General features: G+C 40.7%; 1 protein-coding gene across 1 annotated transcript; it reads right to left on the bottom strand.

Moving 5' to 3' along the window:
* Positions 1–20090: 20090 nt before the first annotated feature.
* On the bottom strand, positions 20091–98651 carry pcdh1a (protocadherin 1a). The gene is made up of 5 exons (XM_040181593.2): positions 98024–98651; positions 89948–90762; positions 87137–89323; positions 40637–40856; positions 20091–23989 (listed from the first exon to the last, which is right to left on the bottom strand). The coding sequence occupies exons 2-5, from the start codon at positions 90740–90742 to the stop codon at positions 23619–23621; spliced, it is 3573 nt and encodes a 1190-aa protein (XP_040037527.1). The 5' UTR covers positions 90743–90762; positions 98024–98651; the 3' UTR covers positions 20091–23618.
* Positions 98652–144179: the final 45528 nt, after the last annotated feature.

A 144179-nucleotide genomic window follows, 5' to 3' on the forward strand; every position in this document is an offset into this window, starting at 1 on the left:
CCGATGAATAAACTCTACAAGTAAGTCTCAATTAATCAATCAATTTTTACTTCAAACTAAATCAAATGACAGCAAATAAGCCATATATACCATATAATATGTAAGGAAAACCAGTGGTTGTCTCTAATGTCTGTGTAAAACGAAAGAAAGAAAACATTTCACAATGCACGGATTCAAAGAGTACATCAGACAGGTATCTGGGCTTGCTCACGGTCCTCCAGTTGCAACAGGTGATTGAAGTAATTGTCCCTCGCCAAGCAAGACTGATACAAAAAAGTGTATTAGTTTAAGGACAATCATCAAATATCACAATGTTTTTCACAAAATACTATTGAAAATGCAACAATATTGTGAGATTGACAATTGATGCCAATAATCGTAATCACAAAGCAATCATAATCATACATGTGGTAACAAATAACAGGTAACTTATATAGGACTTTACTGTGATGTTACAAACATCAAAACTAAGTCAACACATTAGAATATCCCACATTTCTTTAGCTAGTTTAACTTCCAAAAGAGCAATGAGGGGTTAACAGTAAAGTTGTAGGAAAGAAAACCAAAACAATTAGATGTTTCTAAACTCTGACGGGAGGTGAATTCTGGTGATCACAAGATCTATTATGCTTTGAAAGAAATTATTATTGGCCACTTTATTGTCCAGCTGACCATGAGTGCGGTCCAACGTCTCACGTGTCCTGAGTACTGAGCGGTCGGGTTACCGGGCACCAAAACCAATCAGCAGACTATCACAGAGAGAACGAGCGGAAATGCCTTCCTCACTTGGGATTGTCTCTGGTCTCAAATTAAATCTAAATAGTTTTGAGGGAATCCAATAAAAGTGGTTAAGTGAATGATGTAGTCTTTATTTGCAAAAAGAAACCATTTGGGAATCCTTATAGCCGAACCAATCATTATCAGTGAATAAAACATTAACAGGTTTCCCCATTTTAAAGCGGTAGCTTTAATAAACCCGAGTAATAAAAAAGAGCAATACAGTATCACGCTACCTGTTGATCAATAGTTATTTTCTTATACAGGAGCACCCAAGTGCCGTTTCTTGGAGACAGCTAATTAGGAAACACCATCACTGATTGACCGGCCGCTTGTATTGCTGGCGGTTTTAAAAGCATCGTTTTTAAATTGTCGGTTAAGCACCGGTATCGAAAAAAACCCCAAATGATACCATTCCTTACATTGTCACTGACATGAGCTTAAGAAAGGTTTCATGGCCACTTTCAAAATAAAAACTCTTTTTGCCTTTTTCCGTTTCACACATTGTAAATCTTGCATGACGGTCTTTAGGTTTAACCTTATTCCATCCAGACACTTATAACATCACAGCTCCTTCTCCATATACTGCAGCTGGCAATGACTCATTTCAACCCACTTTCCTGCTTTTTAAACTACACATTATCTTTTCCCCTTTTGCTTTAATTCACAGTCTGCCTTCTCCTTCACTACAAAGTTAGGCCAACAATGCAGTTTAGCTTGCAGACATTTATCAAGCACTGCTGTCCAGCTCTCAGCTATACATGAGGCAATAAGCCCCAGGTTCCAGGTTTCTAAACAATACAGTCCCAACGCAATATCCTCAGGAATTGCATTTTCTAGTGACTCTATCACTCCCTCTCTCACATCGGATACACGACCGAAAACACAACGTTTCCACTGCATCGAATATGTCTGAAGCTCATTAATAAAACCGGGCAGAAAACGACCGTAGCCCTGCACGTCTACTGCAATGCCCTTGAAACCAGTCACAAACCACTGACTGCAGCACCAGAAATACATTCTGACCACAGGACCAGAAGTAAACAGCTGACTACACAACTGGAAACAAACAAGCAGCTATGAGACCAGAAATAAACGACTGACCCACGGAGCTGGAACTAAACTGGTGATCACAGGAGAGTAGATAGATGACCAATTATCATGCGGTGAACAGGCAAAGCTCCAAGGGGTTTGACATCCGCGGGCTGTGTGCATATCCCCTTCAACGAGCCGGTGCCCTTTCGGCAGCCTTTTAAAAGACTTGGTTGCTGTGAATTTGGTGTCTACACTGACTGTCCCTGAGGGGACGGGCCACCAGTTCTTCCTAAAGGTTACGTTCTGTCACTTCAGGGGAGATGGTCAGCCGTTTGAGGATTACAATCCACTAGTTGTTGTTGTTTGTGTGTGTGTGTGCGTGGAAGACCAATAAGAGGGTTGGATAGGCAGAAAAGTGAGAATAAAAGGCAATACATATGACGTTATAATATGCCTAATCCTTTGGAAATGCAATCAATATGTTTCTGGGCTGACTACTGAAAGAATACTGAAAAAAAGTGAACAAATAGAGAGGTTCTGAATAGATTCATGACAGACGCTTACACTTTGCTACCATCTAATATTGATCCCCACTGAGCGCACGGCAACAGACACAACAGATTAAATGTTCAAAAACCAGAAGAGGCGGAGGATCTTGGGAACGTTATCCACCTTAAAATAACTTTTAAATAACAACGTTTAACATTTAAATATAATGTTACAATGTGGCACTGTCAAGCTCATTATAGGATAATGAGCAAAACCAGCAGACTTTAAACAGCGCGGTGTGTTATTCATGAGATCGGTAAGCACTCGCAAATTCATTTTGGCAATGACATGCAATAAATGATTGCTGCCGCCAAATAAACGTAAAGTTTCATGCCGAGATAATATGGCGTGAGGGTGATGAAACAATTATTTGGATTTGCTCAAGTTAAGAGTTGGCTCCGACCATCGAGCAGAGTCAACACGCTGCCTGAAGAACATCTGCGGCTCTTTCGCACAAGATCGCACCGTCGCCTGAAACTAAACACCCTCTGAGAGAAGGAAGACAGAAAAAAAACTAAAAGGAAGTGAAACATTTCCCTTCTGGAAGACAGTGAACCAAAACCAATTATTCTTTCACCTCAAGGCCTTTATAAAAGGTTGACGGGTTGTGTGAGACCGGTGATTAGTTTGGAGTGTCACACGATTGGGCCGTGAACTCTGCACTTAACTATTACAAGGAGTAATGGAAAGAAAGCTAATACGCAACAGAAAAACTCCCTAACAAGCTTCTTTACTTAAATAAGTTTCAAACCATCAGGCACGATACGCCTTCAAGAAGTACGTACTACTATATTAGTTTAAAACAAATCTGTGATTTCTACATTAGATTGACACCAAAACTGACATTGGAAGATACGGAAGATTATACCATGAATTACTAAAGATTCAACTAATTATACTTAATATTTCATTACAAATCATGGCTTGTAAATTATAATAAGCCAAGACTATCTTCCACCAACAGATTGTAAAGCCCCCAGGCATTCTACACATAGCTCTTGTTTAACATTTCATTTGCTGTGAGATTTCCTCTGTTCTCACAGATGACTTGATGCGTCATGCCATTGCATTTGCCGGTGAATCTTGAATCTTAATGAATGAACACATTCCGATACTTTGACCTATTTATGCTCTTTGTTTTTCCCTCCTTTCACTCTGTGGAACAAGAGGCAATCTAGCCTTTTAAATATTTTGCATATTTTAAAGAGAATTACTTTTTATTTACCTTTGTTTAGTCTTTATTGGTCTCTCATTTTGATGTTTGTTTTTTTCATATCTCTTCTACTTCAAGACAAACATGCATATTTCATGGCCCCTGTCTGCCTTCAGTTTTTGTGCAGCCTATTCCCTTTTTGTGGTTCTTTACAGCGGCTCCTGATGCTGGTAAGTATTTAGTGCCACACATTCCTCTTGCAACCCATTTTCCAATCCAACGTGATCTCCAAAACCTGTTCGTAAAAATGTACACGAAAATCTTGAACATACAAATTCGTAGCAATACATACGAACTGGCGGTGGTTAACCACGCCCCTTGAGTGAACAACATGGCGGAGCGGACCATGTTGGATTCTTGAGTGAACGTCTCTCCGCCATGTTGGATTTTTTGAGGGGGTTAGGGTTAGTATTGTATTCTTACAATTTAACATTGATTTCTCGTTAAAAATGCAATCATAACACGTTTATTTTACATCGTTAGACTTCACGAAGTGTGTTTACGGGGTACAGGTCCCCATTCACTTTGAATAGGGTCATCAGTTGCAGTCCGTATTTATTTCGTATGTATCACTGTTTTTCGTATACATTTTTACGAACAGGTTTTGGGGATCAGGCTGCTCCAATCATCAAGTTTTTTTCTTTTCCAATCTCTACCTGGTGCGAACTGGTTAACATCAGTCTGAAAACTTGTTTTTTCTCTTGTAATTTCACTCGACAAACTAACTGTTTATTGACTGGTCTCTCTCCTCATGGTGCAGTGCCACCGTAGTTGTTTGAGAGGCATAAGGTACTGGCTTGCACCCATTGCCACCCAGGTGCCACAGTGTGTAAATGTAATGATCGAGTTCAGATCTGTTGTGAGCTGCAGGGTTTGGCGCTGGTTACCCAAACTGTCGCATAATCAAAACTTCTTCTTCTCCTGCTTTTCAACGGGCAAGACGCTATTTGCTCTCTCGTCCCTTTGGCAACGCAGCAGCTAAAGAAAGACCCATTGAAAAAAATGAAGAGAAGGGTGTGCAGTATGTGCTCTCGTGTGCTGGCCTTCTCCAGATTAGTCCAGTTGCCCGAGGCATGTGATTGATACACTTATTAATGCTTTTGGGCAGTTTTCACATATTCCCATTTAAGTGAAAAATTCAGTTTGAGATGAAACATTGAATTCTATAACATTGTATGCACATTTGTAATTGAATTGGCTTGGGCTCTAACAATATATCTAAATTTCAAGTGGGCACTTGAGAGGAAAAAGTGAAAATCTCACCCTGACCTCCAATGTCGAGAGCCTTTATTGGTTATTGCAGAGTAGTAGATATCGTAAACGCCCAGCTTAAGCTGTTAATGGAAATGAGGCCGAGAGAAGGGAGAAACTGCTAATGTATTTTAGACATCTGAAGACATCCATGTGTATGCTGAATACATCTTAGACGAATGCAAACTGTGTTAATTCCCTTTGGACCTGTACTGCTGGCTTATTAGATTAGTGCTTAAATGTCATGTTTGTCTGCTTTCGATATGTAAAATGGAAAGTATTAAAATGTATCCTTTAAGGCTACAAAGGGGGTGCTCAACCAGCGCTCCCCGGCTAGCAGAGTTTGTTACAGAATTCGAGGCTGATATGATCTAATACGGATTGCTACGGGTCCACATGGCATTGAGCGCGTGGGTGGTCTGCATTAAACTAAGTGAATATTTGGTGCTACAGTCAGCCTAGAGAGTATTTGGACAACGAAATACTGTTTGATATTCGGCTCCATTGTCTCCCTACTTCATATGTTCAACAAGATGATGCTAATGAGGTTAGTTGGTTTTAATTTTCACTGTATCTTCAGCTTCGTATTAATATTCAATGAAACGTTTGGTCTTCTTTTTTTTCTCCTCTTTTTTATTCCAGTGTTAACAGTCATTATGCGCACGCGGTGGCTAGAGGTACAAGTGCCTCTCAATGAACAAGGGGGTTTATTGTGAACAGAGGCCAGCAGCACTGAAGCACCGTTCACCTGTTCAGCCCCGACAGCCAACTCGTCTCTGCTCCGTCCTGCCAAGCTACACCACAACCAGCTGGTGGCAATCTTCAATTACAACACCTGAGCCGCATTAACTCGTCAGCCTCAGCGCCGAAAGCCGGCAGGTGCACGAGGGGAGCGGCGCGGAGGGCTCGCTGGTACCTTTGGACAAGAGTTGGCTCGTGTCAAAGGAAATAAAAGATGTTTTATTAATTTGCTGCAGTGTGGATTTCGCTTCCCTTTATGTGGAAATTGTAATTTGGTGAATCTGCGAGGAGCTGCAGGTGCGTGTGCGGGGATCATGTTTTCGCTGAAATGAACGTTATTGTGTTTTTTTCATTACCTTGGAATGAGCTGTTTATATCTAGAGCAACCACGTATTACATAGTAACATAGCGAAAAAGGAAAAGATGAGTTCCCATTAGAAATAAGTGAAAAGCAACACACTTGGTTTGACAGGCGGGTAACTGCGCAAGATTTCTGACTGGTTATCTGACGAGTTATTTTTGACATGATTAAATGTAGCCAGCCACAGTGTGAGGAATAGATGTTTCCTTTTTTTTAAGCCTTCTTCTCATTCTCAAAAAGTCATTTTTTCTTGAAGAAATTACAACAAACCAAAAGTCAAGGCGCTCAAGGCCTTTCGCATCATGACCTGTCCTCTGTGTCAGAGGCCGCGTGTTAAATTGTTTGAATTCATTTCTAAAACCTCCCAGCCACCGGCTCTATTTAGAGAACAATTTACTCAGGTGGAGGTATTAACTCTGAAATGTATTTTCTGACGTTTTCATCAAGAAACCAAGCAAGTGCTCAATTTGAGAATTCAAAAGACTGGCTTCTACTTGTTAGGCAGATTTGTCACGGGGGAAAAAAATTGTTATTCTCCTTTTGGTAATTTAATTTTGACAATCTACAGTTGACTTTGTCTAACTATGGCCTCAGTTACTAATTTTAAAGCAACCCAGTCTCACAGCAAAACGTGTAATAGCTACGTTGTGGACCAACGTGGTATTCTCACACTTTCTCCCCAAAATCGTGACAATACTACGTTTTATTTTGGCCCATTCATTTACATTGCCTTGCAACTACGTCACTAGAAACTAATAAACGGAAGGTCTTCTACTTTCTCTGATAGAAGATTATGAAAATATAACGCATAAGTTTCGCTATAAATGCCATCGAAATGCATACAAATGCTGATGCTTTCTTAAAATATTGTGTTTTTCGCAGATAATAGACCGACAGTCCACCGTTTTCTTTTTTTTTAGCTGAGGGAAAGTTGATAGTCACGTAACCTAGTTGCAAATGAAACATTGTATTGTCACGCTTTCTCCCCAAAAGCGTGAGAATACCACGTTGGTCCAACGTAGCTATTACACGTTTTGCTGTGAGACTGGGTTGTTTTAAAGATAGATGTTCTGAAACTGACGTCTAACGAACTCTGCGTGCACCTTAAATTGTTCTGGGATCGACAATCACACTTGACCTGACTCCGTTCAAGAGCTTGCTGCTCGCTTACAAAAGGTCTGTCAGAAGAATAGCTCGTAGCTAAATTCAGCAATGACAAAGAGTGCTCAGCTGGTAGGTAATGGATAGTTAAACGAGTGACGCAAAGCCCTCAAACAAGCTGGGAGAACTTTGCATTGACTTCTTTCAATGCAGGTCCATACACACACTATGTTTTTTCCCTCCACTTTTTATAATGTGCAAGAGCAACCGACGACCTGGATTAAATTAATGATGATGTTGCATATGAAAAGAAGTGTACTTCTCAAAAGTACTTATTCACTTAGAGCAAATGTCCTGTAATGATGATTCACTTACATTTACTTCATCAATTTTAATACTGCAATAACAACGTCAGTTAATCAAAGTAAAAATGTCGGACGGTAATATAAATTGCTGAGTGTGATCAAAATTAAAGACTTGTAGCCATCATTCGTTCCACTTCTATTTCTGATATTAATCATTCATATAGGAATGGCCTTGAATGGATGAGCAAAATAACTGCCCGGTGTTTTGCTCCGCGGTACTTGAAATTGTAGTGTGCACGCAAGGATGCAGATTTGGATTGATCCCTGAGGCATTTTTCTCCGCCTGTGAAAAAACCATGACATTGTCTGGAACAATGTTTTTCTTTTGCGAGAGCAAGCTTGAAAAAGCATCGGAGTAACAAGGCATTGTCTGATCCGTGTTGCATTTGTATTCACCTAACTAAAAGACATGGATTTTGAAGTCATTTATCGGTGTGGCAACTGTAGTGCAAGCTTTTAGAAGCATTGCTCCCAGGTGCATGTTGTATTATGTAGAGAGCAGATACATTCTGAAGAAATATTGCGGTTTGAAACTATTTAATTGGAGACTGCATTTCCAGACAGCCATCCCTACCGCTGGTTTTATTCTAATTGCCAGCAGCAAACGCACTTAATGAAGCGAGTGGTGAAGAGTGTGGGTAAAAGAGTGAAAGTGACCAGGTTTCCACGGCAACAGCAGCGGTATCCGAGTAGTGTTTTCATCTTAAGGAAAAGGCTACAGGAGAGCAGTGTTTCTCTGCAGTGCTTTCCGGAGCTATATTACAACCCACATCTGTTCAGTTATAAAATATATTGTTGGAAATGCTGCAAAATGTAGCTGATAAATGTATTTAAACCTGTAGAGCAAGGCCTCTGCTACCCACCAGAGGAACAATTTCCCCATTTGACCCCCAGGATTTGACTTGTGAAGGCCGCACATGGTTGGGCACTGAACCATAATAGTGCACCACCTTTTAAGTAACTCAGCAGGGGGACAGCTTTGAAGGCTTTCTGTCTTGAGATCTGAACAATGAAACATGCAAGTATTTATTTTTTGCCCTGCTTCTCTTATATAGGTATATAGTTCATCCATGGAAGTTCTCCATTTGCACAACATTAACCTCAGATGCCCACAATGGATCATGATTACCCACGCGGTAAAGTTAGGCAATCTAACCCAAATGCTGCAGCAAAAGTATCAGGTTTTGGGAGTCTTTGGTGCTCTCCACCCTCAAGTCATGTTCAGGTTTGGTTATTTTCAAATATCATTTATAGGGAAATCGCTCTCTTTCTTATTGCCAATGGTCTGCATCTGTGTGTGTGTCATGTGTTCCAAGTAGGACAAACTATGCCCAGCAGGGAAATGGACAGAGAGGCCGAGCGTAGCCGATGTGTTGCATTAGACTAACGGTCAGTAATGGATGAAATAAAGCAAAACCTTAGCTGAAGAGAGAGTCTCAAAATCCCCAATGATTCAAGGAAGGCTTCTTCACTGTAGAAACATTTTGACCTGGCGTGATCCACAATTTATGACTATACACAGAGCTGTCAAGTCCAAGGGGAGCAGACGATCAAAGTTGAAATGAGACAGGGTCTAGCCAGTATTGGGAAAATATTTGGGGCAATATTTAGCATGATGTTTTTGTTCTCAAATAAACTGCTCTGAGCTTTCCAAGATAAACGTCAGAATTCTGGCACAAATAAAGTTTAATACAGTTAATCTGTGTTAATTTGGCCACCTATTCCTAATATAATTTTAGTCTCTATGAGGATGGGTATTAGTTTTGCGTTGATTTCTTTTCGCCGTAGTCCCCCTTTAGTCAACAAAAGAATATTTGTATTGCAACTGTATGTGTCTAAACTTTGGCCATAAATCATTCGACGCGCTGGCACGATGGTACGACAGTTCCAGTGGCTGCTGACCTCCTGAAGAGATCCCACAGATTCCACAGCTCACTATTTGTCCATCTTTCACGTTATCATTTAGATTTTGTGGCATATTTTGGCCTGGTCTTTAATGAATATGCTTCATCATGCGAGTTTCTGATCTTCAGAAACAAGCTCAAACATTACCACGGCCGATGCCAATCTACTGTATTATACTGTACAAGAGAAACATGATCTGCAAAACTGAATTATAAGGCAGGCTACTCATGAAAAATGTATTGATTCAATTTAACATCTTGAATTCATCATCTTCCCGGCCTCATCTTTATTGGGTTGTCAATTACAGCATGGTCTTGGGTCTCTCGCCCCAATTCTATGTGACTACCCTGAATAGCAAAACACTTCTATGAGTCAAAATGTAGATAATAACCATAATACTGAGACAGCAGATCCCTCAAGTAAGAGGATCTCCAGTACAACATAGACACATTAATAATTGATAAATGGGAAGCCGACCTACACGGCAATTCTGTGAAGCCCTGTCCCTGCCACAGGAGAAATTTCCAGCAGCAAATAAGTCTTGCAGATGCCAGTTGTGTCATCTTTCACTACAACAGTGAAGTGAAATGCTGTGCAGGTCTAATGGAGTAATAAATTAGAAAACGGAAGCCCCTTTCCCGGTGTTACAATTCATTGGAGAGCACAAATGCTGTAATACATTAGTAACAAGTTCACCAGTGTGACTGAGTTAACAAAATGTCTCACAATTTTAATCATTAAAAAAAATCTGACAATCTGACAACGTTGGTATTATATAAGTTTAGTCTTCATGCGAGTAGTCCAACAAATGGCACAACAATATACCACGTTTGATTTCACCTCTTGCTCTTTTAACCGTGGCACTCAAGAGGATAGAGAAGAGCATTCCCAGTCCAACCAGTACCACCTCCTGGGGTCAGCATGCAGGAGCTACGACCGCTTAAGATGAATGAATGCACAGCATGCTAGCTGCCCCACGTCCAGGTTATCCATCCATCCATCCATTGTCAAACCGCTTATCCTGCACACAGGGTCGCTGGGGGGGTGGAGTCCATCCCAGCCAACTTCGGGCGATAGACAGGGTACACCCTGGATTAGTCGCCAGCCAATCGCAGGGCCAACACAGAGACATACAACCATTCACACATCTACGGGCAATTTAAAGTCCCCAATTAACCTGATCCCCAGAACATGTCTTTGGACTGTGGGAGGAAGCCGGAGAACCCGGAGAGAACCCACGCAGACACGGGGAGAACATGCAGACTCCACACAGAAAGGCCACTGGGCGGAATCAAACCCAGGACCTTCTTGCTGTGAGGCAACAGTGCTAACCACCACGCCACCGTGCCGCCCACGTCCAGGTTATGTCTCGGCTTATACCAGTTATTCATTATTGTCGCTTCCTCTGCCTCCCTGGGAAGCAGGGTGGGCTGTACGGTATAAAAGCGCATTAGCGTCTCTCCAAGCTCTTGAAATTCATGAACCTGTGTTGTTTCAAGTGAGAGAAGAAAAAAAATGTAATTATGCGAGTCAACCTTTTTGTTTTGAATGACCATTATTAGTGTGAGTAGACAAATAAGACTGAAGGAAGAAGTGGATGATGAATAAAGTTGTCAGAAACAGAGCTAGACTGTAGCAAATAACTTTGGACCGACTATGTGGAAAGAAGGTTAATCGAGAAAAAATGTACAGTAACTAATAAAAGCAAACAAATATAAAACTAAAAGCTAAGGGACCCATATGGCAAATTAATTGCTGGCACATAACCGTCCTGGATGCCTCCTTTTTGAAGATGAAAAAAACAAATATTTGTACTGTCTGTTTGTCAGTGGACGCTTTTATTTTTGTTTTATGGTGCTGATGATTGCCAGATTTTTTGATTGTGTTGTAGTTCTTATTTGCGGGGGAAAATACATTTTTCCAATTCCAAGCATCAATATTTGAATTCTTCATATTCTTTTTGTGAGGTGAGAAATTAGATTATTTTTCTCTCCGTATTTCTGTTGCCGCAGTTACCCAAATACGGCAAGTTGTTCAAGAAAGTCATTTCGTATCCATGAAGGATTCCCACTTACCTGAAGAACCTTGTGTAGGTTCACGAGGATCACGAGGAGAGAACCATTACAGAGCCAGCTGGAAGTCTTTACTGAGGAGAACTAGATAGGTGCATGGTCACTTATTACAATTGAAGGCATTGGTGAGTCTGTTATGTACTGCATAACTAGCTTGCTGGTGCGGGGAAAGACAAAGCTGGAGAATGAGTGAAGTGGCAGCGAAAAATATGAATATTTATCAACTGGTGGATTATTTATACGCCAACTGTCGCCAAGTCCTAAATCCTCCATGAACTGGTTTATTATCTTAGCGGACAGCTATTTCCTGCTAGTTGTTGCTGATCTGTCTATTGTTGGTTTAAGAAATGTGTTCAAATCTCCTCCAATGATGATTCTAAAATGGAGCATTTAAATAAGTATGTGAATTAAATGGCGTTGTGTATGTTAGGTCCAAAAAATATTTGCAGCGTTGTGAATTGGTGTGTTAAAGACAAAAAATATGTCGTCTGGGTCTGCGTTTGGTGTAATTCCAGTGTTTGTTATCAATGGTTCTAAAGGCTTAAAGTGTGAGGCATCTTGCAGGGCTACATTTATTTAAATAGATAACTAATTATATATCGTTTAGCATTGGGGAAAATCGCATGTATATTCTACATTAGGACTGTAATTAGGAAAATGATTGTGGATTTTTGGGATGAAGCGTCCTAGGGCTTGTTATGTTGTGCGTGTGCGTGTGCGTGCGCGTGCGTGCGTGAGGTTTCAAATATCTTAATTTAATATTCTGTCACCATTCATCATAATAGCAGCTGAGAGCTGGAGAACGATGAACAGCAAAAAACAAAAAAGGTAACATACAGCAAACTGCGCATGAACATAGAGAGGAATTTGAAGGGTTGCTGGTTACATTGGAGTTTGCATTGTCACGGTCAATGAGTGGGTAGCATAGCGTGGAGGAGGAGGCAGGCTGTGGTATCGGGGTCACAGTAAAGCTGTCCTTAAATGTATCAATTGTGCACAATTTAATTTGATGATTGGTTGTTCAATCAGCTTACTTCCTTAATGGATTACAGAGCTTTATATTGATTGTTTGTTTCACGTGGGAGCTAAGTTGATACTTAGTTAATTCCTTTTCTTTACATTGTTCAGTTTGGCATTATGTGAAAAACAAATCCAAGACGTTACTGACACATTTAAGGAAACCGACGTTAGTTCTGGTTGTCAGTAGATAAGCTTTAATTTGTCTTCTTTTGTTTGTTTAGGATGAACAAAGCATGCGAAGGGGTTAAAGGACCAGTTTCAATCATTCACTATTTGTTGTAGCAAAGTGACAGAAATACATGATTTCCTCTAGTAGGCCTTAAAAGTATTGGCGACTTATTGGAAAATTGAAATGCTCTAATTGTTGTCAAATGTTGAATCAGTAATGGGTCAAAAAATGTTCAATCTCAATGCTTAATCTGTTTGATTTTTCGTGATGGACTAGTTCTTGCAATACTCCATATCTTGTCCTGTCGATTCATCTAATGAGCCAAAGGGTTTGGTCACGTTTGCACTTTGGTGTGAATGATGCTTCTAGTCAATAGTCTGTCCAAATACTCTGTTAAATATAACGTGTGTGTCAGGATTCCACCCTCATCCCGTTCAACATCGCCTCCCACTCAATTCCATTCTCCTCCCTCTCATTCAATCACCCGGTCACCTGACTACTAATCACCTTCACCTGAGCCTAATCACCAGCACTCCTTTATAACCCAACATGCATCACTCACCCGTTGTCTGATCTCGTCATTCCATGACTACAGACTCTTCGAGCTCACTTCCGTGTCTTCCCAGATACCCTCCTGAGCTTCCTGAAACTCCATGCGTCATCATCAGCTGTTCACCACCTCCATCGGCGTCTTCATCCGTCACAGAGCAAGCAGGACTCCTCGCCTTTCAGCTAAGATTCTCCATTCACCCCGTGTCTTACAACCTACTTTCCTCTCGACGTCTGCAACAATAAAGCTGCATTTGAAACTCACCCCTCTGTTCCGTGTTTCAATACCTGACAGAAGATCAGACCGCAATATGCAACGCTCTACGGATGCACGAGAGGATCCACCGCTACCAATTCCCCCGGCTTCAGCTCCTCTGGCAGCGGAGTCCCTCCCGCGTACACCCGCAGCTTTGTTCTCTGCCTCTTCGAGTCCCATGGCCCGGCCCGCGCCCTACTCCGGTGAGGCGGAGGATTGCAGTGGGTTTCTCTTACAAACATCTCTATACTTCACCATGAATGAACATCAATTCAGTGGCGATCCTGCTCGGGTGGCCTTCCTCATATCACTGTTGTCCGGCCCCGCTCTTCAATGGGCTCAAGCCTTGTGGCAATCCGATTCTCCGGTAATTAAATCTCTCCCTGATTTTCTCCGTCACTTTAAAGAGGTGTTTGGCCAAACAGTGGCTTCATTATCTGTTCACGATCAATTGTTCCAACTTCAACAAGGGAATTCTTCCGTGAACGCCTACGCTCTTCGCTTCCGCACCCTCGCCGCAGCTAGTGGATGGAACGAGCCCGCGTTAATCACCGCATTCCGCCAGGGGTTAAACCCGACGGTTCGTCAGCTGATTGTGGTGTATGATGATGTCATGGGCATCGAAAATCTCATCCAGAAAACCATTCGAGTTGCACAACTACTCACTGCTTGCGATCGGCCCACACACATGAGACCTTCCCCGCTGCCGGCAACAGACTCCTCCCCGGCCTCTCCTCCGGCTCCAATTCCTATGGAAGTCGACGCCTCTCATCTCTCCCCTTCTGAGCGCCTTCGACGAATGCAACAACATCTATGTCTATACTGTGCTTCTGACCAGCATATGCTCAGCAACTGCCCCGTTCGACCTCCGCGCCTAGCAGTGAGTTCAATTACTGTAGCCCCTCCAGTAGAACATCTAGTGAAAACACGAGTACATCTCCTAACCCATAAACTGTGTTTTCCAGCGCAAGCCCTCATCGATTCAGGCTCCGCGGGGAACTTCATCTCCTTCACCTGCCTTCAGAAGATGAATCTCAGCAGAAAACGACTAGATCACGATCTCTCTATTAACACCATCCAAGGCAAACCGCTAGGCCGAGGTCGTATCCGTTACTGCTCCCCCGTAATCACTCTTCAACTAGGATGTCTGCATTTCGAGAAAATTTCCTTTATGGTGCTGGAGGAGTCTACCGCTGAACTCATCCTGGGACGACCCTGGTTGATCCAACATCAACCCGTACTCTGCTGGAAAACCGGCGAAATCCTCCGATGGGGTAATGACTGTCACCACTCCTGTTTGAAGTCTGTTAAGAAAATCTCTTCTTCCTCTTCCTCGCCAGACGACTCCGAGGCCGCGGTTCCTGTGTTATCTGCAGTTGAAACCGGCTCCCAGACCCACGTCCAATGTGAAATTCCAGTGGAGTACCGGACGTTCCAGGACGTCTTCAGTAAAGCACTGGCAACCAAGTTACCACCTCATCGGCCAGGGGACTGTGCAATTGACCTGCTACCCGGAGCTACACTTCCTAAGGGCCGAATATATCCTTTGTCCATCCCGGAACAAAGGGCCATGGAGGAGTATGTGGCAGAGGCATTACAGCAAGAGTTCATACGTCCATCCATCTCCCCGGCCGCCTCAAGCTTTTTCTTCGTGGCTAAGAAGGACGGGGGCTTGCGGCCCTGCATTGACTATCGTCACCTGAATTCACAAACCATCAAATTCCGCTATCCCCTTCCTCTGGTCCCTGCCGCTTTGGAACAGCTACGTGGCGCCCGCCTCTTTTCCAAGCTAGACTTGAGAAGTGCCTACAATCTGATACGAATCCGTCATGGCGATGAATGGAAGACTGCCTTCGTGACCCCCTCAGGCCACTACGAGTATCAGGTAATGCCGTTCGGCTTATCCAACGCTCCTGCTGTTTTCCAGAGCTACATGAACGAAGTTCTCCGGCCCTTCCTCAACCGGTTTGTCATTGTGTACATCGACGACATACTAATCTATTCTTCTTCCAGATCTGAGCATCATAATCATGTCCTTCAAGTACTACGAAAGCTACGAGAACACCAACTATACCTCAAATTGGAGAAGTGCGAGTTCCACACTTCAACCGTCCAGTTCCTGGGATACATCATCAGCCAAGAGGGAATCCAAATGGACCCGAGGAAGGTAGACGCCATTCAGGACTGGCCCATGCCAGCCACCATTAAAGAACTCCAGCGCTTCCTAGGATTTGCAAATTTCTACAGACGTTTCATCCAAAACTACAGTCACCTCAGCTCTCCCCTCACATCTGCTCTGAAGGGCCGGCCCAAGACCCTGTCCTTGACACCCGCAGCCATGGAAGCATTCCAACAACTAAAGGACTCTTTCTCCTCTGCACCTGTTTTAGCTCATCCCAACCCAGAACTTCCGTTCATCGTGGAAGTTGATGCTTCATCTACTGGTGTAGGAGCAGTACTGTCTCAGCGGCAGGGCGAACCTCCCATACTCCATCCATGCGCCTTCTTCTCCAGGAAACTTGCCCCGGCGGAGCAGAATTATGATATTGGAAACCGTGAGCTACTCGCCATCAAGCTAGCCCTTGAGGAATGGAGACACTGGCTGGAGGGGGCTAATCACCAGTTTGAGGTAATTACTGACCACAGAAACCTTGAATACCTTCGTGAAACTAAAAGACTGAATCCAAGACAAGCCCGCTGGGCTCTCTTCTTCACCCGCTTCGACTTCATGGTATCATATCGCCCTGGAAGTAAGAATTGCAGGGCAGATGCCCTCTCCCGAATCCATCATGCTTCCTCGGACGAGGCCGAACCGGTTCCTATCCTCCCTCCAGCTCTCTTCATTAGTCCGATCATCTGGGACCTTGACGACCAGATCAATCAGGAAAACCTTCTCCATCCTGCTCCGCCGGGAGGGCCAGACGGGAGCAAATTCGTCCCTGAACACCTGAGAACCCCCCTTCTGGACTCGGCCCACTCTGTTCCGGGCACTGGACATCCGGGTAGCAAGCGGACCCTCTCACTCCTCCGTCAACGGTACTGGTGGCCCACCATCTCGGAGGACGTCGCAAGGTTCGTCAAAGGATGTTCAGTCTGTGCCATCGTCAATACCCCGAGGAGACTGCCTGAGGGAAAATTATTGCCTCTACCGATTCCGCGTCGTCCATGGTCCCACATCGGAATCGACTTCATGACCGACCTTCCTCCTTCTGATGGTTTCACGTGTGTACTAGTAGTGGTGGATCGTTTCTCAAAGGGCTGCAAGTTAATCCCGCTAGCTGGCCTCCCTACTGCACTCGTGACCGCAGAAGCCCTCTTCCATAATGTCTTCCGGAACTTCGGAATTCCAGAGGACATAGTCTCGGACAGGGGACCCCAGTTCATCTCCAGAGTCTGGCGTGCCTTCTTCCGGCTCCTCGGGGTAACTGTCAGCCTTTCATCAGGATACCATCCACAGACTAATGGCCAAACTGAACGCAAGATCCAAGAGATTGGTCGATATCTGCGGACCTACTGCCACCAGTACCAGGACAGCTGGAACCAATACCTCCCCTGGGCGGAATATGCCCAAAATTCCCTGCGACAGTCCACCACCGGGCTCACCCCATTTCAATGCATACTAGGATACCAGCCACCTCTCTTCCCCTGGTCGGGTGAGCCCTCGGAGGTTCCAGCTGTCGACTTCTGGTTCCATCAGAGCGAGGGGGTATGGGACTCGGCTCACGTTCAACTCCAACAGGCAGTCAGAAGGCACAAAACACAAGCTGACCGTCGAAGACTAAAAACTCCTATTTATCAACCAGGACAGAAGGTTTGGCTCTCTACTAGAAATATTCGACTCAGACTGCCCTGTCGTAAGCTGAATCCTCGGTTCATTGGACCATTCCCCATCGAGAGGCAGTTGAACGAAGTCACCTACAGACTCAAGCTACCCCGACAGTATCGTATATCTCCCTCATTTCATGTTTCGCTGTTAAAACCCTTCATTGAACCGGTCTCCCCTTGTCCCTCAGATGACCCCTCGGTGGATGTACCTCCTCCTCCGGTGCCTGTGGAGGATGAACCCATCTATGGGATCCGGACCATCTTGGACTCTCGGCGGCGAGGTCCCCGACTGGAGTACCTCATCGACTGGGAGGATTACGGACCTGAGGAACGATGCTGGGTACTTCGTGATGACGTCCTAGATCCGACGCTCCTCTCTCTGTTTCACGAGGAACATCCGGATCGTCCTGCACCCAGAGGTCGGGGTAGACCTCGTCGCCGACAACATCCTTCGCAGGCGTCAAGAGCCGCCTCGGGAGGAGGGGGTACTGTCAGGATTCCACCCTCATCCCGTTCAACATCGCCTCCCACTCAATTCCATTCTCCTCCCTCTCATTCAATCACCCGGTCACCTGACTACTAATCACCTTCACCTGAGCCTAATCACCAGCACTCCTTTATAACCCAACATGCATCACTCACCCGTTGTCTGATCTCGTCATTCCATGACTACAGACTCTTCGAGCTCACTTCCGTGTCTTCCCAGATACCCTCCTGAGCTTCCTGAAACTCCATGCGTCATCATCAGCTGTTCACCACCTCCATCGGCGTCTTCATCCGTCACAGAGCAAGCAGGACTCCTCGCCTTTCAGCTAAGATTCTCCATTCACCCCGTGTCTTACAACCTACTTTCCTCTCGACGTCTGCAACAATAAAGCTGCATTTGAAACTCACCCCTCTGTTCCGTGTTTCAATACCTGACAGTGTGTGTGTGTGCTCACGTAGACATATGTGTTGCCGTTTAGAGATGCCTCCCCTTTTGCAGTGGCTGTACTGCTTGTCGTATCGTTCAAGAGGTGAGCTGAGGTGCTCCACCCTGATGCTTTATCATCTCACAGGGAGGTGGGCTTGGATGGTCAATGGCATTGGTTGTGTATATGAGATTGTGGTAGGAATCTACCACGGTCTCTGTTTAAGGTTTGGTTTTGAACTTGTGACGCAGCCGTTCTTTCTGTTAAGCCGAACTCAAATTTCTACGTCACTTGAGCTAATATGGATCTGAATGTGATTTGCATTTGTTGAGTATTCACTTTGTGTCAAGGATTCTAACAATCCAATTAACTGTGATGAGCCCTTTTTGTAAAAAAACATTTTTATGCCACTGTTCACTGAGAAAAGGCAAAACAATTATTGACTTCACAGAAATCTTTATGTGACAAAGACATACATTGAGTAGGCTGGGTGCCATGTTGTAGAGGCAGCGCAAGGCATTTTCAAGGGCCTCAGTGCTGAATATCCCAAACTTTTGAATTATCTCTTCCTGCATGGATACAGCGATAGCAGTTGGTGACAGCTGGTGGATTGAACACTTTCCTCCTGACTGAAAAATCCGGCATCTGGAGGATTGCCCTGAAATTTTGTACATTGACATTCATGGGGGCCAGAGGATGGTCCTTGGGGTCATTGACGATCGACTGACATCTTCCTCCGGTGTCACCAGGAGGTTGAAAATCTTTCATCCTCATTTTTGCAAAGATATTCACCGTCTTTTTGAACCCTGTTGATCCTCTGACTTTCAATTATTTACTATCATGACATCAAAATTAAATTTTTATCAGTTTGTAGGTTCACGACCATTTAAGGGAAACACTGATGTTTTGAGTGTACAGAAATGACACATTGTAGTACTGCATTTAATTCAGCCTTTGCTTGTCTAACACTGGAAATCATATGGCAAAATCTAACAAATGATTTGACATGATGCCCTCTCTTCTTGCACTACTACTCGTTATCTTCACCCTGAATCTTAGAAGTAACCATGTGATGTAACTATTCAGAGTAATGTCCATCTGTTTGACTTTAATCTTATATTAATATTATACATATATCAAGTCAAAAAAAGGTTGGCCGTTTTGATTATCCTGAAGGACAAGGTCATTTTTTACAGTTTTTATACTCCAAGGATTAAAAAAACTGCAATGTGGCATAATGCGCTATATTCTTTCTGATCGTTTGAGAGAATAAACTGTTGACCAAAGAGTGACTCGAGACCTGTTCTTGGATACTTTTTGTGTGAGAGGAATGGAATTGCTTAATCACTTGTGTTACATTAGTGTAGTTCACACTTTATTGAATAATATACTATCAGTGCAACAATGATTAAGTCAATTAAGTCCACAGCTCATGGGCTAATGATTAAACATCGAAGAAATGCATAAAGCGTGAACATCAGACATAGAAAGAGTGCCGCTTTCACTGACTAATTCCAACCGTGGATCATTTTCCATTAAATGAATTATCTATTCTTCCTTTTTTTTTTAAATGCTCATATCAAAATTAAACAAGGCAGCAGTCTTGTAAGCTCGGCACTAAATGTGTAGCGATGGGAAGCTCATCAATGCTTTAAACAACTGGTCTTTATTAAGCAAAGTGCACAACGGGGGCTTTGTACTCAGGGCACATTGTTTTTATGACTGAAGTAGCGCACGCAGGTCCTGCGACTCTCCTACTTCAAGCTGTGGGACGCTTCCCTCTCAGCATTCTGGGGCTTCCTGACTTAGAAATGAGTCACCGGGTTCCCACGTGACAAGGATACTAGTTCTCCTTAATGAGCTCGGGTCACATTATAGACAATGTAGCTCCAAAGCTGCAAAAGCTCTTCTACAAATAAAATAGCTAATTCCTTGTTTAAAACTCAAAAGCAAGGAATAATGATGACATGAAAAGAAAACACTGACAGCATTCACTTTTTCCCTGAAGTGATTTTATTACAAAGTTCATGAGGACTTACAGTATTACAAGAGAATTTGTCAACATGCGAAAACAGAACAAAGCAGAACACAGGAGTTTAACAAACTGGTAAGATAAGACGATCCACTGTTCACGATAAACATAAGAACTGATTAAGTCCTCAGGAGGTGGGAGCCGGTGAATGACTACAGTGCAGGCATAGAACGGCCACATTCACACTGACTCAGCAAAGGTCAATCCATCCAAGGCAAGATGTGCACATCTCAAGAAAACATGTTACAATTTCTATATGCCATCGGCTTTTCTCAGAACTTTTAGAAAGCTTCACTTGTATGTACATAAAACTGTACAAAAACAGGGCCTCACAAGCATTTTATCCTATATAAATATACCAACAATTAGGATAACAAGTAGATTCTCTTTCATGTAAAGACATATTTTCAAGGCAATTGTCTTTGTTCTAGATAAACTGTGAGAATGGGGTAAATGTTCAGTTAATTTCAGTTCCTTTAGAGAGAGGGCCTTTTTGAATATGAACCAGCACTGACATTTCAGAAAGTAAAAGAAAAGAAAAAGGAGTAAACCATTTTTTTTTTACCAATTAATCTTTGGAATTCATGCTAAAATCACCATCTGCTTTACAGCAGACTCAGAGTTGTGGAAATCTATGTACATTACATCACCAAAAGATTTTTTTTTTGCACAACCAGCCAAAGATTCATTGATTAGTAAGAAAAAAAATCCCTTGCCATTTTAAGAACAGATATTTGTCCATCTGTTCACAGAAATGATCACCATACAATACACACTACAAAGAGGCAAAAGATACTCAAGTGAATTCAACACTAAATCAATGTTAAGTACAAATTAAACATTATTCCACAAACTTTTGAGTGTATTTAGGTGCTTCATGATGTCCACATACTATAATCAAGGAGAACCATTCTGTGTTTATAAGTAAACACAGTTCAGTCACTATGAGTTCAAAAGAAAGGTCAAACCCGGTGATAAAGAGTTCCAGGGGTGTTTTTCGCTGGAGTGAAGGAGTCCATCTCAAGTAAAAAAGCGGGGGAAAATAGGCGCAGGCTTATATCAAATCACACTCTTGTCATTCTGTTCGGAGCAACAACAGATGATCACGACTTATCTGCTGAGAGTTACCCCATTTATATCACGTATTGGTGATCAAAGAGACAAATCCGAAGATGTCAGATTCACTGAAGCGATAAGTGTGCTGCGGCTGCAATCAGGCCAGATTTAACCCCAGAGAGGAATCTGGATGCAAAGCATTTGTGAATTTGAATCGAGTCAAAGTATTTAATTAGATAAAGTTGTGATTGAGGCTGTGTGACATTGGCTTTATTACTCATTGCGATCTTTCTCACTCGTCATTAATTCCAGGTCAGCGATCCTATCCACTACTTTGAGTTTGCGATGCGGCCATTCAGAGGTCTGAGAAGGTTGCTCGGAGAGGCGCATGGGGCTTTCACCTCAGTGTATCATGGATGTTGTTTGAAGGCAGAATAATCGCCCACCTTATTTAATCATGGCCATGTGCAGTAATTTCCATATGTTTTCAGTTTAATTATTTTAAACATGGTTTCCAAAGGCAGGATGATGAGCTAAGTGCTGATAAAAATACCCTCTTTTAACTGATTGTAGCTTTGCGGGTGGATTTGCATTATCTGGTGGACGCCTTGTCCTGGGGGTTTGCTCACACATGCCCTAGCTCAAGACTCATTACTCACCCTAATTAGGAAATGTCCATTCAAGGCTCTTCCACTCTTACTCAGACACACAATCTCACTATTGAAATACTCTGCAGGGGTGAAAGGTATCTATACGAATCTAATCAAATGAATGTTCAAATCAAAGACAGCGGCCAGCTCCGCGATGTTCTAAGGCGGGCTGCTGTTGTCATCATTAACACCCAATTACCCACCGAAACACGGTGTCCTTCAGACATATCCTTCAGATTCACTCGGAAATACTTTGTAAAGATAAATGAAGCCCATGGTTATGCCCTAATTTTGGATTCTCTATTCAATAGCCAAAAGAGAAAAAATGGCAAATAATTTATTAAGCATGTTGTCCTCAATAGCGGTAAATCGTAATCGGCAGGAGTTTCAGTCCGACTATGTTAACCTATGGTTAAGCCCAACAATAGTTTTGCATTTGGGTTAGATATTAATGCCGAAAACAAAATCAAATATTTATTCCAAATATAAACAACTCCCCAATCGTCTTAAAATGTATCCACCCAATACAGCTTCAAAGTTCACTGTCCACTCAATTGAAAGGTTAAATCTAGTGCACTGCCCCTTTTAAAAAAAGAAAGAAAAAAAAAGTGCACTAAATACGGAGCACTCGTGTAGAACATGGACGTGATATTCTACCTCCACGCATGCTCAATATCGCCTGTGGTTCTCCTCATTTAAGTGCCCTTTCATTTAAATACCTCTTCATGCATTCATTAGCTATAGATCATGAGGGGAGCGGACTATGAGCTTTAAGGAAATTTGAGAGCCCGTCTGATTGTCTCGACAGAGAGGAGCTTTTTAAACCGCTCCACTGGCGTGATTACGTCAATGGAGGTTTTGCATGAGAAAGCCAATAAGAAATTGCCCAGCGAGGGCTCCGCGTTTGGTCACTGACACTTTGGGGTACTGTGGCCAGGTCAACCGTTTTCGTGATGAACCATAGGTCACGGTGTTGAGACTCAGTGGAGCATAATGTCAGTTTAAACGTTGGCACATAGCTTCCTCCACCAGTGGCAGAGCTCCACACGGAGCGGAGGTAAATGACATTCTACTATGATTAGGGGTCAAAGGTGTGTGTGTGTGTGTGTGTGTGTGTGTGAAGAGCGGATAAATGTCTTCCATGATAGCTATGGCTCCACTTATTGAGATGGTTTGGATCAAGTTTAAACAGCAGCAGCAAAGAAAAGCTCAAATATGTAAAGATTCAGAGGCCTGTTTTTTCAGCTAATGCCGGACAAAAATATATGTAGAACACACCATTGAAATGTATTTACAGCACTGTACATTAAGATAGACCGTTTCATTTGATCGGTAGTCAAAAGTGCCAAGCCTTTTGATAGGGCCTGACTAGCTGTCTATTCAATTATATCTAATAATGGCACAAGAGCACTGATCACAACTTTCATATTCAAGAGATCACTTCACAGAATGGGACTGGCTAACTACAACGATAATTAGTCAATACTAAAGTAGCAATTACCATTTGCATTTCCTTTTGATCTGTTAGAATCCTATCCTTCAGGATTTTGTATAAATAAATGAGTGAGTGCATCAATTAACTTTGTGGAATTCTTAATAAATATGCTAATAAATTAATAATTTAAAGGAGGAAATGACAAAAATCAAGTGTTCATGCCAGTGTTTGAATGACTCACAGCCTTTTGCTACCTACAAAACGACTATTGGCTTTAGCATGTGGACAGCCTGTTTCTCCTCCTGAAGTGGGTGTATTTTTCCTTCATTCAGATACGGATACTCCTCACAGGTAGATTTCTCTTTTTGGAGTGTGAGCAGAAGGGGAGGCGGGTGGGAACTCGGAGGCGACGCTCAGGGGCATCTCCTCCAAGGGGCAGTCCTGACCGGCGTCGTGACCGCTGTTGGAATAGGCACTGCGGGAGGGCGGAAGGCGCGGCCGGTGCTCGTCGCCGCCCGGCCTGGCGCTCCCGTTGGCCAGGCGTCCCAGGCTCCCTCTCTCCTGGTAAGGCACGAAGGTGGAGAGTTTCGGGGGGTTCCTGGTCTTGCGTACGGGGGAGGGATGCCCGGGCATCCAGCAGGCGTCTGAGTGGCCCAATTCGCTGCACTCGGTCGTACAGTTTCCGGTCATTGCCACATCAGGGAGGGAGCGGATATCTGTGGGCACGAGAGAGAGAGAGAGAGCAAACAACCCTGTCAGAGAGACCTTCGCAGTGATCAACGTCAACGTAAAAAAAAGAAAGAAAAAATGTTGTATCAAAACGCATTTGTGAACAGAAATTGTGTCATCCGAACCATGCCTAAACCCACCAACCCCCCCCCCCCCCCCCCCCTTCCTTGATGTCTTTGCAGCTGTTGCTAAGCAGTCAGCAGCAGTTGCTATGTAGCTGTTGCTATGCACTGTGTAATGAGCACTACTGTGCGTGGAGTCCACTAGGTGATGTGATGCATTTGGGAGATGCTCATGCTCTGTCTATGTCATTTAAAAGTATCCAACAGCACTTTGTCTGGTGTGTTTGTGATGTTCAACACAGTAAATGCATTGATTTCTAAAATGTGCAGACATTTAAAAAAATGCTACAGACACACATAGTCTAGGCAAACAGTGTTTGGATTGAAGGGTGGTTGCTGCATCCCTTTGGGCAAAACCATTGTTGAATGAGCTATTGATTGACAGTGCTGAATTTAGTTCCCTGCCCTTGATTATCATCCATTTTTTATTCTACTGTCTCTAATTAAATAAATGGGTCCACGACCCAGTGACCTCATTTAAATGTACAAGCTGTGAAAGCTCCAAAATGAGTTTCCCGTCAATGATCACTCACGAGTACGACATGGTTTCGGAAAGCAAAACTGCTGTGAAGAATCCCTGTATTTGTTTACCAGAAATGTGCAGCTGGCAGCTAATAGACTTGTTAAGCAGCCCACCTGTTGACAAGCTAAACACACATCCCAGATTTAATGGAAATACCACTCAATTTATCTTAGTTATCCCTTCAGACTGAGACTGGGACACACAAATCAATGTCTGTGAAGAGAGGAGCAGACGACTTAGATCTGTGAGTCTTAGATGTCAGACGCCGTGTAGACTTCTGATTGCCGTGATGAATGTATTACTGTAAAGCCCAGACGCTGTCCGCGACGCGAAAAAGAACACGTCCATCACAGACTTCTTGTTCTCTGGCCACGGGAGAAAGTGCTAAAGAGAGTAGATGTATTCACAGGGAAAGCTGAGGGCACGGTGCTGCATACACAATGGGCAGAAAGATGTTGCGGCATGCAAATGATGCACCCACAAGAGATGACGTATCACAGACACTAGTGGGAGTTCACAACTAGTGGAGCGAATGGCACCTTGACAGTAAGCCTATGAGACATATCACCGTCGATACTGTACTCAGTATGACCAGTGGCTGTAGTTAATTATGCCACAAAATGTCAAACCTCCCAACGCATCTCACCAAGACTTCAATCGATCAAAGGAGTCCGACCGCTTGTGTGAGGGTAGGATTTCAGATTTTGGAACTCCTTAATAAAAAGTAGTAGAAGGTATTTATTCTCATTTCCTTTCCTATTTATGTCTGGAATGTTAATTTATTATGGGTAATCCATATACAATTGTCCTATTGTTTATGAAAGAATGCATAGCTCAATCCATTGTCACTGTCAATCCCATTGTTGCAATAATCCCCAAATGCTAGATGTTTAGGGTTAATACATTTACTAGTTGAGCGACGTTCTGCCTTAATCTTGCTTAATTATGTCATGATGCTTAAGTGGCTAATTCTTCTCTCTGTTTACAAGACTAATGTCAATGATTCTTTTCAAATGAACGAATGACACTTTTATGCCTGATTAACAGAGAAGAAACCAAATTCAGAGCTTGAATTAAAGACAAAGCAAGAGTGTGCCTGTGTGCGCTGCCTCATGCATGATGATTGGTGTTTCATTTTCTCGGCTACGCTAAGAGCGATGTCTGTATGCATCACTGCAGCAAAGTGGACTCTTGATACAAAAGATGTTCAGGAAGAGAGTTGGGGGAGAGGGTTGAGGAGTACGCTCCCAAGCACAAGCACAGTCGTGCAGGCATCTACTCCAAAAGGATTTCACACTTGATTAAAACCTCTCCACAGCTTCCAGGTGGTTTATGCCACACCAAGCGCCTCAGTGCAAAAGCCTGCGTGGCTCCACCACTAAAAATCGGTGTTCCAGGGAAGAGAAAAAAGGTGTGTTTACACATGTTTCCTCACACGTAACGTGTCACAGCTGGGTACATTTCTTACTTTTATAAATAAGACATTGCCAGTGTATTTATGCATATGCATTGAGTGGATAGCAGTTACATACATAAAGGTTAACATTGGTCGCATCCTCATGGACTGTCAGGTTGGTAATTGACTAATTGGCTGTGTTTTTATAAAATATCCTTTGGATGTAATGTAATAAAATGCATTAAAGAGAAAGCATTGAATGCAAATTGATGCCAGGCACTACCGACAGGGATTAAAGCACGTTCTGAACCCTGCTCATCATCATCAGGGGCCAGAAAATTAGCAATGACAGGTAAAAACACCAGCTTGCCAAAGTCTGCCATATTTTCGCGACAGGGCAAAAGCGCATATTGCACGTCATCAACAGAGAACATAGATGCTCGGATGTCAGCTATTTTAGTGGGCCATTAGCCTGCCTGTTAGTGTTTCATCAGAAGGGTATATGGTTTAATTTATAAATTAGCGCTCACATGATGTCTGTTGTGAATAGGCAAGCTAACAAATGAGTACCTTCAAGAGCAACTTGTCGTGTTGGGAGTAATTGTTCCTTCATGCCGTCATTAGTGTTCTACAGTGCTTGTAATTTCCAGTCACACCAGTAAATTCACAAAAAGATAATAGTGATAATGATGAAATGCTAGTCCCATGGCATGGGATAGAGTGTACCATTTGTAAAAGTGCATGTTTTTACATTGCTCGCGGTAGAAATCAATACTGATGAATGATACTTTTGTGTCTGCCTTTTGCTGTGGCTGTTAGCCATCTGTAGCTGTAGTGCCCACTTACAATGTGTCCGGATACCGTCTGGTCTGCACATCAAAACACACTCCCACATTGAGTTGAAACAGCCATTGTTTGAATATTTGCTTGGACACGAGGAAGCAAGATGAGTCAACACCGGGGTTAAAGGAGCAGCGAGAGGCACAGTGGGAAAATTGGTATTTTCTCACCCACACACCTGTTCTCTACCTATACCTGAAATAAATCTGTTCACGGTCTGGAACAGGCCCTTTAGAACGTATAGTTGTGAATGTCTTGGATGGAGAACCGAGGGGTGGACAAAGGAGGACAGATGCGGAAACCACGGCGCTATTATGCCAGCGGCGGGAACAGGCTGACTGGATATAAAGAGCTTGTGATTTGGTTCTGAAGACTAGTAACATTTATGTCCTCCCGCGCTGCAGAATTTCTTTCCTTTAGACGTGGAGATAGATTGCACCTGTAGCTTTCTCATTTTATATTGGGTCAGACCCCTGCGTTCACTTGAAGCAATATTATGAAAAAAAAGGCAAGGTGTTGAAAGAAAAAAAAAAACACCCAGTGAATTCAACCCACTACCACCTTCAGTAGCACGTCCACGACTCGCGTTGAACCTTTTTAAAGCAACTTTACTGCAGTAGCACAACATCCACTACAGAGTGGGGGTGCACACAGCGCTTACCCCCCCCCCCAAGCTGACAGATACATGCGAGGGGAGGGTTTGCATGCCGCTTGCATCAGGGTGCCAGTGGGAGGTGTTGAGTGTCTGAGGCAGGCTCCCTCATCGTCTGATCCCCTGCCCACGGGCATGGGGGGAAGCTGCCTCTTCCTGAGATTTCACACTGCTCCTCTCTGTTTGATTGCAAATGCCGTCTCTCCCCACCGGCTGCTTTCCAGCGTGCGCGCCACACCGCTATGATCGATGGCGAACAAATATATGAGAGACCCACAGCTCATAGAGGGATAACGTGGGAAAAACAGCTACTATCGTTTGGGAGTGCTTCAGTGTTATTAATGGTATATTGACGGGCCCCTGCAAACATTTTATGTGGTAAGTGACTAAAATGTTCCGAGAAACAAAGGGCAAAAATAGGAAAAAAATCCAACGTCTGAGCAGACATTAGCGTCTGGTGCTCACTATGAGTGCAATAACTGAAATGTGAGTGCATTCGCTGGTTGTCGCACTCTGTGAAGAGAAACAACTAGAAACCAGGGTTTTTGTATTGCATTTCTTTAGCTACGACATGTCAGGTCTTGTTATTCAAGTGTTCACAACAGTTTCTCACAGTAAGCAGAAGCTACCCAAACAATAAGTATATTTTTGTTTCCCTCCAGAGGGAAGCATTTTTAACAGAAGGGGGAAACTTTGCTACGAGCGCACATAGTGTTGACGTGCACATTTCCTGGCTCATTGTAATGGAATGCAAAAGAACAATAGCAGATCTTGTAACCACGGACGTGCTCGTTCCCATTTCGCCAGCAAGTTCAGAACGCTTGGCCTGGAGGATTTGTCACCTTTGTCACCTATGCAGAAAGTGCAGAAAAGGCTGTACTTTACTATTTAGTTATTCTATAGATTATTAGTACGCATTTCATTAACGCTTTACGTGCACAAACCGCTTTTGTCGACGGATTTATTGGAAGAGTATCAACATAATAAAAGACAGGTAAATACTTTGCATAACACAGCCGTGAAGGTTTTGTATTTCACAGTTTAAATGGCTGACATTAGAGCATCTATGTGTGTTCGTCAGATTAATCAGTTCTTCAGTCCGCAGAAGGGGATGCCGGTATGACGGTTTGTATTGTTAAGCGTAAGGCCCGTGTCTCCTTCTACAGACCCGGTGAGGTCTGAATCCTGGCAATTTTCTTAGCAGGCAAGCCGCTTACCGACAAAGGCTGATGAGCGGACATGTCGACCGGTGGAACGTCAGCAGAGGCCGATGTAGATGGTTCAGCGGGTGACGGCTCACCTCCTGTCTGCTCCCTCACCGTCCACCATTTTTGTCTTTTTTGCAGTTCCTTTATTCGAAGACTGCCTTTTGTATCGCTGCATTCGACAAAAGCTTTTGCACCTGCTCACAGATCGCGTTATGCACCACCTCCTCGGATTGAGAAGTTGATATGCGGTGTGATATGTCAACCAACTCTAAGGCTTTGTCAAACTGTGACGTACACGAGGCATCTCCAGATAAAATGGAATCCAAACATTGGTTGGGGGAGACTGGGAGGAAACGGTTCTAAATGATGATGTGTGGAGAACAGCTTCATGCCTCTGCCTCCAACAATATGTTTGGCGTGCTGGCCAATTACTGGCTGGAAATTGCATTCTGAACTTTGACAACCCAATATTGATCTGCCTCAGCTGCCAATGCAAAGCCCCCCCCAACCACCCCCCCCCCAAAAAAATAAAAACAAATAACAAAATGATTTATCACAAACATAGGAGATTCAAGTCCATCCAGTTCCCGCCTTCTTGAGTATTCTTCAATTAACGTAGTCACTTTCTGTGATCACCATGTCTCTGAGGCATCATAAACGTACTCCTGATGTCATATAATCTGCTCATAGCGGAGGTTATGATTACCTAAATATTCATAATGATTTCTGGCAATAATTGCAACACGTTAGACAGCATTATGATTACCTATTAGGCCAGAGATCACCATTCCTGATAGCTCCTAGGGACGGATTCATTTTGCAAGCATAACAGTGTATTATAATTCCCATAGTTCTGATGTATTATAGTGGGATTATAAATTACTCTAAATTGTCAAGTAAAGTGAAAAGAATAATGAAATTAATGACACTGTATTGAACAATGAGTAATTATGATAACATAATGCATTAGAACAGAGATTGTTTTAAATGTGCTTAACAGTGTACTGTGATTCATTTTAATGTATACATGTGCTAATTTATGCAACCATACAATGTTATAATAAATAAAGCCTTAATGCAATGTTAGTTTTTTTCTTCTGCAGCCATGTTAACAAATACATAGAACGTTCATCCCCAGATAATCTATATATTGCATTGAAACATCGCACAACCTACAGCGCAGTACGTCTTCAACACAGACCTACTGTCACTCAAGTCAATGTTGCCTTTAGACGAAACGATGCCTACATCATTTCGCCCGAGTCTTTTATTTGAGCAGTCAGCTTTGATAAAGAACAGCAGTACTCGATATGCTGTATCCCATTTCATATTCATGCACAGGGCTTCAGGGAGGGCAGAGTGGGATTTTTGAGTTTGAAAGACATTAGTTGGGCACCATTGCTTATATTTATAAATGTGCAATTGTTCTTAAGGCAAATGCAGGTATTTTTCTGCTGTTCATTTAAATCTTTACTGCAGGCAGCTCTACAGTTTAAGTAAGGTGTAAAAATACACAAGGATGCTGATTGGGATTAAAGTACAGACCCACTACTCTATACACGTGTTAAGTGTGATAAATTAATAATCGTTGTTCTACCACAACAACGCTTAAGAATGAATAATATGGGATATACTGCATATACACTTTAGCTGTGTAAAAGGTTACCACATTCTATAATCGTATCATATGTGATAACCTGCTTGTATAATTACATTTACGCCACTTTGCTCCCTCTTCTCTTTCCTTCACCCCCGAAATAGGAAACCACACATTTCCCATTCAGTTTTCTGTGCAATCTAATTAGAAAAGCTCAAAGAAAAAATGGAGACGAAGCCCCGTGGCAGGGGGTTGTTACTGGACGCTCAGTGGGCTGATGTTCTTTATTTCTTTTTCATGTCTTTTTCATTTTCAAGTGTAACACCATTACAAATTCTGCACAGGTCAAGGAAGCTTAACTCGGTTAAAAAATGTTAAGAATACAATACGTTCTAGCCGAACGTCGTGATTGACTCTGCTTCGCTCAGTTTAGTGAGTGGAAGCAGAAGTTGGGTTTCCGGAGCAGATTAGCTTATAAACGTGCTTTATTTGGCTTGTTAATTGGCAACATTGCGAGGTGGCAAGTGAAGATGGAACTGAAAGAAAAAAAAAGCATACCAAAAAATACTTTTTGTGAAATTCATGACGGATTTAATGAAAAACTAGTTATAATAATTGGACAGAGCATTTTACTGCGCAACCCTTCTCTTATTACTGGGTGACATTTACATGAAGAGTCACTTGTCTATTCCTGTCTCCAACCAAAACGTTCTTTCTTCTCCTCATGTCAATGTCTCTTTCTTGGTCCCTGTCTTTAAAGCTTCTCTTCCTGCTTTCCCATCTGCACTCTGTGGCCATTGCTCGCACAGTGGCAGCGCTGCATGGCCTCATACCAGCAGTTACGGGACGCGTCATTTTGAAACGGCAGAAAAATAAACAATCAGTTTTACTGTTAAAATGTCAATTGCATTTAAACGGTTTATTTGATTGAATTGAATTTTCCTAGAAACATTTCACTTTTAAAGGTTAATTTTATATGTGTTTCGCAATGTGTTTTATCTCATTTTCATTTAGCTACCACATAAAAACCTGCCTGTAAGGACATAGAATTTAACACACTACCAGTTAACTATCCTGAATGTTAGTAGTTATTGTAAACAGGTGAGAAATGTCCTAATATGTTAACTTTGACTGTTTCTATTTCCATTCACGCCAATAATCTGGGTACAACTCATCTTTATTAAACCCAAATTTTTTTTAGCAATATGAAAAGTCTTGCTTTTATGTGATCTACAGCGCTAATTACCAGAGACAGATTTTTTCCGGCGCAGGCCTCTTGGAGTTAATTCCGATGCACCACTTTGATGCTCAGTATTTTTCATTCATTGATCTCATTGACATGTAAAACGGATGACTTCCATGATCCATTTGTTGTTGTTTTCCTTTCCTCTTTTGATCAAGATATTATCTCTCTGCTAATTCCGCCTTTGATTTTCAAAGTCCGTGTGCAATGTGAGACATAGATGGTTAACTAGGGAGAGCTAACGTATGCCGATAATAGAGAAATAGAAATGAAATGAAGAGAACACTGTGTGTAGTGTCATCCTCAACATTAAATGTCCTGAGACAGGACAACTTATCCTTTGATTATTCATCACATCCTCAAACCAGAAACCAGGTGGTCTGCCTCAGGTTGTTATCAGAGTGAAAAATTGGATCTTTAGAATCATGTAAGCTGTTGTTAAATAACAATCCTGAAGAGGCAGAGCTTTATTTTACCGTTTACTGTAAACTAGAGAGTCACTGCATGACTGACAATTATGTGGGAAAGTCAAAACACTAAAGCAGTCGGCCAGCCAGCCCTGAACCAACAAGTCTCTGAACAAAACATCCATGCGTTTGGAGCGGGACAACTCCAATTTCATAACATGATGAAATAGGAAAATGTCCTTTTGTGTCGTGGGGCAAAAGCACAGCGGCAATTTCCCGATGCTGCTCCACCCGTCTTATACCTTCTGCCAGGCGATAGCTTCTCCGACAAAGGCTTTGATTAAGGCAAAGGAGGGACAAAAAAAACCCAAACTGAATCAAGAACATGATTGAATATGAAATATTTTAACTAAAGCTGCGAATTTCTGTCCTTTTTTCATATGGATTTAAAGAGAAACCCAAAACACACAAGGCAGCAGGGGGGTGATCATATCGGCTTTTAATGTCAGCATGTTTCCAGCCTCCCCTGTTGTTCCTAACTGATCCATTGCGTTCAGCTGAATGTGTTTGATTGACTTTTACAAGCTTCGACATGACGAAGACGGGTCAATGTTTCGTGTCCTTTGATGTTGTTAAGCCCCTTTAACAGAAATACGCATTAACAGAGTCGACCTAATGTTTAGTGAGAGTAAATGTTGGGAAGAGGTGAAAACCCATATATATATATATATATATATATATATATATATATATATATATATATAAGGAAGACCACAGCTGCACTGTCTTGTGCATTGAACGGACATTAACATGGGAATATGAATGTTTCATCACATTAAAATACCATAAACATGAAAATAATGAAAATGTAAAAGACCAATGGCTAAACTGGGTCAAGTAAACGGGGCAGCAGCCTGGTTCTGCCTCTGACCCTGGTTGTGCATGGCTGAAATGTGGAGACTTCTCAATGAGATTTTTTTAATAACGTTGGGCATATCTGCTGTGCCTTCATGCCACGTGAATGTGGCTTGTGGCGAGCTATCAAGTGCAAGGGAGCCGTAGCAATAACAACAATAAAGTGAGAAAGGATCATGAGGACAAAAAAGAGACAGCGAGCAAATGCACAACAAGAGTAAACATTGCTGTCGCTTTTTATTTTTTATTAAAGTGGCTGCACTCGCCATCTGTTTTTTCAGTGCCTGCGGTGGCTGCGTGTTTGATGGGTACCTCATCTCCAGGCTAGATACTGTTTCAAAGCAGACAGCTCATCAAGATGAGTGACAAGTGTTGGGACCTTGCAACATGACCATCTGAGAGGGAGGTAGCCACAGGGAAAGTGAACAAAATCCTATAATTGCTTTAAATAAAATGAAACCTTTGGTCTGAGGAATTGCATTACCATCCACGTTTGTCTGTTATAGCGCCGTAGTTTGGAACAGGCACAAATCTTGTCACTATCTAACAATTTACGCTTTACAGCACTCTCTAATTAGAGAATGACAGAAACAAGCTGCATCGTCATGCTAAATTCTACCAAAGATACTTTCATCCTGGGAATAGTGGAGGAGGAATTGCATGTGCCAGAAAGAGACTTTTAAAATGATTTCTGAAAGGCAAATGTGTGTTTGTATTGTGTATTGTGATTTATTTCACATTAAATTCAAAACATTTCAAATTGCTCGCCCATGGGGTTGAGCAAGAAAAATTAAATTTCTCTTTAGCTTAAGGCATTTAAAATATTGATATACCATGTTAACACAAAACTGCAAAGAATGAATCCATACTGACATCAACCCTGCTGGTAATGTAGAGGCAACTTGTTCAGTCCTCCTTGGGTTTGTAAGGTCCTTGAACTGCAGCAAAGTCTGGCATATCCTCAAATTACTATGAAACACCTTTAAGTGAGAGCGACTCTGCAACTACAAAGAAGGAAACGCATGTCAGACCCATATAGTACGACTCTAGTCCCTCAAGTGCCATCCATCATTGAAGGGCAGAGCACCAGTTAGAGGGAGGTTCGGCGGCTCTCGGTCCCCATCACACTATGATGCAGGGACGATCCCCCGGGGGCCTTTGTCTGATGCCGGCTTGAGCTGCTCCACCAACTGAGGTTGAAGTGCATCGGGCCCCTAGCCGGCATCCCCTCAACGATCGGCAGCGCTCCACCTGCTTTTACGGATCACATCTGGGGTCAGACTGGGTAAGACCCAGCGAGAGCAGCCGAGCTCGGCTGCCACTTTCGATTGCTGCCTACATAATTATCTTTTAGAAGTTTCAACTCAGGGTCCCTTGGAACTGTCGGTGGACAGTCAGCTAAAAGGAACGTCTCTTATAGCCACTGGCTCAACCAGGCTAATTAAGATTTTTTTTTTTTTTCCTCCATATGACTGTACGAACTTGTACTTTCAAGCCCGCATTTACAGGCGCACACATTAACACCCCCAAACCTGCTGCTTCAGCACGCTGTTGCCCAGACTCACTGGCGTAGCAAGAGCAGGAAGCGTGCTATCCAATTTTTTGCCTAAGTACAGAGAGCCATCCACTTTTTGTTAGAGTAATACATGAGCACATCTAAAGCTTAGGGATACTGGCTTAGGCACACTGGCTCACTCATTCATTTTACAGGCTTAGTGCTAAAACCGGTCATTTTCAGAGGCCGCATGGTGTTGAAAGCACTATTTATGGAACTCAATGTGTGCTTATATGCGTTTCTGCACATGATTCAGAACATTCATCGCTTTTTTTCATACATGTAATATAGTCTACATTTGGATAAGGGCTGAGTGGTTTGTAGCCTACACATCTCTATTAAAAGGAAGAGGACTCTGGGGTGAGACACTTGTGGTTATTACATTTAAATAAACGTTTTTTGTAATTATTTGAACCTCAATGTCTTTTTTTTTCACTATTGTTTCTTCTATTGTCTTAAAAGTTAAAAATAACTTAATCAATTCCGACACATATTAAGACTGTAAGAACAGCTTAAATCAGGTTATGACAAAAACATGCCATAATGACAACACCTCCCAGTCAGCTTGGCACTGAATAAACTACAGAGAAATCCCTTTTATTTATAAAATAAGGTATGAAAAGGAGTACAAGCAGGCGATTCATTGGAATAATGGGACTCACATGTGGCTGCAATCTCTGCCAGAGAATAATATGTCAGTTCACTCAGACCTATTATGCCAATTACAAACTTTGCTACAGTTAATGATCAGAGCTGTGCTACTATGTCCTTTCTCTCCCATGGCCCCTGTTCAAAGGTCGGGGCTGTCTGCAATCATTTGACGAAAACTATAATGCTGCCAAAGTTTGAGAAGAGTGTGTGGGTCTCATTGTTAGTGGCCGCACGAGCGAAAGCACATTTTCAAATTGGGCGAAAGGAAAATCTAGACACATTCAAAACTGTGACGTGTTGACACATCGTCAGTTCCATTTTGGATTCAGCCGCATTCTCCCATAGAGTCATTTGTTAAAGGGCTGTAGTTAACCATTGTCCATGGTGTCATGGAGTTTAATTCTGCTCCAGTTATATGCAGTTATATGCTTCCAGTGACCTATTTGCTCCGAAATAAAAATTGTGGGGTAAGCGGGGGGTGGGGGGGGGTTAACAAATAGCGGCGGCTGACGTGGGCAGAGTATAATGGGAGTGCTAAAATACGTTTCGCGGTCATAAGTGTATTACTCATGACAACTTGCCTCGGCCGTCCACTCGTAGGATTTCTCTTTTCTCCCAAAGAAGCTTCAACAAAAACTGCCAGTCCCATGACTTGTACCTACTCGGGTGTTGGTTGTTGTTGCAGCAGTGGCTTGCATAGGCCGCCGTGCTGGTACAGGCTGAAATGGGACGCTTCGCTCCACAGTAAAACAGGCGGGGACTCACACAGGCACAATGACATCTGTCGGATGAAACCCACACCCTTGCTTCAGGACCACTGGCACCCGGGCAGAGGCCCAAAGTGACACTCGCAGGACAAACACGCGTGCTGACGATCAGCCTCTCTGCCTGCACATCTTTCTTTGATCGACCTGTTTCCCTTTCGTTATACACATCTGAGCCTCACACATTTTAAAGCAGTGATGGCTAAACATGTATGATACTGATATGGCGAGCAGTGACAGTATAGGGAAATCATGATGGGAGTTGAAAAAGAACAAATATATATGCCGCCATATGAGATCTAAGACAGGAAAATCAGACACGATTACTAAAGAACCTCATTATCATAGAAACAGCATTTACTCTATTTTATCTCTGCCCTTTCAATAGCCCATATGGCAGTGAGTCCGCACAGAGGAAGACACTGGGCTATCGGCCACATTAAAATGCCTCCATCTGTAGTCAATTGCGTTATTGTTATGTGTGTTGGTCTTAAATCCACCTGTGTCCTATCGGTGCTAACCGTCATATCACAACCAAGATGCCTGCTCACCGATCCCCGGAAGAGCGATTTTTGTATTGGTTGCACAGGAAATGATGAGATTGGCGGTCAAAGTTGTGGCGTAAGAGGGAGGAGGCCTATCGAGGCTCCCGGATGACTAATGCACACGCTACCTGGGCAGCAGGAGGTTAAATAATTTCAGTACATGTGTGTGCTGGGGCTCAAATTACACACAATGTCAGAGGTTGGGGTATATGGGGTCAACTAAAGGATTAAAGATCATACATACAATGAATGTTAAGTCATCTTGAGTGACTGTTATTTTCATTTTTATACTGTGTTCTTCCTGTGATGCAATCGGTAATAAACAGGATGAATCCACTGTGTGAAATGCAATTAGAGTGGTCTCCGGTAACGTAGTGAAAAATAAATATGTGAAATTTGCAATTGCCACAAAAATGTCTTAGAAAAACCTACCATAATAATATATTATAGCTATAACTAAAAAGAATAATAAATAAACTATTTATTATTCAAACTTCAAAACGAGGTAGAGGAAAGCTCCCGATACCGGGTATATCCCTTTAATTTAACCCATACTCAACATCTGATTAGCAGTGCCTGCTACACAGTGGGGGGACGAGTGGACAGAGACCAGTACTCGTTCCTCCACTGATTTCACTGTGGAGGACAAATTGAGCATCTTGACAGCGAGCAGGCGCATAAGATGAACTGTTTTCATGATGTCTACTGCAATCAATTTGGCAGGAAATAAAGAGCTCGGTGATTATGATGAGAGTCTATTAAAGTAAAATAGCACTGTAATCAAAGTGATTTAGATACTTGGGTTGTGAGGGTACACCCTTGAATGCAAACAAATACATGCATGCATGCAGGTGCGTCCCACGCAACCGACGGATAAACATTTGCGCCGAGATTAACGAACAGTCGAGCGACATGCACGCTACATGCACGGAACAAATTAGTGTAAAATACATATGGGGAAACTGAAATGGAGTGCACTCTAACGCAGCCTGAAGACAAGAATAAAAAAAATGAATAAAAAAAACAGGAGCAGCTGCTCAGGCGTATATTTGAAATATTTTTGCTGTATGAATAGTACAATCGTATGAATCTTCATTCCAAAGCCAAAAAAACACACAAGGGAATATTATGATGTCTCCGGCAGTGAAGAAGAGAACATACACTGCCCTTCCTCTCTGTCACCCGATCCAATCCAAACAAGGCTTCACTTTGCAAGCATCTTCAAAGGACAGAAAAAACATATGCGGCATATATTCATCTATGTTAATCTATCAATAAACTATCGCTGGCATCAAAATCGGGATGCCACCCATTGGTCTGTAGACTGCGGTTTTGAAGCCTCAAGTTAAGCAATCAAGCGTTTCGCCATCCTGGATTTCGGGTTTCTTGCCACCATTGAGAGTTGCTGACCATGTTTTTACTGCAGAGGAGTGATGAAGAAATGGCATATATGGTTCTTGTTGTGCTTATTGAGGTAATCAATCAAGAGAGAATGAGACTAATTGTTAGATAAATTCTCTGAAACCATCAAAACAGGACATTTGATGTTTGGAAACAGGAGACAGAGTTGACACACATACAAGTCACGCGCCAAGCCCACTCAGAGGTTTTCATCTTCGAAGTAGTAATGGAGGAGGGAGGGATGGGGGGGGGTGCTTTGGGCAAAACTCAGGTGCTGGTAGTCGACCTCGGGTGTAGACGATCATCTTTGGCACGACAAGATTATAAACATCGACGCACAAACATCTTGATTACAAGATGACCCAGAACACCGTGTGCCTCTATGCGGAAGAGCACAGACTCTCTGCCGTATACTAAGGTAGAACATTATTTGCAGTTTTTCCAACAGTAATGTTTTCATCTATTTCCATACAATTGGTCTTCTTTTTGCAGGTTGGTTTAAAGAGATAGAGCTCAAGTTCAAGACACTTGGACTGAAGTGTGCCGCCTGGTTTTGAGTGGATGAACTGCACGTACTGAGATGCAGTCGCACTGGAATGCCCACCAAGCGCCGGCCAACAGAAGATGAATAGAGTAAAGGTGTGACCTGCACCATCATTTTCAAAAGCTGATCCAAACTTGTTCACGAACAACATCATCACTCACAATGTGGATTACCCACTCTAAAAGTTCCACCTAAACGACAAAACACACATCTGTGTTAATACTTACGGGGCCCAGTGATGCAAAGGCTGACTGTCTCTGGGTTCATACACTGCGTTTTATCCAACTTTAATGGAGTGACACATCACGCTCACCTCCCCATTTTTAGGCTGTCAGTCATCTCTACTGCAATGAACAAAGCCTTGCACCAGCATAACCTGTCACTCTGTCACTCAAATGTTTAAAAAAAAGACTAATTCACCATTCAGGTGGAGCTGGGGAGAAATTCCTCCGTCTCGTTTGATTTTCTGTCTAATCTTTCATTTTATGTGGTCTCTTTGTTGTCTCCCTAAAGTGGGAATCTCATTTTAATTAGGTCTGTCCTTGGTTAGCAGTTCATCTTGGCATCTCCCTGTCCTATGTGCTCATCCTGTGGGCTTTGCCTCCTTGTCAGACACTCGTAGTCCCCCCCCCCCCCCCCCCGCCCCCTCGCTGCCACAATCTAACATCTCCCCCATCTAATGCCATCTTTTCATTCCTTAACTGCTCCATCTCCACTCTCAATCTGGCTCACTCGCTGCCGACAACAAAGAGCGCCTTGTATGACATAAACTTTCTGCAGATGGGAGAAAATCAGCTACAACAACAAAAGAAACACTAAAAATATACAATAACCAATAGTGCACTGTTGCGCTGTTGGGATATGGACAGTAAACAGCTGGCCTGTATACGGGTGACTAATGCTGTCTATTAACCGGGAGGCTAAACAATCTCTGACCTCCATAGAGCCGGAGGGAAATGCGCTATGGGATGCAGGACTTATCCCGTCCTGCATCCCCCTCAACCCCCGTCCACCTTCCCTCTCCCCCTCATTTCCCAGAATAATGGCGTGACTAATTGACATAAATAAAGAAACAATAGACATTTTAAATACAGATGAATTAGCTAGCTAATGAGATCCAACACGATTGTCTCGTAAAGAGGCGATGCGTCACAACGTAGCTACACTCCTACACTAATAATAGAACTTTGTCATCTGCTGTTTTGGTGTGACGGTGACACATTTTAGCCTTTGATCCTTCAACGCTTCGCAAACCGAGAGTGCTTGGGATCGAAATAGTTTCTTTTCCTTGCTTGGAAAAAAAAAAAATCTCGCCCTGCTCTCAGGATGTGCACCCACATTGACAAAAGGTACACCTGTGTCTTTTTCACTGACACGGTGACAAAGTGACTGTCAATGCTGATCAAGAGCACCATCAAGTCTTTGCTGATACATGCCCCGTTTTGCACGGGGGGCCGTAAAGGTCTTTGCCTTGAAGAGCTGTGGGCACGAAACGCAAAAAAAAACACAGAAGCTCTTAAAATCATCACAGACTAATGAAATACAAATATGAGGAGAAAGCCGAGCTCGTCGGCACGTTAAAGTTTCTAATCCAGAGAGCAACGAAAAGCTACCACAATGATGCAAATGCACCATGTGAATCACTAGTCATAGTGTCTCACAATGGATTATGTTTGGCGGCTTAAGGTGGAAAAATTTTATTGGCTGTGTTTTTTTTCCGTCTTTTTTATGGAGAATAGCCATTGCTGTTTAGTATGTGGATTGATTACTGCGGCTGGTAATGACGGCCCCTGCTCCACTACAGTAAGCTGCAGTGTAACATGGGTCCAGCTCGCGGCAAAGAAATGCTTAGAGTAAACACAGTGTTGTCTGCACAGATGTCATGGTTCAGATTTATTTAGAGGGCAAATGCTCCATTAGTTGGGCTTTTTAATTAGCACACTTGTGAGAAAGGGTCATTAAGGATGTCTGACAGTGGACCTGACGATGAGGAGGATGGAAGCGCTGCTAACTCCAGCCCGCCTGCAAACGCACGGGTCTGCTTAAAAACCAATAACATTTCACACAGTCGTCGACAAACAAGCTACTCAACGTCACGGGTGCCACAGCCTTTCCACGATAAAATGGCCACAAAGCAACAACAACAAATCTCCCACAAACGTCGCCATTGCAATATAGAAAGACCCACAAAAAGAGCCCATTAGCGTAATTTACATTTAAATGCATATTCATAGACAATGCGACAGACCGGAGGGGGGATTGTCAGCCTACCGTTTTCAGGGTGCTCGGTCTCTCCAATGCTGCCATCTGGAGTGGTCCTCTCGTAGTGGTCCTCGGGCAGGGTCAGGGGTCCAATGCGAGGACCAGACGAGGACTTACTGCTGGGAGTCTCCGATTCCTCCAAGCCGCTGTCATAGTAGCTGTGCTGAGAGGCATCCTGCAGGTCCTGCACGGGGTTGGCGGTGGAGAAGGTCACTCGCCGATGGGGGTGCTTAAAAAACACAGCGAGAGCCAATGAATATCTTTGACACAAGGAAAGTATATTTTCAGCTACACACCTCGTTCAGTTTGATGCTTGCCTGGAGACAATAAGCAGGTAGTATGATCACACCCTCAACTCAGAGAGCTACCATTAAAGACTACTGTCTCAGTTGTGCTGGCCTCATAAAGTTCACTCTTCAAAAGTTGGAAAAATTGTATAAAATATTAAACACTCTTAAATATTAAACAGGTTTTTTTTTGCACTATTATTCTGCAGATTATATAAGATAGAAATATATGAACAGAGAGAGGTTACGGATTTTAATAATGAGAGTGCAAATTGGCACCCTCAGTGAATTCAGAATATTTATTTGGCTTGTATAGATTGTTTCTGTTACCAAATAGAATCCTAGCATGCAAATACTATCTTCAAGATAAAATAGCATAGCTTTAAACTCAAGGTACAGATTGTGAAGAATATGTCTTGTCCTTCACAACAAGAGCTCAAAATGGAGCACTGTATATATACACAGAAGAACAATGAGGAAAACTATTATATGGTGTCAAAGAGATTTAACGTGAACATAATTGTTGTTGCTGCTACCATTATTAGTCAGACAAAAGTTTCATTTTCCTAAATCTTCCACCTCTAAATTAATTCTGATGATAACGATTGGTACCCTAATCAGTGGCCCCAGTGAGCTACTTCCTATTTCCATATTTAAATATGGATTTTTGACTGTGTAAAAAGCAAGATAATATGTCTGCAGAAATTAAATTTAAGAAAGCACTCCAGAGAAGATCTAAATAAGATTAACAGAACTACGGAAACAGAGCTTTGGAAATGCAGTTTGTGAGAGAGACTTTTTTGCCAGCTTTGGAATACACCCTCAGATCGGCATCCACTGTTATTTTGATGAGATATAATGAAAGAATGAAAGCATACATGAAGGAATAAAAATACTGATGAAATCCAGAATTCGATAGATTGAAGAGGAGCAAAGCGGCAAATAATAAATCCTTCAACATCACACCCTTTATCAAATTGAATGGCTTGTAAATACAGTTAGGAAACCATTAAATTTCCTCTTCCAGAGATCAGTTTACTAATGGATACTTGCCACCGATCCAAAACAGAAAGATGACTCCTTGCGGTGCACGTGAAGGCGCACTCCCCCCCGTCCCTCCTCCCCTGCACACGAGCACCTCTCGTAAAAGTCAGTAAAGCACCGATACAGCAGAATGGGACTGCTTCTGCTGCACGAGTCAGCCCGGATCAATACCACGGCTCTGTGCTTTCTACCATTCAAACACTTTTCTGGCAAACAAATCCATGCTGGAAATCATTCAAACCATCAGCCTTTTAGTACACACCAGATATTGAGAAATGCTTTTAGGGATTAGGTAAGTGCGATCAACACCGTGTTCACTGTTAGTGCCTTCAAAATGTCTCCAGAAACCTGTTCATCTCCACATCGTCTCAAACAGTCACATTTGCCTCACTTCATAGATGCATCTCTTGGTCTTTCATCTATATAACTATTGTTTGAGATCTAGGATGCACAATATTTATTTCTCTCCCAGCCGTGCTACTACATCAATAAAACATACAAAGTATGCAGTATGAAGTCAGACTTGGACTTTTCTGTTATTGCCAACATTTAATAGAAACTAAACAAAAATATAAGAACAGAAGGACTTTTTAGTTCTTTGTGTAATTTGTGTGCTTGGTGCACAAATTAAAATAAAGGACGACAACGAAAAGTTCTGGAGAATATTAAAAATCACCTTTCACGTTTTATTTCCCATTAAACAAATCTCGGTGATAGGTGAATCTATACAGGGTGTGTAAAAAAGAACACAGTTTATTCTTACCCATTAATAATATATATATAACACTGATTATTCCTATTCTTATTCAAATTCAAATGCAAGAGTACAAAGTGCGAAAGTAGACCACATTTAACAGGACGTGTGTATAGGGACCTCATCTCTTACACCAGACAATAATGAATTATTCTGCTATTGTTTCTGTGTTACTTTCACATCCTTCCTATTAACTCATTTGGCATAGTATATTTCAACGGCGCATTCTTAAAATATGACTGTAGATTGCTGAGGCTTCACGGTGATTTCAATGTAAGGGGGGTATTTAGTTGTTTAAATATGGATTCTTCCTTAAACTTCTCCTCAAGGCATCACTCCAGAGATCAGCATGTTTCCTGGGTACGATAACTAGCTAGGGCTGCAGAGATGGGGAAATAGATTCTCCTTTTAGTCAGAGCACAAATCCTTTGCCAGGCCTTGGGGGCTGCAGGGATGCGGCAAGACGGAAGCATGGAAGGGAGCGGCTGAGCAGGAGTGGGGAGTTGGTCAGGCAGACACGAGCGGCGCTTTGGCTGGAGGGGACAAGCAGAAGGATTAGATTCTGGGAGACTGGAGGCGGGAGATGGAGATTGTTTGGGAATCGTGGTGGGAGTAAGAAGCTGTGGGGCTGAGAATGAATGAGGGGACGTTTACGATGACATCTAAATTCATAGCCCCTTTTAGATTGGGATAAAATGGCCTCATTTATGTGCCTTAGATTACAATCCCGACGCAGATTGAAAGATAAAGCAAGATTCTGTCTTTACAAGGCAACCAGGACACATTTCAAAGTAGCAATAAACAGTAATCATCCACTCGCTACCTAGACTTCCTTCAGCTCTTTTGTTTCTGTCAGCTGGCCAGAAATATTGTATACAACCTACTGCCTCGGAATAATTCCAAGCAAATTATGAATACAGTTGAATATTTCTACCGCTGATATTCCAGAAAGACAAAGCTAAGCTACCAGTAATGTCATTATTTCTCAAATTCAATGACAAGGTAAAGTATTTTATTTCAGAAGTTTAAGTCTAAAATCGAAAGCGATCACATACAAAGATTTGTGCCATGAATGACATCAATTCCCTTTTGTACAATGGTGAATCAGCTGTCTTGAAATACATATATATAGTGAAAATGACAACAGCAGCTGCAGTGTGTCCGCCTCTTTGCCTAAAGCTATTCAGAGCCATAAATCTAACAATTATCTACACATCATCTACCCGTCACCTTAAAGCTGAGATTGTGCTCCTTTACTGTCTTGAACACAATGCACATGACAAAAGAGAGCACTGCTTTCCCAAACTGAACAACTTTCTTTCCCGAGTGCAACCTCAGTGTTACGCAACAGCTGTATTTTAAAAACACAGGTCAGTAGCTCAGCCAGTCGACTTGGAATGAGGTGCTACGTTTGAATCACACCTATGAACAGTTTGCACACAAAGATCTTAAAAGTGCTCATAGACAAGAAGAAAACATAAACCTATTAATATTCTTTTATTGCTGATAACAATCAGGAACATTTTTTGGTAGATTAAGGAAAGCATCCACTATACAAAGAAAGCAATGTGTTTATTATGATTGAAATGCTCTTTTTTATGTGGACAATGCAACATGTAATGGCCTAAAAATGTCGTCTTCTCTGAATCCTCAGGTGGCAACATGTCATATTAATAAGCACAGAAAACATACATCCTTTAGGCACTCCTTGGCGCAGCAAAGAGAAAGTAAATTAAACTTTTTTGATGCGCCTGTGTTTGCCGTTGTTATGTAAGCTGAGCGTAGTCATTGTTAATTAATTGAAGAACTATTGCAGCAAAACAACAAACGCTAGAAGAAAAGAACATTTGACTTAACACCACTACCTTCTCTCCCTCTCATCATCCAAGTGAGTTGGACAAGCCAACAGAAAATATGGCCACAAACATAGAGTGGGGAGAATTATAAAGGCCGCACTTTAGTTATAGCCGAATTTTAAACTTCTTAACTACATCAGCGGGTGGCTATAAATCAGATCTTGAAAGAAGGGAACACTTCAGCACAATATGACTACACTTGAAAAAACAAAACGAGGCGGCATAGAAGCAGTTAAGTGTAAATGATGATGTGTGTGAGTTCAATCATGACCTTAAAGCTGGAGGTTGGAGATGTGGAGACGGAGAGCGCATATCTCATTTTTGGCTGAGACATCAAAATAAATATTACATTTATCAAATCAGATTCAAACCACATTCACGGCCGGTTGGATCTCTGATTTAGAAATTGCCCTTTACACCACCTGCAATTTCACACATACAGTAACAGTGACGTCACATGCAGAAAAGCCATCAGACCCGTTAGCTGGCTGCGACCGCTGCAAAAAAAAATATATCAACCACCTCTGTCACTAATGTTGTCTGGTGTGATGGAGGACTTCTGCACTGAGACTAGATATTGCTATGGTGTGAAGAGTGAGAGGATGCATCTCCATTATTCACTCAGCCTGCGGCTTCCTGTTTAGTGTCTGTATTGGAGAAATGCAGCACCAGCTTGTGAACGCGCTCACGCCTATGTCATTTCTACAGCAACTGACGCAGATGGGCTATTGTTAATGGTTATATCTAATCACCTTCAAATAACAGTGGGGGCAGTCTGTCCTAAAGATTGGATTGGAAATAAAAAATTTTTTTAAAAACAATGCATTTGCCTACAGCTTTAATGAAGGGACTAAAAAAAGGGGATTCCTGGGCCACATAGCTGAGCCTGAGCAACAAGGAGCATCAATATTGCCAAAGCTGATTTGCACCACTGAACGCTGATGGGACGGCAGACCCCAGTGCCGATGTTCTCTCACATAGCACCAAGTCCCCCGGTCCACTGTGAAAGCCGCAGAGCTACCTGACACCACTCTGCCGTCAGGCGCTTTGTCATCCAGCCAAGTCTCGCTGATTGCTAGTGCACAGGGCTGCTGGTACTTATGCAGATGGGAAAAAGCTTTCCCATCGTGTCTGCCACATTTTGAACAGGCTTCCAGCGGAGTCGCAGGTTAGTTAGATTTAGTGTTTGAAACTCTATCTCATGCTTCCAAGTTTGCCTCTATGTTTTGATGGACCTGTATGGGACGATTTGGTGATGAAGCTGGCGACTGAATTGTCTGTGCTTTAACTACCTTGTAGAGAATATTCCCCTGCGTACTGTATTTCATATTAAGTGGCTGCTGGATGGTGGTTACATATGGGTGGACTACTAGACAATCCATATAGTGCAGTGGCAGCAGGATATAACAGAATATGAACATAACACCAATGCACATTGAATATAGATGCAGGTCATATAACTCAATTAGTGTTTTTATTATTATCATTATTATAGTCTAGTAGTACTCTAGTCATTATTCTACAAAAGCAACTCAATTTGATTAAGAATTTTAATGATAGTTTATCCTTAGACATCGAACCTGAGATTTATAGCTCCATGTAGCATTAAATCATTGAGGCCTCTAAATATTAAGCCAAAGTGATTGATTCATAACATTTTCATTGAATCTCCATTAATTCTGCTTTGCTAAAACATGTCAGAATCACAGACAAACATTTTCCTATGAATTTATCAGTAAGACATTTTCTTTTTATTCAATCCAGATATCTATTCAATTATTGAGACGAATCAAAACATTCATTGGATTGGTGTAGGTTAGGAAAAAAATAGGTGTGCTAATTGTAGCATTCTAAATGTGTCCCTTCATGTTTCATTGCTGTGAAGAGATAATCATTTATTTGCAAAAGCTTCAACCAACAAGTACCCCAACACCACATTTAAAAACAATAGCATATAACCTTCCATTTCCAATTGATACATGTGACACTGTGATCACTGACACATGAATATTCAGAATTTCAGTTGGAGGAGGAAAAGTACAACAAATGCCTGGGTTGCATGCCTTTAAAGAAAACAAATGAGTGGAAATAATATCCAGCTAAACGGTCATCGCTTTGCTGTAGGGTGCCGTATCTATTCTTAATGAAAGTGGTTGAACTTCATAGGATATCCATACTTTTCATAGAAAGACAGACGGAGGGAGTCAAATCTGTAAGGTCATGAGCAGGAGCTTCATATCCATTTAGTTTGGCTTCTTCTGACCCTTTGTGAAGCAACAGCCATAGTATACTCTACTGGAATACCCTTAACTTTTCAAGCTGCAAGAAAACCTATGTGGCCCCTGTTCATCAATCCTGAGGTATATCGTATGTGTACTAGAGCTGGAAGCCAGACTTTTCCTATTGAATCAGCTATGTGTCCTTCAGATATTATGAAATGGGTTTTCTGGCCATGTTAAAGGAAACGGCTGATGTCTCAGTGCCCCTGTGATATGAAAAATTCAATTTAAAAGGATGAGAAAAAGAATGGTGCACGGCCTATTTCCATTCCCCCACATTGAGAGATATGAGAATGATGTTCTGTTGTGTGGAGGAAATGATGCCAATCGTACTGCAGAAAAATTCCTTCATAATTCAATTCAATTTTCCTCTAAATCCCAATGGCAAGCTGCTCTGCCAAAGAGAGGCGAAATGACAGAGACAAAAAGGTAGGGCTGGAGGCCGAGGTGGAAGAAGAGCGACTGAAGATTGAGCCTGAAACAATGGAGAAATAGAGACAGAGTCGCAAAGGTAGGAGAAGGAGACATCTATACAAAGTGGAGGGGATGTGGAATACTGATTCACTTGGATTACTGTGCCATTTTAAGCACAGCTAACTGACATTCTTTACCTCACTGCATCATGTGACAAAAGTGAGAAGAACACTTTTTAAAAATCCAACAGCACAAACAGCTTTTTTCGTGAGGAGCTGTTATTGCTGGTAGACTACTGTGTAGTACGAACGTTGTCTGTAGAATCAGATACAAAATGTTCACGTAAAAACTCTTTGATAGCCTGCGAGAGTTGGAAAGTGTGGGATGTAGATTATCCATTCAGTTCCTATCTGTGAGTACATCCTGGCTCCGGCGTTTTGGGCGTGTATGCAGGAATCAATGAGCTGCTGCCTCTGAAGGCAGAGAAAAAATGAGCTGCACCAACAAATATGACAATGAAGAAGTGCACCTCTCAGTGTACCCAGCAAGCATAAAACCATAAAAACTGAAACTGTAGCAACGGAAATGCACATGGAACTGTTTTTATTTTTCATTCCACCTCTATGTCTTCCATTCTCATCCCATCTACTGCTCTCCCTTCTCTCCCCCTTTCTCTACTGGCACACACACACCCACACACACACACGCACACAGTTGTTTTTGTAGGTGCAATAGCTCCAAGGCAAGCAGCGTGGAATTGGAGTCTTCAAAGAGTCTTGGATTATCAAAGAGACACAGCTACCAGAAAACTAGGGGACACGCTGGAGAGGGGGAGGGAGGAACATAAGCGAGAGGCGGGGAGGGGGGAAAGAGTGCAGAGGAGTCAGCATGGGTTTGGGTGGAGGATGAAGTGATCAGACAGGGGAAGGGGTGGGGTTTTGGGGGGCAGATAAAGACCAGAAGTCCCTTTGTTCGCGTACTGTAAGTGGAGAGAAAAAAAAAAGATTCCAGAGTGAATGCATTAAAAAACAATCAGATAGACCCTAATGGTCTTGATAGGCAAGACTGAATTCGCATCCTTCACTGTCGATGCCGCCGCCTGTTCTATACTTGTTCCTTTTTTTTCCCCAAATGGAGGATTTCATTTCAATGGGAGCACTGGCCTTGAAATACCATAATGTTGTCACAGTAAAATCAAGTATTACTGCAGCAAGAGCCACCATGTGTGAATATAGCTGCCACATCTAATGACAAATCTGACTTTTCACGCCATTCCATATGACAGGACGAGGGAGTGCTGGTGTGAATGCATCACCCTTTCGACAAAAAGCCCTCCGTCAGCCCCCGTCTGTCCCACAATGAGCTATGGATGTCACTTTTTTTTCTATTACAAGAAGACCACTCACTACAGGACACATTTCAAGTCAGTGTATCAAACGGATTCTGGTCGGTTCGCTGCTGTCGGCTGCGGGGCATCATCCTCCAATGACCCTGGCGGTGCCATTGCCACGGCTACCACAAAGCCTCCACCCTCACTGACCTGGCTCCAACAAAATGACTCATGATGAGAGGGGGAAAAATGCTCCTAACACACAATGTCAAAAACAAATCAAAGTCCAAAAAGTAATTTTCCTCTCACTGTGCAGCTCTTTTTGAAAAATGTGCTTGTTGTGAAAGATGGGTACTTGTGCGAACCAAAGTGTTCCTGCTGCCTTCATCTCTTTGGTAATTTGGGGAAATGCCGTGACATATTTTATTACAACCGAGACGTTTGAGTATGTGAGAGTTGTGTCCGCGTGGCACAAATAGTTGAACTCTCATTTCCTTCTGTTTGCACAGACTACGTGCAGATGTTCTGTATTTAAATAAGTAAATGCACTTGTGTATACGATTATAACCCAGAAACCCCAGACCACATAAACATAATAGAATCTTATCACCTTCTACCGAGCTATAGTTCCCTGATATCATGTGTTGTTGATGGAACATGCAATAGGATAAAATATCTGCCATGCCAGCAATATTATTTCAACAATACTTAAATCACCTAATTATTAAGTAATCATGTCTATATGCTCCAGTCAAATTAAAATTAAACTGTCACTGAACATTTTTTTATTTAGGTCGATGTGGGTGAAATATTTATGTTGTAGAGTTAAAATACATAGTGATCCAAAGATGATTAATAATACGCAATATTATTAATCTTTGTTTTTTTTCTGCCATAATGCAAGAAGAGGACGGCATGAGGGAACACAAATTAAATATTCTTTGGTGTCATGAGAGACTTAAAGGGGGGGCTTTGGGGAAGCCAGAGAAAGGATCAGTGGTGGAACTTAATTGGTAAGGGCAAAGGATTAAACATTTGATTGGTTTAGGGTTTAGATGGTGATGTCTTTCTACCGACACTCTCATTGTCTTAAACTCTGAGGAATATATCTATTAATATGAGCTCATATGGTGAAAAGAAATTCAGGGGTTTGTGGGCAATGGGCTACTAGACACTGTGGGAAGTAATGAACACTTCTAACAAGGCGTACGTTGGAGGAACAGAGGACACGATGTGAAGAGAAAAAGAAGAAAATGGAGTCAGAGGAGCCTTGGACAGCTATTCTCTGCCGCAATGTAAAGAAAATGACAATAAGGAAAAGAAGATGGTGAAGTTAGAAAATGTTGGATGAAATACAAGGATGGAAAGAAGATAGCCAGCTAAATAAGTGAAAACAACAGGAGAGGAAAACTCCATAATGATGTCTGGGCGAGGCAAAGCAAGACAATATTATTTCTATAGCACATTTCAACAACAAGGCATTTCAAAGTGCTTAAGATAAAAGCATTAAAAACATACAAACATAAAGCAAGGAGATTTATAAACAGTTAAGAACATTGATTAAAACATAAAAAGACAAACAGTCATTAAAAAGATGAAAAAAGACGTTAAAAATTAAGATTAATATGACCAATTTAATTGGTGGTTAGAATTCGGGCCTGAAAAGACTGAGGATGTCCTCCTTGCAAGAGGCCGACCTTATGACCATTGAATGTAACATAGTTTTAATAAAGTTGTATAATATCAACTAAATAAACAGTTAATGGCTGTTGAATTCCAAATGTATTATTCATCAAAATCTGGTTTTACATAACACAATAGCAATTAATGAAATATTTAATATTTTAATATATAATGATTCTTTTACAATTATCTGATTGATTCAGGTCGACTCATTCAAATGTAAGTTTCATCAGCTCGCTCTTTGAGAGATTAAGCTGCATAAAACTCAGTTCAATTTAGTTGCTCCTTAGACCCCGACATTAGCGCCACCTCGGAGGCCAAAGTATATTTGCAGCCCCGCAACCGCAACAACAGTTGCATTTAGAGAAGGGTTGTGAATTAAAGTGACTACATTGTACCTTGGAGCTGTGCCAGCACGATGCAGGGAAATAAAAAAGTAGGAGAGACTAGGAAGTAAACAGATGAGTAGAACTGTTATTTTACCTTATAGAACATATGATCTTCATGATCCCTTAACAATCGGCCTGCACATTTGAAACCCCACCAACATAGCAGGAGTTGTCTTTATATCATGCCGTTAAGAGAAGCGGTCTCCAACCAAAACTATGGGTTCACATCATGACTTATGGACGACAGTGTGACAGTGATTTTAATACATCAGGAACAAGGGTTTCAACTTAAAACATAATACGGTCTGACCTCAGCAGGATATTTTAGGTGGGATATTTTTGCACTGTGTGACTCTTCTCCCTCTGAAACCGTAAATATCTTAAGCTCCGGCAATAAGAAACAGTCGCAGCTTCACTAGTGTTGAGGTTGCTTTTTTTAAAGAGGAGTGAATGGAGCTGATTTAATTGGTTATGATAGCAGACCCCTCTTACCGTGACAATGATACTGTATGTAATATGTCCTAATCTGGCTGCAGGTTAAAAAGACTATTCTGGCCAAACAAAATGATCTAACATTGCTGACATGAGCCGGCATCTGGACTAGAAGTTTGAAGTTTGTGATTTAGTGTGCCAAAAGCAAGAGAAATCAAGTTTTGCATAAACGTCTGGAATTGGCCGATAGTTTGTCAGATCACATCTGGTCATGCTCCATAATGCTGCTGAGCAGACGCTTTGGCAGCTTTGCAAATTGCAATATCTATCTGTGTTTGGCCTTTATGGGTTTCTGAGACCTCCAACTACATTTTCGATCTAAATAAAGTCCCTGGGGCACGTTTCCAATTCAATCTCCAGCAGCTGCACAACGAGACACAACTGAATTAAAGGCAAGCAGAATTTAGAGGCAAAACTTGAACAGAAAGTATTGAAGTATTGAAGTCAATAAGACTGACTTAGCACATTCTGATGGCAATCAGAGGTCAAGCAGACTGAAATGGTTGTATGCCATTGAATAAATATAATGTCCTACCTGACAGTCTGTTTTTTCTCATATTCTTCCCACCATTGTCTGACATGGATTATGGCTGACATTTGCAGGGTACAAAACATTTTCCGTTGTTTTAGGATCCAACCACTTCAAGTTATTTGAAAGCAATCGACATTTACGGAGCACAAGTTGCACTTTCACCACATCTTAATGGTTGTCTGTGGGCCAGTATACTCTTTGGCAGTTGTACTCAAGTCAGCAAAGAGTGGGAAACTCAATGGATCAATGTTTACATATTGTATCAACTGAATGTCGTAGCACTGAATAGATTTTTTCACAGCAGATTACAGATTGTCAATTAGCTTTTCCTTTCCCAGAGGTCTCCTTTCTCCATATCCTGCAGCGTACTATAAAAGAAGCCTCTACCAAAACGTCTCTCTGAAACAGCCGTTAATAATGCCAGAAGGGAAAGATAGACAGAAAAAATGGGGATAATGGGGGGGAAGTAAAGAATCAGACATGAGAAAAATTAATCCTCAATATCCACTGCCTGCTGGGTACCTTATTGCCTCTCAAACTTTTCATCCTCAGAGTTAATATCTCTATTGCGGTAGAATCTGGCAGAGACGCATGCATATACTTCCATTTGTTTGAACTGGAACATAATTGGATTGGGGAGAAGGATGAAAATGCCTTCAACCATACTTAAAACTTTTTTTTCTTCTCCCTTTTAATATGTGCACCGGAGATGCAGCGTTTCAGCGCAAGTGTGCGCATGTATATGATGCTATTAATAGCACCTCTCGTGGTCGCGCTTGTCTCAATTTGTTACCCTGCATCTGAGATGTCCCGATTGGCAATACATTCCCAGAGCTGCGCGATTTGGGGGGAGTGTGTCTGCATCTCATTCTTGCACTTAACGTAATCCTTTCCATGCAACTGAATTGGGAGCCCTCCTGCTCCTCCATTTTATCAAGGAACTGAAGAACCACGCTTGATTAGATTCATGGTGACCTTTTTCATCTCTGACTGCACGCGCCCAGTCACTGCCGAGCCGAGATGTTGCCTCAACATTGATCTTTCCGCGGGCCCCGTGGATTGAGAAGAGCTAGACGCAGTTAAACGAGGCAGAAAAGGCACGCATTAAAAAATCATCAGATGAAGACATTACTCTGTTTGAGTGAGCTGCTCTGTGTTATGAGGCCTTCAGGAGTTAGCATGTTTTCTGCAATCCACAGAGTGCATCTCAATCTCCCACACGTCTCCTTGCCTGTGCACATGTAATCCTACTGCCTTTCTCATTCCCAGATCCTGCCTCCTATTTGCTTCCGCATCCCACGATACTGCTTTCCTCGTTTCGGCAGTGGCGCTCCGCAACTGAGCAATGACCTCGCGGGCTTCAAACTAAAGATGACTTACAAGTTCCAAAACGTAAATAGTAGTAGCCATGCTGGTGAAGCCAATACTTTGGGGGTCTGCTCTCATGTATTTGCAGCACATATCACGTGGAAGTGTCTCCATTCTAACGAGCATTGAGACGGGGAGGTTGACTTTTCTGCATCAATGCAGCGACAGAACATAACTGGGAGTTTGGTTTTATTTCAGCACAGTGCGAGAGAATCTAGTGTGTTTTGCTGTCACTTACTGTCACTCTTGTTTTTGTCTCCTGCTTTCCTTTGATCTCTGGGTGTGCGTGAGAACGGATGGCTGGCAACGAAAACACTCGGCAGCCTGCTGACTTGTTGCTCTCCCTAATGGTATTTGCTGATAAAAATAAATAAATTAATAAAGATTGCACTGCAGACTGAAATTTTACCGTGGCATTCTGTCGGGAGATGCGCTGGCTTAAACCAAGTAATGGTAGAGGAGCTATGATTAAGGAAACGTCTGCTTGTTGCTTAGCTAATTCATGCAGTGTAAAATGCAAAAGGGAAGCGTTGTTTCTTCAAGTCTCTGTTATGGCACACTTATAATTAGGCTTGGGTGATGTGACAAGGTTTGTCAACAATTATTTCATTAGTGTATATAATAAGCAGACAAATGCACCTGTTTGCCAATATGCACGCATGACACCAACTCCATCCAATTAGGGCAGCCGGACTCCAGTTGATGTCTGATTTTGAAGTTGAGACGGTCTGTAATATTTTCTATTTAATGATATAGAAAATTGAGTGTGTGATACACGGACATACATCAATAATCATTCTGAACTTACATTGCTTTAAAGGGGATTCACGGTCACATCATCGGGCCGGTTAAGTGTCACACCCCCCTAAAAACCTCCGTTTGAGACATCAAAAACTGCCTTGACTATCTTAATATAACGTTGAGATTTCTCATTTTGAAATGCCTGTCAGAGTCCCTTTGCAACACTAATAATACTCTGGGGGAATAAACTAGACACTGTTGATATAGATATGATATGATATTGATGACAGATTTGATTAATCTATTGATGAAATCTTAGCATGAGTGCTCCACAATGGGCTTTAGACAGAAGCCCAAAGCAGAATATCTAGAATAAATACTCTATTGAAAAATCCTTTCAGAGCTCATTTAAGTCATATCTGACATATTTATGGCTCATCATGTCATAACGTAGCCATCAGAGTACAAGCACCATGAACCATTTAAATACTGTGGGCCATACTGTCATCTCCTGTTAGAAACATATGTCTGATGCATAAGAAGAGGCAGGATACGTTCATAGCGTAGTCGAGAATCTCGAGCTCCAGCTGGGAATTTATTGGCAGGAGGATTTTATGGAGGTAGACACATTAAGCTAAATGAAAAGAATTGACAGCTTGATATCAGTGTGAATGCACGAGGGTCAGCGATACTGGAAGAAAAGAGAAATACAACAAAAATGGGCCTCAGCTACATACAGGACATTACAATATTCTTTAAAAGGTGTACAGGTTAATGATTGGACCCAAGAAATCCATAATGATCCTTTGTGTGCACCTTAACAGAGTTGCCTGGCAACAGAACTCAAGCTCTGCAGTAGTGAATCTAAGTGTCAAACCAAATACATTTGTAATCAAAAGGGAACAGATTAAATTTCAGACAGAGCCTCATGGTACAAGATTTCAACAGCTGAGGTGGGCAAAGACCACTCCGACTCATACCTGAACATGCTGGAATGAGGACAAAATAAGCACAGCTAATTAACTGTGTCGTTTTAAAGTGGGCCGTCTTAATGGACGCCGTTATTAATCCGCCTTCAAAAGGATATCGATGAAATATCACGTAACGCGGATAAATCATGATAGCGAATGGATCAGTGTCCCACCTTTTTCCTCTAAATTATTGATTGATTCATACGCAGAGCTGCTTCTGCTTGAAAGCACATTTCCTCTTCGTACCTGACCACTAAAAAGCCTCTTGATCATCAAAAATGGGTTCATGAGAAAACAATACTTCTGATACTTTATATATAAATGACAAAACATGTGAGAAACACTAGCTACCTCCCCCGAGGTCCGCTCCTCTCGATTTAAAACCCCCCAACACACACACACACACAAACATACACATAAATGCAAATGTTTTATAAGCAGGCTGCTTATTTTCTGCTAAACAATGCTAAGCATTTACACAAAGGGACTCAAATGAGCCTCTGATTGAAGATAGAATCAGTGCCCAAGCGACCCATCACAGAGCCTCTCAATCCCACAAATGTATGATTAATACATCAAACACCAGTTCCCCTTCTCCACTTGTCAATGAACACAAACACACACACACACACACACACACACACACACACAGTGTACGGACACACATGCGCATACACCACCGTTCACACGCAGACAGAATGTATTCAAATGCTTTTAGGACTGCGCATGAACATGCAGCCCCCCCATCATGGTTAATACATCAAACAGCATTTGCTTCCTGGATTCCTGAAGCTTAGACAGACATGATTCTGACAGCCCGCGATTCTTCGCTGGCTGCCTTCCCCTCTAGCTTCCACACTTTCTCGATTCCCCATTAAGTCTGTTTGGGTGGTTACAGAACATGCTCCCAAAATAGATTCACTTACATATTACCTTTGCTTTTTGTAAGCGTGTATAATGTCATGTTAGAAAGCTGTCAAAAAATAAATAAATAACATGACACTGCTGAGGAGCTTTGGAGGCTTGGGAGATGTTACAATAATAACCGCGAGCCCTCATCAACTAATTTTTTATTTTAGAAGATTTCCATATTATTCTGACATCAGCAGGTATTTATAAAGACATACATACAAGGGTTGCTTTTGTTGCACAGGTTGCTGGATATTAGAACGTGGATAACAGATCAGATCAAATGCATTCAAATCTAACCTTTACAATTCAAATGTTTCATTTTGTTTCCGTTTTTTTTTTGGCTTACTGTAACATCAATGAGCAGGTGGTCTATTGGATCATGGTCCCGACACTCATTATCTTTAGCATATTGTGCTATGTAATTACCATGAGAGGCCTGTATCCTTACAATGAAGTCCAGCATAGATCTCCATTTGATTGCATGCTGCTTTCAGCGTGATATTGATTTGAACACAAAGGAAGTATTACTCCTAATATATCTTTGCTTATGTTATCGACGAACCAATCGTTTTTTTAGAAGTTTTCAGCATCGAATAAATAAACATGCAACATGTGGTTCCTTCCAATCACCATCTGTTTTCATCTCCCTGTGTAAGAACTGTGTATTATCCCCAACAAAATGGCAGGCCTAACATCTTCGAAAGCCTTGCAAACATGCAGCGTATTTACCTTATTCAAATACAATCCATACCATCTGTGAATCTTCTTTTTATATCAAACTGCTTTAGCTTTTGGGGCACCAAAGGCTGATGCAGCACTAATGTTTTCCACTTTACTTTTTAGGTTTTAAGTAGTGACGTTAAGGCACTTAAGATTTCTTTATGATTCTGAATTGTATCCAACGAGTATAACTCGTGGATAAATATAAAACATCTAAATAAAAAGAGGTCGTGTGTGTTATGGATAGCTTACTGGGCTGCTGATAGTGTAGCTTAAGTGCAGGGAGACTCACATGTGGTCCGCTATACTGCAAATCCTCAAAAAGAGGATAAAGAGGTTTTAAAATCCCATTTACAGCAGAGGAACAGCATCCCGCAGATAAATACAGATCATGGTATTTGACCCTGTCCGTCGGCACATTGAAAGGATGCACTATGGAGTCACAAACCAGGCTTTGCTACAAATATACAGGGCAACACTTTGATAACTCGAAATAATAACATCAGTTTGTGAGACCGACCGGGGGCAAGTCCACTGTGACTCCTGAGTCAATTCCCCCTGAATTATTTGACCTTTCGTTTCATCTGTTAAATGAAAGAACATGCTTGATTTAAACTCTCGGACTTGTGTTAAAAGAAGTTACAATTGAAAGCTGTTTGTGAAATACGTTGTAAGTACCAAAGATCGATAGGCTTCCTGAAAGCCAGTATTCCACATGTGTTCCCACATGACATTCCAAAACAACCTTAAACGTCAATACTGATCACCATCTGCTAGACCTTTTTCTACCTGCTACCTGAAAAGAATTAACCTTAGATTACAGAAATCCAACAGCAGCAGGAGCATGCTCCTCTATTTATATATGTGTTGTTATTTCTGCTAACTAACAACAGAAGGCATTCCTCAGGTAATATGAAACCTGTGACGTTGACTGGTCACTGTGTCACACTAAACAACTAAAGTGAACGGTACAAAAATATTTTTTTGCCCAGTATAATAATATTGTAATTAATACTTTAATACTTTGTTTAATATTAGCACAATAAACTATTCAGCATGTATTTCCATTTACATCCACAGATGGCAAAAAGTGTATTGTTGTTAATTAATTTGTTCAGTTCTTTTTAAAAGACAATACTCTCCAACTGATGACAAAAATAAATGGATATGGTATTGGGGTTTAACGTTGAGTTTGTGTTTTATCAGCATTAAAGTTTCATTGACCGGAAATATATTTTTGTTCCCACAATCTGATGGGAAGAAAGGCCGGGGCTCCTGACTGTCTGTCTGGTCTGTCTACCCATTCACAATGCACATTAATTGATCTGATTTTGACCCAACAGCAGGAAATAATGCATGTCATAATCAGGATTTTTGAAAAATAAAATGATGTGGCCTGAGAACAAGGCATAATTCTAGAAGATATGTCCACTGTATGTATTGTATGAAAGAAAACAGATCCCAGTAGTGGCTTCGGTAGATTCATAGTGTCGAGATTCACATTTGCATGCCATGGGGTGATTAAATAATTAAATTGGGACGGCTAAATGTCATACAGAAGCTGAAATCTTGTGTTTATTCATTTTTTATGAGACGGGCAGCAAAGAAAATGAAACTAACATTGTAACTCTTGTTTCTAGATGGACTTTTACATTAAGAGATACATCTGCAGCAAATGAATCATATCTAACTACAAACCACACAGAAAAAAACAATGCAACCAGCAGAAAGAAATAGACATTTAAGAAGAATACATTCTATTTTAAGGGAAGTTGCTTCAGAAACATTTTCAAACTTGCTTTAAAATTGTCCCCGGCAGTAAGGAGTTCTACATACAGTATATATCTGGTGATTATGACGATTCCCAGAGTAACTTGGCCGGTAACCCTGAGAGGTTTTACCGTGTCACTGAGCACACAGCGCAGTTATATGGACATTTCTGGATACAGTGAGTTTGGTATTGCAAAGTCAACGAAGATGTCGTGCTTAATGTCTTGAGAAAATGGGAATAATGAGGTATATTGGTTAGCCATCCGAAGCCTTTATAGGATTAAATCCGCTGACTACTGATCGTCTTAAGAATGCCCATCCTTGCATTTAACGTAAAAAGATGAATTGTTTCTGTTACTGAAGTCTAAATTGACTTAACTCAGGTTTTGCAACATTGTTCAATGAGTCTGAATTACAGTGCTATGTGCCATCAAGATATTTTAGACTGCAAAAAGCCTGTCAACAGTTTTCTTGGCAATTAAGCAACATTTTTTTTGAAGCTAAACGTATTAACAACCAGTGGGATTTCAAACAGTGTGCATGATCAGGCTTTGGCTGATAGCTGTGTTATCTGATGGAGATAATGAACGACCACTTCAGAAATGCAGTCGCGTTTTCTTCCTTTTAGACATTAAAGGCATCTAAGAAAAGAAAATAGCTCCATTTCCCTCGTGGCATTTTAGTGACATTTTAATGTGAAGCGTCTCTATGGAGAGAAATGTTATGATTTTTATAATATATATATATATAATGAAAAAAAATATTCCATACGCCTGATAACCAACTCAAATCATCCATCAGATTGATCGCAGGAGCCAAAATCCGGCTCACCACCCAGGATCAATAAGAGGAAATTAAATGTGGCTTCTTTATCTAATCTCCATAGCGCTCCTCTCATAATTAAAGCGTGTCTTTTACGTTGCGCTGGTGGCTGACGCTGCTCGTGTGCTTATGGAAGCAGGGGCGGGTAAGGTTAAGTTTTACAGTAAATACAGCCGTGGCCTGGCTTTTCGTGGGCGTTAGAGGTGGTTTGTCATGCTTTTTCCCTTTCCAAAACTGAAAGAGAGCAGACCTGGATGACTCATTGGTACTATACAGTAGTAGGTTCCTGCTTTATTTATGAGAGCTGGTGGTTTTCTCCTCCCGTGTCTCCTAGGCCCAGTGATTCATGAATGGACTAGACAGCCTGAGACTGCAATTGTGGAGGTGCATTGGGAGCAGTGGATATTGAGGATTAATTTCTTTTGTGTCAGACTGTTATTCCCAACCCCCATCTTATCCATCTCTCTCCTGCTCTCTATCTACAGTGACTTTCCCATTTCTTAGTTTAATACCGTGAAGCACAATTATTGGTCCAATGTCGGACAAGTTGTCTGAGTGTTACAGCAGAGCAACCCTAGAATATACTGTAATTTATAATTTCGTTGCTGTTATTGATTAAGACGCCACTGGTCAAATTTAAGCTTGTTTTTCCTGTAAGAACCGCTTCATTACCTGCATTGCGGACTGGGGCATTATTCTGCCCAGTGTTGCATTGAAGGTTCAAAGAGAAAATCAAAATGACTATTTGCCAGGCAGCTATGCTCATCCACGTCCTGGAAGTAACAGTTTGGTATTTTTACTGCAAACCGGTGACGAAAGAGGGGAATGGCCACTTGTTTGATTGGCTTACATGATAAGATTCATGCCACATCTTGTCACAGTTGGAATTAGATTACAACACTTTATTAATCCCCAGTGGGAAACTCATTGGCCAGCAAAAAATTGAGAGTCATACACACAACAATAGAGACAGTCGACAGAGAACAGACCAGAAACACATTACAAGGAACAAACAAAACCAGAAGATGCCTCAGAAATGCATCAGAAAGATGCTAAACCTAAAGGTGTTCATTAAAAACAATCAAACTGCTGCTGGAATAAAAGAGCTTGTGAGTCGTTCAGTGGAACACTGAGGCGCCCGAGTCACTCATTGAATGAGCTTCTGAGTCCATTAAAAACACTGTTGTCCTTCAAAAGAAATTATTGTTTTTAACTTGGCCCTTGTTCTCATTTCTTTAGTGACCTCTAGTGAGTCCGGGGGGGAAGGCCAATCACTGAACCAGCCTGTCTGATCAGCTTATTGATCCTGTTTTTGTCTTGGGTAGTACTGCCCCCCGCCCATAGCAGAGCCCAGCATAGAAGAGGACACTAGCTAAGATCCCCTTATAGAAAACATGAAGTGGACTGGACAATTTCTATCTGTTGACCTGCAATTTTCTTCCTTCGCAAATCAATAACCCTTTGGTTTTAAGACATTTTCATTACACTGGCTGACAAAGGATTCAACCTCCCGTCAGTAGGCCAGGTCATTGCCTCGGGTAAGTTGACCAACCAGGGCAGTGTCATCTGAGAACTTTCGGATGTTACAGGACACCTGCTGCTGTACAGAGCGAGAATAAAAAGGGGGGTAAAACACTTCCCTGTGGTGCTCCAGTTTTTGTTACAATAGTGTCCGAAATTGTTCTATTCAGCCCGACAAACTGGTCGAGACAAAAGATAATCTAAGACCCAAGCAATAGTTGTATTGTGCAGTTTAAAAGTCCTCAGATTGTTGGGTGAAAGATGTGGTTGAATTGTAATGAAAGCACTCAAAAAGTCAAAAAAATGATCCTAACAGAGCTGGCAGGGGTTTAAAGATGACTCACGGGTAGACAGTTGGCTTGAAATGTAGCCTGTGTCTCCAGTTTCAGTGACACAGTAGGTATCCAGAGGAATCGTTGAAATAGATGAATATGTCCTGGTTTCAACAGTGTGTGTCCCCAGATATTTAGTTTTGGCAGATAGTTAAATATTCGTTTCTATGTAATGTTTCTTCTGCATCCTGACCCACAAAAATCAAACCATAAAACAAACTGCTATACCCCCATGTGAGGTTATTTCTGTAGCTGTTGATGGTTTCTCAGCTGCTGACACGCCAGTCAATCACAACGGAAATAGTATGAACCGTTCGCACCACATTGATGCAAAAGCAAACTCCTGCTGTCTGAGAGGAGAGTCGGCTGACATTTTGCATTTCACCTCACCAAAGACAACTTGTTCTACGAAACCTCGTGGTAGAATTCCTCTATCTTTGGTTCATAATAAAATTATGAGTATGAATAAAGAGAATTTGAACATATTTGTATGTCAAATGTGTGTTTGTTTGTAGGTAAATCTGTCATAAAGAATAGTGACCATTCATTGATAACTTTGGCCTGCCAACAAAGTTCGCCACCTTTACCGAACCAGTGTTGCCACCTCCTCAGCAAGGAAAGACGCTGAAGGATCCCCGCGCACTTCATTTTCAGTCTTGACGCCACGTGTGGGTCGTCTCTCTGATCTGACGGAGAGTTTCCTGTCATTCGTCGAGGACAGTAACTGCAGAACAATACGTGCCTTTGCACCAGAAACCACAAGTCTCAGATGAAACCCGAAAAGGTCACAAGATTTGTTGCTAGCCACTTATGACAGAAAAAATTGCCTAGAGGGTTTGGAAAGTCGCTGTACCGAACTATGAAGGAGCCTGCGGATGAACATGTTTTTCGCTCATAATTTCCATTTAGTGGTGTTCCATACCTGTGAGATCTAGAAGGACAAAAAGAAACAAATTTGCATCTACTACAAAAGAAGCAAGCATTGCAGCCTTCTAAAGACTGATGACACTGTTTTCTACTGGCCGACTCACTGCTTTTATTAGATAGATTGCTGTCCGATCAATGTGTTAATTTGATTTATAAAGAACAAGATGTATGGAACTTACTAGGTGTTGTGCACAGTTAATCTTTGATAAATGGGAAAACAGATGTAGATCAACGGACATCCTTACATTCTAATCCTATTTTGTGTTGTCATCTGTTCTCTCGTAGTCTAGAGTCGTTGTCAGGTCTGGCCGTTTTGGCTCAAGATCACAGATCTCAAATTTCTTTCAATTCATTTTTAGAAAGTAAAAAAAAAATCTTAAGATCTTCTTGAGAAAACAGTTAGTTCAGATATTCTCACACACCTCTCTGGCTTTGGTAATAAGCTACTGGCTTACAGGACGCAGGAGAAAACCTGACAATCGTTAGATGAACAATCCTGCTCACAGAATTAGAAAACACAAGACAGAACCCGCAATGCAATGTTACTTAAAAACGTTGTGACCAAAAATGATTATTATGGTTGTTTATAACTATACAGCAGTTATTAGCACTGTCAGACTGTCTCTAGACAACCAATATAATATGTGTTTACTAGCACATTTAATATTTTGGAGAGGATGGAGAGAGATCTAATTAAGGTCAAGTCAAAGCTTGTGACTTGGTTACCAGTAACACCTCCACATTACCAGCGTTGTAGATCCCAGAGCCCAGATGCAGATATGGAAAGAAATGTAACTACTGCAGCTCTGTCAGATTATCCAAGTATCTTTTAAAAAAGGCTTTTTTTTTATTGAAGAAAGATAATTCCCACCGGAAAGAATAAGAGTGGCTTTCCTCACTTTACAGTCAAACCTAACTACACAGCCAGGAGGGTTATGATGAGAACATAACCAACAGGACTCGGATAGCCCGGAGCCAACAGTGGGTTTATCAGAGGATAAATATTAGAAAAAAGAGATGGAATAATTCCATGTAGCTTGATGGCAGCTAAAAAACATGACCCAACCACTCATTCTCATTATGATATCACTCTACAGCCAAGCAAATAATAATTCAGAAATTTCCTTTCCTCATCTATGTCCCATTCGCTTGCCCTGGTGCTCCGTCACTCAATGTCTGCGGCCTGCTGAGTGTAAGAGCATGTCTGACACATTTCCATTAGTTGGGAGACTATTCAATTACCATAGCTCAAGATATTTAAACCTTGCCAATTACTGAACATCTCCCCTTTAAATTATGCATACACAGAGCTGATAAGGCTGTGTGTAGTGATTTCTCCTTTTGACACGTTGCAGTGTGTTCTGTCAGACTGGCTCCTTCTTCAGAGGGACAGACTGAAAGTTACATATTTGTGTAATTTACACACCCATTGAGTGGGATTTTACAGTCATACTGTAGCTTGTTGGTGGCCTTAAAGGGCTTCTTTCTGTGTGAAAAATTCTAGGATGGTCAAATTTCAATATACAGTCCACGTTTTTGGGGAGGCAAAACTGCTGATTTTGCAGTTGACCTTGAGATCACAAAATTGCTAACGCTTGGTAGTTTTCAAGTAATAATCATTGGCTCTAATTTTCTTGATGCTGAATCCAGTCGACAAATTGTGTGTGCTCTCCAAGAGCCTTCCCGTTCGTATCCTAGCAACCTCCCTCCATCTCAAACAATACAATGACATTCACACATCCTCCTACTCAGCGATCCCCCACACCTCTGCATGGCCTCTGTCTGTCCGCCTGACCACATCCCCAGCTGAGCAGCTACATCCAACTACACTCCTTCTTCACCTTCACCCCAACCTACTCGCTGTGGCCTTTGATTTCCTTTACAATAAATAATAAAACAAACCTTCAATGGTCTTTTTTTTTTTTCTGCAAATAAACCGTGTAGTGCTGCATTTATATGTTGTGTTGTCCACTTTGACACATACAGTGTAGTCATAAAAGCTGCTCGGTACCATTCACTGCTCCCACTTGAAGCAGATCTGCTTTCAAAAAGTAATTCCATCTATTCATACTTGAGAAGAAATGCAATTGCTGTCTCAAAATCACATGATGAAAAATGGCCTGAAAAATACTGTTTAATTGCAGAATTTACTCACTGAAATGAGTTAATGGGAGAATATATTGTGTGTGCTGTGGTAATGATGGACAAAATGAAACCATTTAATGGTATGGCTCAACTTTGTAGAGGATGCAGACAATGCATTTGATCAAGAGGTTTAATTTTTCCATCATTGTCTAACAAATGTATTGTTTATATAGGCACACTATAAGTCTTCCGATGTCATGAATGAAAAGTATAAATTACAATTCCATTTAGGACAAACATATCGCTGATATGTCTGAATATTAAAATATGATACAATATTTGAATATATGGCATTTTATCAGGTGTGCTCTTTAAAAAACTGTTTGAAAAATAAAAAATATGAACAACTTCAGTAACTGGTCTAATTATTGTACCACAAATTATATATTTAACAGAGACCATTTCATTTTAATCCAAAAAGCACTTCAATACATGCAATCAATAATTGGTACTCTGTGAAAATCTTAATTAGATTATGTATATTTGTCCACACAAAGGGGGTTGATACAGCTTCGACTCAGGCACTCAGAGTTTGGCAAGATGAAAAAAAAAGAAATGTTTGCTCGTTAGTCTTTAAGATACAAAAAACAGTGTATCATTTTGTCGGACTATGAAGTTAACCATGTTTGTTTGTAATACAAATTTATGTGTCAATTAACATGCAAGCCGCATTTGTCACGGTGTGGGTTTTATTTTGTAGGTTACTGCCTCTCGTGTCCCTGGGTTAACTTCACTTCCTGCCCTGTTGTATTTTCCCTTGTGATTGTGATTGTCTTCCGTGTCCCTGATTGTTTCCTCCTGTGTCCAATCACCTGCACCTTCTCAGTGAATTTAAACCATGTGTTTCCCGTGTCTCTTTACAGGTTGATTGCTAGGTCGGATGATAGAATGGTTAGTCTCTTTAAAGAGTTTAGTAATTAAATAAAGATATCTCTGTGGTAAATCTGCGTTGGAGTCATCCTGTCTCCGGTCCTGGACTTCCTCGTGACAGTATTGGTAAAATAATAAATTGAAGCTAAACGCTTCTTCTTTCAATAAAGTTTATATGTGCCATTATTGCAACAGCAGCAGTGTACGGCCAATCAGAAGTAAGCATCACGTACAAATGAGTCCCTACTGAATCAGGCATGTATGAAAATGTTCAATGCGTCGCTGCCACATTGCTGTCGTAGAGTCAAAAAGAAAAGAAAATGAAAGGGAGATCACTTTTTGGGTAATTCTTTCTTGTTCCATTTGTTTCTGTGTGATCTCTACATCTCGTGAAGCTCTGGGTGCAGTTTAAGCTTGACCTAACTGCTGAAAACATTACAGGCCCTTTATTATCAGAGAAAAAGACTAGCCCGAGGACGTTCTGGAATGAATCCTGACTTGCTCACGGAAGGGGAACAATTAGAAATCTGCTACAGGATTCTTTCCAACAAGGACGCGCTTGATTGCTAAACTGTGAAAAACTCCAGGGCATCACCACCTCAGCTCGGATCTCATCCCGGAAAAAATGACAGACTAACGGACCATTTTGACGGGCGTGGAAGAGAAAAAAGGAACTTTTGCATTATGTTAAATACCGTCACAAAAGCCCTGAATAGCATTGTTTTATATACTCTTTTTACAATATTATAGTTTTTATTGGAATCTCAAGATAACAGCAAATGTCATCCAGATAAACATTAGAGGTGTCAAGTTGTATGCAGTCGGGTTGTGGCATATTATTAAATACATGTCAAATCTAAACAGTACGTGGAAAGCGCATTTTCTTTCCTCAACCTATTCAATCATCACTATTGTGACTGGCAGGAGAAAAACACCTTGAAAGGTGGGAGACAGAGGAAGTGGACGAACACAGGCGAAGAATCATGGCGCGCTCGTTTTGTCATCCGGCTCTTCACTGGACATTTTGATAAACAAAGTAAGGCCTCACTGCAAACCCATAAATCATCTCGAATGAGTGGAGAAGATTAAGGGCTTTCATTGAACTGCGTCTCCAAGAAAGCAGAAGAATAGATACCAACGGCAGTGGTATTCTCTTGTGAAACCCTCATGTCTGTCCCAGGAACTCTGCTATGCGTTATTACTTGTGAAATGAGGGAAATTAATTCAATTATATTCAAGTCGCAAGGCTAATTGTTTGCGTCAATGACTGTTTCCAACAGTGAGGCAGACAAGCTGAAAGACACAAACAAGCTCCCAACTGGAGGTTTAAATGTGCATATTCCCAGAGTCAAGCAAATTGTAAATGGCTCCAATATATTTAAACCGTAATCCCAAATGAAATATCCCAGACCATGTTATCACAATCAGACATCTTGAACACCTGCGCAGCAAGTTGACATTTGGCTTTACAAGATATAAACGCACCGAAAATGGAAAAGGAACAGTTATTATTATTATTATTATAACCTCAGCTTTTTCCCTTACAACTTTCCGTTTGCCACACTGAGCCAAGGGCACGGCTCTCAGGGGGAAACTTTCCTCAGTTAGAGGTGGCTTGTCAGTGAAGCGTCGCAAGTGTCACAAGTACCACAAAACTTTGGCCGGATACAATATTACCACAATAGGGGCAGGTTTGGGGTACAAAGCAAAAGTCATGATACTCGACAAATAATAAGCCGTAAGCTGCAGAACTTTACATGGCGCAGGGATCAGAAACATGTTAAATACACGGAGAACACGCGATCAAAGGCCCGGGCTTTATAGAGCGCTACAGTCAACTGTAAAGGCTTATCACACACTCGCAGCACTTTGATTTTAGACATATGCTTATCAAGCTAACACAGAAATGCTATTCAAGGCATGAACTCTTTCTGAAGCAGTTTTGGGTTAGGGCTTTCTCAAACAGCCCCTGCAAGGTTGAGTTTTCTGATATATTGTGTTCAACCTTATCCATCTCTCCAGACTGTCTGCTACCCAGTTAACAAGGTGTAAAATAGTCAAAGGAAGCGCACAACTGAGAGAGGATATAAGAAGCTCCCTGTCAGATAAAAAAATATGCCGGGATGAGTGGGTCTCCTTCACACAGAGAGCATCACCTGTATGAAATTGGGTAATGTGTTTTTTTTATTTATTTATTTGGATTTACCACAAAACCCCAAAGTAGATTACTTTCTTTATTTCAAGGATTTCTAGCCTCAGCAAGCCACACAGAGAGAGCGGCCTTTGTGTTCTCCCGGAGGTGGTGGAACCTTTCAATAGCTTTTTGGAATCATCAAAGCGCTGATTGAAACTGCCTTTGGTGGGGAACTTTTAACTTGGACCTTGATGACTGGTGACACCTTCAAGCGGTCAGTATATATATATATATATATATATATATATATATATATATATATATTGTTCAGGCTGAGTACTGGGGGGTTTGTTGTGTTTTAAATGTTGTTTTCATTCTATCTACATGTTTTATGCCTTGTAGCTTTAGGGGTATGCAGCGCACAGGGAGACAGCGACCATTCCTCTCTTTTACTTCTAAATAATTAAAGCGGTAGCGGTCGGGAACAACAACATGGGAACAATCATTTAAAATACACCTTATTTTGAGGTAATACGGTACGGTAGTTTTGTAAACATAGAGAGAGAGTTTTTCACAGTGCCGTGCTCTGCATAACGTGCCCCCACAGACACAAGCATCCATGCGATGATGATTGTGCGGTCATGCCAGGTGCCAGGTGTCGGCCCGCTCTGGCACCTGAGCTACCCCCCGCCCCAAAAACAAGTGCATCATCGCTAATGAAAATAAACTGTTGACTGCCAGCATTCAATGCATTAACAAAGGTGGGTTTCAAATAAAAAATGTGATATGCCGCCTTGGAACTCATGTTTTTAGTAGCGAACAATAAGTCAACAGGGCTTCCGACTCCCCACTCCATTACCACAGTAAGTCAGTACGTGACGGTTGGCGAGCACTGCTTTTAAAGGGGAGGAAGGCACCAGTGAAAAGACTATTTTTCTTGCGCCTCGACTTGTGAAATGAGTGCCCATGGTCCTTTTGACCATGCCTGTTAAGCCTGAACCCTAGGAGGTAAAATAATATACATCAATTTGCACTGTAGATTTCCACCTTCAAGTGAAGGGGCCACATTATCCTACTTTTGCCTCCGCATGCTGAAGCCACACCTGCAGAATTAGTATGTTAAGGCTGAAGTCTGTTTCTTTTCCTTTTTGATTAATGGTTTAGCTAATGAAGTTGTAATTTGATCCTGGCCCGGTGCGAAGCCTCTGAAATGTAACAACGAATCACTTTTTTAATAAAGCGTCATTAATAGGACAAAAGTCAAGTAAGAATATAAATGTATATATCAGTCTGTGAATATTGGGTTATTACATATGATGATTTTCATCGATGCTAAGGGACACTTCTACTGTGCAGTTTATACAATGTAGACAGTTGCCTAAACATGCTGCAGCAGATGGGTGTGGTGACGGGGGGGGGGGGGGGGGGGGGGTAGGGGTAGTTTGGCTCGGCTGCAGAGGCGGCAGGGTGGGGGAGCGTTCAGGGGGCGACGCCAGGTGGAGGTGTAATTGGCCTCAGCTGCACCAGGTCAGGGTAATTGTGTTTCTCCCCTTTAAAAACACAGTAGTGGCAAACATTCATCAACCGCAAGGAGTGTGTGTTTGCCTCTTTAACCCCATAACAATCCATTGGTTACCAGACTTGTTTAAATGGAAAAGAAAAGCATGCTACTTTGATAGTGAATATACACTATTTATACTGACTAATGCTGTATTATATGTTCTACTGGACAGTGCTCAACTATTGCCAAATATGCAATGAGCCAAAAATACTGTCTCAATATTATTAACAAATTGATCATCTAATGTTGTGGATATTTCTTTGCACACTGAATCCCTAAACTATCTCTGAAACACCCGCTTTGCATGTCGTTTCAGTTCAGTTAACATCATGAATACATCTTTTTTTTTCAACTCCTTAGTAAAACTGTTTTGTGGTAAAATCTCTTTCCTCTTGTGAGTCTCAAATTTGGTAATAGTCATACTATGCTAATCACGTTAACCACATGCTAGAGACACACATGCATGAAAGTATAGGCTTAAAATATCAGAACCCACATTTGGCAATGGGAGACACATTTCTCTAAACATAATGGAAGTAATCACAAATGTGTCTCTCTGTACACAACAGCGTCTGCAGCTGCAGTGGCTGCATATTGTTTGAACTAAAGTGATAGCTGGACAATCGTCCTACTGTAGAATAGCCTGGAGCTCAAACCGTGCAACCATGGGCATGTGGATGTGCTAGGAAAAAGAAGACCAACTACAGCTGTGCCACCAAACCCCTCAACATCTGTAGCCCGACACTCAAGCCTCAACTGCGCAGTTTTGTTGCTTTCTGCTGTACACGTTTTCCCAGAGCCTGGATAGTTTTTTGAATGCATGAACAATAAACAAATAATTCAAACAAATGAAATAACATGATGAAAAATGAATGGTTTGGACAGTGTAATCTATTGATCATTGGTCTGTGACGCATGAAGAGGATGCTACACATGCATATTTTAGAGAAATAACAATGGTATGATATGCGGTTTCAAGCTCAAATGTAAAGCACAACTGTGAGAAAGACTTCAAAGGGGGAAAAAAAGGAATGTTTTCTCCATTCCGGGTCCCGGTGTAACTCTAATTAGATTGAACCACAGATAACCTACACTAACAAAGGGGATGGTAGAGTTAGAAATAAAAATGGACAAATCAAGCTGCTGAAACTTTTACAAAGGAAAAAACATTCCAAAACACAGAACCTAGCTCAATCTACCTTGCATTATGTTATTTTTTTTGAAGCCACACTGGGTGCGCCTAAGGGTATGTTCTAAAAAGATTTGCATCCAAAGCATGAGCCAGATGTGTGCAAACCCATGACAACCGTGAATAAATAAATGTGCAGCTGCGTTACAAAAACTGTCCCCCCCAAAGAATGTGGACGAATGTTTCATGTTTGCATCTTCTTGGGTTGAATTAAAAGTTCAAATTAGTGCACTCAACTGCTTGTTACATACATACGTACATTAACAAACCAGTGTTGGATTATATTTTAAATTTTACAATGAAAGTGTATGGTTTATTAATCTGCCCGGCTGTGTGATATCAACTACGCTACAACGGCACAAATCCTGACCCGTGACACATGATCAGTTTAATAGCCCGCAAAGGCAACCGGTTATTCTGACCTCAACACAGCAGATCCCCTTCTTGGGCAAATAATTAATTTTATCACACAATGACATGGGTCACCCTTGAGGGCTTGATTATAACAAGAGAACAATATAAGAAAATGTGCGGTTCAGTGGAGCTCTCAAACGGGATTGCTTCTTCATATCTCGTCAAATTTCAGATGACGTTTCGTATGACTGCAAACCAAAAACAACCCCTCCCTGTATGAGCCGCTGCAGCCACTGAGGGTCATTACGCCGGGAACTGAATTCCACACAGCGATGCTCCGAGTCCTCGCTCTAAGTGCTTTGTTTGTACTGACACTTAGCAAAAGGAAGAGGGGAGAAATCCGTTTTATAATATATGTTGTTTGCAGGATTTTTTGGAGTATATTATGCAAATAGTGTATAAATATGTAAAGAAAACATAAGAATAGGGGGAAGGCATTGAGGGCAGCCTTGTTTTCTATTAATCCTTACTTCTAACTGATTGACAGTATTTATTTGTGTTTGTATAATTCATCACGGATTCCATTACCCGTGGCGAGCTGTTCTCTTAACGCAGCTGCCCAAAGGAAATGGTGTGGCAAACATGCACATTTTGCTTTTATTTCACTCTTTACTCCAATCAGTATGTCATTGACCATATGTTGAATAATATAATGTAGCCTACTATTTGTTATTCCAATTACATTCGGTACGCAGTATTTTTTTAGCTGTGCCTGATGGATTTGCACTCATATAATGTGTGCAGTGCACTGCTGCTTTACAGACTTTACAGACAGAATTTGCATTATAATGATTTAGAACACCAATGCATTTTTAATGCTCATAAACAAGTGTGCATGGTGGCTTTTTTCACGGAATATGTTTACTCCACCATTTAACTGTGTGTATGGCCAAGACATGTCTTGCAACTCCTTGGTAGGAATTGCCCTCGCTTTTGTATGAGACTAATCATTATGAAACTGTGTCTTGGCCAAAACCCCAAGATATTTAACTAGAATTTGAGGTGAGCAAGTGTTACATCTCTACCGAGCTATGGAGCAAGAGTGATATACAAGAGAAGCATATAATTAATAGTGTGTCTCAACACTTTTTTAAGGCCTTTTCTTTTATACTGATTGGAAAAAAAACTTGGGAGTTATGTTTTTCACGCTCAATATCTCAGAATCCAATGACTTTTTTTTTCTTTTCTTTTTTTCACAAAACTTGGAAGTGATGCATGTCGACGCTGTATTTCAGCATTTTTAATATGTGGAAAGATTGGCCCATGGGGGTGCTATGCTTTCCATTTGGTTATCCATATATTAATAACCTGTCACTGAAGTACGTTTTTAAAGATTGCACAAAGAAGGAGACAGCATGCATGATGCATTCATCCTGTTATTAATGTGTGTGCCTCGTCATACATTAATATTTAGAACTAATTTCATGTTGAGAAATGCAAAAACAAATTTTCTAGCCAGTCACACCATATTATTACAGCAAATGGTCTTGTAGCCCAATAAAAATAATGAACATGTAAGGTACCTCTCCTAATGAAAAGTATAACATTTTTTTTTTTTTTTTTTTCTTCAGCCTGATAACAATTAAAAATGCATACCTAACAACCCGATACCTCAAACAACAAAATTTGGCAACTTAAATTAGACAATGCATCCACAATAAATGCATGATAGTCGCACAACTCTCTTAAAAGGCTTAGGGGCACCCTAATTCCTTATCTTATCAGGTTGCAGTCCAATACACACGAGAATAGCAGCGAGGACAAAAGGAAGCCAAGCAATTAATTGTCTTCTCTGCTTGGCATCTCATTTCAACACCCCAGAAGGTCTATTACAGGAGCAAGAGAGTCATTAAACCTCAACAATAATCACTGCTGAGCTATGCCTCCTTCGTACTACTTCAGTGTCTCCTGCTTATTGGCAGCCGGCTATGACAATTCCACTCAAAACCAATAAAATGATGATACATGCGGGGCAATTCAACACGTTTGAATGCCATGTTAGTTGCATCAGTGACTTAAAACAAGTAATATTATTGCCCGGTTGAATCGTTCTATTAAACAGACCAAAGAATCCACTACAATGACTTCATAATATGTGGCACCAGTACCTCTTCAGATACAAAACCTCCGATACTCTGGAGCCATCAGAGCAGGAAAGACTATAGGAGATGGAAATTGCGGGAGGCAGAGGTGGAAAGTAAAGTGAAAAATGTAGGACCGGGCACAAAAAAGGCTAAAAAACAGCTTCTCGGGTTAAAATGAAGAAGATAGAGGTTGAGGGCGCTCTACACAGAAAGTGGTGAGCGAATGGGCATAAGAGTGAGGGTGAGAATGGAGTTCAAGAGGCACAAAACTGTCAGTTGGGAAGGAGGAGATGGTTCATTTGTTACTGTCGAATCAGTTTGTTTCTCCTTCTTCATAACTGCAAGGATGAGATCGGGCCCATGGCCGAGCTCCCATAGCTCCCTCAGTTTTCTTCAGCCAACCGCCCATCACAATCCATCCTGCAAGCTCTGCCAGCACCTGCCCTCCCTCCCATCGCTGGAGATGAGTGCTACCCCCGTGCTACAGTGCACTCCGTACACAGATAATTTCATCCGCCTGCGTGGGCATGCTCACTGAGCTTAATTGAATGTATGGCCCGCTAACAGCAGCAACCTATGGCCTCAAGTAAAATCATCTTTCCAAAAGGCATGTCTGAATGATATTAGCATTTCTTTCGGAAGCCAAAATGAATACAGCACATTCCGAAGGAATTGTCATTTTACCAAGTTAGATGGAAGATTTAATGTTTAATTTTCCCGGAATTTTGTAGGAATCCGGAGCAGCTTCTTATTGCTCCGTTTGACCACGGCCCCCCTCTTTTTTTCTCTATGTGAACCTCCTGCAATGAAGCAGAAGCAGCATGCTGATATGGCACTCCTGCATGCATCACAGGCAGAATTCAACAAACTTTCATTGGCTTGGACTGTCTACCCCAAACCAGAGCCCTGTAATGAGTACTGTGGCGGTGCTTCGCTCAGTTGGAGGTTGAAAAACACTTTCTTTTGGCTCAGGAAGCACGGTGTGGTTGGTATTCATATTGTTCAGTCCCCGGTGGGTAATGTGTCTACGAATCCTTCATCAGGTGTAATTAACCTGAATTGTCCGCGGTGTGTAGGTAAGTCGGCAATTACTGCTCCTAAATGCGAGAGGCTTCTGCTGCTCGTGCAGTTATTTGACGAGCAATTCATTCTTTTCTTTGGCTTCAAATAGTTCTAGTTAAACTGGGCTTTTGACTGCAGGGCTATTCATTGAGAGTTTGTTTCCTGCTGCATTTAATCTCCTCAATCTCTCCAATTTATATTTTCCACTCAAACAACATTTATATGCCTAATAGCAATTTTGAAAAAAGAAAATGACTCTAAGAACTACTGAATGACAGTCCCAAAGGTAGGTATTTTATGGAATATTAACTATTTTGAGGCATTTGCTCAGGTGATTGTGAATAAGATTATAGGTATTAATAATATTCTGTGTGATCAATACAGTGAGCAACAATGTGGTCCTTAGTGAATAAAGTACACGCTGCTTACAGTCTAGCTATACGATGCATCCAATATTTATGAATCCGTTTTGGTTTTCAACTGATCAAGAAATATATCCCTGACTTTCTGAGCTTCTTCACAAACTGTAACTACACCTAGACACCAGATACAAGTTGAGGCTACAGCGACACTTTCCCTGCTAACAATCATTGTGAGCAGCTACAGGAACACCTCCTGGTGCTTCCTCTGGTATAAACACATGGGATTGACACATTTATTTTTAAAGCCGAAAAGCTGTGGCAGAGGAGCAACTCTGGTTGTTGTTACATGTCACACCTCTGTCATCTTTTGACCTGTATCAAAATGTTGCGTGAGCGAAGGTTTCTACATAATGATAGTTGTCTTGCACCATTACAAAATGTTAAATCTTGACTTTCCACTAATAAATTCAATTCCTACATTTTGACGCAACCGTTCAGATTAAAAAAGTTAAGCACATCAAACTTAATGAAATGATTTACTCTTTTCTTCCTGCGAGTTAATGTCATGGCCACTTTGCAGTTGTCTGAGCCACATTCATTGGGCAACTGACAATGCATTTCAAAACCTTTTTCATAATACTAAGTGCTCATCTTTTTTAATGAAATGCTGGTATAAAGTCAAACTTGTCAACACAATTTTCACAGAGCATGTCTCATTATTCTTACTTCTTACTTTGATTGCCAATGCAAGCCACATTATTAATCTATTTATTTGAACGTTACAAGATACATTCACTGTTAAATGCCTTTGTTAATGTGAGAAATACAACGTTGCAGATACATAATAATTTCAATGTATATTTAAATTTCTTTAAGGGAAGTATTTGTCTCCAAATGGCACTATAACAGAAACGGCTGTAAAAAGAAGGTTATAAAATAATACAAAATTCAGAGTAAGAACATGTGTGATCTGAAAAGTAAACACAACCCAAGGCAACTTTGTGTGCACGAAAATGGGATTTACAATGGATGCAATTCACAGGATTATGTTTTTATCTTGCTCTGTAACCATTCAGAGGCAACCTTTACATAATACAATAGTTATACAATACAAAAGTTAAATATATAATTGTTTTCTAATCTGCTGTCATGCCATGGAAAACTAAAGCAATAGAAGTGCATGGCGTGCACAACCAGTTGTAATGTCTTGTATGTGGAAAGTACAGAAGTAGAATTAAAGTAATCTATTTCATTTGCATGTATTTATCCATCAATGCCCCTCAAAATATTAAGTAAAAGCAATAAAATAAAAAAATCATCTTTATGAGGTGAGGCTGTAGAAAGAAATGATTATACTTGTTAGTATTAAATAAGGTTAAAAAACATGGAATCCAGGAAATTAATCATAATCCCACATTAGTTTGTCAAAAGAAGACCCTTTTCTGTAAAGCTAATTAAAAAACATTCATTAAGAAATGTTTCCAAAACTGTGTGTGGGTAAACGTTTAGTTTAACGAGAGTGGTTGTGACACTTTGGATTGCTTCAAACCTACACATTTGCAGCTATCAACAATGCTTATTAAACGCCATGAAAATGTTTTCCGAAACAACCAAATGGTTTGTGGGGATGTAAGAGCCCCACAGAAATACCTCCAGAAATGGCAATTTATGACCAAGTCAGGGATTCACCTTTGACTCGATTTTAGGATTTAGAATTTCAAACTCGCTGTGAAAAATGTGTCTGCCACTGGAAGATTTGGGTCAGACTCATCAAACGTAATAAGAAGTGCTCTGATCACATCACAGGCCGTACGCCGAATCCTCTCAGCTGTATGCAATTGTTCCAATCGAAAGAAGGGGGATAGAGCTGCCATTTACCGAGGAGCGTGTCCAAGCAGCAACGAAAGACTGAGCAAAATCTCAGCTGGGATCTGTTTTAGCTCAATAACACTTACCCAATTCATATTTCTTGTAGTCATTTGCGTCATGCGCCGGCTTGCTCACTTGCAGGACGCGATCAAAATGGCTGTAACCGTACGTTGCTAAACTTAAGCATGATTAACACTGACATATGGCAATTATAATTAATGTCTGATGCTATTTTATTATGTAGCAAAAAGGTCTGACACCATGGCTCTGAATGACAAATCAAATGAGTTTTACACCATCTGTAACTGTGCACCTCTGTGGCTGACTGTCCTTAAAGGTGTCTGTGGGCCAAAGCACTACCCTAATGGACCTTAATGGGTTTTACGGTGCACTGCAGGCTCCTAATGGGGTAGTATGTCTGATGGGGATGCTGCACTCTGGCCCTCCTGGGCCCTGTCTAGGTTCCTAATGTGACCTGAAGTGAAGAATACATAATGTATCACTGTCTATCTGAGTCAGAGGTTAATACCCAGAGTTAAAGAAAGTGGAGCATTTTGGGGGGTGAAAACCAGGATGTGTGAGGTTGTGCGAACGTGCAAGAGCAAAACACACAAAAAGAGAAGCCCAGGAGTCAAAGCAGCGGCAGAAAAAAAAATAGCATGGCATATTATTGAGGGACACTTTGGTGCTAAGCTGCTTATTGATAAAAGCACTAATCTGCCTGGCAGAAGGTAAGGAGGCTGGGTTGTGTGGTGATATAATATCTCAGCTAAAGGCAATGCCATCAGACAGCTGAGCTGCCACACAGCTTTACCTAAAAGAGTTACTTGTTTTATTTTATATTTTACATTTAAGGCGCAATCTGACCATGTGCACATGCGCCTGGCCAAATATGAGCGTGTGGCCCGCTGGCTTTTCGTCTGCTATTTCATCTGATTTGATTTGATCGATAGGGAGAGACCATCACTTTTCAACATGTATATAGATCACTACTTTAATTATTTTTTCCTCTACATCAAAGAGCAAGTCAGCATTGCAAGTCAGGCATTTGGATGACATCAAGACGTTTGGCAGTCAGCGGCGAGGAGCACAGAAAGTTCAATCACAGTTGCCATTCATCAGGAAGACTTGTGTTATGGGTCCTTTGCTCTTAAATCAATACGTTGTTAAGTTAATAAAATATGTTCAATGCATAATCACTGCATTAAAGCTGATGGGATGAAAAAGTATTTATGAAGAGTGCCATTAGCTAAAAATGTTGGCATGGAGTGTTGGGGCAAGCTTCTCACAGCCAGTAGTGTTGTTGGCCACAAAACACAACGGGGACGATTACCTTGTGTTAGGTTGCATTTTGAAGCCGCTTTGCGGCCAGAAAAATGTACTCTTTTATTCTTCCTTGCTATCGTTTTATGAGAAGAAACCAATCTTCAAAAAAGCACAGGTGACGTTTGTCATTTAAAGCCGCCGCTGACCGGTGCTTTAGTTTGTTAGTGATCTCTCTCTATCCATCATTCAAAAACCGTGAGTGAACTAACAGAGTGGGGGGATCTCTAACTGTCACTGATTCATTCAATAAACGTGTGTTAATTAATCAAGTTTTTAATTGGGAGTTTCGTTATTTGAATGAAGTAGTTTATAAAAAAATGGTGTAAAAAGTTGAATTGTATCTATAAACATTTCATATCTTCTGCTGCGCAACACATTTGCAGGTTGTGGAAATGCATTATTAACCAGCTTTCTTATGTTGTGTTAATTGTGATCACATTCTAGCATTACTGTAAACAACAGCTGATCACATATCTATGAGTTTTAGTTACTTTAACTTTTAGTTGCATGCAAACTATGAAAGTTAAACCAACAACCAAGCGTTATGGAAACTGAAATGCTCTGTTAGTGACACTCGATATCTTGCTGTTGAAATATTCATCGTCCCGACATTACCAAACACCTTCTGACATACAAAGGCAATCTGTTCACAACAGGCAAACTGGAACACACACATTAAAATGTTTGACACATTTTACATTGTAACTAATTCCCTGGACCATAATCATCAACAAAAGCCCAGTGGCATCACACTTTGCTTGTTGTACTTGTAAACAAGGAAAATTGCATTCTGCCTTTTTAGGGCGAACAATGTGTTGAAAGTTACAGATTTCCCTTTTTTGCAATGAACCGCGCGAGAAGCCTCACCAGGCATAAAGACATAAACGTTAATAATGCTTCTTAAACTGAGCACCGTACACCCCCCGACTTCGTTGTGCATGGTCTTTGCCCGTTATCTTCACCCGCCAGTCCTGCCACGCCGTGGCCAATCTCAAAAAGTCAGATCCAATCATTCAATCTAGAATGAGGTGCAACAGATCAATCCTGATGTCCAAGTTCAAAGGATGGTTCTCTCATTAGGGCAAGCCTGTTAATTGAAGTAATTTGTCTCTCTGCTGTCTCTCTCGCCTTAACCATGTTGATCAACCTCAAGTTGGAGGCTTTTTCATTGGGACCATTCTGAATCAATACGTCCTCTGTTACCTTGTTTTAGTGGGGAATCTGGCGTCTGCTTCTGCAAATGCAGAATGAAGTCACATCGCCACATATTATTTTGTTTAAGATATTTTCTATCCATGTTATATCCTTTACTTTAGTTCAATGTCCTACAAATAAAATAAGACTAATAACAAATAACAACTGCTGATACAATATTGCTGTTGCTTGCCCGTTCACGTTGCCTTTGTGCCTTAAACAGATTTATAGTAATATGGAGTGAAGTGCTGTTTATTTAAACAACTGTAATAAACTAAATAAATACTAAGTGACGATATACAGCATACAGGCCCTTTATTCCAGTCCAGTCCAATTATGTCATTTATTGACTTACAATATTAATTCAACGGTTATTTAAATTCAAGCTAAATACATTTGCAATACCTCAATCATTGGAAATATCTTTATTTTGGAATTAGAAACCCAATTTAGACTTCTAAGCCTTTTAAATAAACACCATCCTGCCTGATAGGCACTTGTGGGGGTGAATATATGTAAACCTGAGTGAGTCCAACTTCACAAAACGATCTGGATGAATTCTGAGTTTGAGTGAAGTCAATTTTCAATCTCCCTCCACTACCTGGAACCCAAGAAGTCTGGCACTCCAACTCGCTTGCTGGTGTAAAAACCAGAAATCTGTATGTTAATGAGAATCCCAAACATGGAATAGGATTTAATGTGTTCCATTACGAAAACTTAAAAGAAACTCAGTTGGGACAGCTGATTGGCCTCTGAATAATTAGGATGTACACTGATATCTAGGCGCTCCGGCATATAAGTGAACATGAAACAAGACGGCCTCAAAAGGGGACATGGAGGGTGGTGAGAAATTGTGAATATGCTGAGTATGCAGGACGCCTGTGCACTCAAGAGTTTCCACATAAGCCTTGATTATTGAGCTGTGCCATCGTTTATTTTGTTCAGAGCCAGATTGCACAGCTGACATCCGTCTACTGTAACTCAAGGTAACACACACACCCCCTCTCTACCCATGCAAGATACTTCAAAGCATGTCTGGGGATGTTATTTGAATATTTTTGGCCTCAATCTCCACCTGCCTACCGCAGTTTTTAATAGCAATGAGCAGACACACTAAAGAAGATGTGAAGGGGTGGAGTTTAGGGATTTTAGGCTCCAGCCCACCAGATTCGTGCAGCCAAAGCAGTTGAAATGAGGGAATAATCATGGCAGATAAACTTGTTTAACATTTTAATGTGGTCATTGGCTTTGACATTGGTCGCTTCATGCCTGTTGTCGTGTGGACTCATGTGTACATTGTGCAGAACCAAAGAAAGACAATTATTTTAGATTTACACAATCTTTTCCAGGCTTCCTCAATCCAAATACACCCATCGTCTTTTTTTTTTTTCTTCATTCAATTTAGAGGAATGTTTCTTTTCCAGGGGTAGAAATGTGGCAAGCGGCTCCAGCAGTCGAGCCAGGGACAGACCCTGAGAAAAATGCTCAATACATGTTTTTGTAGACTCCTGTAAGGTCACAACTATAGTTTACCAACTGGGAGATTACAATAGGTTTCAAAAATATCTGGGCTACTAACCCCAAGCTTTGCGCTACTACTCTCTTTACCTTGCTATTGATCTTAAAATGTATCTCAATGTGACCGCTTAAAGTTAACACAACTTTGACTCAATACATCTTCTCTGTTTAGCTGTTAGCTCAGATAACCTCAATATTCAATAACTAGCCACTGGTGTTGATCTTTGTATTAAGCTATCTATCTACAAAGGGAGTTTAAGACTGTGCAGCATGCTTACAGATGTCTGTAATACACAACTCTTCAGTGTGAAAGTTTGTATGAATATATCTACGTGCAGAGTTTCCCACATCATTTAGGGGCGTATAAAGAATATTTTATTATGCCTTGAGTTAATTGTTGTCTCAAGGGGAAGTTGCCAGTTCAGTGTTCCTGTTCAGCCATCCTAAACAAAATGAAATTAGAAGCACGCAGTATTCAAAGCCAATGCTTCAGCAGAAAATAATGAAACGTCTCTGGAGTTTTGGGATTAATTTTCTTATGGGAACAAAAAAGCGGCGATGGGAGTAGCTCAGTGTAATTCAACAGTGTAATGCAGGGCTGTTGGTGTTTTCTTTTTCCCTCAGACAACATGTGAATAACACTCTAAGCACTGAGGTCTTGTTCAGACAAATGCACAAAACGTTCTACTTTGCACTTTAATCCTATATTATATAACTTGTAGTCTGTTACCAGCAACTCAATACATACAGTACTTACCTGTCATTTTAATTTTTATCATTTTACAAACTTTATTACCTACGTATATCTTATTTTGAATACAATCTCTGCTCAGCACGTGCACATGCATCATCCTTTTTACTTTCCAGGTTTCATTCTTGTCTCAATGAATTTAAGATTTTTCCTTTCAGTCCTCCTTTTGCACGAAGTTCACCTGCACCGTAGATAACCTGACCCCTATCATCTGTCTACCGGGCTGCTTCTCACCATCTATAAGTCCCTGTATTTGTGGAGGTCTGCTAACTGCCAAGCACGGTTACCTGACAACAATCCTGCAACGTTTCCTGGTACGCAAAAGGCAGTTGTGATGGTGCCTACTGATTTCTACTTTAACATTGGTTTATGCAATTCACGTGTCAGTTACTTGAACAGTGACAGTTGGATCTGGCCAAACTGTGAACCTGGCAACGTTTATCCTACCACGTCTTGTGCTTTCTCCAATAGTGCAAGATTCCCAATTAAAAAGTACTCAAACCCATGAAAGCTTCCTCCTGAGAATCTGTTCTTGTCATCTTCTTGACTATGTTTGATCCAGCAATGCCGTGGCTCCATCAAGTATGGATCAAAGTACCATACATTCATTACTGGCTTCTGCTGTTAAAACAGCATCTCGGTGTTTGTTTCCATGTCAGAAACTTTCCCTTATCAAAGCCAAAAATAATCATTTTCTTCCAACAATATTTCTAGTTGCTCTTTGGTATAAAGATATTATGGTTTTCCTAGCACATATAGTAACTTAATTGTAAAATCACATTTTTATTTTCAAATGAATTACATTATATATGAAATTAACAATATCCTATAATGACAGCAACAATCATGGAGTATATGTGTGCATATATTCCAGGAATATTACTTTCCTGTATCCTCAAAGATAGAACGGTTGGACAAAGACGAGTGAATAGTGCTGTTAAGATGTGAAATGGAAGCAGTATTGGTGAATAAACAAAGTATTTTCCAACCAATGCAGTGTACAACACATTGTATTAAATCACATTTTTTACTCCAAGAAACATTGAGGAAATTATTCCAGCATCTAAAAATGCTTTTTAACCAGGTCTCCCTCCAGTCTTCCTTTTTGCGGTAATCAGACAGGGCAAATATGTGGTGCACAGAGAGCCGTGTGTGTGTGGGGGTGGGGGTGTCTCTATATATCTCTGTGACGTGGTTCTTTGATCCTGGAAGGCAGATTAGAAACTGAGATAGGAAAACATCAAGAAAAATAAGTCAGCTGTGCCGCTTGCCCTCCCACCTGTTCCCCAAAATGTAGATGGCCTATTTTTGGGGTGATTTCTAGGTTTCTCTGGCCTTGAGTACAGGTTTGAGACAATAATGTGTTGGAGAACAATTACATATAGTGCCTGTGGCCTCGTCTGCGATACACCTCTACTGAGTTCAAACTGCAGTTTTGGGCTAAATTGGGCTAATCCCAGCTCAAAGGGATGCCTAAAGTTCACAAAGCGTGGGCTCTGCTTAACAAAGAAGCAGGTTAATTAAGACTCACAGTGACTCACACTTCCCACTTTGCTGCTTTAAGAATCCACTTGGCTTTAAGTGACTGCAGACAGAAATAGAGATGAAGGAGCCCACAGGGGGACAACACTCATCCAATTTGATAATGGAAATTTATATAAAAGGATGAGTTTACGGCTTTTAAGGGTGTCGCTATCGCAGGTTAATAAAGAATGCTCCATGTTTCATACCACTGTGGATGGGATCGGACTGTGGACATAATCTGTTATGAGTCGTTTATGCATTATCTTTAGTACAAGTCGTCATTGATTTCCTTGTATTTTGGACACACACACAGTTTGCAAGTGGTCCAGACCTGTCGTAGGAGTCACCGATACTGTTATCCAAGTTTTTGTTCAATGGATTGTATGCTAAATCACTTTAAAGCATGTTTTTTCGCTATTATCATATCGCCATCATCCTGTTTTACAAGGAGATCAATTTGAAATTACAATATAATCCTACGGTTATTCATACAGCATTACCAACATTCATTTGATCTCGCTATTGATGCTATTGTATAAAAATACCATATTTCTGTGAGCATTATAGAATATGTTACCCCATTTTGCAGTCATCGAGATGATTTTCATAGAAAAACATTCATTTTATTTTTAAATGAAGCCGCTAACTTGCAGTCACTCGTCCTTAACGGCACTAGTTAATGGTCTGCAATAATGGACATACAGCATGTACCAAACAAGGAAACCAAGTTTCCTTTGTATGGTATTATTGATAATGTACAAATGTCACAAGCGCACGCTCATCTAAGCTCAGGTATCTTTCATCATGTTTATGCTGGTCATTTACATCATTTTCTGAGTGTTTGCCGAATCAGATGTGGCAAAAGGCCTCTGTACTGCTAAGATGGAACCCTACAGATGGCGACGGCTTAGTTTGCGTCTCGCAGCTTACAGTACATGAGTTTAAATAGAGCTAACTGGGTCTGTCGTGTCTTGTGATTGCGATTGTGATGGTCCAATTACAATAGATAAAGGTTGACTTTCTCTGCTGTTTAGATAGACAGTGCAGGTAGACATTGCTCTGAATCACATCGCACCTTTTAAGATGAGAATACGTAACTGTTCTTGCATGAAATCCACGGTGTTTGGCTCAACGGTTCTCATTAAGCGACGTGTGAAAAAAGGTGTCAGCTCTTGGACCCAAAAGGGCTAATTATCAGCTCTAATGGCTAATGTGAGTCACTGGTTTCTCTAGCAACCATCATGCAAGATCACACATCTAAAGGTGACGAACACGGAAAGGGGGGAGGGCGGGGGGGTAAAACTACTCGGATAGTTTTTGTTAAGACACGCACACCCTCTTTCTTGACTTAAAAATGTAGGGTTTGTCATGTCACTTGTAGATACAACTATGCAACATCAGCACCTAACGAAAACTTTGGATGAGTAACGGAAAGTACATGATTGTAAATGTAATGTGTTAGGCCTGAATCGGGATTGAAATCTAAAGTACTATTTGAAATGCCTACTTAAATTGTTTAAACTACACATGCTCAGGCTCTGCATTATTCATACATATATTCCCAGATTGATAATCATTCATTTGAACTATCCGTACTTTCCTGTATGTAAAGGCTTTATAGCTAAATTGTGACAAATACCTGAGAGAGTTACAACTTCACAAGACCCTGAGGAACATTCCTAATGTCCCACCTTAAATTATAATATTACCCGAACAGGTGTAAGTGCTATGAAAGGAACTCTAAGGATCCCAGTTCAGCACCAGGAAGGTACAACATCCATGCAGACATCCCAAACACTTTGTGTAAATCTAGAAAAACATTTTGGGTTTGTTTGTTGATCCATCTGCATTTGTTACGGTATTTTCCCTATGCTGAAGAACAGTTGTATTCATATCTGACATAGTATAAAATCAACCGTTTTAAAATCTTGTATTTCAAACATTTAACAACAGGAGTCTGTCTGTATCAGCCTCCCACACACCGACTAGTTTTCACTCTGATGGAGTTCAGTGTACGATACTGAATTCCATTGGATCTACACACATACAGTACATAACAGCCATTGTTTACAGTTGTAGTTACGGATTGTGGATGCCATCTTCTGTTGCTGGTATTTTCAGGGTTTTTTTTTTTTTTTTTGGAAGAAGCATTCTAGAAAATTTTTTTTTTTTATTTTCTTTTTTTGAGACATAATGGTGCCCCCGCCCCCCACTGCCTCCCTAACTATCTTTAGAGGCATTGTGTCTGTTGCAATATACTACTTCCCTGGAAACCCCTGACATTCCAGGAATTCTGTGCCAAAGTGGGTTAATCTAAAGCAATTAAAATCTGAAAACGTATCTATAAAGTCTTGGGAGAAAATAAAATGTTTCTGAATTGATAGCACATCTAGTTCATATTGTACAAATCAAAACAAATAATACCTTGCCCATATGGCTGGCACGTACTTAGATAATGCTGTGATTAAATTAGGACATTTCAAACATCTGTTTGGGATTTGGCACCGTTAAAAACCCATTCTTGAGCAAACAGTATTTAAATACTCTGCTAATTAGCCAAGCTGTTTTCAATGCTAGAAGTTATAGATTTATATGTTTCCTTGAAATGAAAACCCCCTAAATAATTGATAAATGTATGTATTTGTGCACTAGATTGTTTTGAGAGTAAAGATGATACAGCAATCAGGACTACATGAGGTATATAAACAAATGTTATATATATATATATATATAATATGGGCACTTCCAGCACCCACCTTGAGTAAGTAGTTATCCCGGCCTTCTGTGCGTCCTTGGGTATGTTGGTCTTTAAGTGCTTTTTGTCTCATTGCTATCTTACGGCAGCAGAAAACCCTTCAGTTTTTGACCAGAAACCTGGTAGAATGAAGCAGCAAATGGTAAAGCTATTTGAAGAAAGGCTTTAAATGGTAAATCACAACGGAAGTTGCAACACACATAACATTTGATTTCTTGCATTCTGGTGATTTTCGAAGCACTAATTGATAGTGTAAATGTTGTTATTAGGGGAAAAACTAAATTATCTGCACCACAATAGGAGGCTTTTCCATTATATATTTATTTTTAGCTAAATGTGTCATGATCAACACGAGACATCAAAGGGCTGTATAAAATTGTAAGCTATGATTTACTTTTCAAATGCTAAAAGAACATTTGAACCCTGCAGAGTGTTCTTTTTACTTTGGCATTTCTAATCATTCTGTTTAAAATCAGTAATTCTTGCAGCTAAAGATTAGGCTACACAAATTGTATTAGTAGTCTACTATTTGTAGAATTAAATTCCAGTGGTGGCTGAGGAGCATTGTTTCTGACACCTGTGATCCAAACATTTCAAATGAATTCAGAACGTTGTTGACTCCTGAAGTAAAACGTTGGCTATTATATACAAATTATTATGATTAAGTGAAGTTGAAGAAACCGTAAACCATTATGGAGCACTTTATGTCCAACTTAATAAGCAATTGTCTGATTCCTACTTCATTAAACAAACCACAGTTCACTCACCCACGCATGTTGTGTGTGTGGCTACGAAGTTACTCTATGGGTTTAGAAAAGCACTAATAACACAATCTAATTCTTATCTGTACCATGAAAAATAAGTAATTTAAAGAAGTTGAGATGGAAAGTACTCAAACTAAGTTTGACGCACAAAGCTAAACACTGTACCACATTCCCAATGAAAAGCCATTGTCAAAAACACCACAGTTAATTAGGAAGGGGCACCACTGTACATCTGTCACATAACCTGGCAGTTACTTTAATTATATATTTTGGACAATCTGTTCTTCCTGATGTGAGCGGGGATGCAATACATGGGACAACATCTGCTGAGGTATGTCACATGAGCTTTGACATCTGTCCATGTTTTTACGTAGCCTGTCAATCACTGGAATCATGCCTCATACGCATTTATGTTACCATATCGAGAAATCCAAAACACTTTCAAGTGCTTAGAGCGTACATCTGCAGCGCAGTAACAATTAACTCTCTTTTACTGAGCAGTAGAACTACATCCAAACACAGAGATTGGCACTACACACAAATACCCAGATGCACCCAGTGGCTGGCAGTCATTTTGGTCCCTTATGTTGTCCATCAAGGAGACCGAAGTGGCTGTTTTCTAAAATGACTCCACCCAAAAAGGCTTGTGATCACCTAAACTGTCAGCAAGCATCTGCTGAAACTACCAACTAACCAACTGTGATCGTAGCTCTGAAGATGTCTCCAGAGAAAATGTGTCACCCACACGTGTTTCAGAACTCAGCGGCATGTTTTCCACTTGTATTTTTGCTAACTTATGTGTGTCAAACGTGGAGAATGTCAAACTGTTTTGTATTCATGACACTCTGATTTAACATAATGGAAGTGTCTTGAGAACCAATGACAACTCACCTCGAATAATATCAAGTTAATATTGCATTATTAAAGCATTTTTGTGTGATTTGAATATATATCTGTTTATGTTTTGTAGACGTACTGAATTTGTAAGATAAGTAATATAGTGGGGGATTCTTTTGAGTAACGCCATTCTGTTTTTGCGTCCTGAATGTTTTTTTGTTTTTTTGCTCGAGTACAGCGGATGTTCAGAAAAACGGGGATGCATTTAATAGCAGCTGTAATAAACTGCTGGGTTAGAATCTTTTTATTTGAGGATAAAAGCATTCTGCGCACACGGACAAATACACGTCTAGACGTGTCTAGTCCAAGACGTACAGTCAGACCCTTGCAGATGACACAGAAACCTAGAGACACAATAGCTTTCTATCCCTAGACTCTACAATTTTACATTTGTAATCCCCTCTGAGTCTATTTAAATATGTGTTTCCATGGCAATTGGGGCCTTGCCAATGTTGCACGGATAATAGAAGATAAGAGCATAAGGAGCAGGGAGATAAGAGCAAGTGACCGGAAACACCAGAGCACCAGAGGTCAGGCGGAGGAGCAGAGGTAAGTCATTGAGAACTCTACTTCACAGCCCAGGAAGAAAAAATAAAATACACAAGGCCATCTAAGTTCTCTAGTAGTGGAACGTTTGCACATTAACTCTGAGGTAACATTTTTGGATGTACTAAATTAAACACGCAAGAGAAGTAACATGTCAAAACGAAGATAGTATGACAGGATAGAAATGTCTCAATTGATATTGTGATTATCTTTGTCATTACAAACCACTTCGATGCTTTTCAAGGCAGAGTATCCAATTTGCGTTTCCTTAATCTGCCATTGCATTTACTATGTACTTTTCAAAATGTCAAAAATGATGTTATGATCTATTAAGTAGATCATGGCACTCTTCTAACAGACCATTAAGACAGATGTTACATGTAATTGGATATGACTTTACCTGTTTGTTGCTGTACTTCAGTTGGCTGGTCTTGTAGCTGTAATCTGAATACTGGTCTGAGCCGGTAGAGTTGTCATCTCCTCCCGTTCCTACAAAGGTGTTGGCAGCGGGAAGGTCCTGGACAGCTTGATGCTTCTGTGAGGCTGAAGGGGACTGGGCCTGCAGCTGGATGGAGGGTAAGGGGGAGTTGGAGCGGTAGTGCCTGCCTATATCTGGGCTTCCTGGTGAGTATGTTAAGGGCAGGTGTATTCTGGGGCTATCATTGACTCCATCGAGGTTGAACTTTAGACTCTTTTGAAGGCTGACTTCTTCATCTTCCCCGAGTGGTTTTGGGGACTTTTGGGGTTTTCCTTTCCTTCCTCGTTTGCCTTTGGTGTTCTTTGGCACCTGTTTGGGCGCATACAAGTCCTTCGTCTCCTTCTTGCCCGCCTGATACCCACTCTTAGTTTCTCTGTGGATGCGGTGTCGAACAAATACCACCACCAAGATTAACATGACAACTCCTGCAACACCTGCGAGGCTTCCAAACAAAATGTTACTGCGCTGTGCAGCAAAACCATTGTCAGGATCACCAGCAATATCCCTGTCCAGCGGAGTGTAGAGACTGTGACCTACTAGGGCCTCCACTAAGCTGACATTTGAAATGGTTTCATTGACATAAATGTGCACCAGGGCAGTTGCATGACGTGCAGGCTTCCCCCTATCGCTCACTCGCACCACAAGACGATGTAGTCCGCCATGTTTTCGGGTCATCTCTTTTGCAAGAGTAATCTCCCCACTGGAAGGGGAAATGCGAAATAACTGGTAAGGGTTTCCGCCAGCGATGCTGAAGACCAGCTCTGCATTAGGCCCACTGTCCAGGTCTTCAGCTTCCACTATCTCAACGTGGCTATCTGGGGAAGCTAAAGGTGACAAGCGCCTGAACGACGAATTGGAGGGTTTGGTGACCACAGGGTTGTTGTCGTTTTCATCCAGCACATTGATGGTAACGCCCACACACGAAGAGCGAGGGGGCTCTCCTCCATCCACTGCTTTCAGACGGAAAGTATAGCTGCTTTCTTTCTCCCTGTCGAATGAGATGCTTGATAGAATGGTGCCCGTTCCGTTTTGAACAACAAACTTCCCTCCATCGGGCTCTACAGAGAGGTGAATATGGGCGTTCTCGGCTTTGTCCAAATCTAGCACTGTCACCATGCCAACTGGACTAAGAGGAGGCATGTTTTCCAAAACTGAAAAGCTATAGCCACTGAGCATGAACTTGGGGTCATTGTCATTACGGTCGAGGACTTTTATCACAACAGTTGCTGTTCCTTTGTGAACAGGTGACCCTTTATCTGCTGCGGTGACACGGAATTCATAGCGCTCTTTGTGCTCTCGGTCAAGCGGGCTTCTTGCTCTTACTTCGCCCGTATTTGGGTCAATCGCAAACAGACCTTTGATGGACGAGTCTGCCACAATATTATAGAGGAGTTCCGCGTTCGTGCCGCTGTCAGCATCCGAGGCTATAACATCCAAAACCCTCTCCCCTGGTTGGTTTTCTTCGGCAAAATCTACCTCAAACAAAGTTGGGGAGAATATTGGAGAGTTGTCGTTTACATCAGTCACCTGCACTTTCAGAGAATTTGTACTAGACAACGCTGGATTTCCCGAATCCACAGCCACAATCTCTACTCGATAATCCCTAATCCTTTCGTAGTCGAGGGGAGTGGTGGTCTGTAGAAAATACTTCCTCTTGTTGTCACTGGACGAGTCGCTGGCAGGGCGGAGCTGGAAAGGCACATCTCCTGCGACGACACATGTTACTACAGCATTCTCTCCCTCATCCTTGTCGGACACTTGCACCAAAGCAACAGCTGTTCCAACTGGCATGTCCTCTGAAATGTTGGCCACTCCTTCACTGTGTGTCACAAGACCAATCCCACGGATCTCTACAGCTGGAGCGTTGTCATTTTGGTCTGTCACCTCTATGGTTACAAATGTCTTGGAGCTTTTAGGTTGAGGACCCTTGTCCCTCGCCACGACGTAGAAGGACAAGCTGTTAATTTCCTCCCTGTCCAGAGAACCTTTGACATAGATAATGCCAGTGGACCGATCGATTCGTAAGAGTTTCGGCACTGGGTCTACTGCTTGGTGAAGGGTGTACTCAATTTCTCCGTTAGGGCCCATGTCAGAGTCATTTGCTTTCACCTAAAATGAAAGGAATTCAATGGTTAAACCCTTTAATTAAAAGAAAGGTAAATCAGGCCTTTCTCATTAACCTTTACCTTTGCCTCACTTCTTTTATTACCGAAAAAGGGCTATAGAAAAGGTTCTTCAGCGATAAACACAGTGAGGACCTTACTCCAACACTACAATATATGGTTGTATATATTTAATTGTATTTCTGCAAGTACAACAATGAAACAACAAAATATAAAAGCAGCTTAATTGCCTGCACGGGCATTATATAAATGATGCCCCAATGCTTTATTTCTTCTGTAAAAAGGCAGATTAAAGAAATGTTCTAGTTAAAACAAATTACAAAGAAAAACAAATTATATTGATAATGAAGATATGTGAGTTGACAAGTGTGGCTCAAGCTCCCATGGGCTCTGCATTATAGGTTGCATTTTAAAAACTTTAAATTGTAAGGCTAGTTTTGAATCCTAACGGCAAAATAAAAATATCTACTTCTAGATTTTCACATAACCCAGAAACTATTTTTATTTTAACATTTTGAAAAATTAGCTTAGCTTTTTTGATTTTGTCTGTTTCTTATCTAGTTCACTTCACACTAAAATTGTATTTTTTATAAGACATAATCAATCTTACCTGCAATACCGAGTGCCCCACTGGACTGTTTTCCAACACCTCCGCATCATACGTGGACCTTTCAAACTTAGGAGAGTTGTCATTGGCGTCGGTGACCACCACTCTTAGCAGAGCACTGCTGTAACGCTGTGGGTTTCCTCCATCAACTGCCTTGATGGTGAGGTCATAGGAATCCTTTAACTCACGATCTAGGTTGCCCAGGACAATGAGCTGTGGGAGCTTACCGCCCCTGTCCTCAGCCACCTGTAAACCGAATAGGGTTGCTGCGTCGGGCCCTGCGGTCAAAGCGTAATCCGCCACTCCATTCCTTTCAGAGTCCCTGTCTGTAGCTAATGGTATGGCGAATAGCGCACCCATGATCGTATTCTCGGGGACAGAGATGGTGAGCACAGAAGAGGGAAATTGTGGAGTGTTGTCATTGATGTCTTGTACCTCAATGCGTCCTTCGATGAGTCGTGGGCTCTGGTTTTGTATCAGGTCTGTCACAGATACTTCAAATTCCAGGTAGCAGGGCTTACCCTTGCCAACGGATCGACAGTCCCGCAGGGTCTCTCTGTCTATGGGAATCTCTGTCGTGAAAATGTCCCCCGTCTTTCCATCGACGCGAAGGTATGGGTCACCCACCTCTAGCTTGTAGAGGTGACCAGAGTCTGGCAGGCCCTGGTCTGCTGCCAGGCTACCAATGAGAGTGTTGGGAGGCTGCTCCTCCTGGACCCGATACAGGATACTGCCTTCAGCAGAGCTACAGTGCAGCACCAGGACCCAGAACAGCACTACTTGTAACGTCAGTTCCATGAGGTCATCAGAAGATCTGCCTGCAAAATAGCAGAGTATTTGTGTAAATACGTTGTTTCTTTTTTAAATCCTATGTAAAGATTTAGCTCATTAAATGCCTGACAGCTGCACCAAGCCCCACAGGCAACCACTTTTAACTCTTATTAAAAAGAACAAACTCACATCAACAAGTCACACTGGAGGGATAGGTGGATGATTAAAAACAAACTGTCTCATGGAATACATCCTTGAAATTAATGTTTTTTTGTTAATAAGCGGCAGGTCTAGGAGCACAATATATTTATTAGACCAGAATAATGACAGAGGAAAGAGAGGCATTTGCAAGTGCAATCACAACTATTTCCCAGCCTGGATTGTTTTCTGTCCCAGAGCTTCAATATCTTCAATAAATGTCTCAGCCTTCCAAATTTGATGTAGGAATTATGGTAGGAACAAGAAATTACATCTTGTGAGCTTAGACACAAAACAAATTTGTGGGGCAGTGTGGATTCCATTGTTTTACCGGCATTATCAAGTAAACGTGTAGTACAAAATCAGATTGCCTGAGAGACTCATTATTTTGGTATTATACTACTAGACATTGAGTTGTAAAGCAAAGTAGCTCAAACGTAACCTGTACAGAGCACAATCTCCAACATAAATCATTACAAAACCTGCCAAGAAAGTGTCCTTGGTAAGACTGATCTATTTCATTAATGGAGAGGCCTCAAACATTGAGATGGAAAATGCAATGTTGCCATTATTAACATATGGAGCTTGGAACAATGCGCAATACAGACATTTCTTTCCATGTTCAATTGCCAGTGGCTACCTCAAACACTGTAATCATCATGTTTGATTCTGAACCTTTCAAATCTGTAATTATGACCCATTACTTTAGAGTCTGCTTTGATTTGTATTCCCTGTGGCAAAAAAAAAAATTCCTTTTCTCATGCAACAATGGTTTTTGACTACAATTATTTCCTTAGTCAGTGTGTGTGTGTGTGTGCTTCTATAGAGTACAATTAGTAATTGAATGAGAGCAGACGTTCAGGTTAAGTATCAAGGTCCAGTACTTTGGAAAGTTATTGATGGCGGTATTATACCTGTTGTGTGTGTGTGTGTATGGTACTTGTATGTGAGTATCTAAAATATGTACATCCACATTTTTTGTTAAGTTGAAATTTATTTAAAGCATTGTGCTACTTGATAGAAGAACTTTGATAGAAAAACCGAGTACAGGTAGTGGATCTAATCTCGGCTGGTACCCTGAGGGACCCTGAGGGGAAAATAAGGGAGATCAGTGTAGCCTTAGTTTGTGCGCTTGCGAGAAAGACGAACACGGTCAATTGTGTTATACTAAGCCAAAATCCCCAAATTCTGCAACTGTTCACAAGAACCACTGTTCCATAGAAGAGCAAGGCAAGTGTGTATTAAGCAAGACAGCAGAACACAAATATACAGAAATCCAATGAGAAATCCAATTCCTTTTGAATACATTAAGGTTGGAAGTGCAGGTTATTGATGCACTAATTGCTCAGTTATTGATGTGTCCCTTTTTACATTTGCAGGGGGAGCCTCAAGTCAATGTAGCGTGAACAGTGAGCGTGCATTTTGTGTGTCTGTGTATAAGGGGCAAAAGAGAATACATAATCAGCAGATAAGTTGGAAAATGTATTTGTTATACCTACAGCTTAGAGAGCTTGTAAAAAGGTATGATGGATAACGACAATTGATTTCTTCAATCGTCATTTAATTGTCACTTACAAAATAAGTCATTATACAAACAGGTCCAGAATGTCCTTTTCTTAGTCTCTTCAAAAAAATATAAAATCAGGGATGAATTTCAATTTTCCAAAACGACGCATTTCCAAATTAAAATCACAATCAATGTCATAAGATTATTTGGCTGTAACTGTCCCAATGCCATGACAGCCACTTCTTGGGGGAACGGGCATGCTTTGATAGTGACATGATTGTTATGGTTGATGACACTCGTGACTTAATGTCTTCCAGTTGGCCTCGTGCCTGTCTTCCAGATGGCACCATGCCTGGCAGCAACAGCAAATTAGTGTTCTTTTTTCTTTGTTTACACTGACATTAAAATTCATTTTAATTGTGAAACATGCATTCTGCCATCACTCAGTGAGAGCCTGTTATCGGTAGAATATTATTGACACCACGCCTTCGGGCTTTTATCTCACAATTCACGGCTATACCACAAATAGTTTATAAAAAGCTTGACAGCAAAGTTTTTTTCCTTTCATTCTCCCCATTACTCAAAACATTATGAGGTGGGATAAGATGGGAAACAAATGCTAATATTTAGTTCACTGCTGGGTGAGCGGGGGTCTCACCATAGTGCACTGAGAAGCATAGCGGATAAATTACAACTGCTGAACACAAGTAGGCGTGACATTTCCTGCATCTCAGCGCTTTTCCTTTGAAGACAATTGGTTATCGTCTGCCACCCCAGATGGTGTGGTAGACCCAGAAGATACACGCTGATTCAGGCAGATCCCGAAACGTAACTCAGCACAAAATCAAAGAGAAGGACAAAGAGTTTATTCAGGAATCAGTAATCAGGTGTTCTTCCGCGCATTCTTCCAGATGTGTCTGTCCCGTTACTGTTCTGGTTGACCATTAACCACTGCTTTATTAAGGACAAACGTTTTCAATTAGAATGCCAGTTATTGCCAGATGCTAGAACGGGATGAGCCATCAAAACACTGGAGAAAGCGAAATCCTTTTTGTCTACTACACTCATATCCGTCAACACCATAGGACTGTGGCAGCATAGTGGTGTTGAACTAAGAAAATCCCTGCAGGAAACTCTCTCTTCATCAGTGTCACCCATCATAACTAGAACGAACTGCAGCTATTTTGCGGTAGCAATTCCAAAGGACAACTTAGAGCTGGCTAATGTTTAGGTGAGTGACCACTGCTGTAAAACAAGTTGTATGAGTGCAGTTCACACTGGACATTCCTACATCAGAGCTATTAGGCCTAAATACGGCCTTAAAAGCCCATACCGTAATTTCCTTAAGTGCCATGTGCTGCACAATGACTCCTGCACATATAGAACAACCAACAAATCCATTGGGCTAGACACCTATGAGCAACACATATTCTGAAGGGATATCTTTCCAAATACAATCGAGGCATTTACGCTTTTACCTCTACCAGTGAAGCAGCATTCAACACATTGCCTCAGGCTGTGATCCTGCAATGGTCCAGCTGGTTCCAACACAGATAAATACCAAAGGCAGTGTGTACCACAGTACCTTCAAAGGGTGGACCTTAAAAGACGGTTTAAAAACCGCCTGATGAGTTTCCCATTTGCACCTATTAAGATGTTTCCTTTGCAAAAAAAGAATGGAGTCAAGGCAAACTGCTGTGCGATTGGGTTGTGGGACAAAGCCTGTCACAGTAGCAAAAAAAACCTTCCTGGCAAAAAGCCAGCCTATTGAGACTGTCAGGGGTGCAAGGAGGACTAAGTGTAAGAGTGGACTAGATAGTCTATGTTTCATGACTCATCCTCAACATCATGATCACCCCCCTAGATCCACAAGCTCCAGAAAAAAACCTGCCAATTAGCTTCATTGATAAGAGTGGCTCCCAGAGAGCAGGTAAAGTGATTCTCAATCGTCTGCATGGTATCAATTGGGAGTCTTTTCTCACTTTTTGATGTTACACAGGAATGTCTCTAATACATAACTATGACTGAGGCTAAATCAAATATATTTAGACACAATTCTATATTTTCTTTGTATATTTGGTGTCTTTCTAACAGCAATGTTTAATTTAGTTTAATTTGCAAACGTGTCTCTACAACAAATACACATTTCTGATGGAAAAATGTGCATGAGTATACTTTCTTTGTGTATAAAACCATAACCTTTTAATAATGAAAGAAAATATGATTTGATTTGGTCAAAAAAAAAGAACAGAGCAAAAAGAATTCACAATGAGAATATTGGAATAGTTGCAATAACTTCAAAAGGAAACAAGAGGAGATCTGGATTTCACTTGCGGATACAGGAATAAGGCTGTATCTCTTCATGCAGTTGCTCTGATCTCTCCCTTCCCTCATAGATCCAACCATTTCCTCCAGTGGCATTTGGAATGACAATGAAATCCCACATTCCACCTATACCAACTGCCTCAAATCCCTCACCGCTCCCTAAAGGCTCAGTGCTGCTACTCTGCTCCTCACACAGGACAAGAGGAGAGACTTCTCTGGAAGCTGAACATCAGTCAAAGTGCAAGGTCTGTTTGAGTCTCACATCCACTGACCCCACTGCTGAAGAGAACATTTCCACTTCTACATGTCGACAATCATGCTGTGCTCGTTCCCTAGAAGGATCTGGTTGAGCCCAAGGGTGCTGATCCCAGCAAAAAGGATAGGATCTAATAAAGTAGTAACAATCAAGCTCGCAAATCCTACTACTCCACCACCTGAAATTTGTTTGCATGTTGGCCAATGGAAAATTAGGAAATATATGCAACTTGCATTGAGATTACAATCATTTTTCTTTCGGCTTGACATCAAAAAGACATCATCTTAAAACTGCTTTTGATGTGTTATGCCAAACACCTTTTGCACCACAGGGAGCTGTCAAACTGTCTTTGGGAAAGTTGAAATTTCATATTTGGGAGGAGAGAATAATTTGAGGTTAACAATCAACTATACGCTAAGTGTTGTTTTCATTTTAAAGGAAAAAGGTGGTTGGTCAAAACCCCAATTATTTAGAGTTTTGATCAGATAGTTGACAGTGATGTGTTGTCTGCACCTGGAGATCCTGTTTTGAAATGATATCAATTACTAATGTTAATGCTTATGAGGGAAAATATAGGGTGATAAATTTAGAACGGATGGTATAAGCCCTGTGTTGGAGATACTTGTGATAATTACAGGTAAAGCAATACCAAAGACCAAAATATTCTGAGTCTGTAATGTATGTTACAATCACCCTGTATTCAATAATTTATCTAAAGTCAATTGAATATGTATAACTACTTCCTCCCATGTGACAAGAACATTTCAAATTGTATTTAAAAGCCGTCTTAGTTCCAGATGTTAAAGGAGATCAAAAGTGTCTTTCTTTTTCTTTTCTTTTTTAATAAAAGATGCTAACAGTATTTTGTTTGAAAACGTAAAAAGATCAAGGTGCATAGAACATTTGAACGTTACCATAATTCCTAAAAGAAAATATGTGGGGAAAAAAATATAATTGTGCTGCAGAGCATGTGCGCCTGTCCTGGTTACCATGGAGACAGACTATCTACTGACTGAGTCAACACAGTGACTGACTGACACTTGCTCTTTGAGTTGACCACTCCACAGGTCCAACAAAGACGACTCTTATGTAGCATCAACTGAGGTGTAATTGTTACATGATATAGTTGTTAATTGTTAATAATAAGATGTCAAAGGCCTGCGGTTGTGTCCGGGATCAAAGACATTCCTGTTGATCGCAAGGATCGTAGGAATGAAGATGATGATCCAGCACCAAAAGTCTGCTTGTTTCTCGGCAAAGCTTGCACTTTCACCTATTTCTCTCCACAGATCAAGCTCATGAATGTCTGCCACAAGATATGATCTCCACGGCATCGCTAGTGTGAGGAAAGATATAGCGGATGATGTAATGATTTTCTCAACGGAGGTGATTTGATATATTGGCTGATTCTGCGCCTTTAGTGGGTGGAACAGGTGAAACCCATTACCCTCCCACCAGCATGATTTATGATGGGGTTAGTATCACAGCGTCGGCCTCCCTACAGCTGGTCAAGCAATAGAATTTACTCATTTTAGTTACAGTGAACCCTGCCTGTTGGTAATTAGAGAGCATCAGCCATTTGGTAAGAAACCCTTGCAAAGAGCAGTCGCGAAAGTCAACAAGAGGCGGCAATCACACATTGTTAGACGGGCGATATCTTCATCGTAACAGGACGCAAACTTTACAGTCTGTTGTTGTGTTTAAAGTGAGATTTCCAAATAGCTGTTCTGGTCATGTCAGAAACCCCCACTTGAGCTATTCCAATGATGCTGGGTGGCAAACAGAAAGCCTTCGATTATGTGACACAATGCGAACTATTCAGCATTCAGAAAAGAGCAGAGGACACGTGTAAAGTTCATCATTGATCGTTATGGCAAGTCAGTCAAATTATGAAAGTGATAAAATAGGGGGAATTCAATGAAACAGCTTTTCCTCTTATTTGTTCTCCTTCCTTTTGATTGATAGATACTAAGATTGATTGATCAATAAATGGGCAGATAAACAGATAGATAGATTAATAACCGAAGAGGAATTATTGGCAGAACTAATCACCAAATCTGTCTTTTTCCAAACTCCTGACTAAAGTGCTTCATAATCCGCCGGTCACGTTCCTCGGCTTTGTCTTTTGGGTGGACCGCAGTAAATGTGAGGACTTTGACCGACGTCGCTTCGTAGGGCAGACTATTAAAATGTGCCCGGTGGTCGGTGGAGTGGAGAGAAAAAACACCCCAGACTCTCGCTAGAGGAGGGGGGGGGGGGGGGGGGATTACCAGTGCGGATGCACTGATCAAAGGTTTTTCTTAGAGGAGGGAGGGAGGGGTGGTGGGGGGTGCTCCTGCAATTATTTAGGTGATTCTTCCCACTGAACTGACGAATAGTTCTTAACGTTCTGACGTTCAATACGTCAGAACATTCTTTTGCGCGGAAAGACAAAAAAACGTCACTCTTATGTAAACCGCACCAAATAAAGATCCACTAATGAGGGCAATTAGTGAGATATTTGCTGCTAGTATGAAAGAAATGGCGAGGAAATGATGCTATACGAATGGATCACGTTTTCCGCTTCACGTGATCATAATGGTGTTATAAAATGCAATTAGCCGATCGCCCCTGTAGGCCTCGTCAGATTGAAGCGCGTCCCCTTCATATATTTTAGATGCACGCTTAATAATGACTCAACGAAGGCGAAGACTCAACTCGGGATGTGTTTCTAGTCGCGATGCATCGCATTATCAATAACGGGGCGCGTCATCCGCGGGGTTCGACATGTGTGCCAATTTCATCCCCGCGCGTCCGCTCAACCTGTAACACGTCGGCGCGTCCACCGTGAAGCGCATCGCGGCCAACTTGTTGTCGGCTTAAAAAGAAACAAGTCAACAGGACCCCGAGCGGCGTTATTAGTACGCCACTTCCAAGTCTGACATGTTTTTGGGGTTTTTTCCGGGGAGAAAGTTCCCGACACAAATCACCCGACAACATCAACTTTCCCCATGCGAATTGGTCTTTGCATTCATCCCGGTACCTGCTATGTGTCAGCCGGGGGGATCCCAGAGGCAGGTGTCTAACCCTCAAACCCCCGTCACAGTGGTCGGCGTCAAAATAACTTCACCCCTCCGCGAAAATCCGAATCAGAGCATTCGCAACTCTCCGCTTGGAAGAAGAAAAACAAAATTCAAAACCAGATGTCGGTGCCCGTCGTGGTCCTTCGCTATCGCCGAGCAGATGTTTTTGTGTCCGCGGGATAAAAAAGGAGAAGTTTTAGTGCTTCTTGTTTCTTTTTATGATGGAGCCAGAGAACGAAGAGTCTCATTCCACAGGGAGAGCCGACTGTGTGCCATTCGTGAAATCCTCAACAACTCATCCCCGCCGAGCTACGTACTCCTCCGCGCGTCCCTTTTGCTCCCAAGTTTGTCGCGCGCTCCCCGTGATGTCAGCGGGCTAGAAAACGCACTGTTACGGGCGCGCGGGATGTCTGAGCGACGGCAACGTGGATGTTTTATTCTTGCGACGTAAAAAAACTGCAAAGCCAACCGGTTCCTGAATTCAGGAGCCCATCTGAAGCGTTTCCAGAGAGCAAGTGGTGAAATGCCGTGGGTAGGTTAGATTCTCACCCCCCTCTCTCTCTCTCTCTCCCCTGCTCTCTCCCTCCCTCTCTCTCTCTCTCTAATCATCGGAGCGTGGGAGGAGGTGGGGCTCTCATCCACCGCAGCACACAGCAACTTCACACTCAACATCACATTATGCCTGGGCTGCCCACCAGGAAATTGTGTGATTCCAAACACTTTGAGATCTCATCAAACTGGGTCGCCTCAGATGGGTGGGAGATGCACCTTACAGAAGGAGCCGGCCGCGCACACATTGCGCGTGTTGCGCTCCGGCTGCAACGTGACAGCTGCTTCTGTTGATACAAAATGCACTCGATTGTACACGTTGCCAAATTGGTATGTAACAGGTAGGCCGCACGGACAGTTTACTTGTTGATATGTATTCCATGTAGCAAAAAATATAGAAAAATGAATGGCCTAAAATGGAAGCTGGTTGGACACTGCTTATGCATCTGGCGCCACCCTCAGGCGCTATAATAAGGGAAGGGAAGTAAGACTACCAGCTGAGGATGTTTGGAGGAACTCAATGATAACTTTGCTCAATTTTGGGGTATTTCATATTACCATTGTGCATTTCTTTTCAGTGTAGAAAATGAACTGTGCTTTGGTTTTTATTGCGATAATATAGCTGTGTCGAACATCATCTGTTAAATGTGCAGCAGTGTAAATAAAATGAACACAGTGCTCCAGGCTTTAAATCAGCAAGGCTCAGCAGGGAGCGAGATCCATCCCACGCCACAGTTGTTCCCTTCTTTTCTTCCACAACACTGATGTTAGTGATCATAGCTACTTAAGCATAAGCAATGGACCAGGGGCAATGAGTCAACTGCAGTTTTTTATTTATTTTTTTGTCACAAAGGAAAGCCTTAAGCAATCGCCTCCGGAGAAAACTTGATTGCCTATCTTCCCCAGCCATTCTAAGGCAAGAGTTTATCAGAGTGTTTCCAGTCTGTGATCCTTTACTCCTCCCCCATCGCTCATTAGCTACAAACACACAGCTGTTGGGTTACCTCTCCAGGGCTCCCATTAAGGGCTGCCACTCAGGCTCGCAGTGTCCCTGAGCCAATCATATTAGAGCTCCCGCCCACGCACTGCCACCACCACTCCGCTTTTCACTAGCCTCACTAATAACGTTTAAGTATTTTCGTGGCCGGGCCACAAGAACAATGTGAGAGGAACGGAAGATCACATTTCTACACGAACAGTATCAGACAAGGTCATATGATCAGTTAGTGAGTCAACAGTGAGTGACCATCATTTGAGGAAACTCATTTTATTTGCAATTTTCATTGCCCTGTTTTGGGGATTGCACATTTGAACATTTCAAATGTGGCACATTTCAGCTTAACAGAAAGTGAAGTTTGATGATCATTAATCATCTTTTTAGGGAGGCTGTGTTTCAGGATAATACACTTAAACAGACTCTGCTTTTCTAACTTGAAGCTATGTGGCAAACATGTCGTTCATTTTTTGGAAATGCGTGCTTTTCTTAAATCAAACTGCAGAGACACGTCTAAAGCAGCGCATTGTTTGTGCTTCATTCGTCGGTTAAAAGAGCGCACGCCTGATTGACTCCAACTCAATTTTTCCTTTTGGCCGTATTTGAATAAAGGGGTAAATTGGGAACACGGCAAGGGTAATCGGTGGATCAGATCAAAGGAGGAGAATGTCATCAAACTCTCTCAAAAGAGTCTGCCCTGCATGCAGGATCTCGCCAGAATTTGTCAGGCCAGTGCCCTGAATATTACAGCCTCATTCTTGGCTGAGGAGCAGATTTTTCCAATTCCGATTGAGTCATATAAACACATTCAACAACCACCCATTAAGCGTTTGATACGTTTTCCTAAAGTAAATGAGTAAATAAAAATAACCATCTCCATTTACGTCAATTGATGCTGAGAACTTTGAAGCTCGGCATGCTTGGATACTCTATGTTCTCATTCTAAGATCGTGGTTTGTCAGCTATTGCTGCACACAACAACACAGCGAGTGTATCCCATCTGCATGCGTTGACATCTATTCTATTATCACACCGCAGCTGGAGCACCTTTCCTCCCCAACCAAAAAGCGGGTGTACACACAGTGAAGGCTGATTATGACGTCAAAGAGAATAGACGCAAAGATACACACATAAACAGTATTTAACATAATTAGGAATACATCTAAAGCAGGGGTGCCTGCCCAATAGGTCGATAGCGATGGAACGGTCAATAGCCAAAGCAGTGCCACCTGCCATTGGAAAAAGAAATCACGTCAGTCCTCAATAAAATGAAATGCGGCAGTCCACAATGTACACTTTATAGTTCAAATCCACAGCGAGTGGAAAAAATGGTCAAAAAGCCTGCTGCTGCAATACTCTCCTTGGGCACTAATGTCGGTGAAAGCCGGTGTTTTGGCCTTTGACAGCTGATTAAAAACACTTGCTGTGACATCACAGGGTGTGGCCCGGCGTAACACGGCATTTAAGCCCACCGGCAAGCAAACAGTGCAGCTGCACGTATCTGTCATATGTGATATGCCGTGGATTCCCTCTTTAGCAACCTGGGTGCGGGATATAGAATAACATCCAAAGGTATGAACAGAAACAGACACTCCGTTAGAAAACATGTTGCATTTGAAGGAGTACAAAAATCCACTGTCCAAATATCCTACGTGGAGCAGGAGCAGTTACAGATGGGTCGAGCGAGGATAGAAGGAACTGCTCAGCACGGAGGCAAAGCCCATCCACCCTGTCAGCAGTTTATGAAGCCAAATTGGCCCTGATGTATACTTTAAATCTGATTAGTGAATTGTTTTCATCAGCGCAAAATTAGGTTTCCATTTACTTGGGAATCTATACAAATTGAAAATAATATCTAATCATATAAAATGTCTGAATGCAGGCAGTAATTCAGAAATGAGAGTGGAGTCGGGTAAAGGCAGTCAGGGAATCGTGCATAGAGTGCAATAAACACTGATAATTTGCAAAAACTGCATATTTATGTGTGAACTCAATGAGACATACAGATTTTTCCCCGTGGGTTGCTTTTGTTGCATGGAAGGATTGAAGAGCACCTAAACTAGTTTAAAATGTAAATAACTAATGTAAATAACTGATGAAAACATTATTTCAAACACCTGAATGCATTGGTGTTGTTGCAGCCAACAGGTCAACAACACAACAGTTAAAAATCAAAATGTCCCACATAAAGGGTTAAAATCTTCCGCTAATCCCTGTGGTAAAAGACCACAAATAAAAAATGCAGAACTGTTAAATTTTAAAATGCATTCATAAGCGTGTCTATTATTAGATTGGAAAGATTTACGATGTCCCTCCACTGATCCAAACATGGATATCGAGTCGAGCCGGCGACTCCCAGCTAATGGTGCTGATGGAGCTAACGGTGTTTACCTGAGGGAACCAGAGGGTCGGTGTTCATTTTTAAGTGCTGTGAGAGCGCAGAGCAGAACAATTGCCGGCCCAGCCATGTCACCGACGCAACGAGAAGCTCTGGTAGAAACACGCGCGGAGGGAGAGAGCCGTCGTTATCAGCCCAGGCAGACGTCACCACTATGTTTTTACACGGCAAATAGTTGTTAGTCGTTGCTGCTCCATTAATCCTCTGAATCCTGCGTCTTCAATATTTTTCCAACAAAAGCAATTTTATCACAAAATGAACTTTATTACTTTCCAATTTCAGTAGGCATGCTTGATCAATTTCTGCTCTAGTTCCGTATTCTGCTGCAATTCCCTAATTATTTGATCATGCCAATCTAGTCTAGTAAACCGTATTAAAATTAACTTTGGTAGCAGTAAGTTTTATCAAAATTTGAGGCTGCATCCACTGCAGGAGAGATGTGATGATTATTTACTCTATAATTGTAGCCGGTTCGACCATGTCAAATAGAATGCAACACAATATATTTGGCATTAAACAATGCATATTTTCGACTCTACTAACGCATACTTACTTTTGATATTTTTCCGGGGAGGGGGGGGTGCATCATTCTCTGGCAGAACCGTGTTAATAGACAACTGATTTGCTAGTGGCTCTGGCATCCCAGAAGATGTAAGAAAGAGGTGTGTTTATAAAGCTGTCAGCACCACATGAACAACCCGCTGTCAGATCTGTCATGATGTAGCTCGGTGTCTGTGTGTGTGTGTGTGTGTGTGTGTGTGTGTGTGTCTGTGTTTCAGATAGGCAGTTAAAAAGGCTAAACAATTTACCCGCTAATATTTCAACCATCAGCTGTCCATTCTGGTTATCGCTTCACCTCATGCATACACTTGTTTATCTTTTCAAAACAATATCATACATGAGAAATGTGGTTGCTTAGCAGCTGGACAGGCAGTGGTGGGTAATTAAAAGAAAGACCGTCAGTGAGGTGACAAAGGAGAAGGGAGACCGGGGTGGTTGTATTAAGGTTACACTTGAAGCAGCACACTTACTCTTTCGCTATGAGGTCTGACCTGACCCTGAACTCCCCCGAGCATCCCACACACACACACACAGGCATATGTTGAATATATATCCCATGATCAGTCTTAGCTTCATGCTCTTATTCATTCATATAGAGTGAACCTAAATCAAAACAACTGAGCATTTGGACTTATGTTTAGGCCCCTTGTGGTTTGGTTAATTAACAGAATGGGTTCTCGAGGAAGAAGAGTTTTAAGAGGTGGGAGGATCAGCATCACTCCTCCCTCTTGTTAGAGATGCAACATCTTAACCATCTTGAGATAGAAAACAAGGTGCTTTGAAAGGACCTCCTCCATTCTCATGAAAACGGACTTCAAAAGAGCAACCTATTAATACAATTTCATTATTATTATTCAAACCGGATGAGTATATTGGGTTAGGTAATCCTGTTACTGTCATGTAAACATGTCTCTTTGTCTTAAACTCATGCCTCCTTTTCCATATTCAGTGGATTCCAGATGATGAAGCAGCAGTGCTGGCTGTCAGTATTTTCTCCTAAAGGGTTAGTGGGAGGGGGGGGGGTTGTAGCGTGTTCGAACAGGCCAGCAGCTAGAGTAGTTTTCTTCTGTATTTCTGTTCATTGTTTATGTTTGCCACTGGGTTGGGATTACATACACATCATCGGGACAGTTAGGCACGTAACAGCAGCAACAATAATATTTCTTGTAGGGAAACAGTAGGCTTTAAACACTCCTGCAGTCATTTGATGCACAGCACAGCTGCAAACCCTACACAGTAAAAAGAAAGTAAGAACGAGTGTGTGTGAGAGGGGAAGAGAGAGAAAATTAAGCTGCTTAGTATTTTAGGCCTGCTTTTTTTTTTAAACGATTAAATTATGCACAAAGTCATAATACATTCTATACATTGGCATGGATTAGCAAGTGGTAGCGTTCATTTAGGTCTGCAGCATGAATCAGGGGCTGAACTGAATTGTGGGATTTTCTTTCAGTTATTTACTGTGTATTGTGCCAAACCATTCAACTGATTACATACTCAATTCAATGGCGCTGGAAAGGTTTCAAGATTTATATCTCACAGTTGATGCAATTGTAAGAAAATTACAGAGTTATCTATGAGGGCTATGAGGTTTAATGTGTGCAGTACCATCCACTCCAGACTCTAAACGGAGTAAAGGTTAAAAGAAAAGGTTGTATCAGTGTATATCATGTGGTTAAAGTATTTGATCTCTCTAGCTGCAGATGACTATTTGGTCATACTGGTCACTCCCAAATACAGCACAGAAGAATATCACAATATGATAGCATGATAAAGGCTGGATTTAAACGTGTCTCGGTAAAAAAAAGTATTTGCATTTCATTTTATATTCAAGCAACTAGTATATGAATGAAAATATTTTCTTATTAAAGATTTCTACATCTCATGCCTTCAAATCCAATATACCAATAACAAATATGATGTGTTGAAGTTCAATGTGGTCCAATATATGTATTATTTCATATACAACTTTAATATAAAGATGAAATACTCCAGCGGTCTTGTGAAAGGGCCCCTTATTAACAGTTTTGTTATTTTCATTATTAGATGTTGGAAAATTGTAATCTCCTCATCATGAGTTTAATAATGTTTTAAATCCGGTTCAGCCCTCTAAAGAACTTATGGCAAGAGGCACAGTGGAAAATTCCTTTTTTATCATTTTCAAATGATTAAAAGTAAACTTAATGACAAACCGATAACAAAATGTCATCGAGTGGGCATTGTGCCTGTCTGTCACACAGGCAGTGTGGAGGAAGATGAGGTGTTTCTTTAGAGAAGGACGCCTTAGACCTCACCATCAGGAACAGAAACTGACCGATTCACTGGTTCACTGGTTTTAAAAGTGCAAAATCCACTAATCCCCTCAGCTAGATGTGGATATTGGCTGAGGAGTGAATTGATTATCTGATGAATGCCAAAGCTTAACAACTCCACTTCATTCAAGCGCTTTGTAGCCAGATTACTTTTCTTCTACATGATTTCAAAACTTGAGCTTGACCCATTAACCCATAAAACTATTTTTCTTTGACAAAACTAGGTTTAAATTCCAAAGAAGTAAAGAATATGAAACCCACAGATCTTGCAGAATGATGTCTATGTTTTGATAACACTATGGCCATGAAAATCAATATTCTTCAGAAGCACATGAACAATGAAAGGCGATGCAGCAGGTTTAAAGTGAGGTCAATATGTTTAGTTGGTATCCTTTTAGCCTTTTAAACATAAAACTGGGAGACCAGCAATTTAGAGCACATATCCTGATATGTCCACAAATAAAGTCAACTCAGAAAATTAAAGTTAAAGTAGGTATTGTTGAGAAACATTTTTTAAATTATAGGATCAAAAACATTGGTCCCACTGTTGACAATTCTTACAGTGAAAGCATCAAACTATCAGGGGTAGCTCCAAAAATTGCTTACGCCACACAGTTTACCCATCAGGATCGTGTGCTACTATGGTAGGCGGTCCTCTGACTTTCCAAAAATATCTGAAGGTTTCCTGGTAGAAAATTATAATATTTTAAAGCTAAATGAATAGTTAGAAAGAAAGCCAATACCCTACAATTACGACATGAACGTAAACAGTAAACATTGTTAATACTTATAGCCGCCACGCTCGCAGCCGGTATATGCTCACATGTTCCACAGTTTTTCAAGTCATGCAGCATTGAGCCTGCACTCATCTGCTCTTTTTTTGACCGTGTCTCGCTCGGCCTTGGTCGCAAACCCTTAAAATGTTGGCCCTTCAAGCCTTGCATTCCATTATCATCTTAGGCATTGAAAAACTACATAGAAAGTTGTAAATGCTATTCATTTTCGAGTTGACTGCCAGTGCTGCTTTAGTTTATGTCTAGACAGAGTTAAATGGTTTTCTTGTATATAATCAGTATTTGTACTTAATTCTCCAGAGGTTTATGTCTAAAGATTTTCACCTGTCAGATATACAGTAAATGTAAAATTTACAACAATTGTCGTGGCGGCCCAATTGCATTGCCAATTGCATATTTTTATTCTATAATTAGAATAGAACAGGTGTCCTGATGACATGGCTGACATCCTCTGTCCTCTTTTTTGCCCAAGTGTCTGTCATCCTGTTTTGTGGGTGTAAGTTATGTTCTTATGGGTCTATGTTGATGGACATTTGGATATACGTTTCCCAAAAACTATATGCAAATACAATCAACTATTTTTATGATAAATCGAACTCCAACAAAACACAACCGTGGTATAAATGTTTTGATAAGGACCGGTGGTGATTAGAATCTCTGGGCTTATGATGCTATTGTTTTTCAAAAGAATGTTAAAATAGAAGCTCAGCAAGTCTTGAACTTTAATGTTTTGTCTTTTTATTTCCAAAAGGTCAAACACACTCACTGCAGCTATTCCTAATTCCACTATGGCTTAAAGAAAAAAAGCTTTTGTATGCTATGTTGTAAGAACTTATTGTCATCCTCTCCTCAATAGGAGCCAATATGGCTGGTATCCAAAACGAGAGGAAAAAATCCATTTTCATTCTTCTTGACCGTGTTGGTAATAAAGCAATAATATGAGAGCAGACCTTTAACAGTATACACAAACATGGTCAAATAAGGCTTTTTTGATGAAAAACCATCGGTAAAAGATGTCTATATATGAATATCCACTGGCTGAAAATGAAAGACATTTTCTTGCTTTATTGTGCATCCAAATAGCTTCTTGAAAAATACAGAAGCTGTAGGCTGCCAATAGGATACGTTGGGGAAAAGAGAAAAGGCAAAACATCTGGCCTCCAAATTTTAATTAGACTAACCATTGGGATTTCTTTCATTTTACGGACTGGGGTATTTATTTCCTTGAGGAATACTTTAGAACATGACGTGACATAAATTAATAAAATATTAAGTATTCATTTAAAGTGGTATCGCATTTACTTAAGCATTCATGTTGAATCATAACTCTTATTTAACTGTCAGGAAAAATCTGGAACTGCAGTGCTAAAAATATCTACAAGCTTAAATTTTGAATGTTCCTTCCAAACCCAACTAAGTACGGGTGCATTACCACGATGGCTGAAGTTACCACGTCAATAAACCAGTCACTTGGTTTGTTTGATTTGAGACTTCTGTTTACTTCCTGTGTGGGTTGAACCCAACCCAACCCTCAACCGCCACCTGCTGCAGTCAGTTAGACAGGTGACACCGAGACAGTAGTTGGAGATTTAGAGAGCCTTTTTGCATTGGAAGTAAAACAAATAGAGGCGCGACATACATCGGAGAACGGTGCAGAGGAATTCCTCCACGTGTCAAATAGAAGGGGGGTGAGGGACAAGCGGACCACTTCAGCCACTGATAGTTGGTAGCTGCTCGGCTACTCTCACCTCAAGCCTGCACGGCACACAGTCTGCAGAGGACCCTCACCGTGTCCCTAAAAGGCAGTGGTTTGTAAAACGTCCGGAGATTGTTGGCACTTCAGACACAGCCGTTAAATGATGGAGAGTTGAGAGCAAAGTGCACGAGGACAGCAGGAAGAATTGCTAGTTCAACATGTTCCACTCGGTGGAATTCTGCCTTGGAGATGATCATGTGTGTAGTATTGTGTTAAAAAAAAAGACAATCAAACAACAGTGTCTACACGCTGTATGAGTACTCGTTGCTTAATAAGATTTAGTCTTTAGAAGCAAAACAAACTTTTCATTGCGATTAAATAATTTCAAAATGGGACAATGGGTCTTTTTTTAAAATCTATTTACAGCCGTACATAAAATGTAAAATATCTGAAGAGAAAAAATTGTAGGGAATTGTGGTTTTATCACTCAGGAAGGAAAACTGCTGCATCAATGTTTTTAATGGGTTAAACATTTGGTGCTTTAATCATAACATTTCATTGCATTGGGCAGTCATTTTGTCGACATCGTACACTGTATTTTATGACTGTGCAAGCGGGCCCTTACATGAGCATGCGTTTTCTTTTAAAGGGAAGTGCTTTGATATTTCGGTCATTATAAATATCTCAATTGTGCAAAATCTTGTGTGATTACTTGCTGACTTATGCCTGGACAAACGGTCCAAAAAATCCTTCATCAGCTCCATAGCCTGGGCCGTACATCTACCGAAGTACTTGAAATTTGAGTGACAGCGAGTGTATTTAAAACAACACTCTGAATCATACACTAAAGATACTTTAACTGTAAACATCAATTTCAACTTTTTAAAGTTGTCGACAAATACAATCGACTTTAACTGTGAAATAAGCATAGACGTATCTGTATACACATCTATATACATACATCTATATTTCGACTTTGTTGGGAAAAACTTCCAATTCCAATTGATTAAATGCAAGGTTCATCAATTTGCAAAGACAGTCCCCCCTGCCTCCAGCTTTTTTCTGCAGCTTGTGAATTGTTTGCTCCGATTTAAAGTGTTGGTACTGGAAATTTGATTCATGTAATATTTGGGTAGGCTCTAAAAATAGGTTTTTAATATCGTATCCAACAGCCACACACACAGTTAACCGACTGAGGGGGGGTTCTAACCGTTGCTTAGTCCCATCTGGGATTGGAGCCATTGGTGCATTACCGCATGTTATTAGTCCTATCTCACTTATAATGTGTTCATTTCACAGGACCACTTGCTGCAGTCAATTTTAATATTTTACCATTACAACATTCCAACCCAAAAAGTAACGTGGAAGGGTTGAAATTACTGCTCAAGTTAGCAAACTAGCCCAACTCTTCATTTCCATTAGGAGTGTAATAAAAACATCATGAGCACTATGGGTCCTCTAAAATTGCAGACACTTTAAATTCCCAACCATGAGATGCAGTGACCTCACCAAGTGAAGCCAGGTAGGATCTTCTCAAAGCCCATGGGCCTGGAAGGCAAAGATTGACGTCTCTTTGGTCTTCAGTCTGGACTACAGAATGGCCAGGAGGGTGCCGAGATTGTCAGGTTACACACTTGTCTCAGTTAGAAGATCACAGAAAGCTTCACTCAGACGTACCAGAGTGTTAAAAGTAATCAGTGTCACCTAAAATCGGTAACTCTAGAAGAAAAACGGACACATAGTGTCAACAGTCATCGAGACTGGAGAAGATAAAGTAAAGGTGGTCTGATCCGTGTAGTCTTCTTCAATAAGTCCTAATTCAGTTAGGAAACAGAACTTTTTTCACCCCTTCTTCTGATCCATAAAGATTTTAACACAGACAATTATATCTTGGTCATGACTATCATGATTTGTGACATGTCAAATGTCTGCCTATTACAGAACTTGGGAAACTATCAACAGACATAGAGTGTATAGTACAGCAGTATAGCAGTTTTTAAACATGATAATTGTTGAGGCGTTTGTGCATATCTTTATTGTGAAAGTGACAGAACAGACATATCCCTAATTGTTCATTTGCCTCTACAAATGAAATGCCTCGCCAACCACTTGTCTTTGTTCTGCTGTCCCTTTCGTATCCTTCCTTCAGTGCCTACTCACTTTCTTAAGTGCAAATGCTGTGACAACGCTTTTTGTGAGAAACAATCCATATTATATTATAAAGTTTATACTGCCAGGGCTAGATGATAATGGGCAACTTTGATAATGATCACGTAGAGAGCAAAATAGACGGAAAGAAAATTCAAGATTTTTCAGTTACTCAAAATTACAACCCAATTTTTTTGCATCTCATAGACGAACCCCAGTTGATAGGGTTATCCAAATTCTGCCTGTTTTGCATGAGGTGAAGAATGAATAATGGAAAGATCAAACTGCTCTTGATAACTAAACCTCGACGGAAAAGGCCAAAATCAAAATCTGGACCCGTGCAATAAAGGTTTGTGATGCATGACATGATACATGGAAATAAAAGTCAAACCGTGGAGCTGTCTGTAATGTGCGCAGGAGTTGTGTGCTGTGTGATCTTGATGTATGATTATACAGGAATGCCATGAAACCTTGCACTTGTTTGCCAAATGAATTTGCATATAACATCACATCATAGAAGTTATTTTAATTCACAATCTGCGATTATACGTATCTTTCCTTTTGTACAATTTGGATTCATGGATATTTCTAATAATTCTGACGAATTTGTTGACAAATTCTAAATTCTGGTGTGCATGTAGACTGCATAGATGAGAATTGTCTTCAAAATGAGTTATAGTTTAAGGGGAAGGAGCAAGGCAAGCTTCCCAGAATCCAAGATGTGCTCTACCACTAACTTCACATGATGCAGGTGACAGAATCAAGATGGTTTCAAGTTGCTCGTCTTTAAAAAGTTAAAGATGATGGCACTTCATCTTTTGAGTGATAATGAATAAGTGTGACATACTGAGCTGCACTATGTGGGGAACCTCAAGGATATAGACGGATAGAGATGCTTTCCGACAGCCATATCATCAACAGACATTTTGTAGGGTTTTTCTTTTTCCGCTCAAGCATTCAGGAATTGGAGGGATCATATTTGAGACAAAGGATATCCTGATGGAGACTGTCATTACCATGAGAAATGTAACTCTGTGCTGTTTAAAGTAGACGCCAAGATACTGAGGAAATGAGAAGCTTTTCATGTTTAATTAATAATGCTAATGAAGCTTAATTAGACCAGCTTATGAAAAATGCATTCAAATGAGAGATGAGCTTTATCCTTAAATAACAAGCCTCCTGTGCTGGATTTGGTGTCCTATTACATGCTAATTAGACTGCACTAGGGACTGTTAATGAGGATAGATCTTTTCAATCTTTAGCAAACCAGGGCCCCCACCAATTGCTTGTGACCAGCTTTATGATAATTTATTTTCATATTTATAGAGCAGAAGAACGGCAAATTCATTGTTAGCATAATAGTCATATATCTATCTTGGCCACTGTTATTATGCAGTGGAAAATATTACAAATCAGCTTTTTTCATTTAATACTTTTTGTTCAGCAAAGAAATGTAATTCCAAATAAAAAGTATGCATAAATTCATGCATTAAGCCTAATTGAGCCAGTTTTCTCTTTTCAAATATTTTCAATGAATTAGGAGATCTAAATTTCATTTTCATTCACAAACTTTTTCAATAAGCAAGACCTCAGATCAGTGAAAAAGAATCATTCCAAATAATTTTTACTGTGTATACATATTTTCCCAGATTAAAGACCGAATAGAATCTTCTTTGTCTTTTGCAACATATTCAAATGACTACATTTGCTGCCCTGACAACAAGCAGACACTGAGAAGTGCATCATTCATAGCCTCCGAGCATTTAGAAATTTTCTAATCCTTCTGGAGTGTCTATTAAAAAGACCAAGCCGTCTGCAGAGGATCAGTTCACAGTTTACAGGTCTGGAAGAGAAATGTCTTCAGCCAAGCTTCAACTGTTCTTTTGGTGTTAACCGGATCATATGCAAACGTACGATTTTCAGACACCCATTTTGTATTTTTGCATGTTATTCACGTCAATTATCCACATTTGATTTTCTGCTTTTTCAACTGAATGCAAAATGTCAAATATAATAGATTTGTAATGCTAAAAAGCATGTCCTCTGATGCATGTGGTTAGCTGAAAGTACATAGTAGGTGTTTTTGTGGAGAGACGGGGCTGAATTTTCACAGTGTGTGTCATCTCCTGTTGAAAATGCCTGTATACCCTGCAGGTAAAGGTCTATTAAATCCTCCTACACGGATCTTGCTCCTACGCCTGATTCTATCTCAACCTGTAAGGCTTTTGGTCAGCGACACCTATTGGAATGTAGTTCTCTTGAAAAAGGAATAAAGCTATCACTGATTGTGTAGCTTACATTAGATAGTTTATACCAGTCGATGAATGATCCGTATACATTAACTAGTTAACTATATAACCGGTGTCTTTGTGCTTAAGGAAGAGAGGGGGTTGGATGAATGGGTGGATGTGTGTGCTCTGTTTTACACTGTCAATTTGGCAGACGCCTGCAGGGGCTGGTGTGTTGCCATGGTGATATGAGCAAGGCATGAAAGAGCAGCAAGGTTTGCCTAACAGGACCAGTCTCATAAGGACTGAAGAAATGAGAAGCTTTCTTCAAGAGTCTCGCATACACTATGTGTCTGTTCAAAACAACCCATAGCGTCCATCTATCCCTTTACCAACATTTACAATACCACTGAATCAGATCTGCCTATTTAATACTTCAGTGGAAAACATTCACTTTTATGGCTATAATAGTCTGCTTTCATTTCAGTGCCATTATCGATTCTACAATTATCATAAAATGGTATAATATTGGTTACAAGTTATTTTGTTGGCCATTGAAAACAATAACCTTTAAACTGAGAGCAAATCATGTTTACTACTGAACATATCTTTCCACATTATTTGAGGTTAGTTGACTGATTATTAATCAAACTAAGATTTTCTTCACCTGCATAATTTTTAATGGTTGATAATTATTGCTGGAATAATCTAGGGATGGGAACTCATGGGTATGTATTTCAAGGATTTGTGGTTCTTATTAAGACATCAAACTATCAATTTGTGTGTTTTGTAATAGTATTATTATTTACTAAACGGCAACCGGGTTTGTACTTGTGAAGGAGAGAAAAGGCAGCACTCAAGGAAGTTAGGGTTGATCTCACACAATTAAATATATCTAAAGAAGCAAAAATGTACTGAGGAGATATTGGCATCCATACAATTAGCTTCTCCACCTTATTTATTAACACCAATTAACCAATGTGTAATAGTCCATTGTGTGACATATTTGACGTATATTTTTATTTTAAGGTAACAAAGTAATTGAGAACCGTTGGATCGGGCAGAAATGTTAATTAAGTAGTAAAAAAAAGCTATATAATAAGCTACTATATAAGATGTTTTAGAAGGTAATATTGATACATTTACTATGTCAAATAACATGTTGCCACACTATGCCTCTTTCGCCAGTACACCATCAGTAAACGTTATTGCCAAGAAAATCATGTTGAAGTTACTTACATTGCCTGTTGGTCAGTCCATTAAGAGCACATTTCTAATCAGTGCAATATGTGTCTTACCCTGAAACTTTTCCCTTGTTTTAGATAATCTGGATCCATGCAATCCTTCAGCTGCCTTCCCATTGCTGTGTCAAAGTCTGTTTTTTAAATTTAAAAGGTCTGGGCTATTTCATAATTCTATATCTTCACCATATTGTTAATATAGGCAGCTGATTTTTAATAAACAGTGGCAAACATTGCCTCCAAATGCATGACTGGGCCAAAGCTGCACTCCGGACGAGAGCCTTCATCAGGCCATACAACATCGCCTACCGCTGGATTTCTAATGAATTGCAATAAAAGTGATCGTCTTTGCGTTGGTTGTCCGCTATGGAACGTTAGCTTCTTCTATTTTTTAATGCCTAGTTGTACGTCAGGGTTTATTTGGTTGAAATAGAACAAAAATAATTTCACCAGACAGAAATTTACATTGTCAAATCTGTATCAGCATCTTTATTGTGAGTGTGTTTGCGTGTTGGTGTTACCACCGCTGTCATCGCACCGCTGTCCGAATGTAAGGCTTTGGCTGTAAAGTTTTTAGACTTGGTCCGGTTTTCTACCAAATCAAACGTTTGGCTTGAAAGGACTTTGCTCATCCAATCAGATGTCTGGACACTCCATGTTACAGTATCATTTGACGTGCTTTGAAACTTTAGTACCAATGATAAGTACCTTTGCATTATATAATGACATTAGGGGCTGTTTACACAACTGAGGATTACGTTATTTAAATAGAGCTATTGTCATTTTCAATTGTCAATTTCTATACGAGGTAATTTCAATATTTCCCTTTGTTTGTGTTTGTTGTGTTATATCGGAAGGTTTTGCTATTACTCTAACAATGGATATTATATTGTTTTTATTAGACAGCAGATATTTCTGAGGTTCTGGTGAAGTGGATGTCCGAGCCAATGCTTTCTTTTCTGTGCGTTGCTTATTTTTTACATTTCCATTAACCATTTCAGATGACAGATGGCATATATGAACGTATTGTTTCATAAGCCGTCCACGAGGTCATTTTAAACAAAAAAAAAACTTTGATAAAAGTGTTAAATAATCGCCGGTGCACTCAAAGATTGCCTTTTGCTGTTTGTTTACCTGCATTCAACTAAAGATGGACGCAACCTGATCGGTTAATACTACTCAGACAACAAAACAGATTTCTTCCAATGTAAAAAATCCACCCTGAGATTCTGCATAAACATGCATACGTTTCAGAAAAAGAGTATAACCTTGCTTTTATTATGTTTCAAATAGCAACTCGCTGGAGTTTGAAGTGTTTTTCATCCGGCAAGCCATTAACCATGGGCCTTCATTGTTTCCTTGCCTTATAGTTATCTCCATGTTTTTTTTTTACAATGTCATTTGCTTTTTTGTAACAAACTTAACCTGGTGTTCCTTACATTGTTACATCTGTATTGCAATCCAAGCTGCAGCACGACTTCTTTTATCTCCTGGCTGTACTATGGAACAATTGACTGTTTACTGTTCTCATTAGTGATCTGCTATGCTCAGGTCATTATTCCAGCTGACAGGACAGTCTACCCTTTGGGTGAGCCTGATTTGTTTTCATGCGATAGCCCAATCATTAATTCAACCAGCAGACATACAGGCCTACAGCTTTTGGGGAAGACAGAATAGTGGATACTTATAATGCCTTTCAGCAAACTCAGACGCCGTGATTAAGAACTTCAGACCAGGGCAGATACAAATGGAGCGGCATGCTAAATCTCACTTACAACCACTGATAAAATCATAAAAGTTAAATTCTGGTCACATTACAAGCCAGATGAAAAGGTCCAAATTGGACTTTCTGGTATTCAGTGAATACCGATGGCCAATCAATCATCCTCAGCACATACGGTAATGATTAACACATCCGCTGATATGATACTCAAACCTCACTGCACATCTGCAGACAAACGCAAGCTCCACCATCTTGGAGGAGCTGCATCACATTCAGCCACCTCCTTGTGTCAGCTATTTTCAGCTGCTACCCTCTAACCAAACCAGCTGTCACACAACTGGAAGAAATGGTCTGGACTCACAAAATGGTTCAAAATGCTCCAAAAGCTTTTGACATTTATCAGAAAAAAACCAAATCCACACAGACAGAGGATATGATTCATACATCCACACACTGAGAAAGCACATTTTGTCCTCTTCGTAGACATGCGTTTTGAAAATATCATCTTCCTTTATGTGTGGCCAGTTGGACAAGCTCACAGTAATCTCACTGGTAGGAGCAGCTGTGGCTTCAAAGTTATAAAATCTTTGACTGAAAAATACAGATATAAAAACACGAGTCAGGGAGACAAGGTTGCATCTGAAAGCTTATAATTATGTGAGGTCATACAGTAGGAGAATTCATCTAAAAACAACAATGGTAAAGCCACCGTGTATTCCAATTTCACATTGTGAATATTATGTCCTTATCTTGATTCAAATTGATGAAACTGCTTACTGCTTACATTACACCTCCCAGGACATTATGAATGTGTATATATATATATATATATATATATGTGAAATCACTTCTTCTGTGCCTTTTACTCTTTAAATTCTCTCCTCCATCATCTTCTCTCCTTTTGTGTTTCTCTGCTCCTCTCATTTATTCCTGTCCTCCAGTCCTCTTTTTGTTCATTGCTATGCTTCTAATCCTTTGCTTCCTTTTCCACGTCCTCTCAACTCTTTACATTCATTGCTTCATTTCCTACTTCATAATCTTGTACCATTAAATTAACCGAGTGAATGTGAGCAATAACAATGAAACGGTTTCACTGGCTGAAAAGCCGTCCCCTTGGCCTGTCTGGGCGGTTTATGGGAAGACCCACTGCAGATAAAGTGTGCCTGAGAACTGAGAAAGGAAAACAGAAACTAATAACAGCAGCAGGTCTTTTGTCAGATGAGCACTTGAGGATGTGATGAGGTGCTTGTAGTAAAAACTTTGGGCTAAAAGGTTTCCACCCGGTATATGCACACTTGGCTGTCAGGATCATGTCTTATTGATGGAGACAGTCAAGGTAGCGCTGAGTCTGACTGTACTTACTGTGTACAGCGGGGTGCACTCTAATAGGCCGACTATAGAAGGTCAATGATTGGATTCTACACTTGTCCTGAGTTTTCTGAGATGTGGGGGACACAAACTGCCAAACCTGCACTGTTCAACGTGCATCTTTGAATATAGCTGGCAAATAAAATGCTAAAACTTTGCTCAACTTATCTTGAAATCACTGTCACAATTGGTCCTCAGTCTCTGTCAAAACTTGATCTGTGTTTACTTATCAAATCTCAAAGGGAAGGATGTTGTCAATTAAAGTGTCTTCATGGACACGGTTAACAATGATGTCAGTAATAAGCATTCACACATGACAGGTCGTCGATGTGTTGCTTGGACTGAATGATGCATTAGCAGCCAAGGTTTACTTTTTGAAGGACATTTTCGATCATTGCAAGCCACCTAGCATGGAAAAAGTTTCAGAGCTGGAATGAAACTGTCCCCCTGTAGAGTGTAAACACCTTTCAAAACTGGCTGGTGCTTTCATCTGCTGATTAACACACACACACACACACACACACACACACACACACACACACAACTCATCACTTCCTGCACTGTGTGCAACTTCATGCAACCTTGAGTGACAAGAGAAAGGCTTTCTCACTCAATGTCTGTATTTGTTGCATGGCAGAATATCCACATCATGGCAGTTTACTCTTAGAAGCCATCAAATGCTTTCAGATGTTGTCAGTTTTAAAATCAATCAAAAAATCAAAATGGGTTTTGTAACTTTTGTTAGTGGAAGACAATATGGACAAGATGGTTTGAATGGGAAAATTGACTGTTTGTGTAAAACGGATTGAAAATTATGTAATTCTTTCAAATCATAATCATATCAATGTCGTATTTACATGGCTACCTGTACCCCCCAACCTTTCAGTTTACACACTGGCCCCACTTTGCCATTTGTTGGGATGTGGAACATAAATTGACGATATTAGGATGGATTTGACATTTACTTCAATATTATGAACATGATATGCACCCATATTTAAGTAGGGAAATCAATTTGGATGGGCTCCCTTGTTTGAGCTTGAGTCTGTCAACTTTTGGTTGGCTGTAGCTGCTGATAAGACAACTCATGTGCACATGCATTTAATCACACACCAGATGGTAATGCTGCTATTTAATTGTACAGTTCCTAGCTGAAGAGACAAACACCACAGGCAGTGGTTTATCAACACATACTTAATTTGTTTATTGAATAAAAGTATTTCATTGAAAAATCTGGACATCTGGAATACGGCAAGTTCAAATGTCTTAATTATTAGTGAAGAGAACCGTCATCTATCTTACCTTCATCTGTGAGTGTATAGGGGCATAAATCATTGCGATATAATTCATCAATTATTAAGCAGTGCATGCAAAGGTTGGCATGACACGGATGAGTATTCACAAACTCAAGTATCAACTGCAAGTACCTTGCAATCTTTACATTTTTAATTTGTGTTCCGCTCTTTAGCATTTTACATGCCTCATTTAGTTTTATGAAATGAAATGTGACAAATAAATATTAGACAACCAGAATGTGTTTGTATACTCAGTCGCTCTGTATGAAAGTTTACTTGTAGAGGTACATCTTGGACAATCCACCAGCCTATTTCCATTTGGACATTTCCACATTAGTAAACACCGCAGCATGATGAATTAAAGGTGGTTAAATAACTCCGCCTTTGGATAATTAACTCCTAATCGTGTGGTTCATGCCTTATTTAATACAAGAAAAATAAACAAATTAACTTAATGTGGCATAACGTATTCAACAGAAATTAGTGGGTGACCTATGTAAGGTATGCTTTCAACAATAGCTAATACCCACTCTATGTTACATATGGAATGTGTGACCTTATTATTTTTTGGCTCATTTTATTAGTTGTTAAATTAAATGACATGTTACTACAAATGCAAGCCTTCCTAAAACGAATTTGAAAAGAAATATTCACAACAAAAAACTAATTTTGCATACTGAGGTTTTAGAAAAAATAAGTGGAGGACAAAGAAACCCTGTTTTACAAAAAAACTCCCCCCCTCAAGCAGCAGGACCAGGTAGACCACAAAGTGCCATCCTTAACCCCCTGCTGAATGTCTTTTTGTGACATTTCTATCACTTTTATGTGAGTGCCAAATGAATATGCATGTCCTTTTTCTAGAAATGTCCTACTCCACTTACACAATTTCACATATTCACCCCACCAGTTACAACGCACAGCTGCAGTTGGTGAAAATGCGTCTCACAGGGCATAAGAGGACAATAAGTGCACTGCCGTTGGACACCACAGCAGTTGCCAGAATATTACATTTCGAGCATAAGGTCTACTGTTATGGTTGGTTGCATATAAGTGGACAATTAGAAAAGCAAGCTACATTCCCATTCCCCTCAATAACCTCTGTGCTTCCCCCCCTCGCATCTTAGTGCCTACAACCTGTTAGATATTCGCGATAGCAGTAACTCAGTCTGTGGGAACAAGGATGAGCTGGTTGATGGGCACTGCCACGGTGCCCTTCTGCAAGGCACTGGCCAGTAGTTGTTGTATAGTAGCTGCCGAGCATTCTTAAAATGGAAGGAACATCATTTTTTGATTACCTGTCAGTCATCTGCTTAAATGCTGTCGGGACTTTTGGTGATAACAATGGCGCACAGTGACCTCACGCAGCACAGCTTTCAGTCTTTCAGCAAAACAATCTTGACATAATGTAAATATAACCAACAGAAAACTAATCTCCCGGTAGATTCCTCACATGGCTGAAAAGAGATGAACACAGGCAATCAATTTAAGACAGCAGACTCTTAAAAACCTAAGCGTAATGACCTGGAGCTGAGTCCGCTATTTGTCTCGGTATAAAATGGCAGTGATGTTGTGCTGCAGCTTCCAGACCCTAAAGGATTTTCTTTAAAAGGGTCTGGTCGGTCCGGTAAATTCTGTCTGTCTCATCTTTCCTCCCTCGTGACTTCTAAAAAGATCCATCCAAATAAGGGAAATTAAATATTTGTTTTTCATAATGGCCAAATTATGGATCAAGTGAGGAGGATATATATATATATAATATAATCTATGTAAATACACATAGACACTCACACACACAAACATTAGCACCCTTCTCTAGCTGTTCTCCCTCCGGGTTACATGGCTTCCTACAAATATTGAACCGGGTAGCATTAAGGAGCACAGCGAGGAAATGACTGTTAATGACTGAAGTGTATGAGTCAATCGAGCCCAACACGTGTGGCTTTACATATCCTCCCCATGGGAGTGTCATATTGGGGCATGCATTCAGTGTATTTGCACGGTGTATAGTTGTGTGTTCTCACTGGTGGGGAGATGTCTGTCACTGCCTTCCCTTGGGGCCGTATCCGGTAGGAGGCCATCTGTTTACTTCCTGTCCTGATATTACCTGTGCTTACAATACCTAACAGGCATATGTTTTCTAAAAAGGTATGACCAAAAGGTATTACCATTTCTTGTTGTTTTAACAACAAGAAATTCAACATATTTAGTGTACATCCTCTGGATTGGTAGTCAGGCAGAATCAACAGCAACAGCTTTAATAAATCAATTTCCACACCCTGCAAGGTCCACCTCGTCTTTTATTTAGCCCATGTGACACTGTGGGAATATGTGAATTGTCGTCACCATCCCACTCACTTTTGTCTCATCAACAGACTCAGACTTCCAGATTTCCAGGGTAGTTATAATAAAATCATGATGTAAATCAACATTTACACATTTCGGGAAACTGAATATAATTAGTTTAGCCTTTTAATCTACACACACGTCCATGAATGTATGATCAAGTGCAGCAAGAATGAAAAGTCCTTTTGTGTCAGAACCTCGGATATGTAAAAGCTGTCACAGATACAGATTTTGAACTATTACATAGTTCATTATTTTAAGAGAAAGCCTCAGGATTTTTTTTATTAACGTAATACGATCATACTCACAATTGTAAATAATCAAAGTTGGCTTCTTCTAAAAGAAAACACATTCCTTCACTCAATCATAACGTAACATAAGTGGTTATTCGTGGAATTATTATTAGTGGAATTTAAAATGGATGAAATCCAATGTTCTTATTCTTTAAAGACCTCTATTAGCCTGCCAAAAAGTGCAAAGATCGGCAAAGATGATGGAAAATAAATATCAAGTGCAATATATCATTCTGGTCTGCCTTGAGATTTGGCAATCCGGAGTGGAAAATTAATTTCATTTCCACTACTGCCTGACATTGTAAGATGAGCGCTCTCTTTATTTTGCAGGGTATTCATCATCCCAGTGTCAAGAGTCCCACTATTTGAATCGTTTTTCTTTGTTTTACACAATGTTATTCTTTGTTTCGACAGCTGCAGGTCGTTGGGATGGTATCTTAAGGTTAATGGGTTAACAAATACTATAATATTATGGACTTTTTATTCATTTGGTTACAATGAAATGCATGCAGGCTGCACTGGAAAGACCACTGAGAAGTGGTAATTTACATACCGGCCAACAAGCTGTTATGCATTGCGTAATCTGCCTGAAGCTACAGCTTTGACCTTGCCCTGCGATCGTGCATGAAAATAAGCTTTCAGCTACATTTCTGTTGGACGAATCAGATTTAAATTATTGAGGTTTGTGTTTATTTTAGGCTACGTGATAGCAATTAAATGTTCTAAATTAGATATCCAGACCATTAATATAGAAGCAAATATTTTTTTTTTATGCAAACAAATAGTGGCGCAATGTCCACCTGAGCAGTGAACAGAGTCCCTCTCCATATGTGTCTGTTGTAGTCCGGGCTTCTCCCTGCTCACATGACATGGCCCGGGCGGCCAGGCCGTCCGAGGTAAAGAGAAAGATAAACTATAAACAATATTTTTGAGCTTTTAACAAATTCAGATACCAATAATTCCTCATAAATGTACTCTAATTAAGTGCCAAGTTCAATATTTGTTTCAATTCTTTCTGAACCGACGACCCACATTCATGATTCATGCAAGTGAAACTTTGTGTTGCGGTGACTCACCTCCTCATACAATTTATTCAAGTCAAGAACCTCAGTTATTTAAACTAGTGCAGTATTTATTTGTTGGGGTGATGGGGTAAATTAACATATCTTATCACAGTTTAGAGAGTCTTGTTCATGCTTGAATGATAGTAGGTGGTCGTGCCATATATTCAGGCGAGTCGTGAGTTTGCATTTGATGTAGGTGTTCAATCACGTAGCTTTTTTTACCAGCTAAAAGTCAATTTTACAAGCATACAGAAATTAATCAAAAATTATTTGAATTCTAATGATTTCCGTTTGATTTCCACGCCTGCTATGTAGCTTCTTTACAGTATAGTTAACTAATACATTGTTTTCCTGAAAGTGACACTAGCACAGTGACACAGAGAGGGATGACTCAAATAATTAAATTCACGCTTTTCAGCTAGCCTTAATAACTGGGCTTTATTGCTGGTGAACAAGTGGGCTGCTTCGAGGCAAGCTGAAATGCATGATGAAAGAGACAATTAGTACAATAAGAGGGAAACATACCAGCGAGCCCGAAAGGGACTGATTAGAGAAAATATTTTTGTCATTAGAGGCTGGCAAATTATATCAGTCCTTTAGACCGGTCCCTCTGAGCACCTCTGAATCCAGCTCCAATTCAACAGACAACATCTAAAAAGGTCTATTCTTGCCAGTCCCACAGTCATGGAGAGCCACTTCATTCATATGGTTTTACTGCATCTGTGACACCAGAATGCGAACTATAGATGCTTCTGCCAGACCAGTTATTCTGTCTACTTCCCCTGCTTGGAAGGAAGAGATATGTAAAGAAAAAAAAGCCTCCTTTATTTCTCTGACATCTCATTACCACGGAAACAACCCTGGCCTGACATCACTGGGCAGCCCCCGAACAAACAAAACAATAACAAAGGGCAACGTTGAGGCAAAATGGGAGTGCAGTATCACATGCACTGACTGGACCTTTTAATTAAAAGATGTTTAGCTGCAGTGTGGAGGTCTGCTATTTTTTGGGCACCAGCTCTAACTAGTGTGGCATTAACACTCAAATATGGTAAAGGAGAAAAACCAGGTGCCAGAGACCGCCTGGAACAATAGACAAATGTGAATGTGGCATGAGCATTTGGCACAGGCCGCTTCACTTTCTGGGTCGTATTTCACTATTTAAGATGTGTTTCTTCTCTTTTAGGAAAGGAAATAGACTAACGAGGAAACCGGGTGGACAGGTGGGAAAGACTGAACAGGATTCAGTTCATAGTGAGATCACAGTTGAATGTTTTGCTTTTTGCTTTAACCTTGATAGTATCTGGCCAAACCCTGCAAAATCTGTTTGATTATCCCTGTTCAAGTCAAGCCCATAAGTATAGTAAGTCTGCAACAGCAACTGTAATCCCCTCTGTTTGTGGTAACCAATTTATCCGTGTTCTCACAATACTTTAATGTTAAAAGGGGGTCGTGATTAGGAGGAACCCAAGAGAAAACAGCATATATTGCATGCTTAGACTGTTGTAATGTCATCAAAGGTTGACCCCCTTTGCAATGGACTGGAGTTATATAAAGCTACAGTCTGTTCTTGTAGTGTTACTGTCTTATTTGTATTGCTATAATAAATTAATATTTAATGTCTTTCTATTTCTGATTGTTTATTTGTATATATGCGGAGAACTCAGTGGAAACTAGGGCTGTAGCGATTCATTTTAACAACGATTCGATTCGAATCGCGATTCATAGTTGCCGATTCAATTCATGGACGATCTGGGTTAATTTAGAATGATTTGATTCGATTCAATTCAGTGACTTGAAATCGATTCAGTAACTTTACTGGACAGTGCAGGCAAAGTTTCCGAGATCCCTGTTGTTTCTTGTAAGGAAATCAGGTTTAAATTAATTATGGATATGATAAACAAGCAAACAATTAATGGCAAATGTATTAACCTTTTATTTGAATCAAGTGTCATTTTCAATGTAAACATCACACAATAATTACACAATGTTTGGATCAATTCACAGAACCCCGGATTTTCAACCACATTGTAGGGTCGCATGTCTTTACAGATAAACTTGGCAATTGTTACTGTGATGTTGAGTTTGGTGCTGGCGAGGCCTGAGGTGTCTGCAGAGCTGGAGTTACCTGCTGCTGCTGCAGCGGTAACGCTGCTAGAGGTGCCCGATTGTCGGCGTTGTTTAATCCCACGGCGCCTTAGTAGATGGCCAGAAAGATTTGTCGTGTTTCCGTGTTTTTTTATTTGTCTTCTACATATTCTACAAAAAGCGACCGACTTATTTAGAACACCTCCGTGTTTGCAAAAGCCAAAATGTTTCCACACGCTGGATCGATAAGTTAGTTTGTAAATGTCTCGCTCGCAGTTGTCTCCTCCACGCTGTGTGTTGTTGTTGTTCCGAGTTTCGCGCGGCTGCCGCTGCATACTGATGACGTCACAGACAGGCAGCCTGAATCGAGTAACGTTTAACGTGTCTAAAAAACAAACAAACACACATCCATACAGTTTTTGTGCTTAAATCCAATGTGCAGTTTCCAAGTATTGATACAAATCGATTATATACCATTTCAATCGATTTGTAATCGATATATGTCGTCCGGAATGCCGATTTGCGGACCACAGATCGATTCCGTTGGATCGCAGGAATATAAGTCGATTAATCGATTCAGTGGATGAATCATTACACCCCTAGTGGAAACCATAGTCAAACTGTATGCATGCTCTATATATATATGTGTATATGTGAACATAGCCTATTAAATAGTGACATTCAAATTGATATGTAAGTACAGTAGAGGTGATATTGTAAATGCGTATAAATGTGTATCTCTGATTAATTGTCCATGTGATAACTTAAGAGATGCAGAAGGTAGGGAAGCTAAATTGACACCTCACACACATACATTGGACATGGTACTGGCTTAGGGTGATGTGGACTTGATGCGACGTGCTTAAAGTTACTGAGAAGCAAGCGTTGGAGCGTTATTTTCTGTCAGTGGACTCTGCCAGGATCAGTCCCGTCTGCTAGCTTTAGAAGTAGGTCAGTTTTTAAAACCAACACATGCAAAGATTCTCTTCACAGCCTTGAGCAAGGATCCATAGCTGCGTTGTTTGGATTGTTCAGTTCCATTTTAAATTATTCCCATTGAGAGAAATGTCTTGTTCTTTCTCTACCTTAAGGAGCACTCGGTAAGGGACGTACTGTGGGTGCGCCTCACAGCGTGGGTGAAGGATGCTCAGACGACACTGAGTCAATCTATTGATGCCACATTAATTCATACTGGTCTACAGAGAGTAGAACAAAACAAACAGATCATGTTCTGACTTCTGGCCTTTTTAAAATCCTTTCCTGTCGAACTATTAATTTATTGTGAGAATTAAATTTGATAAAGTATTGAAGATACCATATCATAAAAAATGTTCGCATATGTTCTAATTTTATCAGAAATTACACATCAGAAGCCATTATTTGCCACGTTTGTTACACAGACAGACATGTGTTCTGGTGATTGGTTCAGTATTACGAATCAGAAACATTTATTTGCCTTACAGTTATACTTATTATTATACATTTGTTGGACATACACAGAAATACAAGAATACACAATACAAAGTAAAAGAGTTAAAGTACACAGGCAAACCAATAACAATACTATACACAATGTATTGAAAGTGTCTAAAAGTGTTTTGAGTGGAGTCAGTCAACAGGGGACCTGGCCTCTGTTGATGAGCCCTCAGACAGAACAGAACAGAAACTGTTCGTGTGGCGGGAGGTCTTAGTCCTGATGGACCTCAGCCTCCTGCCAAATGGGGCACAAACAGATTTTGACCTGGGTGAGAGGGGTCGGCTACAATCTTTTAGCTCGCTCCAGGGCCCTTGAAGCGAGCAGGTCCTGGAGGGACGGCAGATTGCATCCGGTCACCCTTTCTGCAGAGCGGATGACACGCTGCAGCCTGCCCTTGTCCTTGGCTGTGGCTGCAGCGTACCAGACGGTGATGGACGAGCAGACGATGATCTATATAATGGTCGTTTAGAATTCGTCGTTTAGAATTGCTGAATCGTTGTCTCTGGCAGAATGAACTTCTTCCGTTGCCTTACGAAGTACATTGTCTGCTGAACCTTCTTGTGATGGAGCCTCCACAGCTCCCCAGCCGTGACAGGGGAGTCACACAGGGTGATGGGGGGAAGGTGGGGCTGCGTTCCTTTGGAAATCCACCACCATCTTCACTGTCTTCAGACCGTTGAGCTCTAAGTTGTTTTCACTGCACCAGTTCACAAGTTGGACAATCTCCAACCTGAAGGCGGACTCATCCCCACCAGAGATGAGTGCAGTGAGGGTGGTGTCAAGCTCCACAACTTGAGGAGCTTGACGGACTGGTGACTGGGGGGAACCGGTGCGGATGCTCCGGTAAAGTGAGACGTGCTTTCCCAGCCTGTCAGTGATTCACTTGCAGGTGGAGTCGGGCACGTGCAGCCGGGAGAGCTCATCCTGCAGCAGAGAGGGGGTGATTCTGGGGAATGCAGAGCTGAAGTCCACAAACAGAATCCTGGCGTAGGTTCCTCGGGAGTCCCAGGAGCAGGAGCATGCTGGAGCATGAAATGAAGAAAGAGGCGGTAAAGGTCTTAAAGGTGGGACAGGACAAGGCGCTGAAAGGACATTATGACCGCAGAGGTCAGGGGGACAGGCCTGTAGTCGTTAAGTTCTGTGATCCTTGTTTTTTTGGGGGGACAGAGGCCCTGAAGGAGGCTGGGACGTGGCGTGTCTCCAGAGAGGTGTTGAAGATGTTCGTAAACACCGGAGACAGCTGATCAGCACAATGCTTCAGGGTGGAAGGAGAGTGAGTCTGGGCCGGCTGCTTCCTGGCTTCTTCAAACACCAGTCAAACGAGTTTGCTTTTCAACTTTGTCAGATGTCTATTTTAACAGGTCTGTATAGTAATAAAAAATAATTAGTTTCAGTTTTTATTAAATATACTTCAAAACTGTGGGCCAACGCAATCAATTTAGAGAAAAAACTGATCCATCTAGTTCATAATGCATATGTAAATTCATAGGTAAATCATAATTGTATCAATCTGTTTAAGGAACACGTTTTGTAGCTGAGTACAGGCAATTCTTATAAAATGCATTAGAGACATTACATGAAGTGATGTTAATAACGGCAGTGATTAAAAGATCATTGTCTGCTCTGTACTGATCACAAAATGTTTCTTAAAGAGTTTCCTATCTTTTGAAAGAAGAGGAAGAAGAACGTATCCTTTATTAATCCCATTGAAAATTATTCTCTGCATTTACATTTAACCCATCCCACTCAGTGGGAGCAGTGTGCTGCCGTAAAGGCACCGGGGAGCAGTTAGTTAGGTGTCTTGCTCAGGGACACTTTCGATATTGTTTAACAATTAACCAACCAATATACGTCACGAAAGGATTTAAGGTTTAAGGAATCAGAAGCCAGTGGAAATAATGGTGGTATATTTTGCGTGAGGTTCTCATCTCAGACCTGTGTAATTTTTTTTTCAGCATTTCTTCCTTTGGGCTTTCCGACTCTTTAGCACTGCGCACGGTCTGTTTACCTGCATTCAATCCAAGCCTGCTCGCACGTGATTGGTCAACACTTCCTGCATATTAATGCAGAATCTGTTTCTAGAGACCATTAGGACTGTAATGTGAGTCAGATTTATTTTTAAACATGGTGTGTATCTAATATACAGCATAAGTGGTAAGCATATGGGGAATGGGAAAAAAGGACCAAGCTGGGGCGAGCGCATACTTAACAGTAAAACAGAGTGGTAAACCGAGAGACACATAATTCCTTTTTTCTCCAGCATAAATCCTGACTGTGTACACAGCCCTCGCAGTGCATAAGTTTCCCTTAGAGAGTTGTTTTAAAACTGGGATGAGAAAGTTCCAAACACTCGGTCAAAGTCAGGAAAACAAGACCATAACAAGCTATCACACATTGCTAATAATTTCAGGGGAACCTTTGTGAGTGATATGATGTGAAATATCAGTATATATGTTACTGGTTAAAAAATAAATAAATTCCTTTCTTTGGAAAGTTTTAATTTGATGGAGTGAAGCACAACAAATCTAGAGATGCTTCAGAGAGTTCAGGTGAGCTTTCCTAAATATAAATTTGTGCACATTTTGGAGTCATTTGTATATACTACACATTTCAGTTGTATGTTACTATCTTAACTAATACATCCAAATCAACTAATACATCCAAATAAAACATTTTTGGACATTTTTTGGAAAATAGGGTTAGGGTTAGATAACGCTAATCCAATAATTCCCGAACCCAATTGAAATACAACCATAGAAATCAACTGAATCTTGAATCCAAATGGAACACTTTTGTTTGGCCAAGAGTAAAACCTACAAACTGTAAAAACACAGGTAAAACCAACAAACTATTTATATTATTATTTTTACTGGAAAATTCCAAAAGTAAGTGAAAAATTAAGATTGAAAAGTGAAGATGCTTTTCAGGTTGGCTGGTGTTTGTTCTGAGAGATTTGATGAAGATATCTCTAATCTGTGTGTTATTCGCTTTTGGCTATCTCGGTTTTGTTGTCAACATGATGCTTTGATCGATGGTGGATGACCAAAATACATTTATTCATTGCTTGAGTTGTGTTTGTATGTACAAACAGCTTTGATATCCTTGTAGCCCACGCTCTGATGTTTCCAGAGATATGTGTTCTTTTTTTAATGGTATTTCTTAGAACTATTGGGTTTGATCCACTTCCGAAGCCACAGTGGACCTTTTTAGGGACTAAAAGGTTTTAAGAGTGGAGCGGAGCAGGACAAACATCATGTGCGAAAGAAGAGCAATTCTGCTTCCAACGGACGCCGTCTGCCATTATCGAACATGTAAAATAGCCATGAGCTAAAACAAATATAGATCCCATGGCCGGGGTACTGGTCAGGACCTAGAGCAACGTGGAACTCATAGATATGTCGAATGCTGGAAAAGTAGAAAACGTTAGGAACATCACGGAAGAGAAGGCTGAGGAGAGTGCAGATGAGGCTTCACAGTCACATTTTATCACGGCAATCAGTTTCAGTCAAGTAAAAGCTGTCGGCAGTAGCCGCTGACAGGGCAGGCACGCGTGGAGGGATACACTGCAGGTAAGCGAGCCAGATGACCTCAATGAAAAGTCCCACATAGCTGCAAAAGAGTTGATGAACAAGGCCGTGTTGCTGCCAGTCTGAAGGATCTCATTCGATGTTGGAAGAAGATCCAACAGAATCTAATATATTCGGTTATGGATTGAGTCTTCAAGACTATTATGATAATTAAATCCATGCACATCCATGTCATAATAACATCTACGTAGAAGAGTGAGGCCATTTACATGCATGTGCGATGTTCGTTGCATTTTGAAACGGTCTACCCTGAATTCTGGTGGTGTGCTATCGGCTCATTTCTGACACCGCATGCACATGAGTAGATGTTGACTGTCTACATCAACAGGCAGCAAGTCAGCAAGGAGTCAGGAGCAGGTTGACACCAGATTTTAGACAGTATTTTGTTTGTTGTCTCCAACGTCCCTACTGTGACCTTTTTTTCTATTCCAGCAGGAGTTATGTAGCACTGTAAGCTGAATGTCTGAATTTCCCTTCATATAAAGATCTTATTTTGGTAGGAAGCTTTACTTGCCAAAGGAATATGTTGAGTATATACTGTGCAGCAAACATCTGACCATCTGATCTTAATTAGCGTTTACTCATAGCTGTGTTTTTCTTTAGCTTGTGTCCTGAACTTTTATTTTTAAAATGTCATAAATTCCTAATTAAAAACTACTTTATTTCATGTCCAGCCCAGTGAGAAGAGAAATAAGCCTTCAGTATTTAATATAAAACAGGGAAGTTGTCTGGTTTTGAATATTTATCTTGACTAACTAACACTGCATTCTTACTGATCTGCAGAAATCAAATGAGAGGTCTAATTTCTCATGGTTCATGGTTCAACAGTGTATAAAAAGTTTTAAAAATTAATTTGCTTATTAATTCTGTATCAAAAAATGATTTCCTACCTTTCACATAAATCAATAAGTTTTTTTCTGTTATTTGCTCATTCCATGAGGGCTTTCTGCAGTAAACGTATATGGAAGAGGACATATTAAGCACCAATAATTAAACGTTAATTTTCACTCTCCTCAAACATGCGTGCATCACTTTGTTTGCGACTGATGACACCCGAGAGAGTTTTTAGTAATGGTAGGCCTAGCGTTTGCTTGATGAGGTACATTAAAATAACATGTGCAACGTCAGTACACACTCACATTTTCATTTGAAAATTAGGGGCGAGGGGGATGAAAAGAAAACCATTTAGTTAGTTCCTTTTTACTATGTTGTATGGATTTGTAGAAGCGGATGCTGGGAATGGACAGCAGTCTTTAGAGTGCACCATATGTTGGAACAAACCGAGTACGTAGTTTCCCACCTCCCTTCAGGTTTCTGTATCATGTTTTAGCCTCCGTCCATCTGCTCAAGGTATTAGTCGACGCCATTGGTCGACGGCTACTTGCTGAGTCAGTTTAACCTGTCACTGTAGAGGTTCTGTTTCATTAAAGACAATTGAATGGCAGTTGACAAGATCTCCCTTTGTTTCTTTTACCTCTATTCACCAGAAGCTACAGCAAAGCTATGAATGCAATACTAATCCAAAATAACCATCTTTTCATTGTCAAATATAGAACATAGGCGTTTGAGCTCGTTATAATTGGACAAGTTTCTGACATTTCAAATAAAAAAGAAAACATTTTTACATTTCCCTGGGCTACGATAATACAGCATTACTGATTGTGAAGTATTTCACTTTATTACGTTGGAGGCAGCTACTCACTGTCGTGTATTGATTTTGATTACAGCAGTTACCGGCAGCCGGTTCTGTGCCTCAGTCAACAATTTGAGTCGAGCAGTTTACATCCTCGTCAGGCTGAATAAAGTCATCTCTTCATAATTTTATCCCATTGGATATTCCCAAAATTGGACAGATGTTAGGCTGCAGTGACTTTGACCTTTGGCCACCAAAAAATCTAATCTTTTAGTGCTTATTTGTGCTTATTTTTAAAAACTAGCTTAAGATTTTTTTTCCAAAATCTAATTTGTTAGACAAGGTATTTACAAGGTTTGACGTGATGTACAAAGCGACAGATAAACAGCAAATGTATACATTTAGTTTACAGCTCAAAAAACGTGTTTAAGTTTGCAGTTGATTTGGTAGTTTGTACTGCTTCTCCACCATCATACGCTTTTGTTTCTAATGACAATCCAGGTGTGAGAAAACAAGTTTTCCACTTGCATATTGAGTGTGGATCCTAACAACTGGCAGGTTTCCTTCAGCCACAGTTTTTGATCCAATGCCTGTGTGTTGAAATGATTAATATTGTTGACATATGTCTGTTGGAAATATCAAAATAATTCCTCAATCTCTGCTCAACAAAGCTAATAAGACCAGACAAGAAGACATTGGAAGTCAGTTTTCACCCAAATTAACAGCAGACAACCCAAATAGATGTGTTAACACACATTACATTTTATTTCTACTTTCATCTGCCTGGGAATGCAACTTAAATTGCAAATTCCTGTAGTCGATCAGAATGTGGTCCTTTCTGTGCTGTATTGCAGATGATTCAGATTACTTCAGGGCCTCATGACCTTTGAAATTGAAGGCCACCCTTCACCGAAATATTCAGAAGACCACATTCAATAATATATGAGAAAATAACACATCAAAACAAAAAGAAAGAAAAAATATTCAGCATACAAGGGTTTAAAGCTTAAAGCTTTGATTTGGGTTTATGAATGATGGTCTGAATGCCTGTCTTCACATTCTTGATGCCATTACTACCCGAATCGTGTTATTGTGCTGATAGAAATGTTGGTTCATGTTGGTACGCAGCTGCTAGAATTTGTTGTATTTTGATTGCAGTGGAAATATTTTCTTTGAAAAAAATAGGGGTTGAAGATTTTTTTTTTTTTTTCATGAAATCATGTTGACAAATTTTGAATCAATTATTTTTATTCAAGGCATTTCACTGTTGGACTGAGGACAGACAATTACAAAGATGATCTAAATTGAATGTATTCACGGTCAAATTTCCTCACCACATGATTTGGATCTTTTAGTGTCATGGTCATATTCAAACCAAACCGATCCTTTAAATAATGAATTTTTTCCTAATTATTCACCACATTTATATATTGAATAACTATTTTGCGTATCATACAATTTGGTAGTACCTCTGCAACGCAGTAGACAGAGTTTCACCTGCGTGACAAGGGCCAGTGGTTGAGGACAGCTGCAGGACATGTTTACATTTGATTACATGGAAATGAAACAATGCTGTCATCTCAGTCCAGACTTTAGTTGGTCAGTCTCGGGTCAACCTGACATCTTTTCATATTGACAGAACCAGACCACCATTTTCATAAACATATGCACCAATTACAAAATCCATTAATATCCATCATGTTCTGTCATAAATCATATAGCTGGGCAGCAAGTCTGACTGTAATTACTGCTGAGCAAGAAGCAGAAGTCTGTGATTAGGTTTAGTTATTATTTCCCTCCATGTGATTAATCTCAGCTTTGAAATAATAAATTGAGAAAATGAACCAGTTTTATGTCAATGCGTTTGTAATTGTGAATTTGAGCGTGACATATTATGATGCCAAGTTTTGACAGAAATCTGTTTCCGTCAGTCTCTTCTCTCCCACTCCTCTATGTCTGTGACAAATGCAATGATCAATGCTCTGCCATGTTGTTGTTTGTATCAGAGCAACTAAAAATATCATGAAATGAACTGTCAAATTGAAATCCAACCATTTCCCTGGGTCTCTGTTCCCTTTAAAGTATTCAAAATACTTTTGCTTGGAGTCAGAATAACAAAGAAAGAAAAACCCATAAGAAAAAAACACAGTAGAAAACTGAGTGAAATGAATTTATTTCACTTGTATCTAAAGATACATCATACATGAACACACCACTGTTTATAAGAAGCATTGGCCGCTTGTATTGACCATTGAGTATTGCAACAATCATTTCAATCAACATCAATCAATCAACATCATTTCTTTCTTTTGCAAACCCTGATCATCTCCCAATTTTGTTGAACACTAATTAAAGCAGTTCTCTCAGCTCATACTGAAATTACACACGCTTTAGTGAATTATATGTGAATCACACTTTGCCTTCAAGCTTCAGTGAGCAAGGGATATCTAAAATACTAATTGTTAAAGGTTCATGTTCTTGCCACTTAGTACCAGGAAATCTCATTTGGATTCTATAAACCCCATTCAGCAGAGTTCCTCATTTCAATTCTGTGTAGATTCCTCATCATTGCAGATGTTTGTGCATTTTAAATCTTATTGATCTGTTTATTCAGCAATTTCTCTTTTTTTTCTCTCTCATTATATAAACATCAGATGTAACAAGGTTGCATATATGAGATTAAAAAATATCCCTCACCTTCCAAAAGCAACACGTGGGGGCCTTTTTTTATGTACAACATTGACTCCCCGACAGCGCTGACTAATGTCTTCTGGCACACAGTATTTTAAGGAAATCAATTTTTGCAAGATAACTAGCCCGGGCAAGAATCTGCCCCGAGGAATGAAGGAAAGCATATTACTTCCAATGCAAACCCTATTATCAAAGACACACAGTCATGCATTATTTAGTGAATGTCAGTTCACAAGGCTGGTTCAAAAACAAAACATGAATTATTCATCCATACCCTAATTTCTTTTTTTTAAGTAATTAATATTGAGAACAATCAGCTCATCACAAATCCAACATGGTGGCATCTCATCTAATGCAGCAAGTTTTTGAGGAAGAAAACAATGACTTAAATTCTGTATGTCTATCGGTTGTTCATCCATGATGGTCATTCAAAAGGAAGGGGAACCCTGCAGGTTTATTGATTCAAGTCCAGGTTAAAGGTTTAGCTATCAAGACTGCAGCTGAAAGGGGATCATCTGGAGATCAATGAAGAGCCTGCAGCTATAATTACGATGAACTTAATGATGTTATTATTACTATGGTATTCTCTGGTGAAAGTGATTATATTGTGGCATCAAACTCATGTCAACACATCCTGCTATACAGACACTGTATCAATACCCCCCCTCCCTTAATGTGCAGTGATTGATGGCAGGATTCTCAATGTTGGAATCTTTTTAACATCATTGGAATTCATGAAGCTCAAACATTCATGGATGTGAAATGCTTGTATCATTGTATTCATGTTCTGGATTTAGATTCATTGAAAACAGGTCTGTGCAGCTGGCTGTGCAAATACTCGTCAAATCTGTTGGTTACTGTCCCAATAGGAACCCCTTGATATTCAACACCAAGGATCACTTAACCAGCATTTTATAACCCTAACCCTAACCCTGTATGTGGCATGGCAAATATTATTTTTTGGAATATGAATTATTACGTTTTTTTAATCACTTTTCTTTCAATTCCACACACTGACATTATTCTTGAAAATCTGTTCAAATAAAATCAAGGATTTATAACAGCGACCAATGACTAAATGGCTAGTGGAACTGTTGTCTAAATGTCACATGCCACAATCCAGATGCTGACTCATTCTCACGAGGCCTGGGGGAACCATCATAAAGGTCACAAATGTCAATTATGTCTGATAAAGTATGGATTGCCAGATTTCCTATCTCTTCACTCTTATTTTTGTCATCGAAACATATGGAAAGAAACACTGGACTGATCAGAGCAGACAAGTAACAAAAATACAATGAGAGTTAGTACACAAATAACAGTCATTGATCATCCTCTTTACATTTAATTTACTTGTATTTAGGTACATATTACTTTGTTCTCAAGGCAGCTGACCAATATCAAATTTGTGCTGCTGTCGCATTTGGTCATAGCTCTGCAGCAGCTACAGACTATACAAAACGCAATCATTCCAATTTCCTATGTCAATTTCCCAAATCTGTCTTTCTCATTGGAAAAGCATTTCAGTTTTTCTATTTCACTACTTTATTGAATTATTTTTAAATCTATATACATCATATTAACATGATGGGATGGTTAGAATAATTCAGGCTACGATATTAAGTCAAAGCTCACATTTTATATAATGATCAAACAGCTATTCTTGGCAGAAAAGAATCCCCTGTTGGTTTATGTGCATGACCTCATGCTGTCCACAAATCAATAGACTCAATCAATACACATTATTCACAAAAACAAGTGGACACGTAAGATTTTGGTTAGGTGGGTGATGGCATGTGTCATCGGATTCCTCTGTGTGGGCAGACAGGACTAGCTGAAAAACCTTGTTGTTGCTTTTCTTTATCATTTACAAATTATCATTTACAAAAAAAGCATGTTACTATATTCCTTATTTTACATCATAATACAAAGTATTGAACACAATTACAACTGTGACCTAAAGATGGCCCTTGAAGAAAAGTCGAGTGTGTGTTGTGAGGGAAGTGAATACATTCACTGTACAAAAGTTTATGGTCATCCAATACTTTTTACAGTTTACCCCAAACCACACAGGGAAGCATGTGGTGGCATAAGAAAGAGATTTAATAGATAGCCCAAGATTTCACCCATCGGAACAATATACCTTTAACTGAATGACTGCCAGACCATTATAATACTACAACATAAAACGAAAGAGTCCAACTGGATTCCTCAGTTCATTTTATTTATTTGTACTTGTTGGCTCAATTCGAAAATCTTTCGCAATTTATGACAATATGACCAGTTTAAGGCCCCGGTGCAGTTCTATTTAAAGGATATTGGTTCCTGTTACATTACTATGCTAAGATTGATTAAATGGCATTGTTATGATTAACAGAAAGTGGCAGAGAATGATTAAGTTTAAACTAGTTAATAATCAATAATGAAAACTTCATTTGATGAATCAAGTTTGTTGTCCAGCCCTGTATGAAACCCAACTGCACAAAACATGCAAAACCTGCAACTCTATAAAAATCAGAGTGGTTTGGCCAAAGTCCAGCCTAATAATTAAAGAGCAACATAACATAACAACTGCACGTTATCAGCTGTAACGAGCGTCTGGGAGCAGTTCAGAGCCAGAGCTCACGGCCGGCGGCGCACGCTCACGCGCATGAACATGGTCAGGCTGCAAGTGCGGGTGGGCTTTGTGAACCTAAAAAGAGAGAAGCTCGTAGTATAGAACTCACAGAGGAAGAGTGACTTCATTTTCTACCTATTATATGCTCAACTACATCCTAATATAGCAAATATTTATTTGCAGTTATATGACAGTGATCAGAATATCAAGTACAGCTGGATGTATGGTATAATCTTCAACCGGCATGTTGTCATCATCGGACCTTTTAAATATTTATTCACTACGTTCAATGTAGTGGAAGCAACGCAAATTCCAACTCTGCCAAAAAGTATAGCATGAAATATTTATATTATATTATATTTAATATTTATATAATATATATATTACGGCATTTGGCATTTGGTTGTTTAGTGCTGCCTACGAAAACAAAACAGAGGACAAAAGTTTTCTTTTGTCCTCTGTTTTGTTCCTTGTGATTCTCTTTTTTTCCTTGTGATTCTCTCAGATAATATAGAAAACAGCTGAAATCCTGTTTCTCAGCAAAAAGGACTTTAAGTTTATATGCAGCACTATGGTAGGGGGCGCAAGGTCAACTCTTTAATTGCCTACTGACTGCAGGCTGTGGTGGAGGAAGCCACGCTAGCACATGGTTAGCATGTGGAAGCTAGGACTGATCAGTATTTTTGCTGAATCGTATTTTGTTGTGCCAACCCGTTTACAGCCCCGCCTTGTTTGCTTGTTTCAAAGCGAGTGAGAATACAAACCGAAGTGATACAGAACATGTAGCTGCAAGTGCAGGATGTGCCACAGTTTTGTAAAACTGACAATTAAACAACAACAACGCTGACAAACATAAGCCTCTTCAGCCATAATTCACTGCCACTTTATTTAAATATTATGCAGTGAATGAATTTCAATAAAAATGTAATCACTGTAAAACTGTCAAGAAGAAAGCAGTTTTACAAAGTAGCAGCAAATTCAGATTATATTACTTGGAGTACACGGAAATCCTAGAGAGCTTTTTTTCTTCCGTTATTAGGTCAAAAAGTCTTTGAATCGTTAGTTGATTTCAGCCTTTTTTGGTTTTTACATAGAACGTAGTTGTGGATATCAGACTGTTTATATATTCTCTTTCATGATTGTGTGTGAGAGAATGCCTTGATCCCATGCTAGTTAATGGGGATACCCTCCTTATTTATGGCATAAGATGCTGGTAGAGGATCAATCTTTTTCATTTTTGTTGTTCTTATTCCGCTTTGTGTTTGTGGGTAAGCAATTAAAATAACTGGGTCACAGATTATTGAACTTGTGCTAGCACACAGAAGCACATTGCTATCACACAATATTGGATCATTCTTTTGATGGCTCACTGTGGAGCACACTTCAAGTTTGTTGATTAGAAGAGGGCAACAAAATTGGATGTGGAAAGCAAGTGATCAACTGTTTATTGACGTGCTCCATGTGTTTGTTGATGGCATATTTACACATAAACGGGCAAATAGGAGCCAATTTCTGTACATTATTTCCAGCGATGGTGTTAAGATTAAGAAGAGGGTATCTGATTGGCATGAAGAGCTGACGTAAAAGCCATTTCATCTCATCTCATCTGTAAAAAAGTATTCTTTTAGTACTCCAACAATACAAAAGCAATCAGGGTCATCATTACGCATATGATCTCATCTCAAATACCAACAGCGTGAACTAAATAAGTCATGGTTCCCAACAGGGACTGAAGTTTGAGGCAACTGACAGCCAGTGGGACCTGTAACACATTCCCAAGGCAAACTGTTTCCCGCCTCCATCAATAAACGGGCTGTCATTGTTATTGGGTGTCTGTCACACTGAGTCTTGCTGCCGTCCAAATGAAATGTGAGCATCTGTCTCGTAGGGCTGCTGGGAGCATCAAACATCCTCTCTTATTGGTCCATTAACCTTGTTGTATGATGTTAAATAATTATGGTATTTGTTCTCGAGGGTAGCGTCAACTTGTTCCAGTTCACCGCTATGATCCTAGGATTTGTTTTGCTCTCCCTCCTAATGAAAAGAGCCAAAGACTATTAGGCCGATAGATAGAGAGACAAGACAGATAGATGTTCCATTATATGCTTAAAATCTTCCAGCTAATGGCATATTTCCTAAATGTCTAGAGTCCAGGCAGCGTCTTTATCCAAACAAACAAGAGCTTACCTCTCTCCTCAGCTTCCTGTCTCACAGCCTTGTTTCCTTGGAAACCATGTCAGATGAATTGAGAGGGGGAAACTGGCGCCCTCCAGAGAGCCAATCCCCTCCCATCCAAAGTTTGTCTCACTCTGGGTCATGTGACACCTGTTCCCATGACAACCAGGTTGGAGGGCAATGTGCATATCTCTTTGATCAGGGAGAAATATCTCACATGCCAGCAAGCAACCTTGAAATCAAGAGGGGATGCAGATATGCAATGCCTCTCCATGAGGAGAGGCATTGCATATCTGATAGGAGTGTAATAAGCTGGTGTCCGATCATTCATAAAAGCTTTTGATTGGTTTTAGTAAAAGTCTTGCTACATAATACTAATTACGATGTAAACATTTCAAGAAATCAGTATATTTTAAAAAAGTAAAATAAAACATGTGAGCAAACCTACAGTGAAGGAAAACAAAGATACTCCACTCAATTTCAAGTATATTTGATATGTTGATCATAAGGTGGATCATAAGAGCTAATCAGATCCGACCAAAGTTTCTATGCACCTCTAAAATAGCTTTACTGGAGTCATGAGTCAATGTATCTGAAGCTCGTTCCACACAACTGGTTGTTTGGCTCAGTGTAAAGAAGTAAAGCCGGTATAATGAGGGCTCTTCTTTACAGCAGAACTGTATAACCAGGAATTATGAGAGAGAGAGGAATATGTTGCACCTCGTCTGACATTTTCTGATTGCTTCTCATCCTAGTTTTAATATTTGATGTGCAATGTTGATAGGAAAAGTGGAATAAATAAATAAATAACACAATATAAAAAATAGGGGACTTTGAATAGACCCCTTAAACCGCAATCGTTACCGGCTGATACTGCTACGGGAGAACGGTGACCAAGAATTCTGATTGAAGCACCCTTAAAAAACAACATCGTGGAGAACACCGCAAGTAACGGGTCTGAATTCCCTTTTTAGCTTGGGGCTCAAGACGAAATTTTAAAATCATTGCTTATATACAATGGGCAGGTAACATGATGCCCGCGGAATGAGTTAAAGATTGGTTAGATGCCTTTCTTGTCAGCTTGCAGCAGCATTAATCACCAGCCGCAGTCACAAAACAGATAATATTTTGTGAGCAGGTGGCCTTAAAGCCTTAAAGGTCTTTTGGTCTATGATAAGCGTTTGGCCTTTCTAAGCCTTTGAGCTCTCACAAACAAAGAACCATCCCAAACCTTTGGGCTGAGGTAAATGGTTGACTTTTCCAAGCCTTTTAGTCTGCACAAAGCTGTTGGAAAGCGTCCATCAGATAAGGGGTTCCCATAGGCATCTTTTCAATAAAATATGTGACCAGCAACAAATTGGCTTCAGACACTTGTCGTAATATAAAAAGGACAGGCATGTTTCCGCTGTAGAGTGGTCACAAAACGCTGGTATTAGCAGTAAAATATTAAGATTAAAGGTAATGAAAAATAGTAATGTCAGAAGAATACCATTAAAGAGCAACGCCTCCTCACACTTCATGTACAGTTAAAGAACGAGTTATGTGCACAACAAATATTGTGATGGAAACATTGCCCTCATCCGGCCTGTAAAAACAAAGGGAGAGATCAATCCAAGTGTTTTTCTAGGAATGTCAAAAAGAAACCAACGGAACAGGGTTATATTTCAGCTACAATATTTTCACATTGAAAAGCCAGGCCAAGAAGACGCACACCCGTTGATCTCAAGCAGAGCCCTGACCTGAAGAAATGCAAAATAATAAGTCATTGGCAAAGTGCAAATTGTAATTCACTCAAGAACACGATAAACCCCCACAAAAGGTCTCAAATAAATTGGACTTGCCTTTAAACCATCCATATTTGAAGTCCCAATAAACAAAGATGTTAAATTGAATTGTATGTAGCCTGAGGCAAGGCTATACAAGATTAGGTTGGATGTTTGGCCTTTGCTTCTGGCCAATTTATCAAGTAGTGTGCCTCGACTATAGATAAAATGACCACTAATTTGCTATAGTGTCGATTGGAATGACTTTAATAATTAAATGTGTGAGGAATATTGCATACAAAATGAATAACTAAGGTAATGACACGTGACATTTCAATTACGTAAAATGCTAAAAAGTTAATAGTGTAATGCCATTAAAAAAATATAATTTGATATAGTTTCTCTTTTTGATTCGCTGGAGGAAGAAAGTCAAAAGGAAACGACTGCACACATTGGAAGATTCAAAGCAGTCGACCTTCTACTAATCCATTAAATTGGAGCTCTGTGGCAAAGAAACACAGAGACACAGTTGCTTTCATAAAAGTCCATGTCTTAAACAACTCAATAAATAACCTAACAATGTAGTGTCAGTAGTGCTTTTAGGCTTTAAGCACACCAAGAGTTTGGCAAAAAAAACAGCTTTGTGAGATGGGTTTTTCTTAAATCAACCAGTATATGGACACATGTGTGATCACTTTCCTTTCTTTATGCCATAATAGTTGCAATTATGATGAAAAAATGGTTGCCAATCCTGTCAATATAAAGTCTATTTCCAGTGTTTCCCAATCAATAACTGCGACTGTAGCGGCTTCACAGTTTCACAATAAACCGAACATATTTTACATTTGAACGGGTGGAACGGCTTGATGCCTCCCCGTGTCGGTTTCCTCTGCAAGGGTGACTTACGCACTTGCTAAACGGGGTTTGCCTGCTTGAAGTGACATCCCGTTGTGGACTCTGTGGGGCAACGCACTGGTCCCCTTTTATAAGATGGACCCTGTCGCGTTTGTCATGCTTTGTGTCATTTTGCCATGCCATCGCCATTCATATTCATGCAAACAATGAGTTCATGCTTGAAATATTTATGGGAACATAGTAAAGTGCTTCAGAAATTAAATGAAAATACTCAAGGAAAGGATAAGTGTCTCAAAAGTGTACTAAAATAGAGAACTTGAGTAGCTTTAATGTACTTGCATGCGTATTGGATCTGGCTGAAAAATGGCCCCTGACGACTCTAGAGGTCCCGACGTCCACCGAGGAGCAACCTGTGAGGATCACTGATATGGCCGATACGAGAACATGCTAGCTTTTGTTGTTCTTAATATAATATATATAATATAAACACTGTGTACAGCACACACACGCGTATGGGGTGCCGTTTGTAAAATGTTTCACGTTCTAAAATCCTGCACAGTTTTTCCACATTTAGCATTATCATATGAACAAAAAAGCACGACAGTATTCATGTCACTTTTTCAAACATTTAGAGAGAAATTCATGTACTTTTCCAATAACTTTTTTAACAAAGTTTAAAGTAACAACTTTGTTACTGCCAAAACATTATCCTTGGAAAAGTTATTGCATGAATGTACTCTCTAAATGTTTGAAAAAGTGACATGTGAATATTGTCGTGCTTTTTTGTTCATACGATGAACTAATGAACGATTACCTAATGCTAAATGTGGAAAAACTGCGCAGGATTTTAGAACGTGCAACATTTTACAAACGGTGCCTTTACAAATACACCCCCCCTTGACCGGACCATCGCCGACGATTTGGCCGCGACGGTGAAGGCGGGGGGGGGGCACGGGCGCGGATGCTCGCGGTTAACAAGGGGGGGGGGGGGGGGGGGAGGCGCGGTGAAATCCATGGCGATGGTCCGGTCAAGGGGGGGTTGCGCAACGTTCCGCGCCCGTGAACCCCCCCCCCCCGCATGATTTCAACGTGGACAGTATGTGCCCCCCTTCCTAAAATAAATTTGACACCCATGCTCTATAACAAGAGATTCATCCGGATTTGCCAGCTTGTCCTGCCGCGGCGTGAATTACCGTAATTATTGTAATGTTCAGTTGTCAAGTCTTGTTGTTGTTAAATGTAGAGCTAAATGTAGACTCTACATTTAACATTTACATTTAAAATTTACATTTAAAATTTACATTTACCATTTACATTTCGATTTAACATTTAGATAAAACATTTAACATTTAGATTTAACATTTACATTTAACATTTACATTTAGATTTAACATTTATATTATTTAACAAATTTGTTACTGCCAAACATTATCCTTGGAAAATTTATTGCATGAATGTACATGAATTTCTCCCTAAATGTTTGAAAAGGTGACATGTGAATATTGTCGTGCTTTTTTGTTCATATGATAATGCTAAATGTGGAAAAACTGCACAGGATTTTGGAACGTGCAACATTTTACAAAAGGCGCCCCATACACGCTCACTTAGTGATTCTCTCATCTGTTTTCTTTGAGATGGAAGCAACAAAACCGGCCAACCAGGCTTCAGTACGTGGAATGATGAAGGCCCCTGGGCAGCACAGCCAGGTACCTTGCTCTGCCCAAACATGGGTCACAAAGGTCGTCCCGTCAAAGAGGTGATCACAAATTTGTCTTATTTTTTTGCATTTCTTTTGAACTTGCTAGCTGCAAGATGAAAGAACATGAGTGAAAAACAGTAACTATGTTATAAATAGTTTATAGTCCCTCAATACTAAGAATAGTTATCTCTTCCTTTGGTTAGGAAAGGTAATTTATATCTAAATAGTATGAAGAAGAAAGAAGAGTGTAGACTTTAGTAAGAAGCATGTCGTCTTCCACGCAGTCTGCCATGTTTCTACAACAGCCCAGAGCGGATATTTTCTCGAGCTCGAGACTTTCGGTGCTAAATGATGAACATTGTAGTTTTGAAAAGCTCCAATGTTTTTGCTGCTTTTTAACAGTACTTTTGAATGTTTTGATGCAATCTATTATAACGCTGCAGGGCTCGTCTGTTCTGCTCTCTCTCTCTCTACACGGCCACACATAACACAGACACTCACCAAGCGCCAGCAAACATGCCGGTGCAGCAAAGTCAACATGGTCAACTCAGGCATTCTCGAGTTGGTGTCGACTATTCTCGTTATTCAACATTCAGTCAAATATTTGGGAGTAAAAAGCCAACAGTTCCATTTGATACATTTGTGAGCATGTAAAACGAAAGTGGAACCCGATTCAGTCAGCCGCCGATGCCATGTTTGCAAGAGCAAAGCATAAACAATCGGGCAAAAGCTTTTTTAGAAAACTTCTCTGCCGACTGAGACAAGGCAGCCAGGAGGACAAAAGACAGGAGGGATAACCAATACTGACAGATGTCTTTGTTTTTCATTGGATATAAACTTCACTCAGAATAGTTATTTGTTTTGCTATTTAATGTGACATTCTGGTTAGATATTAATGACTTCATATAGTGCCCTGGCGGTTGTAAACAGCTGTTACTGTTGATGCTCTAGAAACAATTCTTTTGCCATTTTATGAAGAACTCTGAAGAATTGCGTTCTGAATTTATTTGTCTTTTAAATCTTCTTCATCATCTATGATCTATATCTTTTTAAAACAATTCAGTCATGTGAAGTAGGCCTATTAATAAGAGCAGCTACTTACTGTACTGAAATCCTCAATCGACAAGTATCCAGGTCCGAGCCTGAGAAAAAGCCGGCACGGGTCAGACACATCATCACGGTACAGTGATAGCATTTAGTTTATAGATTAAAGGGGACATTTCAGTGTGAAGTTACTCTTTAATAGACAGTGTAGGATATTAGAAATAAACTGACGACCCGGTTCATAAAATTTATAAAATACATTGAGTGTACACCAGAATACAGCCATGATTCTGAAACTGTGTAATCAATAAAGTAATGGCAATATTGTAAAACCACTGTCATTCTGGAACTGTAATAGAATAATACCAATGTACAGTTATGATTGTATTTAATGCAATGTAATCAACTGGAATGCATGCATTTAATACTTGCACAACAACTGATATTGACTGAGGGTCATTCGAAATCCGAGTTACATTGAAATCACCAGAAGACCACTCCCAGAGGTGTGGACACTAACTTTCACACCTGTACGGATCGGTATAAATACCTGTAGGCAACCATTGTTCTGGAGTTCGCTGGTGGAGGCAGCAGACGGGCACTGGGGATGGTCAAAGGACTGACCTGGGGCCTGTTAGTTGCAAAGACCAGCGGCTCCTCAGCTGAGATGTTCTTTTTACCACAACACCATCTCTTTTATTAAATACATTTGATTTTAACCTTTCGATCTGCGATGCCTTTTGTCCGTCCGGCGTTTCTTAATTTTGGAACACGACAACATTTAAATTTTTTTCCCATAATCATTTCATCAAACTTTGAGATTGCAATCTTATATCATATCCTCATTCATTTCCAAGGTCTTTTACAGGTTATTTATACAGGAGTGAAAGCGCTAATCTAGCAGTGGCAACTTCTAGCTAAGCATAGCAAAGAGGAGTATTGTCTAACACGGCGACCGCCCCTGATAACCTTGTCACAGAAGCTTCCCACAAAGGGAAAACCGTTTTCTCCCCCTGTGCTGCTGCTGTTGTACGAACTAGCACTTTCCATGTTACAGGCCGTGTTCAGGCAACAGATATGCTTGTTTTCTCTGAGCTCCTTCTGGTCTGTTGGTGGCGATGCTCTTGTCCCACTCAATTCTTATTGGTCGGACACTATTTGGTTTTACTTAAATGAGGAGAAATGCACATTTTATTGCAACATTTTGGGGGTGAAAAGGATGTGCTTGTTTGAGAGAGAGAAAGACAACGTGCATGTTCTTAAAGAAAGGTTACCTTGTGTGGTTTTTCAACAGTAGAGAACAACATAATCGTAACAATTATTTAGCCAAGCATGGGAGGAGAGACTTTTTTGAATTGCCACATCCACCAATCGATTAGCTAAAGAGTAGATGAAGTATCAGTCAGCCAAGGCCTTATTGGGTTGACCACAGATCTATATATTGAGCACCTTTTGTGGCGTTGTCCTTGTTTCAGCTCAGCAA

This window comes from Gasterosteus aculeatus, chromosome 7 (genome assembly GCF_964276395.1).
Source record: "Gasterosteus aculeatus chromosome 7, fGasAcu3.hap1.1, whole genome shotgun sequence".
Lineage (NCBI taxonomy): Eukaryota > Metazoa > Chordata > Actinopteri > Perciformes > Gasterosteidae > Gasterosteus > Gasterosteus aculeatus.

Bases quoted from the DNA above. Each gene is read 5' to 3' on its own strand.
- pcdh1a (XM_040181593.2), bottom strand. From the start codon at position 90,742: ATGGAACTGACGTTACAAGTAGTGCTGTTCTGGGTCCTGGTGCTGCAC. The intron at 40,857-87,136 runs GTAAAGTCATAT...GTGTTTTTTAAG, and splicing joins TGAAGTACAGCAACAAACAG to CACCCCCATCGGCGAGTGAC. The intron at 23,990-40,636 runs GTAGGCTGACAA...TCGTGCCCACAG, and splicing joins GACCGAGCACCCTGAAAACG to ATATCCGCTCCCTCCCTGAT.